Here is a 144,179-nt window from a genome sequence, read left to right on the forward strand (position 1 = left end):
CATCATTTGAAAATATCAAAACACTCATTTTCACATAGACACTTGAACTCAATTGCTGATGGGCCATATCCAGGTTTTTGTGTAAAAATCCTGTTAACCTAGTTGCTTAGATATTTGTTTAGTTTTTATTCAAATGATAAATCACATAATATGTATTTTAAATATATTTATTTTACTATACTTTTACTGCACCCATGACCCTGACCTGTATACAGGATGAGAAGATAGTTGGATTAATTTTACTGCAACTTTTTTGGGACATAATACATAGGAGTAATTATTGCGATCATTTAAAAATCTAACTTGACTAATTATGCCTGGAGAACAGATATAAATGGAAGACGAAAAACAAACATCCTGTGAATACGTACACTGTAACAAAATTTTAAGTTGGAACCTAAACCAAAATAATAATTTTTATTATGTTATTCTCTGAGCACATGACTGCTGGTGGTTACTGAAACATCATTTAACTGAAGGAAAAAAAAACATATCAGATGCCTGCTGTATAAAGCATTTACATGATTATAATTACACGCTTGGTCCACCCCCCAGCAGTCTTTTACTGATTTGTATCATTTGTGATGTTGAAAGGAACAATGACTGAAACAGATTTCAGTTGTTATCCAAACTGTTTGGCATTACATTCCTTTTTCATCATATATTGGCTGGGAATTGGTGATCTGATTGGAATCACCTAATGTGTTACGTGCCTCTAATGTTATTCACATGCAGCTTTAATACATATATCACAATAAGGAAAATTTCAGTCATTATGTGCCATTGCAATCAATATAACCCACCACAGTACTGCTGCCTTTATGCATGAGCACTGTTTTCGATATAATGACAACGCCATTTTCATGGAGGCAGAGTTATATAGATACAGTGGCTAACCGTTTTATAGGGAACCTGTAATGCGGTTAGCTTTTACGTGTTTTATATATATTTATATATATAAAATAGGAGAAGCTGGCTGACACAAGGAGCCACAATGCAATGCGGGCTTCTACATTCCCACTAAACGGGCGGACAAGACTTCACGCCCCAGTTTGCTACAAATGCATGGTCATATGCAGGAAAAATTTAACATCCGGGAAACGAAACATGAGCAAAGACGTGGAATGTTAGACTCTTTTCTTAAATGCTGTAATGATGGAGTAAAGAGCACCATGATTGGTGGATGCAAGGAAGAAGAAACACAAAACCAACGGAGACCTAGCGTTGGTTTCAGGAATACGACGGACATGCATTAACAATTGTGCTCTCGAAAGAGAACAATACGCAGATTATAAGGATTCTATAGATTTTCCCCTGTCGGTTTTCGTATTATGCATGTTTCTTAAAAAGATACCAGTTGTAAAATAGCTCACATCGGTGGAAATAGCCAAAGCTGCACAATGGTCGCTGGGTCGGGCGCTCTCAGACAAACTAAAGCTGCCGTACTTGTTTGACAGCTCGGCATCCAATGGCGATGAGAAAAGAATCGGTCGCGTTTCGCGACAGCCAATGAAAAACGGAAAGGGGTGGGCCCAATTCATGTTAGGCTGCCGTCGCCTGCCTCCCAGCGCTAAACTTCACCAAATAATAGCTGTTTGTATTTTGGCTGCCGCAGTAGCCATTTTAGGTAAGTGGATCTTTTAACTTATTTTGTTTTTATTCCGCACCGTCAGGGGAATGAAATGCATGGCGGGGTTTGCGATTGGTGTACCTCAAACTCCGTGCATTCTTCCCCCCCACCATGAATGAACTCCGCGGCTCTTGTGTTTTACAAGGAATAAGAAATTGCACGGAGTTTTTTTCCGTCTCACCTCCCTCCTCCCCCCCCTCTAATTTTTTATGCATTTTTTCCTAACTGTCATGGCGTGTGTGTGTGTTTTTTTGGTGTCCTTGGGAATAAAGGCGGCGTGAGGCTAAGTCGATGCCCGGTCCGGTTAGTGTGGCTTCTCAGGTAGGTGAGGTCGCATCGTGGGGGTGGCGGCGGCGGCGGCGGCGTCCCTGCGCGGAGTTTTAACGGGGGTGTTAACACGTGTGAGGGACCGAAATATGTAAGACCGTCGCGGTGACATTAGGCTTAGCAGCCGGGCTAGTTAGCCCGTATAAATAGGACACTTTGCCGTCGGCGTGGCTTGCTGGGCTTTCCTGGTAGGACACCTACACGATTATACGTTATTATGGCTTTTCTTGCATGTTAATCTCATGGCAACTTCTATGCGGTGATGTAGGATTCTCCACGTTTTTTCCTCCCCCCTTTCCAAGGCTCCTTACCTGATGGCCTCATTGCCTTTTATAGTAAATGTTTATTTATTTATATATTTATTTTTTTTGTATGGAAAGCGCGCCTCTCTAACAAAGCCCCCAGCCGGCCAGGTACAGGTAACCTAGCTGGTTACCAAGGTTTGACAGATTACTGGTTACCCTGATCAACTGGACACAGGGGGGAAAAAATATCGCATAGTGAAATTTGCGTCTTTTATATCTTGCGGTATTTTTTTTTTTTTCATTTTTTTGAGGATAAAAGAAAAAAGCATGTCCAATGTAAACAAAACCATCTTAATTAATTCATTCATGTGAATTATTTATATGGTCTACACCGCTGTGATTTATTAGTATATATTACAGGACTGGACCAGCTACACTATATTTGTGATGGTCTGAAAGTTTTTAGTTAAGGGCTTTTTGGGGTCAGTCTTTGGGGAACTTTGACACAGTAAAGTGACTTGACCAAGGTATCCCGTCGGTGTTTCATTGTCACCTTTCCAGTTTGGGACACCAAAGGCCACAGTCACATATCCAGTGCGAGTAGGTCACTGTGGCTTTTGTGAATTCTGCCCACAGCTTGCTTAATATCTGAGGGTTTCTATAACTGCGGATGGAAGAAATCCTGAGTTTACGAAAATTCAGTTGAAGGTGTCAGCTCCTGATTGGTCATGGGTGGTTGTGTGTGAAAATGCACAGTTTGCCCCATAATGTCTGTGACATTCGTCTGGGGAAAGGTGACTCGGTTGAATGTTTGTGTTAACGATGGATGAATGTGTCAGCCTGTAAACACCTTTTGCATTCAGTGTAGCATTATATATTTTTTCAAAGTGTTTCCACAGGTACACACTTTCCTACTATTTCAGGTTAATCACCCAACCCATCCTGGGTTTTGAAGTGGGGGTCTTTAGGGAAACTAGACCCACAAAATTTGTGAACCACAAAATTAGCTACTGCAAATACTGAATCGTGTGTGTGTGTGTGTGTGTGTGTGTGTGTGTGTGTGTGTGTGTTTTTTTCTCTCAGGACTGTGGAGGGGAAATCCAGTATTTTTTCATTTTTTTTTTTTGAACGCGTTGTCATGCTTGCTACATGTGGGGAAAAAAAATCACTGGCTGATTTTTGTTTGTGGAGGTACTGAAGTGACAGGTTCTGTGTCTTTTCTCTTCAGATGTAGACGACTAGATACATTCTGTTGCCTGTGAATAGCAGGCCTTTTAAAAAGCTGAACGGGTTAATACTTACAAGACGGTAACAGTATTAATTACAGAGAACTGATTTGCACAAAAATAAAATCAATTGTGGTTCTTCAAAACAAAGTGGAATCACGGTGTTTCTTGGGGATATCGGATAGTGACATTTCTGAAGAACGAAATGCATTTTCTCTGTTCAGGGTACATGCAATAAAAGGTTCTCTGATTGGAAGGGCACAGTGTTTTTGAATCAGATATGCAACTATTATCGTTATTGGATATAACCTACCAGTGGGACTATGGGTCTTAAAGGTCACTCCAGACGGGGGTGACTTTTCCTGTTCAGGATTTGGAGATCTTGGGGATTTCCACAAACTGCTAAGCACAGCTAGAAAAAAAAATCACTGACTGTGACAGTTTGCCAGCTCTTTGTCGTCATCATCATCATCATCATCATCAACAGCATCATCACCATCATCATCCTCATATGCATCGAACTTGAGTGGAGTTGTTTCAACGGTTTCAGGAATGGCTAACCAACATGCCTGAGTGTGTCCTGAAAATGATCCAATAATATTGGTGAGAGAACTAGCTAATGTCACACTAATTGTGTGTAGGTGCGGGGGTCTCATTCATGGGTTCTCATGAGTTGGGGGAGGTGCTATATTTAAAAACCCTTCAAGTTTGCATTAGGCATTTCAAACTTGTGTGTGCCTCTATATATAAGATTATATTATGCGTGTGGCTGGGTCACTGTTTATACATAGACACATGCACACAAGCACATGGCCATAGATCTTCACACACAATCAGGTACAACAAGCTTCCAGTAGCTAAATATAAAAATGTTCATTGAAAAACCACTAAAATATTTATGGCACATTTTATACACAAGCCTCATGCACCATCTGCATATGAATTTATTGTTATATCTGTATTCTTGTCAACAAAATCTAAAAAATATTTTTGTGTTCATGTCCGTATAAGGTTTAATCAACAGGAATCTAAGTGAAGCATTAGCTAATTTATAATTTGATGCAATTTGTCTCTTAAAAATCAAACTCATGCACATGTTTTTGGTAGGGTATGCCCTTGTGTTGGATCAGTGAATGAACCACCTGGGTTAGCTTCATATTCTATTGGCAGAACAACTTTCTACCCAGATTTGTTGATTTTGTTTTTAAGAAAAAGCTTCTTAAAAGTAAGCACTGCACAAAGAAATCTGTGACGGCATTGGAAGAATGGCAGTGCAGTGCACGTTCAGTTTTCCTCAAGCGTCATCTGCAGTCAAACTTGTTAGAAGAAGATACTCTTTCCTATGGATGTGGGTTTGATTCCTGGTGTCGAGGAGGTCCATTGGGTGTTTTGAATGGCTGGGCTTCTCACTCGCTACTCTACGGTGATGTCCGTCATCTGCTGTGGCCCTTCTGGATCCGCGCTGCCCTCCAAGCGGATGACATCTGTGTGGGAGACCCTCATATCACGGAACAAAACCCGAAAGTGGATGGCTGATGGCACGACTGTTGGACAAGGCCCGTGTTGGCCTTCACCCTTATTGAGTTAGCTTGTGGGAGATTCTGATAGGAATAATAATTGTCCACTTTATAAATTACGTGAAAATGGGCAAAAATAGAGGGGGTGGGGAGTTCTTAACTGATTTCTGTTAGGGAGAAAGTTGACCAAGTGATGAAAGTAGGACGCTGCTGTGTATCTACAAAATAAATGATAATTAAGGACTTTATTTTTGTCCTGGCTGTGGTGTGCGTGCTTGTATTTGAGGGGCTTAATAGGAAAAGTGGGAGAGAACATGATTTAGTGAGTGTAATATTTTGTGTCAATGAAGAGTGCAGTTATGCAGATAGATGTTGCTGTTTGAATTGCTCATTTAGGTTAGTCACATTGTTTTTGTTGTAATGGTAATGTTACTATCATGATGCTTTATATAGATATCAGTGTTGTGAGTCGAAGTGTCTTACTGCTGGAAGTAATAATGATATTCAGGGCACATGATGCTTGCAGCAGTGGGCGGGTTCGTGGCTTGTGAGTGGCAATGCTTTCATACCTAGAGGGCTGGCGGTTCGAATCCTGCCTCCATCCTCTGTATGGCGTTCGTATATTCTCCCTGTGTGGTGTGGGTTTCCTCTGGTTGCTCTAGTTTCCACAACTGAAACACTTGCAGTTAGGCTATTTAGACTAAATATTAAATCTAAATCGCCCATAGTGTATAGGTGCATGCCCTGCAATGTGCTGATGTCCCATCTAGAAGTTTAGCCCAGCCTTGTGCCCTGTGCTGCCTGGGATATGCTCGAGGCCATGAAGACCCTAACCTGGATAAGTGGTTAGAAGATAGGTGGTGGATCTGCTTTCTTCATCCCTCAGGAGTACAAAAGCTGCACCCCTTAGAATCGTCACTCCCGTTCCCAAACCCACTTTAGTCATTATCCGGCCGGCTGCCACTCCGTTTCTGGTTTTTGTTAAGTTTTGAAAAGCTTAAGTGTCACGTTTCTGGCCTGCCGAAGTGTCAGTGTTTAACTTTCTTTTATCGGCGAGTGTGATTTTATGCATTTATAAAATGGATTATTTCACTTTTTCTCTGGAGAGTTCTAAAGTGCGCGGTATACTCCATTTTGTACTATGTTTATTCCAGGTGGCTTTAGTTCTCGGCGCATAGCGCAAAATAATAATCCGTAATTTATCTGATTAGACATTACTGACAAATCTTTAATTACTTTTCTAATGAATCTCTAGTTAATATATGAACTCGGAGGTGGGTCTTTTCTCCGCGCGGTAACTTGGCATGTATTATCTGATCGGCATTTGCTCTTGGCTTGCTTTTTTGTAGGATGGAAATTCTCGCGTTATGTCCCTGAAAGCATGTGCTAAAATGAATACATAAGTAAAAAAAAAAAAAAAACTGACTTAATTGTCAACCAACTAAATAAATCAAAGGGTTTTGGGCTTGGGTTTAGTTACATGGTGTTGATAGATGGATATCAGCTATTTCGACAACGCTGACAAAAAGTTGTAAATCCTTATTTGATTCGTAGTCAAATTGATAAGCCTAATACTACCTTTCCAACTAAGAAGTTTTTAATGATGAATAATGTTCATATAATGTTAAACAATTTCTGTTAGCTAGATTGTTTCATGTCAGTTGTGTACAAATTTAGCATGAATATGGTTTAGTGGGGGCGGGGGGTGGGTAGCTATGTAAGGGCCCTCAATAACTTCAGGGCAGACTGCTAATTAGTAGTTCATATGGATGCATTTTTTGGGGGCTTTTTAAATATACAAAGCTTTTATGATAAAAAATTTGGAAAACAACTAGATTGGACAGGCCTCCAGTCCATAGCAGAGAGTGCAACAGTAAGCAATTCATTAAAACACGTGTCTTTGGGATGTGGGAGGAAACCCATACAAATATGGGTGGGACATGTGTGCGCGCACACACGCACACACGCACACACACACACACACACACACACACACACACACACACACACACACACACACACAGAGCCCTGGAGGTGCGACTATTTAATTATTTGATCTGTATTTGGAGTAGGTCTAAATGCACTGCCAGTTTGTTGAGTACTTGGAGTTTATTAAGTTTTATTACAGCTTTAGCACGTACAGTAGACATAAAATACATGAGAAAAAATGTTCAGAATGGCAGCCAATTAAGGAAAAATATGAAAAAATGTCAAACACCCATGTAATAAAAGCAGTCTAATTAGACTCATCAAAATAGCCATGTTTTATAATCGTTGTAGCCAAACACACTCTGGAAGTTCATCCCCATACTCACAAATGACCTGCACTAGGCTGGCAGTGAAACCTTGTCCTTTCTGTCTAATTCATCCCAGATCAGCTCAGCGGGGTTAAGGTCAGGTGACTCTGCAGACCTTGTTACTTTCCTTCATCCTCCTTTAAATGGGCTATTTTACTTGGAGCACATCGCTTGAAGTTAGAAAAATGCAACAATACAGGGCGATCAAAAACTTTTGCCCAGAAGCGTACAGTCAGAACCTTCTAGTTGGAGCATGCCATGATTGCTATTCATCGTTCCTGTCTGGATTTTCTTATTTGATGGGTTCTGTAATGACACCACACATCAGAGCCCCTCTGTCTTCAGTGAGACTAAAGATGGGTTTTTTCACAGTGTGTTTGTTTTTGGCATAAAAGCGCAACTTAACATTGGTGATCTGTGTAGTACTTGGGAATATTGGTTCAGTAATTAAAGTTCTCCACCAGGGATGACTTTGCTGCCTAAAAATGTAGAAATTTTTAGATTAAAATAAGCTTTCATCACTCGTATTCTGATTATAACTTACATGTAAATCAGTTTATTTCCACTATCCTATATGTACCTTGGTATAAAAATATTGACTGTGCAAATCACATCATTCACCGCGGCCTCGTCATATTGCGATATTGCGAAACTCAAAGCTCCCCCTTCACCTTGCCTTTCTCCCCCCAGCCCCCATCTCCTCAGGGGTTTTGTTCACCTGGGTCATGCACCTCTTACCATCATATTGCCCAAAGATATTTTGTGCTTCCAGCTTGCTTTTGCGCAGAGGCCCCTTTTGGCTAAGAATTATTCATGCTTCTCTTCAGTGAGTTGTGCTGTAATGCAGCACTATCCTTTCATTATAACAAGGTTGCCTGAGTTTGTACACACCATCTCGTTTGAGATGTTGCTACTGCTTTGTGCCTTGGCATGGCTTCTTATGACTTGAGTTGTGAATGCTTGCATATATAAAGCATTGGGTAGTTTGTGCTCTAGCCTCCCATCCCCAGGGATTAAGGGTTTGATTTCAGGCTTTTGTGGAATGTGTGTGTGGAAACAGGTGGTTTGGCACCTGAGGTGTGTCTCAATCTCATATATATATACGATGGTGTGTCTATGCATCTAGTGATGGACTGAGATCTCATCCAGGGTGGTCCCCCTTCCTGGGATAGGATCATGGTTAACCAGCACAATTCTGCAAACTGGAAAATGGCTTGGATGGGTCTATCTAAGTATTTCTTTATATGCTATTTTTTTTTGATGGCTTCATTCCATTGTGGTGAAGAGTACCGTGAGGGAGCTTAGCACATGCCCAATCTTCTCTTGGGCAAAGTCGCCTTTTTGAGGATCTCCCTGTAGAAGCTGTAGATCCCCCTTCTTTCCTCCTCCAACACCACGCTTGCACTCTGTTGAATCTCATTTGTTGACAGTACCTATTAAGTGCCCTGTCTGTGTTTGCTGTAGCGGGAGGCCTGGCGTTTCTGTGCCGTGAAACCTGTTTGTGAAGCATGACGGTGATGGTCGTTTTAATCCAGTCTGTGTGCTGTAGGAGACTCAGGCTCCTTTAATGATATTTCTGCTTCCGTTTGTTAGCTGTGAATAAGGATGCGTTTATGTACACTGTAGCTCATATCTGCCTTCTGGCAGACGAGGATAATAGTTCAAAGAAATCTTTTTTGTTTGCAATGCATTCGTTTATAGCCACTCTGTTTGTTTGATTTAACTTTTATTTTGTACCAAAATGCAGAAGTTGTCGGGGTGTTGGAACATGAAAAGTCACGGTTCACTGTCCCCTACCTCCATATGTTAGTTGGTTGAGCCATCTTGTTTACACCTGTAAGTGTGTGCAAATTTCAATTGAGGAATTGTTCTAACAAGTCCATACTAGTTCATTAACTCCCCCCCCCCCCCCCCCCATTATATTTGTGTGTGTGTAGCTGTCCGGCATTCTTTTATAGAACGTAGTCTTATCCATCAAAGTGGCGAGATGGGTTGTTGCGTTTCACTTAGAAGCATTTCTCTCTCAGCCAGCGCAAAGTTCAGTTTGTACTTGTAGCATGTTTGTGAATAATAATGAAATGGACCGATGCCGAGTTATTGTCACACAAATGCGTCTTATTAGCTGGAGGCTGTCGACCTGTGGGGATTGCGAGGGGGTCCATGGTGTGGTGTTGCAAATTGAGAAAATGTCGGTATTATCATCCATTTTATGCAACGCAAAAGGAGTATTGCAGCTGCCCCCCCACCCCAAAAAAAAAAAAAAAGAAAGTAAGTCCTTAGTTTCTTCTTAACTTGTGTAATTACACATAGTTGGTGTTAGAGGGGCCTGGTGTAAGAGAGGCTGAAAACCCCCCACTTAAGGCCATTTTTACAGGGTTCTGGCAGCCCATAGTGCCTTGGTGTCTTTATTGACTTGCTCCAGCCTGAGGTGTCCCGTAGTTTGGGGTAAGGGAGTGTCTTCTCTTCTCTGGCATTCAGGCTGAATGTGTCCTGAGGAGAAGAAACGCCTCTCTCATTGTTTCTCTGGGCTTCAGCTTGGCGCAGTTCCTGGCACTGTAAGCTTTTGCTATTGCCTCTCTCCCCCAGGGCTGCGGGTTTGACTGCCGCCCCTTGCTGGGAGTATCGTATCGGGAGTTTGCAGGTCCTTCCCGATTCTTGCTCTGGCCACGCCGGATTCTTCCCACAGTTCGAAGACGTGTCGGTGGCTGAACTGGCGTCTCTGTATCGCTCAGGTGTGAATGCATGTTAGTTTTAGGCCGACACCTCCACCCAGGGTATCCTGTGCTTCAAGGAACCGGCTGTGGGCTTACAGACACCCGGAGTCAGAATCTGGTGTGGAAAATAGAGCAGAGCAGCAGTTACAGGGTGCTGTGTGCCTTATACTGCTTCAAAGGCATATGGTGCCAATATCTTAATTCATTTTCTGGCCATTGAACTGTCTCCTTTTAGTACTTTCTAGGAGCTTGTATAATTTGGTGGTTTTAAGATTGTTTTAATTTAGCAGACTATTCCTAAAGCCCTTATTTGTCTTTCATTAAAGAGATGCTGGTGCTTTAATTGGGCAAGATAACTTCCTGTTCATACATGGATACCAGATAGAGGGTGACTCAGAGCCGCTGAACGTGGAGTGCACTTATAGGTCACCCGTGCTGATGTCCTCACTCCTGCTTCAGTAACTTGGCTTCTCTGCTGAATCACTGCTTCGTTGTTTTTCCAGACATGCGTAGGTATGTTCCTCTTAAACTGGTGTAGTCTGAGTTAATTGATTAATTTTCATTAATGAAGGGTCCGGTCCTTCTGAATCTTCTCCTAGCAGCTTCTCCTTGTATCTTGGTCTGGATGCCTGTAGATGTTTATGAAGGAATGAAAAGAATTCTTTCTTATCCCCAGAGGTCAGGTGGTCAAAACTGAAGGTTGAACCTCGGTGTTTGCTGTGAATAAGTCTTGATTTGTTTTTGGATTAAGTAATTTGATTAAATATATTCATGTCAGGGAAGATTTGGACTTGTATCAGTTACAAGTATTCATTTGTGTTCTTTGGTCTGATTATGTAGATCCACAGCAAAACGTTGTATCATGTTATTAATTAACAGATAACGACTTGCGTATCCAAAGTAAAATGCGTTACGTAATGCTTGGATAGGGAACATTTGGATTTGGAAACATCTCAGCCTGTAAGGTCTCCTGAAGATATGTGTTTTATTATGTGATGTAAGTCTAAGGAAGATATATTCTGAGAGATCCTTGACCCAGACATTGACATGCACCATATTTAATCTGCCTTCTGTCTCTTGATATTCCTAAATGTAAATAAACACACACTATATGGACAAAACTATTGGGGCAGACCATTTAATCGTTGAATTCAGGTGTTACATTCAGACTCGTTGTTTCAGGTGTATGAACTCAAGCACCTAGGCATGCAGTCAGGTTTATACTCATCTGTGACAGAATGGGTTGTTCTGAATAGCTTGAGTTCAAGTGTGACCATAAGGTGCCACATGAGTCAGTTTGTGAAATTTCTTCCCTTCTAGATACTCCATGGTCAACTGTAAGTGGTATTTTTGCAGAGTGGAAGAGGATCAACTCGGCCACAAAGTGGCAGGTCATGTAAAGTAACATGGGGTTGCCGAGTGTTGAGGTGCATAGTGTGTAAAAGTCGCCAGCACTCTGACTCGATAACTGCAGAGTTCCTGGCTTCCTCTTGCATGAACCCCAGGACAAAAACCGTGCACCAGGAGCTTCATGGAATGGGGTTTCATGGCCGAGCAGCTTCATGCAAGCCTCACTTCACCAAGTACAATGCTAAGCGTCAGATGGAGTTGTGCAAAGCAATCTGCCACTGGACTCTGGAGAATTGGAAACATGTTCTGTGGAGTGACCACACGCTTCTCTCTCTGGCAGTCTGAATTGGTCGGATTATAGGAGAACACTACCTGCCTGACTGCATTGTGCCAACTGTAAAGTTTGGTGGAGGACTGATAATGGTATGGGGTTGTTATTCAGGGTATTGACTCACAACCCAAGTTCCAGTGAAGGGAACTCTTAATGCATCAGCATACCAAGACATTTGCTTCCAACTTCATGGGTTTGGGGAAGGCCTTTCTGTTCTAGGATGACTGCGCCTCAGTGCACAAAGCAGGGTCCCTCAGGGTCATGGTTGGGTGAGTTTGGTGTGGAAAAACTTGAATGGCACAGAGCCCTGACCTCAATCCCATTGAACACCTTGAATAGAGATTACAGGTCAGGTATTCACATCTAACATCGATGCCTGACCTCAGACATGCTCTTCTTCATGAATGGGATGAAAATTCCCAAAATACACACTCCGAAATCTTGTGGAAAGCCTCCCCAGAAGGGTGGCAGCTGTTATCGTTGCCTTGGGGGGGACCAGCTCCCCCAACTGATGCCTGTGGATTTCGAATGGGATGTCAAAAGATCCTGTATTTGTAACGGCCAAGTGTCCCAATACCTTTGTCTATATAGGTCATTTCCCTTAAAGCATGTGGTCCCCCCCCCCCCCCCCCCCCCCGCAGCATTACTGATTTTTTTAAAATCTTCGGTATTCCTTGAATCTTTGATGCTATGAAATGGTAAAGTCTACCTTTTCATTCGTGATCCCCAAACCATTAATCAGCGGATAATTATTCACCAATCGAGTAGCTTGTAGACGAGGTAAAACACACTTTTCTCAGAACTGGTCGTTCCTGTGCTGAAAACCCCTGGAAGTGCAGAAATGATTTGAAATAAATTTTCCATAAGTGAAATGCAGAGGAAAATAAATGGGCCAGTATCCATGCAATAAATTGATGTACCTGCAAAATGTACATTGTTACAGCTGGTATTTGAGAACAGTGCTGAACATTCCTTCTTGGCATTAATATGTCACTCTCTTAATTTAAGTTCAATACGGAAGGTCTGTATCAAGCTGAAAGGAAATGCATGTGGCTCGATGTCTCTCGTCTGATCTAGCACTGCTTTTTACCTCTTCGGTCGTGTTCAGTCCACGCTCAAGTCCAGCGTGTTGGATGCAAGAATTCAGGGCAGCAGGTGTGAAAGTGTGTAAGGATGGTGGTTCGTGTTGTTGCGGTTCCTGTTTGAACGGTGTACCAGGTGACAACATGGGGTGGTGGGGGACCAAGTCCGTAATCATAGTATATATTGAGGGGGACACTGTGAGCACATCTGAACATCCCCCCCCCCCCATTGTGCTGTAAGGGGGGGCCCTTATTATAATGTTGAGCAGATGCATGTGACATAGAGACTTCATTTATTTTTTATTACTTTTTTTTTTTTTTTTTTTACAAATGGGGGGGGGGGCTGGGGACACGACAAGAATTTTGATTTCAACAAAGGTGAAACAAGCAGGGAAACGCAACCGCAGTCAGGTCTACAGATGGGGCAGCTCTCGCTCTGGTGCTCTGGTCTCCCAAGGGGCAAAACAGAAGTTTGTTGTATATTATTGGTGAAGGGCTTGTCATGTGACTCTGCCCTACCCAAGGATGTTTCCACCTCCTCTGTCTTAGGGGTACGTAACCCAATTTGTTGTATAAACACGTTTGTAAATCATTTTGGAATAAACCATCAGTCTACCAGAAAGAAGCCACGTGACGTGTTCGGAAATACAGTAATTTGACACTCTACTAGGGTTAATGCAAGCGCTTCATGATGTTAGGAATGAGTTCGTAATTGAATAGTTATGTGTCATCTTAGTCATGTTAGATGACAAGATACAACTGAAAACACCTTTTGGGCCTGTATGAACACTGAACATTGACAGAGGTGTGTGTGTGTGTGTGTGGCTGCCCTGCCGGTGCTGCCCTACCTGTGCCTGTCTGCTACCTCAGTGGGCCGGCCTAGTGAGCCGGGGAGGACTACCTGTTGCCTGGTAATTGTCATGGAGATGAGTCTGTCTAGCAGCACTAAGCTTAAGTGATCAGTCATAAAACAAGATCAGTCATAAAACAGTCTGACCTCAGATTTTTCCACTGTTAGAATTTGGAGGACATCAAAGCCATCCCCCAAAGTTAAATTTATCCCGTTGAATTGAAAGAAACTGCTTTCTAACGGCCATTTTTTTCTGTCAAAAAACTCTGATTCACTTTAAATGGAAAGCCACGTGAAAGGTGCTCCCGCGACTTGATGGGCCCGCCGAGGTGGACAGACCAGTGATTGTTGGCACGTGGATGTTTGTATGGACTTATTGCTGCTGGAAAGGCTGCCGGCTCCTGGGAGCGAGAGGGGGAGGGCGTCTCTGTCTTCCTCGTCAGTTTTCATTGGCTGGCGTCTTGTGACGTGCAGGTTTGAATGATTTTCATAAGGAGATTAATGTTCAGTCGAATCTTTCCAAAGTCAGTGGGCTTTACTCTGATTTTACATTGATTTATCAGGCTGCTAATCACTGTGAGAAATCTCCATTTACAATGTCCAGAATTCTTTATCAAACCATTATCTCAAAACAGTGTTCGGTTCTTCAAGATGGCTAAATACTGATTATCATTCCTCAGTATTTTTGACATTTTATATTTCATTACAGATTTACATCTTCAGCAAATATTACTGATTATTTACATTACATTCAGGGTTGCACGATCCTGAAAAAAATATCGCGAATTGTGATTCTTTTGCTTAGAATTGAGATTGCAATTCTCTGTGATGATTTTTTTTTTTTCTTCTTAAATTTAAACGTTTATTGCACTCAAACTTCAAAAGGAAGCACAACAAAACATGTCTGTGCCAAACATACGACTGATCCAGGACCAGCAGGTCAACTTCTGACAGCAGATAGGATACAGTCAATTGGCCATTCAATTAGCGTAACTAAAACATACCACAAGTTCCAGTGCCCAAACTGCCAGTGAGGTACTTTTTGGTACTTTAACATAAACTTCTCAAAACCCATCTAGGAATAATTTTAAACAACAAGGATGAAATTGATTGATTATCACGGAGAATGTCTGCAGCACTCATACAAAAGCAACGGAGGTAAACTTTATACTGATTTTTAAACATTTAGTAGATAATCTTGAAAATGAATAATCATTAAAACTACAAAACTATACATTTTTTTTTCTGTGACAGCGTAAAAATGTAGCGAAACCTAAACTCTCTGTGCTGTAATGTCCGTTTACAGAACTGAAGGTAAGAAAAAGCCTGATCTTAATCTAGCTGACTGGAAGTATGAATTGCACGTGCACAACAGCCGATGTTGTTGTTCATATCGCACATCATCCAGCCCTATAATACACTGCAGCCATTTTTCTAATTCAGTGCAAAATAACCCGCCTCGCGTTGTGATGTCATTCAGTGCCGGTGCCAGGGAAGACGGTGGTGCAGGAGGTAGTGCTATCGTTCGGCAACTGGAGGGTTGCAGGTTTGAGCCCTGGTTCCTCCTGACCCCATCAAAGTGTCCTTGAGCAAGAAATTGCTCCTGGTGAGCAGGTTGGCACCTCGTATGGCAGCCTCCACCACCGGTGTGTGAATGAGTGTGTGGATGGGTGAATGTGAGGCATGAAATGTAAAGCACTTTGAGTACTCATAGGAGTAGAAAAAGCACTATATAAATGCAGTCCATTTATTTACCATTTACGCCTGTGGAAAACCAACACCTTGAAGTGCTGTACTTTTGGTACCTTCTTGAAGTACCAAAAATATGGTACCTGGTGTGGTGGGAGAGCCCCCTTTAAAGAGAGTGCAGAATTATGGGATGTTTGAGACACTCTGGGGAAAAGTAGGAGCGCTTGTTTTGATGAAGAACTGTAGTAATTAAGAAGGGAGTTTGTGGTATTTTTATGATTAATTGTGCAGCCCTAATTACATTGACCCTGAACATTTCTCAAGTGAAGCATCCATCCATCCATCCATCCATCCATCCATCATTTGCCTGACGGTCCTGGAGGCTTGCTGAATCAAGGCTGTATGTTACCTGGACTTTATCCCCAGCAGCATAAGGAACAAGCCTGGCTCATCCCCTGTGTGGCATAAAAAAAACAAATCTTTATTTTGCTATCAGAAACCCCGCCATGTTGTTATTACTTTTTGATAAGGTTCACAGGTGTGTCACAAGGAAACCAATTATCCTACTGCACCTGGAACGTGTCAAACATCTGAGTCCGTATGTAGAGATTTGTATGATTTGTAGTTTCCATGTTCTCTTATCTGTGTCATCCTTAAAGACTAGGCAGTAACAACCAGGCTTACACAAGCACCTCTTTCTAGACAATAGGTGCTAAACAAACCTTTCAATATGGCCCTATCTTTCGACTTCCCCGGTACCCGCATTTACTCAAGTCTTTGCCTATGTAAAGCAGATACAAAGCACGGGCAGCTTGAGGGTGAACGCTAAAGGCCGGGGTGATGTGTGCACGCATGTGACTGCTCTGCTTTTGCACATCCACTCATCTTCCATGCTGCTTACCCAGGGCAGGGTCACGGTGACCCCGGAGCCTGTTCCAGGAAGCACAGGGCTGGGGAACACCCTGAATGGGATTGCCCCTCTATATAAATCCTGCTGGGTGAATTACGCTTGTCAGGCTGTTCGGGGCCTTTCGCTCGGGAAACATCAGGCATGTGTCCCACTTTCTTAAGCTGTCCGACTCGGTAATCATTTCGAGGGATTTACGAGACCCCCACACCCAGACAATCGCAGCCAGGGGTTGGTGTCGTGGGATGAGGACATGTTTTCATCAGCCGTCTGCCGTTAACGCTCATGTGACCGCACGGCTTGGCTCTGCATGTGCCGCATTTCGCTGGTTATTTGTTTATTTGCCACCACATTGTGGCATGTGCGTGGTAGGAGCCTCTCTTTGAGCGCGTGACACGCAAATGAATTGAATTGCTCAATTGACTCATCAGGACTGTCTCATTCTCACTCGGGGAGGGGGCTCGTGTTGCTGGGACAGGCAAAGGCAAATTTATTTATATTTTCATATACATTCAAAGTGCTTTGCAGAAGATAAAAACGTATGAATGTTAAGAATATCGAAATTGACATAAAACGGACATTTTAAATACATTAAGGAAAGTTGCATGCATTAAAAATGTTCATAAATCGTTAAAGCCAAAATTACAATAGTTAGCCAAAACCATAGTGAAATAAAAAGGTCTTAAGCCTAGATTTAAAAATGGCTATAGCTGGAGCATGTCTAAGAAACTCCAGTAGTCGGTTTCAGCTTTCAGCAGCATGATAGCTGAATGCCATTTCACCCTGCTTAGCTCGAGCTTTAGGAACTGCCAGTTGACCAGTTCCAGAGGATCTATGGGTCCTGCTGGGTTTGTAGGCTTCAAGCATCTTAGAAGTATTTGTGACACTTAGACCATTAAATGATTTATGGACAATTAACAGTATTTTAAAATCAATTTTATAGCTGACTGGAGGCTGACGTAAAGCCCCTCGTGTTGGGGTGATCGGTTTTAGGAAGCAAACTTACAGCCGCATTTTGAGTAAGTTTCAATTCTCCGATTGTCTTTTTAGGGAGACCGGACAAAAGAGCATTGTAATAATCCACCCTACTGGAATTAGGAGCGTGGATTGTTTTCTCAGTCTTGATTGGAAATAGACCCTCTGACTTTGCTGATATTTTTAAATGGCAGAAGGCTGACCTAGTCACTCCTGGTATATGGTTACTAAAAGTTGTCCATTAAAACGCCATGCTTTCTGACCTGGACGATTGTCTTCAGAGTCCTGGATTTATGATAAGTGTCTATTTTAAACCTATACTGCGTTTTTCCATGTGAAACTGAAGGAAGTTTTACCGCATCCGTGTATTAACTTGCTCTGGATAGTTACGATGTAGGTCAACGAGAGTTTGGTCATTAGAGGATGCAGCTTTGGGTATCCTCATGGTGATTAGGATGTACAGTATTGTACATATTACAGTATTAGTACAGTATTAGGATGTACAGTAAAATTTGACCCAAAGGGAGCATATAAAGGTTAAATAGGAGGGGCACAAAAATTTGTTTTGTGAGAGACCATTTGTAATATCTGTACGTTTTGATTCACATATATCATAAGTAACAAAACAGGCCCTGCCTTCCAAATAGGACCAGGTTCCAGATAATCCAACTCAAAGTTTTCACCTGACTTTCTGCTGTAAAATGTCGGGTGATACTTTTTTTAAATTATTAGTTTTTATTTATAGTTAGCCGTTTATGGAGAGGCTGGGTTGACCTCTGGATGGCCTCTGGTTGACCTCTGGTTGACCTCTGGCCCTGTGCACTGTTCCAGTCGTACGCAGCGCGTCCTCATTTGCATCAGACCGACGGGGCACGATGACTCACTCATCATACACTGCACCCTGCATCATACACTGTAAGCAGGCCTGACAGCTGGAGCAGCATCATGAGACATTCAGGTCTCAACAACTCATTAACTTTTTGGGGGGGAACTAACCAACCCCCTCCCACCACCCACCCCCCCGAGATGAGCGGATTATATATGAATTTGTGTGTGCATGTATTGAATAGAAACCTCTACTTATTAATGGCTGTCTGCAGTAAGCACATTTACTGGAAAGTGTACAAACTGGCCCAAAACACTTCATATTCAACTTTTTGTTTAGAGATGTTACATTTTTATAAATTTTTCCATGAGCATAAGGGATATTTTTTGCTTGTTTTGCCAACCTGTACCTAGTCATTATGTCATAAAAAAAAAAAAACATCGAAATGCACCGATTAAATGCTTTTACCAAAAAATACTGACCAATTTCACAAAATCCCCTGAACCTAAGTATCCAAATAAAGCTTTGACAACAAAATCTCACAATCGGTGCCGGAAACCTGCTGTGCAAATGAAGGTGAGGCCCCCTCTCATCGGGGCATGGGGGCCGCTGGGGGCCGTGTCTGAAAAGCCGTTTAAGGTGATGACTTGGAATGTTTTTTATTTTCATTTTCATTTGATATCGAAACAAAGCATTCTGACTTATTAAATCTCACTAATTTTCTATTTTTATCTGCCATTACCTATTCTTAAACCTCCATATTTCCACGACGCTAATTAATAATGATCGTGGTGTGATTTGTTTTTATTTAAAATTAACAGACTTCTTTGTTCTTTGTTGTAGATGCAACAAGGACTAGGAAATAATGAAAATACAAAAGAAAGACAAACAGGTCAGTATCCCAAGACCCCCGCCACTGTCCCTCCCAAACGCCGCAGAGACACTGCCCTGCTTGCCAGTTGCATTCGTTTACTGGGGTGATTTAAAAGCCGAGTGTTGAAACGGTTGCCCGTTTCTCTAAAGCTACTGCGGGGCACGGTGGATCCGAGAGCTGGGATGCTGCATGTGGCTTCCTCCTCCCCGTGCCCTGCGGAGCGGATGGGCACTGGGGCCTGGATTCCCCTTCCCGTAGGGATCAGCCCCTGACAGCCTTAGGACTGTGGACCCCTTCTCCAGCTCTGAGCCGTCCGTTTGCTCTCTGGACAGTGCTTTGGGATGCAGTCATTCCTGGCGGGTTTGCGCTTGCCTCAAGCTGGAGTTCCCTCTTCTACTCGCTCTTGTATCTTGTTTACCTCAGCTTTTTTTTTTTTTATTGATCCTGCTTTCGCTTTTTGGGTCGTTTGCTCTCATTTATGCTTCTAGTATTTCTCTAAGATCCTGTGATTTCAGTTGCATCAGCGTCGTCTGTAAAGCACAGAAAGTTTACAGCTGGCTGTCAGGTGAAGTGCGTAGCATCTGAGGATGATCTCTTAGAAAACAGGGATGAGTGTTAGTGGGAAAATCCTATTTCCCTCTCTTTGCAGGTGTGGGATTATCTGTTCCTTTATTCCAGCGGTAATGCTTAAGTTCTCAAATGCGAAGGTACCTTCATCATTCCCATGGTGCCCAGAAAAAGCTCTCGGTTGTGTACCTTCTACCTCGGAGGGACCCCTGGTGCAGCAATATTTAAATCTTCAGTCAAACCCGTTTGACAGATTCGTCAGTCCCCGCTTCTTAATGATCTTCTGTGTAATTAAACAGGGCCTGAACACAAGCGTCTTCACCAAAATAATAAACAGTCTCTGAGAGGTACCGACGGGGAAATGTAACTTTCTTGCAACAATGCCACCATTGTGATGTCATTAATTGTCAGAGAGATGGCTGCGAGGGGAGGCTTCATTTTTATTGGCTAACATAGAGATGTGGGTGGGACGTCATTGGCTTATTTTCCTTATACGTTTAACTATTTGGGCAGACGTAACACAGCTCTAAACTAAGACATCGTCTGTACCGTGTGCTGTGTATTTGTGTCTGATTCATGTCCAGTCATTGCAAGGCTTAGGAGCAGGTGTACACTTTTTAAAGGCTACTGGAAATGCTATGGGCATCATTTCAGTCTTAACACAATTATTAGTCAATTCGCTTTGTTTTCTTACCTTTTCATACCTTTTGTGGTATGGACCCTCCAAAGCCTTTAACTGAAATGTAGCATCAACAAGGGCATTATGGACAGGCGTAATAGCGGACATTGTCATATGGTACAGGTGGACATTGATTTGGGGTCCCCGGGGAACCCAAGGGCAACCTTCAATATTAGCATGCTAAACATCTATAAGAGAGCAATGGTAGGACTTAGTTGTCCCCTCCCATCATTAATCATTAGCATAGGCAACATACGGCATCTACATATTGTGTTCGTCAAGATTACAGAACTTACAGCCCCAACTTTCGACATCCTGAGCTGTAGGGATCCTATGTTGGTTATGTTCATCGAGGTTAACTTTGTACTGAAGAATGAGCCTGAGTTTCGTGCAACGCCGACAGGTCTTCAGTGTCGTCACGAACAGGTCGTCTTCATATCTGATTTGATGAATTTAGTTTCGTGCCTCTATTGGGTGTGGTGGTGGTGGGCGGGGGAGGGGGGCTCCTGAAATATGATTGGTAACAATGGTGGGATGGAGAGTTAAATTTATTACCTTAATGAAAAGTTTCGGCCAATAAGCGGGAAATTCACCCAGGGATGGAGCTGCACCGAGCCATGCTGAGCTCAAGAAGTTATATTAAGTATTTTTATTTCCGTAATGAAGACTCTGGACTCTTGCGCGTTAATTTATCTCAGCTATTGTGTGGAATTTTGTATAAGAGAATTACAGGGAGAAATTGCTGTGTCTGTGTGTCATATTTGTGGTATGTACAGGGGTTGTATTATTTTCGATTTCTGTTCTGCTTTGGAGCTCTAATGCTAGCATTTAATAATACATGGTGCAATAATGCAACATTTAAGTAAATGTCAATATTTATGTGAATATTTATGGAAACGGTATGTGACATTTTAGTTTATGAAATGCATGTTTTGGGGTTAAATGTAAACAGAATTGGTCAGGCGAGTGTCTGAATTCGGTAAAACCATTGACAGTCATTTCCTGTTCCCTGGTGGAGAAGGTAGGGGGATGTTTAGGGTCTAGAACGATCAGAAGCAGGGGTTTTAAACCAGTATGTCTCTGCTGTGTTCTCAGACTTAAACACTGTCTGTCTCCCATCTAATTGCTAATTCCCGCACATGGAACCCAGTCATGTTTTTTCTGGGCTGCGTGGAGGCACATTGGTCTCAATTTTCTGAAGATTGGATTTGATATTGACATTCTCGACACGGGTTGTTTGTCGTCGAGGTAGCGCCGGGTAATCGATGGCCCCCTTGGCTCGGGCCCGCAGATCAGGTGTGGAGCGCTGCCGCGAATGACCACCGGGCGGATCGGGCTGCTGCCGTCCCGTGTGGAGCGCTTTTGGTGCCGCCAGGGCACCGAGTGCGAGAGCTTGGTGGGAAGCTGATCTCATGTTGACGTTGCGCCTTGTCCTTCCTCAGTTTCCCCGTAGAAGGCGGCACATGGGGAGGCCTCCCTCGTCAAGCTGCGTTCGGCTCTTTTGGTTTGGAATATTTTTTTCTTTCCCTTATCAGACCCCCCGGGCCAAATGACAGTAAACATGTTTAGCGTATGTATTAGGATTCCCCGACAGGCCCCCCTCCCCCCTCCATGCCCCGCCTCTTTCCAGCAGCCTTTTGTCTGAACGGTGTTTTTGCTAGTGGCACTTTGCCTGAAACTGCGGTGCTGGCATTGATGCGACTGCGGCTGCCGCCTCTACTATACGGGAGGGAGCCTCCATTGATTCCGAGGCAGCTGGACTGCAGCCTGTGTGTGCGTGTGCGTGCGCGTGCGTGCGTGTGTCTGCTTTGCAGGATGTCTGGCGAACGCGTGCACTGCAGAACCTTGGTGGAGCCGCGAGCTTTGTGTGTGCGTGCGTGTGCATGTCCGTCTGCACCCTTAGCGCAGCAGCAGGCTCGCACTCTCTCACGCTCTGCTTCTCTCTTGCTCTTGGCCAGTTGCGAGCAGGCAGGCGGGCGCACGGGCAGGCAGCTGTGTCCGGGCATGAGCGCGGACCCCAGGAAACCGTGGCCGCTCGCCTGCAAGTCCGAACCCCGCGACTGAGTGTGACGATTAGTTTCAAGGTGACCTTCTGCTAATGCTTTTTTAGCTTAATCTTTAACGTTCGTTAATATGAGCACCTCCCGGCTCACAGCTTCTGCCCTGAAGGCCAGGCTGACGCGCATGAGCTAAAGCAGGGGGTGTCACTGGACCCCTAGTCCAAAGTGATCCCTCGCTCTGTCCAGTTTGGAGCGAGACGGCACGTGCACGCACACATAGAAGCACAAACACCCGCCATGCGCCACCTGCCGGCACCGCAAGGGTTACCTCGGAGACGGTGTTTACGCAGCCGCTTCCTGCGGCTTGGTACGAAGCCTGTTTCCGTGGCGACGGCCCTGCTTCCAGCCCGCTGTGGAGCCTGCGTGATTCATTGACATTAGCCGCGTACCTGTCAGAGTGCGGCAGCGGCTCTGCCCCGTTCGCAGACGCAAACAGAAGTCCAGCCCCTTGCCGGCTCGCAGGTCAGGCCGCCACGCGGGAAAACAAAACCACCGGCAGGCGTGCGGCCGTTAGCGGGAGCTGTAGTCCGTCCGCGGTCGTCCGCGTTTACCGCTGCTTTTCCTCCGTTCCTTTAAAGGTGAAATAATATCACGATGATCAGTCACAACGCTGAGCTGTCGCGGTGAGTAGCCTGTGATAGGGTTCAACATTTTAAGTGTATGTATGTTTGTGTGGCGCTATGCCGAAAGTTTTCTTTCCTTTTATTTTATAAGAAGATGTTTAACCCTAGAATGCTGCTGTGACTCCTCGCTCTTCCCAGTCCCGCTCACACTGCGACGGCTCCAAAGCCAGAGTTCACTGCCTCACCACTCCCTCCAAAATCCCGTTCCCAGGATTCCTCTCGCACTCTGAGTCCAGCCTCTCCTCGAAGTTCTGGGCCTCAGTTACATCCTGGGGGTCCTGATATATCGCGACTTTGAGCGAGACGCCAAACCTCATCCGGTCTGTGTTATTCTTTGGATCTGCGCCTTTAAATGGGTCTCTCTTGTTTTTGGTGCGATTTTTCCAGCCCAGCCATTCAGAGCATTGGGGCTCTTTTTGATTAGCTTTCCCGGCGCTTGGTCCTATTCCCCTGGTGGCTGCTCTGGCTGCAGATCTGTGCTGTTTACACTCGGCCCTCTGCTCCGGCAGCTGCTCCGGCTGCAGAACTGCGCTGTTTACACTCGGCCCTCTGCTCCGGCAGCTGCTCCGGCTGCAGAACTGCGCTGTTTACGCTTGATTCCCTGCCCCTAGTAGCTGCTCCAGCTGCAGAACTCTCGGCCCTCCGCTCCGGCTGCAGGAATTTGCTGTTTACTCTTGGTCCTCTGCTCCAGCGGTTGCTCCAGCTGCAGAACTTTGCTGTTTACGTTCGGCCCTCTGCTCCGGGTGCGGATGTATGGAGTCATGAGACTAAGAGATGATCAGAACGACCCCATGTGATGTTAGACTTTTTAAAATCTATTTTAAAAGAAAAAAAATCCGGGGGTTCAGGGATGGGATGGCAAAAAAATACAGATGGGTTAGCAAGCGCAGAGCAATATTGTCACATTTTTGGCCGGGAAGCATAAACTGAAATACTCACTGCTGATTGGATGGAGGACAGGAAAAAAAATAAAACAAGACAACCTAGCAGTGTTCCTCCCAGTCTGTGTACAGGAACTGGTACTGTGGTTGGGGTTATTGTGGGGCATTCAGAGGAAGCACTTGCTAATTATACACACAGGAAACATCGGCTGGTGGACAAAACTAACTATTTGGATGAGCCGTCTCTCCCTTCAGGCCATAGGTCCTCCCCTGCCCTTTCTCATAATGTTATGTATAATGTCTGTATTATTTTTAGCTATTCAGTTTACATTGTACTTTCAACAATCGCAGCACTTGTTGCATCCCTGTGATTAATTGCTGCTCTCACTTTACCGCAAATATTTTCTCTTTCTGTTAATTGTGTTTTGTGTACCCTGGAGCACTACTGCTCAGAGTGACGCATCGAAAGCAGGTCGACTGGTTAGCTGAGGTGAGGTTATAGAATAAAAACAAAGTCAATTCTACGACCTGACAATCTTGGATGAAAAGGATTCATTTGGAATGAATGAATGAACGAATGGTGATTAGAGTAGTTATTAGTTTTTTTGATATATTGACATTTGTTTTGTTTAGAAGAATTAGCAACAAATTACTGCAGCCAAGATATCTAGGCTATGTGGAGTTGATTTACTAAGAATTCTAAGGAGTCTCTCCTTATTTTGTGATCGTTTCTCCGTAGGTTGAAATTCTTTTGTCAGGTGTGTTATTACATTGTCCTTAGACTGGGGGTTATGGACATAGGAGTTTGCCAGTCCCTACTATACTCAACCCAAACATGCTTGTTCGCTTGGCTCGTTTCAGATAACCGGTTAACCTGATGTTTTCCGTTGTTTTGCAGTCCTGCTGAAGCTTTTTTTGTTCATATCTATGCAAAGTTAGAAACAAAAATTACTTTTGAGTACTTTGAGTAACATCGGTGTTTCTATCCTGTGTACTATTACCTGTGAATAAGATTTAATTTAATAGTGTTGATTTTCTTCTCTATGGCTACGAGTAGGCAGTTTTACTGAAGCTGTTGCTAACTGACTGTCAAATGATCTGACTTTCTGTAAGTGTTTTGCATTTAACTTGTAGCTGGTGGCATTCAAGGACTTTGTGAAAAATCTGTGTGCGTTTGATGGTATTCAGTTTGCCAAGAGCCCTCAAACACAGCTGTTTATTGCAAAATAACAGCTTTAAGGACTGAAAATAGAGAGAAGCATGGGTCCTGAGGGGAGACATTTTATATTTTTTTCTGGGTTGTACTTATTGTTTTACTGCCTTTGCTTGCTTCCCCTGGTGTTTATAGAGAGCTGGGGTGTGTCTGCGTGGTGTCGCTGTGTAACCCTCTGTATCTCTCCCTCTTCCACTTCCCCGCTGTCGCCCGCTGTCCTCCAGATGTCCACCACCCAGTTATTAAAGCACACTTCATCCTCAGTAGCGTCTACTGCCACGGACCAAAAGGCACGAAGCCGCTTTCCCAGCGGTCCACCGAGCCTGCAGGAGCAGAGCCGGGGCCCCAGTGGGGTGACCAATCACTGCATGGCCCACAGCAAGCAGCTGAGCTTTGGGGAGGTGGGGCCTACCGCCGGCCGCCTCAGTCCCCGCCCACAGTCGATGCCGCTGAACGGGGAGGAGGACGACGGCGGGGGCGGGGCCCGGGTCAAGAAGAAACGAAAGAAAAAAGATAGGAAGGAGGCGGAGCCTTGGCATAAGGGAGAGAAGGACCCCAAACCAAAGAAGAACAAGAAGGAGGCCATCGAGGGCAAGGAGCTGCTCCCTCGGAGGTCCAAGGAGCTGAAGAAGGGGAGGGAGCCCAAGCTGGCTAAGGAACCCAAGAAAGTGAAGAAGTCACAGGAGGCCAGGGCCAAGTCCAAGCTGAAGGTCTCCCGCGACTGCAAGAGCACCCCCTCCCCACCGAAACAGCGCGGGCGCAAGGCAAAGTGAGCCCTCCCTCCGCTGCCACGTCACCCGTGCCGCACATGTATATGTGTGCCGCTCTTTTAGCCTGGCGGCCTTTAAGTTAGCGACATTAGCTTCGGTGAGCCCGTCATGCCCCGAGGTCGCTCTCCGTCTGAATGCTCGGGTGTGTGTCCTGCACCTCTCGGTGAGGCGGGTTGCTGACGCTCCCTCTCCTCCGGCCCCCTTGCGTTCAGAGAGCAGGGCCCCGTGCCGCCGGAGAAGAAGAAAAAGGGCAAGAGGAAAAGCGACGCCCTGCAGGAGGCGGCGGAGAGCGACGAGACTGCGTCCCTCTGCGCACTGGCCACTGGCAACGAGGAGAGCAGTGACACCCTGGATGGCACGGTGAGGCGCCCTGCGGGTGGCACTGCGCTGTAATTTACCGGTTTATTCAGCTTGAAAGTCTTATCTTTATTAATGGAACTACGCCTGTTCTTGTTGGCATGCTAGCTGAGCTCCGCAATTTGCACTGTCCGTTGACTATCCCTCTCAGAAACGTCGCTCCGGGCGGCAAGTGAAACGCAGGAAGTACAACGAGGACCTGGACTTCAAGGTGGTGGACGATGACGGGGAGACCATTGCCGTGCTGGGCACTGGCAGGATTCAGGCTCTGTCCTCCGCCACCCTGGCCTGGCAGGCCGAGGTAGGGCAGTCACAGCGCCCCTGTTGTCGCGATTCAGTACTTCAAGCATGATCACAGCATCGGTTTGTGTTTCACATACCCAGGAGCCCCCTGAAGATGAAGCCAACATAATTGAGAAGATCCTGGCCGTCCGTATGGTGAAGAAGGAGGTATGGCTGCCTTCTTAGAAGATACATGAATGTCTCTCAGGTTGCGATGGCAGTCATGCTCCTTATCGCCATCTCTAATGCGTCATTTCTGTCTCGGTCTCCACCGAGCAGGCATCCCAGGGAGAGCTGCCCCAGGAGTTAGAGGAGTTCTACGTCAAATACAGGAATTTGTAAGTATGTTCATCGCGGACGGCGCCGAAGTTCACGCTCCGTAAGAAACGGCCCGTCGGAAAATGTCGACACCTACTTCGCTGCTTCGTGTGGGCGAGCAGATCCATAAGACATGGGAACAGTGGGATATAGTGGGGAGCTTTTATTGCCCCCCACGGGGCACTAATTGGTGGGCAAACTGGTTTCTATGTAACTAATACAAGCAAACTCTAGCCAGACCATTGGCCTTGGCCTCCAGGTCTCACGCACAGCACACCTGCTTTGGGTAGTTACTAACTGGTAGTTACTGACTTGGTGAGTAGTGGGTAGTTACTGACTGTGGCTGTGGAACCTTGAGTTTCTCGCCGTAACTGAAACTTTTCAGTGCAGGTAATTTAATAATGGGTCCAAAGCATAGTGGTCCCAGTCCATACAGTAGTAAGTTTATACGTACAGGGGCACGATTTAGATGGTTTGTATATTATATAAAAAGATGTAGATCAGGGGGCCCTGCGATGGGCTGGCCCCCCATCCTGGGTTGTTCCCTGCCTCATGCCCATTGATTCTGGGATAGGCTCTGGACCCCCTGCGACCCAGCAGGAAAAGCGGTTTGGAAAATGGATGGATGGATGTAGATCAGGGGTTCTCGGATGCAGACTGAACCTTAAGTTAATCCGGACCCAGTCAATAATGTGCTGTATGACTCAATATGGTTAATGGCATGAATGGATGTTTAACCAGTCCTTACATTACTTTCCCATTATTGTTATATGTTGATGTCTATATCAAAAGTTATTTTTAAGTCATTGAAGTTTATGAAACGCCGTTTCCTTATTGAAAATTGTCCTGGATCTTTGACTTTGAACAAAAATTTGATGTGGACCTTTGATCAAAAAGTTTAAGGAAAAAAATGACAAAGCAATTTGCTGGGCATACAGAACGGCACTGTTTGCTTAGAAATTGGTAACAAATAGACATATGATATCGTTCGGGCTAGCAGACTGTTAAGGGTTAAGGTTAAGGAGGGCCAGGTATCATACGTGAACTTTCACGTTTGCGGGAATCTTTCGTCCCCAAACCCCACGGATGTAAATGGATTACTGTAAAAGTCTGTGGACTGTAGAGGGAAAAGGTCAAAGGTCAAATGGCCCTGGCACTGCAGAGATGTGATTAATACACCTCCGCCTGTCTCTGACTGCTGCCCGCTTCCGCCTGCTCCCTTGCCTCCGTTTGCTGCCTGCCTTCGGCTGTCATGGTGTCCTCAGCGCTGCTTCTCTTCCTGTCCCCGCAGCTCCTACCTGCACTGTAAGTGGGCCACGCTGGTGGAGCTGGAGAAGGACCCGCGCATCCACCAGAAGATCAAGCGCTTCAGGAACAAGCAGGCCCAGATGAAGCACATCTTCACTGAGGTCCGCCTCTTCCCTTTCTCCCCGCTTTAATGTTTGGTGTGATTCTTGCTGGTCTAACGCCGCCTTCTATTTTGTAATCTCTTCTTACAAACATGATTTCTTCAGAGGAGAAAAAAAATTGGCCTAGAATGCTGTGATATGCCAAAGAAATCCCTACAATATTTGGTTTAATGTTATACATATGTATATATTTCAATACATGTGTTTTTTTTCTGTAATTGCTGTCTGTTCCAGAGGAGAATGGAGCTCTTAGGTAACCTTCTCTCCTCTCACCTGTCCTGTTCCTTGTAGCCTGATGAAGACCTCTTTAACCCAGACTACATCGAGGTGGACCGTGTTCTGGAGGTTGCCCACACTACCGACACGGAGACAGGGGAGGTGAGTTCAGCGGCCCCTCGGAGTGGGGGGGTTTGTTTATCGATGCTGGGCGTGTGCAGTCACGTAGGAAGGTGACCATGTTTGCAGGGGCTGCTGGTTCCCATTTGTACAGCTGTACTGGAACGTCTTTGAGTCAATCGATTTCATGTCTCGGGCGCTCGGCCCAAGACCCCCCTCCTCCCTGTTGGGGAGAATGAAACAAAATGGAATTTAAAAAATGCTGTGAAATGTTGGGTTTTCTACGTGAGTTTATGTAAATTAGGTCCAGTCGAAAGGTCACATGCCGATTTTTTTTTTTTTTATTTCTCGTGTGTTTGTTTAGGATGTGACGCACTATCTGGTGAAGTGGTGCTCCCTGTCCTACGAGGAGAGCACCTGGGAACTCCAGGAGGACGTGGACCCCGGCAAGATCCAGGAATTCGAGGACAACAAGAAGATCCCCGAGCTGAAGCATGTGGTGAGGGTCAGAGGGTAGGGCGGATGGTGGCCTGCACTGGGAACGTGCTCGTGTTATGTGGTGAGGGTCCGAGAGTAGGGCGGATGGTGGCCTGCACTGGGAACGCGCTCGTCTCATGTTCCACTGGTATTCCTGAGTGTGCAACACTTTCAGCATCTCCGATGGCCTTCGTCTCCATGTCTTGATGAGTAGAAGTTTGTGCCTCTTTTAATATGATGAAGGCAGACTGTACCACCAACACGCGACTGCAGTGTCCCCAGTGCCGTGTGTGTGTGTGTGTGTGTGTGTGTGTGTGTGTGTGTGTGTGTGTGTGTGTGTGTGTGTGTGTGTGTGTGTGTGTGTGTGTGTCTCCGTATGGTTGGTATTCTGTCTGTCGGTGTGTGCGTGTGCTCCTCTCTACTCGTGTCCCTGTTATAATAGGTACACAGGGTGCTTTCACGCGTCTGCGGACGTCCGCCTTTGGAATGGAAGTCCGTGCTGGATCTGCGCTCTGTGCTTCACTCTTGTATGGCTCCGCCCTGCAGGAAAGACCTCTCCCAGATCAGTGGAAGAAGCTGGAGCAGTCGCGGGACTATAGGAACGGAAACCAACTTCGCAAGTACCAGCTGGAGGGCATGAACTGGCTGCTCTTTAACTGGTATAACAGGTGAGGGCCCCTCTAACCTGCCTCACGCCCTTGGCTTCCTATGCCAGAGAATAGCTTGGTTACATGATTTTTGTTGGCATGGTCTCCCCGCACTTTCGGGTTGGGGGTTTTCTACCATGTGCCACGTGCTTTGCAGGACAGGCTCCAGGCTCATCGTGACCTTGTTCTGGGTCAGTGTTTCTCAACCCGGTCCTGGGGGGATTCAAGACAGCTGACGTTTTTGCTCTCTCCCAGATACAGAGCTTTGGAGGGTTGCAAAAATGTGGATTGTCTGGGAGGGAGCAAAAAATAAAATGGACCTTTTGGGGGGGGGGGTCCCGAAGGTCTGGGTTGAGAAACACTGTTCCGGAAAAGCAGTTATGCAAAATGCATGGATGGGTAACCTTATTGAACGGGAGTTCCTCTAATTGTTTAATTACAGTTCAAATCCCAGAGTGATTTTTGCCGTTGGACCCTTGAACAAGGCCCTTAACTCCCAGCTAGTTGACCCTGCTTTCTCAAAAAATGTACGTAGTTTTGGATGGATGGATCTGCTAACAATGTGAATGTAATTCTTAGTAATGTAAGCAAAAAACGGAACTCTTTGGTCAAACCGTGGGGGGTGATGGTATGAAATTGATGGCTTAGGGAGTCACGTGGCTCGTCAGTCGGAGTCACATTGTGAATGCCCCCCTCCCCACACACAGAAAGAACTGCATCCTGGCGGATGAGATGGGGCTGGGAAAGACCATCCAGTCCATCACATTCCTGTACGAGATCTATCTGATGGGTCTGCGAGGTCCGTTCCTCATCATCGCACCACTCTCCACCATCACCAACTGGGAGCGGGAGTTCCGCACCTGGACAGAGATGAACGCCATCGTGTACCACGGCAGCCAGATAAGCCGGCAGATGATCCTGCAGTATGAGATGTACCACCGGGACGAGCAGGTGTGGGGAGGCAGAAACCTGACTGCCCCCTTTCCTTTCTGCTCTCTGTCAGAGGCAGTGGGAAAAAATGGGGTTTTCCTGACTGCTGGCGGGCGGTACTGTCTCCTTCTGTCAGTCCCAGCCTGCTTTAATTCAATAGGAACTGAGACGAATAAGCAAATAAACAATAAGAAGTGGGCTGATTCGGGCCGGATGATGTGTTTGATGAAAGCTAAGGGGCAGGCCGGCCTTTATTGGTGGTAAAATTACCAGATTGTTGTCTTTTTCCAGTTGTGGTGTTTCATTTGATTAAATCATCGTTGCAGACTTCCTGTCTCAGGCCATATCGATGATTTCATGCAATCTAATCTAAAGCTCAGTATTACAATCCACAGGATGTATTTTGGTTACTACTAAGTAAGTAACGCCCCCTTCCTCAACCCCTAACCCCGCAGGGCAACCCGATTCTGGGCACGTTTAAATTCCATGGGGTCATCACCACCTTTGAGATGATCATGGCCGACTGCCCCGAGCTGAAGAAGATCCGCTGGCGGTGTGTGGTCATCGACGAGGCACATCGGCTCAAGAACCGTAACTGCAAGCTCCTCGAAGGGCTGAAGCTCATGAACCTGGTGAGAGGCGCCCGCAGACTGTCAGCAAGCTGGGAAAGCCCGCCCCCCCCCGGGCGACTGGTGCGTGACTGATGCCCCCCCCCCCCCTGCACAGGAACACAAGGTGCTGCTGACGGGGACTCCTCTCCAGAACTCTGTGGAGGAGCTCTTCAGTCTGCTCAACTTCCTGGAGCCGGTGCAGTTCCCCTCGGAGACGAGCTTCCTGGAGGAGTTCGGGGACCTGAAGACTGAGGAGCAGGTAAACACACGCACGCGGATCACCCCCTTCTCCCCCCGCCCCAACGCATCCTGCAGTTTTTCCACATTAAGTACATCTCTGCTCGCTTCTCCCTCCTCCACACCTGCAGGAAATGCTGGTAGAGTCACAGTGCTCATTCCTGGCATGTTTCACTGAGCTATGCGGTCAGGTTGCCTCACATCTGGCCAAAAGAAATGTGTTTAAATAGACTTTATGCAGGAGTGGAGTGTGTTCTGTTTTTTCCCTTTCATTTTTGCCATTGATTTGCTGATCAATCCTTTATTTGAACATTTAACTTCAAACCTGTTGAGTTATTATTATTTATAATTATTATTTATTATTATTAATAATGATAATAATATAATTAAGATGTTTGAGTGGATTTACTCACCGTGCGTTTTATGTCTTGCTTGGGAGTCCTTGCAGTGCAGAGCTGGTCTCCAATCTTTTTCACATTGAAAGCTACTTTTACAAAAAAAAAAGAAACTGGCAAACTACTGAGTAACGCTGGTATATTTTGCTGAACAGGGTGGTCGCCCCTCGACAGATTGTCTTGATCGACGGAGAATGTCGTAAAGAAGCATTTCGGTCACGATGACAGATAGCTGTGATGTTATTCCTTATCGGAAACCCCGGAACCACTTGGTGTCACCATAAGAACAGTGGTCTTCCGGACACAGGCCGAGCTGCTGTCGTTGCTGTTGAGTGTTTTTACTGTTATCAGGCCGTATGGTTATTGAGGGATTAAGGTGTTCATCCACGATCCTCTGCACCATCTGTCTCTCTTCATCAGCGGTGTCTGTATGACTCTTCAGAATAAGTGCAAAAATCCCAAGGAAGCCATTTCCGATCTGGGGATTTTAAGTGCCGATTGAAATATGACCCCCTCTAAGGTCTTGCCACTCGTCTGTAAGAACATGTCTTTTTAAAACCCTCCTTACACACCCCAGCCCAGAGACTCAGCTGTTGCACCTGTGCCCCCCCCCCACACACACACACACTTGTCAACCAGTTAACTAATGCTATTAGTATGATTTGGAAAGTGATATTTGAATTAGAATGTGTCATGAATTATTTCCTGAAAGACCGATTACCCTGAAATGATTCAGTGAGAGTCATTCGGATTTCTGCTGTAGGTACAGTCTAATGTGCTGGGGCGGGGGTCAGTTACGTTTTTGGTGGGGGGTTCACGTGTCATGCTTTGCACTGTGGCATCCAGGTGAAGAAGCTACAGGCCATCTTGAAACCCATGATGCTCCGTCGCCTGAAGGACGACGTGGAGAAGAACCTGGCCCCCAAAGAGGAGACCATCATCGAGGTGGAGCTGACCAACATCCAGAAGAAGTACTACCGTGCCATCCTGGAGAAGAACTTCACCTTCCTGGCCAAGGGCGCCAACCAGCACAACATGCCAAACCTCATCAACACCATGATGGAGCTGCGGAAGTGCTGCAACCACCCATACCTCATTACAGGTACCTGACAAGTCAAATCATCACTGGTTCCTAACCTCATGACTGGTTCTCCATGTCTCAACGTTGTGCCAGGTTCCTCACCATAAGATGATCGGTACTTAACCCCAAAATCAACCACATCACAGGTTTCAAATCAAAACATCATAATAGGTTCTAACCCAAACCCTAATCATCAAAGGTTCTAACCCTAACCTCAACCTCATCGCAGGGGGTGGGGGGGGGGGGGGGGGGGGGGGGGCTGGAACAGCAGAGCGTTGGTTAGCCTCGTATCCACCAAGGCTGTGGGTCTGATGTGGTTTATGTGGCTGATGGGTTACATGTGGGTGCAGCTTGCATGTTCTCCCTGTGTTGATGTGGGTTTTCTCTGGGTTCCTCCGTTTCCTCCATCTGCAGTTTCAAAACACTGGAGACTTGGTGACTCACAGCTGCCCACTGTGTCTGTGTCTGTTATTGTGTATGATGGACTGATATCCAGTACAGGTGCCATGTGCTTCCTCAGACTCCAGGCTCTTTATACGACCCTGTACTGGTTAAAGGTTATTACTGATGTATTATTACTTTATGTGTTACTAAAATATAGAGTATAAATGATATCACTTAGGTTTTACCAAAAACCTAACGCCATGTGTCTAGATGTCCTCAGTTTTATCTAACGCCGCTGTCATGCTTTTTGTGGGATCAGGTGCTGAGGAGAAGATCCTGGAGAGCTTCAGGAAGACACACAGCTCCGACGCCTGGGACTTCCAGCTGCAGGCTATGATCCAGGCTGCTGGAAAGTTGGTGCTCATCGACAAGCTCCTGCCCAAGCTGATCGCCGGCGGCCACAAGGTGCTCATCTTCTCCCAGATGGTGCGCTGCCTGGATATCCTGGAGGACTACCTCATCCAGAGGAGGTGAGACTACCCAGGTCGAGCTGCCACTTAGTCTCTCCATTTTGGGTTTACCATTAGCCATTAGCAATTTACCATTACCGTTAGCACTGTTGCCTCACACCTCTGGGACCCGGGTTCGAGTCTCCGCCTGGGTCACATGTGTGTGGAGTTTGCATGTTCTCCCCATGTCGTCGTGGGGTTTCCTCCGGGTACTCCGGTTCCCCCCCCCCAGTCCAAAGACATGCTGAGGCTAATTGGAGATACTAAATTGCCCGTAGGTGTTCATGTGTGAGTGAATGGTGTGTGAGTGTGCCCTGCGATGGGCTGGCCCCCCATCCTGGGTTATTCCCTGCCTCGTGCACATAGCTTCCAGGATAGGCTCCGGACCCCCATGACCCAGAAGGATAAGCGGTTTGGAAAATGGATGGATGGATGGTATTACTTTCTCATTGGCTTAAAAAGACCACATGGACGAAGTAACATGGTGGAATGAGGAAACAATGTTATTTTTCAGCCTGGCCTTTACCCACTGGTCTGATTTTGTTTAATGAAGTCAGGTCCCCTTTTTTCTGGGGCTTTGTGAGGATTCAGACAAATCCCTTTGCGGTCAAGCCATTCATATGCGCCATGGTCTGTTCCTGCGATGCCAGGTACACATATGAGCGTATCGATGGGCGTGTCCGGGGGAACCTACGCCAGGCCGCCATCGACCGCTTCTGTAAGGCGGATTCCGACCGCTTCGTCTTCCTGCTCTGCACCCGAGCCGGAGGCCTGGGCATCAACCTCACTGCCGCCGACACCTGCATCATCTTCGACTCCGACTGGAATCCCCAGAACGACCTGCAGGTATGTTCTCCGCCACCCCAGAGGACACGGCCTGAAATCTGTGGCGCATTAACTGCTGGAGAGCAAAGCCAGCGAAATGTAGTGAAGCCTTTTGCATCACATTTAAAGAATTTAGAACTTGAGCCCCGGGCCGTACAATTTCATTAAAGATATTCCCTGTCCTTTCTGTACACTAGGCCCAGGCTCGCTGTCACCGGATTGGCCAGAGCAAAGCCGTGAAGGTGTACCGCCTGATCACCCGCAACTCCTACGAGAGGGAGATGTTCGACAAGGCAAGCCTGAAGTTGGGGCTGGACAAGGCCGTGCTGCAGGACATCAATCGCAAGGGCAGCCTCAACGGGGTGAGCTGTGGGGCTGCACATCGGACGCGTTACTGTCCCTGAGCTATTTCATGGTTACACCCCCCCCCCCCCCCCCCCCCCCCCCCCGCACACACACAGCCAGGACTGCAGGGCTCACCTAAGTGTGTTCAGAGGTATTTTTTTTTCTTTGCTGCAGAAAACCCCATAAGAATATCCCTTTAAGTGGCACTAGGATATTTATTTATGATTTGAGATTTACGGGTTCATATTTTTCATGAGCTGTTTAGAAGACACATACTTGCATTTATTAACCCACGAAAATAAACCTGGAATATTATATGAGCAGTATTATCTGCAAGGCTTCTGTTTAATTTGCAGTGTGATTGCTCTGCATAAATGTTATTTAAAAGGAACAAACTGCTAATAAACGTTCTACTTAGCGTGCTTTTTCATGTTGAGGAATACGTGTTGATTTCTTTTTTGCCCTAACCATTGCTCATTTTATTGTATTCAGTATAAAAGTTCAATTCAATTTCAGTTTAGTTTGCTTTGCTGTCTTCTTTCGCAACAGAGTTGCCCCAAGGCACGTAGCAAGTTGTTCAGGAAACAAGGCAAAGGAAAGGAAGAAAAAATTTTAAGCTACAAGACAAATTTTACTAAATACTAAAAATAAATTATTTCCCAGTCGTGCTTTATTTCTATCTATTGTTTTGTACATTTTGTACAGCATTGCATCTTTATATATTTGGGGGATGTGCCCCCATCTGGCTGGGAACGCGGTTGCCGCTGTTCACTCATTTGAGATGCTGCTTAGGTCCAGCAGCTGTCCAAGATGGAGGTGGAGGATCTCCTGAGGAAGGGAGCTTACGGGGCGCTGATGGACGAGGAGGACGAGGGTTCCAAGTTTTGCGAAGAGGACATCGACCAGATCCTGCAACGCCGCACCCAGACCATCACCATCCAGTCTGAGGGCAAGGGGTCCACCTTCGCCAAGGTGAACTGAGACACTACGACTTCGCTCGTGTGCTCGGCGTCGTCACAATAAGGGAGGAATCTGTATAACTAAAACATCGGAGCTATTAAAGTGACCTTCTGCAGTTTTAGTGTCCACAACAGAGCTCTCCATTCTCAGGGCCTCCTTGTCACTTTGTTGTCATTGTGCGCCAGTATATGACCATGTTCTTTGGTGGCTACAGGCCAGCTTTGTGTCATCGGGGAACCGGACAGACATCTCCCTAGATGACCCCAACTTCTGGCAGAAGTGGGCCAAGATCGCGGAGCTGGAGGTCGACTCCAAGGCGGAGAAGGAGAGTCTGGTGATCGACACGCCCCGTGTCCGCAAGCAGACGCGCCACTACAACTCCTTTGAGGACGACGAGCTGATGGAGTTCTCGGAGCTGGACAGCGACTCGGAGGAGCGGCCTTGCCGCACGCGGCGCCTCAGTGACCGCAACCGCCGATACCTACGCGCCGAGTGCTTCCGGGTTGAGAAGAACTTGCTGATATTTGGGTGCGTGTGCTGCACCCCCCACCTCCGCCCCACCAGCTTCAGTTCCAGCTAAATAATTAGCAGTCGTTAAGCACTTGACTGGAAACTGTATTTTAACTTGTGGCAAGACCAATGAATCGATTGAGGGCGTGCTGTGCTTTGCTGTTGAGTTCCTTGTACCTGTGCTACCGACTTTAACCAGCTCAGAATGGTTTTAACCTTCACTAAGTTCAATACTAATTGATTTTATATTTGTGGGCAAATAAGAGAAACTCATCAACAAAGGACCTTTTTACAACACGGCGAAACTGTTACAGTTTTGCATTGTTGATGATCAAGGAAAACATTGTTAATTGTATTGTTAATGAAACTTAGATTTTCTCCACATCCTTTAAAATCTTCTGTCGCTGGAATTCCCTTAACACTTAAAAACAATAGGTACACTAATGTTAATTGGTTAATTAGTGGTTAATTGGGGTTAATTGGTTGGAACAGGGGCAGCGTATGTGGCTACCAAGGTTGTGGTTCCCGGGTTGCACCGGTTTTTGGTGGCACTGAGGCGTGACGTGCCGCTGGTGTTGACGGTGTTGTTCTCGCGCCCCACAGCTGGGGCCGCTGGAAGGACATCCTGACACATGGACGCTTCAAGTGGCACCTGTCAGAGCACGACATGGAGCTTCTGTGCCGGGCCCTGCTGGTCTACTGTGTGCGTCACTACAAGGGCGACGACCAGATCAAGAGCTTCATCTGGGACCTGATCACTCCTACCAAGGACGGTCATGACCAGGCGCTGGTCAACCACTCCGGTGAGGAAGGAACTGGCCGGAAGTGCGGGGACTGATGGATGCTTTAGCGTGTTCCTTTCTGTGAAGACATTGTGCATTTTGAGTTGGGTCGAAATATACTGGGAAAAGTTTGCACTGCAGTATTCAATTGCAGTATTTGCAGTGTTTGCTATAATTAGGGGTTGAAAAGTTAACCATATAGCCAAATAGAACTTGCTATCTACCACCTGTCTGTTGGATAAGTTGGTGGTGTTGCCATGAGTCGTGCCAAAAGACAGCATAAAAATAATAGATGTTGCTAAGTTTTCTTTCCCTTCACTAAGTGAAACTGGTTTGAACCTGGCAGACTATCGCGATCCTTGCGATGTGACAATTGCATGTGCTAGAAATGTCATGTCGACATTGACATTGTATATTGTGCAGGCTTCAGAGTGGTGCAGTGGGTAGCGCAGTGGCGATGTGCACCCGGCCGTGGTTGGTTGGTTCCTACCTCGTGCCAAATGCAGTGTTTATAATGTAATAATTTTACCATCAGATTAATTAGCACATTACTTGATTATTGATATGATCGATAGTGGCAGCCCTAAATTTAAATCGATTAAATGCTAAAACATGCTTAAATCTGCTAAATGAGCCCTTTTTAATGATTATTCTACATTTTTAAGTGGAGTGGTCAGCATCTTCTATGGGTTAGGACAAAAAAATGTTATGTGTTGTGGCTGAAGGTTGCATGAAGGTTCCTGGCAGGAGTTACTCCTGGCCTTGGTGAGAAAGAACCTCAGTGTATCTACTGACCCCAACTGCCACGCCCCCCCCCCCAGGCCTGTCTGCCCCCGTGCCCCGGGGCAGGAAGGGCAAGAAGCTGAAGAACCAGCTTTGCCAACCTGAGCTGAAGAATGCAGATTGGTTGTCATCCTGCAACCCCGAGGTAGTCCTTCAAGACGAGAGCTACAAGAAGCACCTGAAACAGCACTGCAACAAGTGAGAACTCAGCTGGACCTGGAGCCCCAGTAGGCTGGGGGGGTTGGGGGGCGATACTGTCGTACCTGTGAGGAACTTGGCGCAAGTCAGGTGGACTACTTCTGGATAGTGTAATTACTGGGATAGCTTGATAGTAAGTTTATATTTGCTCAAAACAAAGAACTCGATGTAACTTTTGAATATATGCAACTTAAGAGTAAGTCAACAAGCACTAACAAGAATTTCTGCTTTTCTCCAAAAAGTTACGGATCTTGTTGGATGGCTAGATGAACAGCGCGTCCATTCTCAGATCTCTCCTCAGGGGACACCCCAGCCATTTCATGTACTCATTACATTTCAGCCACAGTTAACTTCATTAACCAAATTAATTAAAGAAGTCAATGACTTATTGATTAGCTGTACGAGTCGTGGTAGTGGTCCAGTCAAAAAGCACATGGGTGTATTGGATGATTGCTGCAAATACTGGTGTGATTTTCGGGGAGGTTTTCGTATGGGTTAGGCTGACAATTTAACAGACACAGTATCGTATGTAACGGTCATTTAAGCGTCATTTTCCTTGATTGCCTCAGAGCTTTGAGCTGTGCTGTATGTGTTTGTGTCTTTTTAGCTGCTGTAGTTAATGTTAGAATTTTAAAGGATGGCGGAGCTGTTAAAGGCCTGAGGTCTGTCTCTGTGCAGGGTGCTCCTCAGGGTTCGCATGCTCTACTACCTGAAGGTGGAGGTCCTTGGAGAGGCCGCTGCCCTGGCCATGGAGGGCACCCCCGCTAGGTAACTAGGAACGCCTGCCCCCGTTTACTTACCCCTGTACGAGGACTCGCACAGACAGGCATATGGGTAGCGGACTAGCGGGTAATAACATGACCTTCGTAACCGGGCGGCTGCTAGTTTTAGTCCTGCCGGGTCCTGGTTTTTACTAGGTAAGACGGGGTACTAGGACACTGTAAAAATAATTCACTGTGCAAATGGTTTAAAATAATCTCTGGGTCCAAAGAAATAGCTGCTGAATCATTTTCTTTGCGCAGAGTTACTGTACCTACACTGCATAGAGGGGAAGAGAGTGGGCCGGTCCTGCGTCGACGCTGGGGCGGACGTGTTGGCTGCTGCTGTAATTATTATTTTGATTTCCCCACAGGAAATTAGAAGTCGCCCTGCCTGACATTGACTACGTGGAGATCCCAGCTGGCTGGTGGGATGCAGAAGCGGACAAGTCGCTCCTGATCGGCGTGCACAAGCACGGTAACAGACAGCGCCCCCCTCTGGCCAGGATGGCTGACGGACCGTGGGCATGGGACCCAGTGTGACGTAGGATATGGTGGAGCTCTATGTGCAGTTCTTCATGCTGGTAGCAGTTTAAGGGGAAGCTTCTCTGTTATCAGGAAGAAATAAAGAAATTCCTTAAAGAAATTCCTTAGTAATGATTTTAGTTAACCCTTTTGGGGTTGCGCCCTGTGCTACCCTGTGCTACCCTGTGTTACCCTAGGCTACCCTAGGCTATGCTGCTCTCTGCTGCCTAGGAACCTAACCAGTATAAGCTGCTTGAAGCTGGATAGGCAGACAGTTTTAGTCTTGGATCCACTTTTATAATACAGAATTCGTTACAGTCAGGACTATGTTTGGGGCAGGGTGATTTTATTTATTTATTTTTTTTAATGTCTGCAAGAATTTTTGTGAAACTGGACTGAAAACATCACAGGCTGGTGGAGTACTTCCAGAGAGAAACGAGGCAGGTGTCAAGGCATCGTTAAGACATTTGTCTGTGTTTGATTATCTTCGCGAATCTCTTTGTGACAGAACAAAGGGCTTCCTCTCAGCAGGAGCTGCAGCTAGCAGGGTTACCTTTAAAGACGGGCGGCCATAAGTGCAGTGCGGATTAACAGAAGGGGCGGGAAGCGCTTAGTATTTCAGAGAGGCGCCGAGACACGTGCTTATAATGTAAACGCACCTCCGTCCCAGAGGAAGCAGCGTTTGTTTGTAGAGGCAGCCTGGAGTGGGAACGCATCTTATTTCCGAGACTGTGGGTCCCAGGGGCAAACCGTGGCTATTTCTGCTCAGCTGGGAATCGGGGAATCTACCCCTTTTAATGTAAAGCTTTTTGGGAGTTTGGTTAGTAGTAGTGTGTGTGCAGATAGTGGATTCTGCCAACCTCAGCTAAAAAAATAAAACCTAGCATCTGTGTCCCTATCTCTACCACCCCCCCCTTTCCCTTTTCACATGTGGGGGCTCAGGCTACGAGCGCTACAACGCCATGCGAGCTGACCCGGACCTGTGTTTCCTGGAGAGCGTCGGCATGCCGGACGTGACTGCACTGTCGGCTGAGCAGGGCGGGGGAGAAGCCCTGGCCGACGTCACTGATAGGCAAGGGGGGGGGAGTCCTGCTCGTTCCCAGTGCATCCTGGGATTCCTGCATAGTCACACACATCTATACAAATTGTGGGGTGCTTTGTAAATGTTAATGCTGACTCTGGAAAAGTACCACAGCAATTTGTAAAACAGGCTGATGTCATACATTTCATTACTAGCTAATTCCATCACTTCGCGTTTGTCTTCTCCATAAGAGGGCCTTGCGTCTGTTTCAAAATGTCCCAAACAGCTGGAAGTTTGATTCTGATCTTTTGACATGGATGTCCGCTGTCTGTCTCGTAGCGTCTGCAAGAGTGACGAGGTCAAAGACGATTCCGAGGGAAAACCGGAGGTTTCTGGGGAGAACGAACAGCCTGAGGCAAGACGGCCGCCACCTGGTGTCAAAACAGTCCACCAGTCAGCTTTGGGTCCACAGCTTTTGGGCTGATCTGTCTTAGACCAATTCTGTCCTCACATGCCGAGCTCTTAGTTGTGTTTTGTTCATTCACAACAAGGATTTCTGGGAAATTAAAAGATGAGCGGGTGCTGAACTACTTTGTATTTTGGGGTTTATTGCTGGAAATTTTGCATTGATTAATAATGACCGTCTAGTGTTGCGCAATATCACATCAATTATTTGCACTTCATATCGCCAAAATTAATCTCCACGAATATGACATATGTTTAACTTCAATTAAGCGTGTCGGACTTTAAACTACAAAAGTACCGCCACATCACGAACATCTTTTTACCTTGTCTATCCACAATATCGCTACTTTTAAAAGGTGTTGTGGCTGTTGAGCTGTCCTGCTATTCACCGGCACGTCGGGGCTCATCGATTCCGTAACAGAACAGTAGCATTTTGCATGCGCCATTAACTGAACCAAATAAGCGTAAGGATGCGCTAAATTTATACGGATTACTAACTTGTGCCGTCACAATACGCATCTCCTTAATATTTTAGGAGTATTACTAATTTGCTTATGAAACTGTGGGCATGAGTAAATGGCCATATTGTATCGGAAAGCTGGCGTCCGGATACATTTTTACACCCGTTACCTAAAGCACTGAATATTATTGGACATATGCATATTGCAATTCTATCACGATGCAATATCGTGCAGCCCTATGACTGTCCCAGCTGTCATTGCTTAGTCTTTGAGGTGTACTTTGGTTGAACATGCATTTGGCTGAACGTGCAGTGAGGTCTGCAGTCAGTCAGCCTTTGTTAATCTTCCTTGTGTAATCATGTCACAGGAAGAGGACACTAATGTCCCCTTCCTGCTGTGTGTGGCAGAAATATATATCTAGGTTTTGGGTTAATAAATTACTCTGCTTTTACCCTAAAGGAAGATGCAGTATCCTTTAATGAAATTCTGGAGAAAGGTGAAAGCACTGTTCCAGGTAATCTTCAGTTTCTTACTGCTTTGCATGAACTTGACCACAAACCTTTGTTATTCAGGGGTGGGTGTTTGGACAGGGGGACAGTCATTTAATTCATTTCTCTGGAGTGGCTGGAGAGGGTGTGACTCGTGTATTAGACTGTTTGGCTGCTCTCCCCCCATAGCAGTGACCGTCTCAGAGAATGCAGACCAGGGGCGGGCCTTGTGGCCAGCAAGCTCCGCCCTCACCGCTCGCCTGCGGCGGCTCATCACTGCGTACCAGCGCTTCACCCGCCGTGAGCCAATGAGGCATGACTTCCTGGTGCCTGAGGGGACAGGGCCAATGGCATGGCAGTTCGGTGAGGAGTTCCGTCGGAGGGTGACTGAACCTGACCCGCTCTTCTTGGAGTGGCAACAAAGGTTAGTGGCCATGGAGTCTCCGTGGTAATATATCCATCCATCCATCCATGCTTCCATCCGCTTTCTGAAACCGCTTTTAAGGGTCATGGGGGGGTTTTGGAGCCTATCCCGGAGGCTGCGGGGGCAACAAACCAGGATGGGGCATCAATGTATGACAGGGCGCACAAACACACACACAGACACACACACACACACACCATACAGCATCAGTGATGTGATATTGTGCAGAGCTATACTAGAGGTAAGAAGTCTAAGAGCCAATGAAAATGCCTGAATTCTTCTAAATACTGCGTCGTTACTGTTTGGCTGCATAATTGACTCTGCTAATACATCCGCTGTATTACATCTTATTTTTCAGCACTAGAGGTTGGTCCCTGCTATGTAAGTGTTGCCATGGCAGGAATGGTTAAACATGTTACCATCTCTATAACTAGCAGCAGTGGAAAGTAAATATCTAGGTCTGTGGAAGTGGTCATGCTTGATGTTCAACCAGTTTATCACTGGTTCAGAAACACAGGGTTGCAAATGGAATGTGCTCGGTGACCAGGTCTGGCTGGGGTTTGGGACGAGTTTCCAAGCGGTGTGGATGCACAGCAAATTTTGGGTACCATGTGGACGTTAACGTGCTCCCACAGTTTGAGAAGCAGATGAGTAGTGCACCTAAACCTTGCGTTTTACTGCAGCATTAAATACCTAGATAAGTAAATGGATATTGGGCTGCAAGTACTTTTTTTTTTTTTCCCCCCTCCGTAGCGTTTTGCAGGTGACGTTTAGCACTCTGATCTGGCGGAAGTCAAATGACAGTGTATGAGCTGAGATATATGGCCCATGTTAGCTGTCAGACGTGTCACACGCGTGAGTTTAACACGCCGTACTGACAAATGGACATAAATCGACGAGTGAAAATATGCAACGCTGTGGACCGTCTTAGTGAATAATTTGGTGTAGATGGGAGATTCTGTCCGCGGGGCTCATGTTTATGCTGTCAATTTGGCATATTATGCAGATATCCACTGTTTGAATTGAATAATAAAAGTTACAAAACCTAGAATTAAATATTCAATTTGAATCCATGGCAGCTGCCTATTGTTTTGCTCTCGGGCCCAATAAATAACTGTTAAGTTGTAGAAGATTAAACATTTATGCATCAGAGCGGCTCTGAGCTTATAATCCCAGAATGCATAGCGAGGTGTGTTCCAGGACTTCCTGCCAATATCATCGAGGAAGACGCCTGTATAAAGATGTGAAAGGACTCAGTGCTGGCCCTAGCACACTTTAATTGCAGCTGTGAAATATGTTTACTAGCATTAAGTGCTTAAGGATCTCACGTAAATAATTGGCTCAATGTGCAGTGACTGTTTTAATGGGTGACATATATCTGGCAATGGCAAGCAAACGTGTAAATATTTGCTGTAAAAGTGTTGAGAGTGGGTTAGTAAGGTAGTCATTAAAGACGCCGCAAGTCATTTGTTGTCTCGGCTGTTTTACCCTTGAGCCAGGAACTTAATCTCAATTGCTACAGAACAAATATCCAGTTGTAGAATTATACATATCAGCTAAAGCAATAAAGTGCTGCTTTGATGATGAGGATGATACCGAAGGTGATGGTGAATATGGCAGTAGATGCGTGTACGCATGTGTGCCAAAGGGGAGGAATTATCCTTTCAATTTATTTTTCATGATGCTGCTTTGAAATTGGGTAGCAAAGCCTCTGAATAATCATCGATTCCCTATAAGAATGGGGGAGGGAAAGAATTCCTCAGCAAAACCTTTCTTTTGACCAAATGATTATCTGTGGTGGGGGAATTAAAGTTATAAAACAAGGCAAGTCTGCAAAAGTTGAGGTTATCTTCAAGTGAGGACTGTCTGTCTGTCGTGTAACAGTTTACAGTGCTTCAGCGGGGATTTACAGTGCTTCCCTTAGCCTGAGGTTTAACACGCTCCTGCCCCCCCGGTCAGGTGGACGCGCCGCGAGCAGGCCGATTTTTACCGCACCGTCTCCTCCTTCGGCGTTGTCTACGACCCGGAGAAGAAGGCCTTCGACTGGACGCAGTTCCGCTGCTTCGCACGGCTGGAGCGGAAGACCGACGAGAGCCTGGAGAGATACTTCTGCAGCTTCGTTTCCATGTGCCGCACGGCGTGCCGCCTGCCCCCGCGCAAGGACGAGGGTAAGCAGGGCGGGGGCTTAAGCGATGCTGCGCTCCAGTTGCAGTCAGCCCAAGTGCATTGGGCCGTTTCTTGCTTCGTAGCAATTTTTTTTAAAAAAAAACAAAATCTGGTTGCCTCTGTTCAAGCGAGACTTCCTAATTCGGATCGGATCCTTCGCTGTGGTTTGGTTCTGTCTGTGGTGTGCCAATGCAGGTCGCTAATTAGGTTTTACCTGGGCTCTCTGTCCCAGGGCCCGTGGACCCAGCGCTGTTTGTGGAGCCCATCACGGAGGAGCGGGCCGCCCGCACGCTGTACCGCATTGAGCTGCTGCGCAAGGTGCGGGAGCAAGTGCTGCGGTACCCATTGCTGGGGCCGCGGCTGCAGCTGTGCCAGCCCAGCCTGTACCTCCCCGTGTGGTGGGAGTGCGGCAAGCACGACGGTGATCTGCTGGTGGGCGTGGCCAAGCACGGCCTCAGCCGCACCGACTACTACATCCTCAACGACCCGCAGCTGACCTTCCTGGAGGCCCACCGTAATTACGTGCAGAAGGAGAGCCGCCGGTACCCCACGGCTGGTGTGCCCCCGAACACACACCCCCAGCACCCGCATCCCTGCTGCCCCTACGAGGCGGGTCTTGGTCGCTGCCATTCCCCGCAGTCGACAGAGTTCCATGTAGGCCCCGCCCACCACAGCCACGCACACCTCCATGGCCACGGGATCCACAATGTCCCTGAGGCGGTGGGCCCGGACAGTGTGGGGCCGCTGGGTGTGGGTTCAGCAGGCAGGGAGAGCTTCCTGGATTGCCCCCCGCTGGACGAATCGCTGGACCTGTCCTCCCTCCAGCACGACGGGCTGGCGTCGGACTCGCTGCACGGTAAACCCACCAAAGAGGCACTCAATGGCTTCCCGTTCAACTCGGCCACGGCCGGACACAGCATGCTGAACCCCTATGGTGGCCAAGCCGACACAGACCCCATCCCAGGCAAGCTGCGCAGCGATGTGCTGGTGGGGGCACCATGCCCCTGTGAGGAGACGGGCCTCATCGCTCCCTCGGTCCAGCTGGATGACCTGCAGGCGCCTTGGGACAGCGAGGACCACGGAGGCACAGCGGACATGTTTGACGAGTCTGACACCATCCTGGGGCCTCCATCCCTGGAGACCGAGTTCTTGGATCCGGGGCAGCCAGGCGAGGGCAGGGGGGACGGGGGGCTGGCCGACTGCCTCGGCATGCCGGGCCCCGACTCGCAGGGCACTGCTGTGGAGCCACTGCAGCCCAGCTTCCTGCTCTTCAAGGAGCTGTCGGACTCCGGGCCGACGTCGGGGTCCGACTACGTGGCCCCTCCCGCCTCCCTGTCCGGCGTGAGCCTCCACCCCCGCGGGCCGGGCGACGAGCCAGAGGAGAAGCTCAGCGACTCGGACGTCACCCGCAGTGTCCCGAGCCCGGGCGATGGGGTGGAGAGCGTGACCTTTGAGCTCGACAAGGAGGACCTTTCCCGTGACAGCCAGAGCCTGCTGGGTCCAGAACCGGGCCTGGAGCAGGAAAAGGACCAGGATCAGGATGAGAATCCTGAGGAAGATCAAGGCCTGGAACCGGAGCAGGATCAGGGGCATGAACACAGCCAAGGGGCCTCACTGGAGCCCGTGGAGGGGCGCTGTGACACCGGGGACGAGAGCACATTGGGCGGCCATGCGTTCCCCTCTGGCGAGTCCACGTCCCCCTCCCTGTCTGCTCCCTCCCCCTCCCTGGCCGTGCCTCTGGCTGACGCCCCCGTGGTGTCACAGTTCAAATCTGAGTTCCCCCTGGAGACCCTGGAGCCAGACAGCACCATGCCCTCCCCTAGACTGGAGCAGACCAGCATGCTGGAGGTGAAGGATGACATCAAAGAGGAGAGACCCAAAACCCCAGGTACGGTACCTTCCAAAGCTTCCAGACAGCTCATCCTCGTTGGTCAAGATCCAGGCCACAGAGGTCATGTTAATCTAAAGGCGCATGATCCCACGTTCGGTGTGACAGTTCAGCATCGCTATGGGCAGACGGGTTGCCTGCAGTGCATTTGTGAGTGACAGACGTTGTATAAACAGCACCAGCGTTCTGCTGTAATGCCAGTCTGCCTCCTTCGTCCCCATCAGCTTTGCTGGAGGAGTCCCGCTTTGCAGCTGCCACCCAGTCTGTGTGCGAGATGCCCGACAGCCTGACGGAAGTGCGGGAGCCGACTATCGCCCAGCTCCTACAGGAGAAAGCCCTCTACTCCTTCTCTGATTGGCCCAAGGTGCCGTTTCCCCTCCCTCCAAACCGCATCATGCCGTCAATCTGCCGCCTACGCAAAGGGCTCGATATCGATCTTTTAGTAGTTTTTAACGGGTTTGTTGTTTTGCGTCATTACTCGTGTTTTGACTGTTTGCGCGTCAAAATTTGGAGTGTTTGTAAAATATAGACTCGCGACTCGCACTGTTAGAGCAGCCATTAAAATGATTTTAGTGGCACCCCCCACAATGCTTTACAAGGCTTTTGCTGGTGTCTCTGGCAGGATCGAGTCATCATCAACCGCATCGACAGCATTTGTCACGCCATCTTGAAAGGGAAGTGGCCCACCTCCGGCCAGCAGTACGAGTCTCCCAGCTGTGCGCCCAACAGCGCCTCCCACAGGGCCGCCTACATCCCTGCGAGGGTGCAGCCGCCTCAGAACCTCGGCTATAACATCTCCGCTCCTGTGTCCCACCTCCCCAAGGTGACGACGACGCGCCGCTCAGTCGCTAAGACGTCATGTATTCTGATTGGCCGAAATGCAAGCACGTATGATGTTTGTCACCTACTTTGTTAGCCGTTCCATAACTGTACTTAAACCTTTTTTTACCCACCAGCTGAACAATCTGCTAAAGTTTGCATGACTTGGAGCATTTGCATAATTAATTTACCAGGGGTGGAGCGTGACTAAGCAGGTGGAGTCTCCGTGATCGGAAGGTTGTCGGTTCGAACCTTAGCCCTGAAAGAATAGTCACATACCTTACCCCTAGGCTCCTGGGCCACTCCATGCTGGCTAACCCTGTACAGTGACCCCCCCCCCCCCCCAAGTTTGCTCTCTGTGTCTCATGGAGAGCAAGATGTGGTAGGAAAAAAGAGAATTTCCCCACCGAGATTAATAAAGTGCCCCCCGCTTTGTTCTATTCCATTCTATTTTAGGTATCGGTTATCATGACAGGGTCATGTTCAGGTGGTCGGTTTCGTTGCGGTTTCTTCTGACTGGCCGTAGCGGCCATGAGGGTGATGTATCCCACGTGCAGCGAGGCCAACGGCACACCCTGGTCTCTTTCAGGAGAGCTTGGTGGGTGTCCCGTTCCTGGCTGACCTGAAGCGGGGCCGCCGGGTGTTCGAGTACGAGGCGGAGGTACCCGGGAAGCCCTGCCCGGCGGTAGAGAAGATCCCGGTGGGAATGTCTCACCGGGCTGGGGCGCTGCTCCTCAATGGCTGGCAGGAGGCGGCCATGGACCTGTCCAAGGCGGGAGAGCTGGGTATGGGAGGGGAGCCAGCGGCGCTGGGCCACGCCGGCCCTCACAAGCTGCCCCCGCTCGGCTCGATGCAGAGCTCGCGCGGCCTGGACATGGCCAGCATCCTGCAGGCTGGCCTCATCCACCCGGTTACCGGGCAGATCGTCAACGGTAACCTGAGGCGGGATGACGCTGCCATGCGCAGGAGACGGGGTCGCCGGAGAAACGTGGAGGGGCTCGAGGTGGATCTCCCCAAGAACAGAGAGCTGCACACACCTGACCCGCAGGTACAACTCCCTTCACGCTTTCAAATGGCTTTTATTCAAAAGTCACTCGTTTTTACGTATCAGATGCTTTTATCCAAAGCAGCGTACATTTTTGAGAAAGCAGAGTCAGCCGGTCCTTGTAGCATTTCGGGGTTGAGGGGCCCAACTCAGGGGCCCAACAGAGCCACCCCTGGGATTTCAGATCACAGATTGTCACCCACTGAGCCACATTCTGCTGAATGACCAGCTGAGGTGAATGACTGGGTTGTTTGCCTGAGGCTGTTGACATGGTGTCTTACAGAGCGGACCGGATGCCATCAGCCAGTCTACGGTGTCGTCATCGTCGTCCTCCACTCCACCGGAGAGGCCCCCCGTGGCCCCCCAGCCTGAGGGCCTGGTACTGGACCGGGAGGCAGCCAACAAGGGGCTCCTGGAGTGGCTGCGGCAGAATCCCAACTACACCATGGAGCTGTCGCCCTTCAGTCCGGTAAGCATCACTGGAGGGGGTTCTCTGCAGGGCGGAGGGTGTTCCGGTGCCTTTTGATTCCGGTGTCCCTCTGTGACCTTTGGCCCCCTGCAACTTTCAGCCCCAAAACGTAGGCATCCTCCACGGCTTCCTGGAAAGACCCAAGCAAAGACGACATCGCTGCAAAGACCCCAGCAAGCTGGATGCTAGCGCGCTGACTGGGGAGGAGCGGGTCCCCGTGGTACACAAAGGCACCGGCCGCAGGGTAACGCCCATCCTCCCGCACCCAACGCTTCCTGTTACAAGCGTAGGTGCCCTTCAAAAATAGACGCACTGGTACCGGCATGATGCGAGGGTCCCGGCCGTGATGAACCTAGGTGGTTTAAACTCCTGGCAGCTACCCAGTGCCGTGACTCTGGGATTCTGCTGCCTCCGTGAGTCACGGTTGTGTGGGAAGATGAATAACGGATTCAGCCTATGAATTAGGCCTCTCCCTGCATACGCTGTGCAGTGCCACGGGCCACCAGCCGAGCTGTACAGCTGTGAGGCTCGACGAAATCGAACAGGCCGCAGACACATTTTGCCATGTATTTAGATGATGAGTGTCAACAGCACGGATCGTTAATCCTGAATGTCAGCCCCGAGGAACAGGTGGGAAAGGGGTCTTTACCTGACTGCCCATCAATAAGAAAAACCGTCTTTTTTATATATATATATATGTGTGTGTGTGTGTGTATCCCCTTCTATTAAATATAAGAAACAAACTGCGAAGGAGCTAACTTACCACAGGGCACAAGATGGCGTAAATCAAAGTGAAACCTAAAGAAAACAAAACCTGAAATATCGAGTATCTCCTCTGTGGGACGGGAGAAGTGAGCACGGCCTTTAGGGAAGGTTTCTTCCTACTAGGGAGTTTTTCCTTGCCGCTGTTGCCTCTGGCTTTGCTGACTGGGGGCCTTGGGCCGGGATCACGTAAAGCGCTACACGAAATAAAATTCAATTGAATCTCTGCGGAGTTGCAAACGTCAGAACAAAGGATCCATTGTGATGGGGGTGATCAGCACACTTCGTTGCTTTTGGGAGACGGGGGCTATATCCCCGTTCATTACGTCCACCTGACACTTCTTGAGTATCCAGTAGTCTTGTTCTGCTCTGTGGTCAGTCACCAGAGCCTGGTGTTAACATGTGCGATGCACAGTTATTTTTTGCTACTTTACATTTAAATAACACCCCCCAGAATAAGGAGTGTGGTGTTCGGGACCTGTAACTTACAGGCGTTTTTTTTATGGCCCCTTATCTCTGGGAATGTTGGGAGCCTTTGAAACGTCCCAAGTGCAAATGAACCCTTTTTACAGCACGGCTGTGCTCAGGTTCTCTCGTGTGTCCCGCTGGTTGTTGAATTCTTTTGGCAGTCCCTGAACAATTGGGCACTTATTTAAATATGGAGAAGTCTGCCAGCTTTCTGTTCTTGGTGTCATTGTTGATAAGTGTTTGCAAGTCCCTGAGGGGAGGGTGTGTGACAAAAGTGGGGAAAAAAAGGAAAAAAAACTTGAATTCCAGCTCCTAGGAAGACAATCGCTGCAGTTATTGGAAGTTTCACATTAAAGGCATGTGCTGCTGTGTACTTATGAAGGCTGCATTTCTTGCAGATTTGCTGTGGATGAATTCCTTGCCTGCTCTGCGGTTCAGTCCCGATCCTTTTCAAAATCACATTAAGCTCATATCAGTTATTTTCAGTCAACGGCTGAATGATTCCAGAACCTTTGTCCCTTCACTACGCATCTCACATTGGGTGGAAGTTGAACATTTTCTTTTAAAAAAATGTGTTCTTCACATCTTAGAGAAAACCAGACATTTGCTGTCTATAACTGAGAAACAGTAGCCTTGCCTCCGAAGTTTGATCTGAATCTGCATTTCCGTGTATTACAGCTAGGGGGTGCTATGGCACCGGCGATAAAAGAGCTGTCTCGATGGCTGGATGCTAATTCTGATTACTGTGTGGCCCCTGACTGGGCTGACATCGTGAAGCACTCGGTGAGTAGTTAGACTTTATAGTTTTATTTTTCTTACCACCAGGTATCCACTTGGAAGTTTGAGTTGTCATTCTTTCCCTGAGCAACAGAGGGCAGTTTTTTTTATTAAAGTCAGTAGATACTACATCATTTTCATATTATTTTTTTGAAAAAGATTTGCAGGGTACTTGGTTTTCTGTTCATGTCTTCCAGTAGCAGAGTTAGTCATTCTGCTAGTGTTCCTGTTGCTGCTGTGCTCAGTGTCTCTCCGCATGTTTCAGGGCTTTCTCCCAGAGGGTAAGTTTACCCGCATACTGACGGAGCCGGTGAGTCGGGACCCCGGACCCCGTAAGCGGGGCAGGAGACCCCGCGGCGATATGTCGAAGGCGGGCATCCTGCTGTCGGACTCCCACTCGGGGATGGGCCCCCTCTTCATGAACGGGCTCATTGGGAACATGGACCTGATGAGCCTGCAGAACCTGCGGAACGTTCCGGGGATCCCGCTCAGTGGGCTGATGGGCTTCCCCCCCGGCTTCACAGCAGTGCCCGCCGGGGAGGACACAAAGAACGGCCTGAGCATGCTTCCCATGATGCTCCACGGCATGGCGGCAGTGCAGCCCCACGTGTTTGGCGTGGGCGGACTCATGAGTCAGTCAGCTGCCACCGGCACCCCCGCACCCTCTGCGGCTGGAACTGCATCTGCCGCCGCCAGCCCAGCAAGCAGTTCCGACCTGGCCACACCTGGCCTCACCGGTGTAGAGACCGAGCCTCCTGGCATGCAGGGTGGCCCGGAGGATGGGAAGGAGGACAAGCCCCCGGTGGAGGGCAAGGCTGGTGTGGCCTGTGGCCACAGGGAGCCCCCGGCCACCCCCGTCAGCGGCTCCGGCAGCCACCTGACCTTCAACCCTTTTCTGATCCCAGGGATGTCCCATGGACTGCTGTATCCACACATGTTCCTGCCCCACGGCGGCATCATGGCCCTGCAGGGCGTGGCCTGCGCCGATGGTGCTGGCAGCCCCAAGAGGAAGAAGAAGAAGGTGCGTGAGGAGATGGCCGAGGACGCTTTAGGGAAAGGCAGCCCGCAAACTGGCGGCGCGGCCCTGAGAGACCCGGCTCAGTGCCAGACTGAAGGCAGCGGTGCTGGTGGCAGCAGCGTGATCGTCGAGCCTCCTGGGGAGGTGGAGCAGCGGGAGGCAGATGCGCCCCGGCTCCACGCAGACCAGGGTCCCCGCACGCCTCCTGGGGAGGGAGTGTGCCAGGGTCCCGAGGAGACGGACACAGTGGCAGAGGACATGGAGAAGGCCGAGGCACGGGGGCAGAGAGAGGAGCCAGACGAGGAGGGAGCGGATGGGGGAGGAAAGTCACCCCTGCCCTCCTTCTGAACTGTAAAAGAGAATTAGCCGTTTGTGGTGTGTAAGTCAACGGTGTTCATGTAAAGACCTTTCTTGTCCACTTTAATCATGTTTATAGATCTCTTGTCCAGTACCAAACCTCAGACGGTCACCAATCCACCCCCCAAACCCGCCCCGCCACGCAAAACGACCGTCGTATTGCATGGGAGGTTCGCAGCAGTCAGGCATCGATACAGAGGAGTGACCTCGTGTTCCTGCTTGCCGTGGTGACGTGGGCGGGGGCGGGGCTCGGGTTTGGTGGGCTTCCGGGTGTTTCCGCCATGCCGCCGTTTGAAATCGCACTACAGATTTGGGAGGGGGGCACTGCTAACTCAGAGGTACCTATGCAGCACAGGCCTGGTGCAGCGGCGTGGTAACAGGGTTACACAATCGCTCCCAGATTTATTTTTTATTTTTTAAACTTTAATCTCTTCTCTACCCCCACACCCCCCTCCCCCATCTCTTCAAGCTCATAACAGCTCAGACTAACACATTTCCTTTAAAAAGCACCTGATATGTAATACAGAAATTATTGAAGCAAGCACCCAAGAAAATTTAAGAAAAAATAAGTAAAAGAATTTTAAATGCTGCTAAGAAGTTGTCCGAGGGCAGCTTTAGTTCATCCAAGGTTGGTCTGTTGTTTTTGCTGCTAAGACAGTTTTTTTTAATCAAGAACTTTAGAGAAATAAATTATATATAAATATATATATATAATCTATATACATACGTACGTGCATACATATGTAAAGAAAATAAGGAATCTTGTAATGCATCGTGTTGAAAACAGTGTATGTCCAAGTCAAAATTGCTTGCGTAAACAAATGGTTAAAGAACAAGCCGCGACTTTGCTCTTTATTTTGTTCGGGGTATTTTTTCTATGCTCTTTAAAACGATTCAGTTTCAGTTACCGAAAGATGTTCTTATCTGGCGGGAGTCGTCGGCCCGGCACGCCTCGCCTTCCGGTGCCGAACCTTTCCCATTCGGACCCCAGTTCATCACCTCACACAGGACCAGTGAGCCCGTGCCGTAGTGGACTCTGACAGGACAGGAGCCTCCTGAAGTAGGCGGAGGGGTGTGTGTGTTTGTGTGTGAGTTTGTGTAAAAGGGGGGGGGATGTTTGTTTTATGTGCAGAAATTAAAATATGTTCATTCCCATCTGTCTGTTCACACTAAGGAGAGATGTTTGGGTTTGCTCGGATTGAACTGTGGGGGAGTGCCCATTAATATAACGCTTTCGTCTGGTTTCCCCAATGCATTTTAGAATACACTAGAATAGATATTGATAGGGATTTTCAAAATGTAAATTGATCTATATATTGTTTATTTGTTTACAAGCATGTCTTGTTTTTACTTAATTGAGTTTGTATTAAAAAAACACGAAATTGCCAGTATTTCTGATAATTAAGCATACTCTAGAAGGACACACAAATCACCTTTTCTTCTAAAAATTTCAAAACAGGGTGTTGAATTTGGCAACTTTCACCTAAAAAAAAAAAAGAAAAAAAAAAACAATAAGGTCCTTTTCAGTATGAAAATGTTTTTTTGCAAAGTCCTGTTGGTGAATGTCTTACCTGTAAATGTAACAGTCTCAGCCATTTGAAGCATTTTATATATATATATAAAAAAATTGAGTTTAATTTCTGCGTGTGTATGCGCGCATGCATGCGTGCGCATCAACACAGCACCACCTGTGGAGAAAGGTTGCCGTAGTTCTGTATTTAGGACACCTGTCTTGCCCCTCTTCACCTACGTTGTTCGAGATGTTGTTGCCTTGTCACAGCTTGTGACATTATAATTTATTCGTTTTGCTTTTGCCAAACTTTCACCAAATATGACATTCTCTTTTTTATCCTTTTTTAAACTTAGGTCATTATATTAAAATTACAAATGCCTTATTTAGTGTTATATATATAGATGTTTTTTTCTACATCTCCATATCAGAAAGTATATATCAAGGTATGTAATATAGAGCTTGATTCTGTCGGAAAAAAGCGATTCACACTGATGTAAATTTCCCATCGGTCGTGTGCACAATTCCCCATTAATCCCACCACAGTTACAAATTAATGTAGAAAGCGTTTGGTTTGACTTTTTTATTCAAACACAAAATGTTCGGCCAGATGTTGAGTTTAACATTTGTTTTTGATAAACGGGTTAAGCACAGATGATAACCGGCATGTAAGTAGTTGAATATGTATTCGACTGTTGTCAGCGCTTTTGAGCGGCATGTTCCGCTGTTGATTGTGATGTTGACAATCGGCTAATTGGTCACGACCAATCGCTAAAATCACACGCAAACCTTAAAAGGTAAAGCTGCTCGTTTTGTAAATTTTTTTTCATTTCCTTTTTTCTTTCTTCTGATGTCTCCGAAACACTCCGGTTGTGGCTGCGACTGTGCTAACTCATTTTGCGTTACTGATGAATCGAAATAAAATAAATGAAGGCGATCAATTGTAAAAGAGCGAATGCATTTCAAAAGCCGTCTAGGTTTCACTTCGTAGATGAACATAGTGTTTAATTAAAAGGTCATCCTAATGCAAACTGTTGCCTGTTGGAAATATTGTCTTGCAAAAAAATGTTTGATTATTCTTGTATCTTCGAATAAATGTGCCCCAGGCTATTGGGAAAACTGCCTGGCCACATGTAAAATCCAAGTTTACTTCATCCTCCCTCCCACTGGGTCATAAAACCGAAACTCTTGTATGTAAAAGAGATGACACTTTGGAGCAGTATATGACTAATATTGTGAAGGTCAAAGAATATTTATTCATTTTTTTTTCATGTCGCCATTTACTTTATGTATTTTTTTTCTTAAGTAATTTATCCAAAGACCAGGATGTTTTGGACTCATTTGTATTTCAGATGTATTTATTGTACACTTCTGTCTTATAACACTTTTTTTTTCTCCCCTCTCATTTTTTTAGTTGTACTCTGACTAATTAGGGTTCAGGAAAAATGCTTTGCTGGTTTCTACGGCACATTCAGGCTCTGACGCTGTTTCCTGTTAAAAAAAAATATATATATCATATTTATTTGCTTTTAATATTTTTGCTCCTGGTGGATGCAAGAATAGTTTAATTAGTTAAAAAAAAATTATAACTTAAATGTACTGATACCATAAGTACTTGGCAAATAGGCGTATACCTGCCAAGTACACTGTCTAAGGGTTGCGCTTAAGGTCAGAGCTAAAATCGTTAAAATTACATTTTCACTTTTTTTTTTTTCTCCCAGGCCAGGAAGCTTCCGGTAATAGCTGTGCACCGCACACACGTACATCGCACACATGCTCTACAGAGTGTACTCACAAGAAAGGATACAGGCCCTTAGCGTTCTAGATTGAGCTCTGTCACTTACTGACGCCATTGCACTTGGCTTTCCTGTGAGGATGCTTTGCAGCGTATTCAGTTATGTCCATGCACCTGAACTCAGACCCCCATCAGCGTGTTACTCGGGGTTGGGTGACTACATACATGTTCTGGGGGGTTTTTTTCCCACAGCTGTTTGCCTTAGAACATAGTTCTTTTGTTTAGATCATGCAAGGCCAGTGTTCCCCAGGTGGATGTACTGTAAGCTCTTAGTTTCATTCAACCAAGGGTACTGTATTTGGGATCATGTGCTACAATAATAATAAAATGTACTCTGTGTTGGTCTAAAATCGGCAGCAATGTTGGTTTTTTTACGGCATTGTGGTTTTTATTTATTTTTATTTTGTTGAATTAGCTCCTGTATTCCCATGTGGACCAATCACATAACTAAGAACATGGTATGTGATCTTTTATTGTGCAATAAAAGATGACCTTCAACTTTCAAAAGAGTGTACTGGGTTTTAAGTGTCATTGAGAGGGATGTAAAATACAAGTATATCACAAATATTAATTTTATTATTATAGGGAGAATTTCTTATCCTGTTTGTTGTGAAAGCTCTCCAATTCCTAGCTCATCGCATCACAGTTGAACACATCTTTAAGTTATGCAAGCTGATTTTCCTGAATTCATTTGCATGGTATTAACTTTTACTATAAAAATATTTAACTATAAAAGTGGTGATAATATTAGTATTGTTGTTGCTGATATTGCTGAAATGGGTTATGGAAGGAGTGCTGTGCCCTACTGTGGCACCCCATCTAGTGTGTACCATGTCCGGGGTACAAGAAAACTGCAGATGCATGGTAGATGTGTAGTGTCTACTGGTTTTCCCCCTTCTTTTTCAGACTACAAATTGCTAATTCCAAAATGGTAATTATCGTACTTTATTTTTTTTCTTTACTCTCTCCCCCGAAGAATATTGCAGTCACTGTGTTTAAAGTTCATAATGCGTTCTACAAAAGGGGGGGTTAAAACCTGTGATCTTAGAAGCAGTTGCAGGGAGTCCATAGAGGCGTACCGTAAATTGAAGAAATGTCAGTTTAGTGGTCACGCATTAATTTAAGCCACGCAGAAACCCCCTGACTTAAGACATACAAATGGATTGGGATGGAAACCGCCGACTATGCCACGGTTGGTTTTAATACCAATTTCGGGTGATTATCGCATTATGACTCCTCATGTCGTCATAATTTCGCTACAATTTCAACAGTCGAGGATTGTGATAATTTACCAAAGTGTGTTATCCTCTTGGTTGTTTCGGTAAAGGGCTTTTCAATGTTTGTCTAAACAGGCCCGTTTCATTCCCGTTTGCACCGAGATCTGCCTCGGTAGAATTACAACAAATATCTAATTTTAAAGCACTGAAAAGGAATCTTGTGTCATTTGAAACCCTGAAGACACGGGATGCACACACGTTGTGTTCATAGGTTAAGTGTGTACACATCAACCTATCGGTAAAAGTACGGATTACACTTAAACCAAGTGATAAATACTATGCAGCGAGTGAGTGTTTTAGGGCATCGAGGGGGGGGGGTGTCCAGCATAGCGTACGCGTTCGGGCACGCCCAAAGGGGCGGTCCCGAGGGCACCACTCCCCACGTGCCGTCTCTTCCTGTAACGCTGTACTTTTTCGCGCCAATTTTGCCAGCAGGGGATTGTGGGATACTGGTGGACGACTGGATGACTGAAAATACTGCGGTTGCAGTGTAACGACGTAGTCTTTTTCTTTTTGTTTCAATTTGAGAAAAGGGAATATTCAGATGCGAGAAGACGAGGTGGACTCCCCGTGTGGGAACGGGGAGGATAACACGGCCCGGGAAATCATGGAGGCGCTGTGCCAAGAGTTGAATATGGACGAGCAGACGGCGGACGAAGCTATGCAAAATTTCACTGCCGTCTGGGATACGTACACGCTGGAGGTGAGGGAAATTCAACATGAAGTAGCGTCTTCACCTCATCTCTCGCGTTTATTAACGACAGAATCGTTAAACCTCGGAAAGGTAGTTGTATCTTCGTGTTTGTGAAGTTGACAGTTTGTTCAGCTGAATATTTTTGTCGGGTAACTAACCAGAAGTCGGACTAGTCAACAACTTTGCTGCGCGTTTGTGTTTAAGCAGTGGGATGATGCGTCGTTGAAGTTAAAAATAATACAAAAAACTGCGGCGTGATCCTGGTGCCGCAACAGTAATGTGGATTTTATTGAATTGCATAACTCGCCATATATTTACGTTTGGTTGGGCAAAATGCTTCTGTGTTTAGTTTGCCTCGATTTGTAATATGCTGTCATTGCCCCAAATTTTGGTATTTTTCTTATATCGCATTTCCGCTCCATCTCTGGTTTGATCTGAAATGAATGGAAATATCCTTTGCGGCTTGTCCTTTGCATTGAACTGGTGTTTTGCGAGTCCATTAGATGATCATTATTTTGTGTATTTGCAGTGTGTAGCGGCACTCCTACATACAGTTTGGACAATTCGCCATTAGGGTAATAACTAGTGCAAGAAACCAAAAATAATACTATTACAACCTAACGAATTGGTGACAAAGCAAAAAGTACTTCTGGAAAATCGCATCAAATGGAACCGTGCAGGTAGCAGCACCAAACCTTATGAGTGTATCAACTGGAGTTGGGTAGGATTTTTTAAAACTCCATTCCAATGCTAGGGATTGCACATGCGCAATTGGTCTGTGTGTGTTTACAGCTCCACGCGGCTAACCCCCCACCCCCGTTTGTTGGGAATGGTTCACCTCACATAAAATGAGGTGTACTACAGAAGAGGAGTAACGTTATTTTACGGGATGGCTATTATAGCAGTGGGAGTACATTTATTAGTTTCTGTTATAATGAAACTGGGTTTGCTCGATTAATTTGTGCAGTGTTCACACGCAAATTTATTAGTAATTTATTTTCTGTGCTTAATTGACGGCGACGTTGCATTTTTGTATTTGTAAGGTGAAAGCAACACAAGTCATAAGACAGGGTTGTGCTGTTACTGTTTCATTTCTTATCATCACTGGAGTTCCAAGTATAAAAATCGGTACGGCACCTGACAATGAATAACAAATAATAGAAAATAACACTAAATAGACTCGACATGTATTTTATACATATAGCAGAGATGCAATGGAGGCAGAGCTTGGGGGAATAAAGTCCGTTTTTTGAAGAGGATTACTGCCTTAGAAAAAAAAACTGTCCCTGAAAGTTGGAGACTGATCCCTTAAGGTCCATACCTGTCTGAGAAGGGGGAGGATGGAGAAAAATTGCTGTGCAGATGACTGGACCTGATGTTTGTCTTAGGCAGTATATTAACTATGTGTCCTGGACTGTTCTGAGCTGTGCACTGCTAACCCTCTTCCTTGTCTCCATCATCCCAGTGCCTGTCTTGCTTGTATCACTATGACACAATGAGTTGTCTTGTCTTGATTATCCTGCCCCCCCCCCCCCCCCCCCAAGAAAAAAAAACTGCCCCAACGTCCATGCTACACAACTCTGTAAGGTGCCAGAAATGCATCTTTCATTGATATGGCAGTTCTGATTAAGGCAAAAGCTTTATGAGAAGCCCAGCCCATTTGCTTTTTTGGGTCAGGGTGTGGTTGCAGTATTGATGTGTCTTTGGTGCTGCTTCTCAGGGGGAGCTGGTCCACTGGCTTGCCTGTGCCCTCTATGCAGCCTGCCGCAAGGGCAGCACACCCACTGTGGGCAAGGGGGTGATGGAGGGAAATTGTGTGTCACTCACCAGAATCCTGCGGTGCTCCAAGCTTAGGTGAGGATAGACTCCCAATTTGCCTGATTTGGTTTGTTTTCCATTTACACTGTGTGCAGATTTATTAGACTTGTGTGTATTTTGCTTGTATCTTCTCTTCTGACCAATAATTTTAGTCCAGATTAATTACAGATTAAGAATGGATATCACAAGATGGAGCGTACTCAGTATTTGGTCTGAGTACTTTTGGTACTTTGAAGTAAAACATGAAACAGTAGATACTTCCCTGTGCAGAATGATTAAGCAAATAAGTATTGCTATTGAAATGGGCCAAAAAGGGACCTTGCAGAGAGTGGAAAAACATAACAGTTAAGTGCCAGTCAGAGCGATTTAAAACCATCGAAATTGCCAGCATTTAAAAATTTAACTTAAAGATCTACTGTCAATTTCTAGAGGACACCTTCTTCAAATGCTCGTATAAGAAGTCATCCACTTTCAGAAAGGTTATGATATTCATGCAGGACAGTGCCCCTTCCTGTGTAAAAAAGTATTCTATAGATGGGCTTGATGGTCATTGAGTAGAAAGGTTATACAGGACATTAAACTTGGCAAAGTGAATGGTACAGAATGGCCGATAGTTTGCTATTCCTTATGCAGACTGAAAAACTGAAACTATTTTTTATTTTTTCTGTTTATGGTGAAGAGAGAAATCCAGTTAGTTTCCGAACACCTAATAATTGTGCACAATAATAATTTTTTCCCTTTGTGACAGACTTATGTTTTCTCTCTAAATAAACTTACTTAGAGCAAAATAACTTCTGAATTCACTTTCCAGTCCCTAAATTCTGCTGAAAATTATTTCCAGGAATAGCACTTACCTAATAATTCTCCAGACAGTATAGTTTAAGCAGACCTGTAAGTTCTGGCCTTGTTTTGATACTTGTCCTTTTCTTCCCCTCTTAAAACGGCAGTTTGATTCAGTTCTTCTGTAAGATGAAGAAGTGGTCGGACATGTCTAATTTGTCCCAGGACTTCCGAGATAAGGTTGGGCACTTGGAGAGAAATTTTGAAGTGACGACGGTGATCTTTAGGAAGTTTGAACCCATCTTCATGAGCATGTTCCAGAATCCTCAGGGGGAACCTTCACGACAGCCTAGGAGCAGAAAGCACAGGTACTGTATCAAACCTCCACATCTAATCAGTGACCTAGGCACTTGGTGCTGCTGTCCTTTTCAGTTTCATTAATATAAGGAGCAGTTCAGTAATTGATTTTAATCCCCCCCCCTTTTTTATTTTAAGGCGGCTGCCCTGTCACATAAGTGATGTCTTCAAATTTTGCTGGACTCTCTTTGTGTACACAAAAGGTAGGGCCTCCCACTTAAAACTTTTCATTAGAGGTCGATCCTGATTATAGGCTTTCGAGTGGCCAATGCCAATACTTTTTTTTTGTGCGGAGGGGGTTGGGTGGCTGATGCGCCATTTTTAGTGGAAAAATAACAATTAATTCAGTAAAACAACAGCTTCACTTTACATATTTAACATTAATAGCATTCAGAAATGAATTTTTAACTCTAGATATCAATCGCATGTTGAACAAGGCCATACAGCATTTTAAAAGACCACAATCAGTTCTGTTTCTTTGGCGTTTGATTCAGTTTCTGACAGAAGTAACAAAATTATGTTTCAAAACAGATCATTTTGGCTTGTGCCAGTGTTATTCATGATGCGAACCTGATGTGCCTTTGGCTGCCGTGTAGGTTCACTGCTGTAGGTTCTGATAAAGCTCACTGCAGCAGCTGATGAAGTGAGCGGTCCGTGTGGCTGCTTGTCAATCGCACACAGCCACACACCGCAATCACAGTGTCGGCCACGTAGTCTGATTAATCGGCCGACGCCATGAAATGCTTAATAACCGGCTGCCCCGCCCCCTCTCCCATCGACCTCTAGTACAAATGGTAACATTTACCGTACATTGTAGCTAATGTGGTTGGTGGTTCAGTAACTTCACGCCGCAGAAACTGACTTTTGACGCGACTACACAGGGAATTTCCGCATGATTGGCGACGACCTCGTGAACTCGTATCACCTCCTCCTCTGCTGCCTGGATTTGGCGTTTGCTAATGCGCTTCTGTGTGCCAACCGAAAAGACCTCATCAATCCATCCTTCAAGGGTAACGGCCCAGTCTGTCATGATTTGGGTATTTGCTTTCCTGGGGGGGGGGGGGGGTTTAAAAGCTAATGCTTTATGTTGATGGTGTGTGTGTTTTTTGTGCAGGTCTGCCTTGCCCTAAGAATCAGGACTACCTTAGCCCTGCTTATACCCCGCCAGAGAAGCCCCCATGCATGCTGGAAAAGTTGTGTGAACTGCATGACGGGCTGGTTCTAGAGGCCAAGGGGATTAAGGAGCACTATTTCAAACCCTACATTAAAAAGCTATTCGAGAGACAGGTACTGTCCCCTCTGAAGTTGCCCTTGCAATCTATAAGTTTGTCCTGCAACTCGCTGAAATGAATTAAGTTGAGTTTCATCCATCTTCTAACAACTTGTCCAGGCCTTGGGGGGCTGGTGTCTCCCCAGACAGTTAAAGGCACTAGGCAGCAGTGCATTTTGAATGAGGTGCCGTTTCAGGCCGTTTATAGATGCCGTTTAGTCTAACTGCGTGTCTTTGGAAACCTGCCCGACGTGGGTAGAACATGCAAACTCCACATATAGTCTACAGTCTTCAGACCAGATCGGCTTGAACCAGCAACCTTTGGGTTGACAATCTGGTAGATTAACCACGAGGCTGTTATGCTTTCTGTGGGGCCACTGGGTCTGTAGTCTGGGTCTGGGTGGGTATGTAGTCTGACTGGAAGTGGAAACGGCCTTTTCACACCATTATAGGTGACTCAGGTCATAATGTGTTTTTTTTCTTTCTAGATTTTGAAAGGGAATGAATTGTTGCTCACTGAACTCCTGGACACCCCTAACTTCATAGATAATAAGTAAGCGATGACCACCCCACTCTCCTCCTCTTCCTCGGCTCTGTCACTTCACGTTTATAATGAAATTGCTGGACAAAATCCACCAATGATGTAACATGAATGATGGAACAATTGACCTTTTTATCGTTCTTTGTTGTCTTTCTGGCGACTTGCACTAGTTTTTACATTATTTGAAGGCTGGACTTTATCTCCCGTTTTAAACTGTCTTTAGTTCCTTTAGCCACTTTAAATCTTTCTCCCCTCTCTATCTGTGTACTCAGTCATCCCACAACTAATTGCGTCCCTCTACTAATTGCGGACCTTTCCTCTGTTTCTGATCGCCAACTTGTCTGCCTCCTCCCCCAGCAAGGCGGTTAACCGGGAGTATGAGGAGTATGTGCTGACAGGCGGGGATTTCGACGAGCGCGTGTTCTTGGGTGCGGACGCTGATGAGGAGATCGGCACTCCCCGCAAAGCCACGGCGTCTGAGCTCCCCGAGGGACAGCTGTCCTGCCGCCTGCAGATGGAGTGCAACTTGCAGCAGCACTTCGAGAAGGTGCAGCTGGAGCTGCGGCCGCAGGGTGAGCTTTACACGCAGTGCTGAAGCGCAAAGGGTCACGTTTACTTTTCCCCATGCAGACGCGCTCGTTCGCACCCCTCCACCCCCCTGACCGGCCGGGGATACCTGAAGGAAAAAGATGTCCTGGTGACGCCAGTGTCCTCGGCCACGCAGAGTGTCAGCCGGCTACAGAGCATGGTGTCTGGACTGCGCAATGCCCCAAGCGAGGCCCTGTTGCAGATCTTCAAGTGAGTAAGACAGCTCAGAAATTCAGGCATGCTCCCTGCTGTCCATGGTCTGGCCCCCCCCTCCGGTCGCCCTTACCAAAAGGAATCGAAAGTTCCACCCCCAGGATTCCCCCCCCGTGGTGCTGCTCGGCATTTTACTCACCGCCGGTATTTATTTCCAGGTCGTGCTCCCGAGATCCCACAGATGCTATTCTGGAGCAAGTGAAGTCCCTGGGGGAGACATTCCGGGAACACTACACCAAGGACACGGAGGAGCTCCCGGCATCTCACATGGGTGAGGGCGCTGCATCGCGTGGCTTCATTACGTCTTATAATGACACGAGTAACATGGGGTGCTGCGGAAACTGTTGCTTACGGGCGAACTTTTGGATTTCCGCTATCTCCTGACCATGTTGGTACCGTGTCAGATTTTGCAGAGAAGAGGTTCAAGCTGGCCGAAATCCTGTATTACAAGGTCCTGGAGAACGTGATGGTCCAGGAGCTCCGCCGGCTACAGGGCAAAGACATGGCGGTAAGTAACTTCCCCAGCAGCTGGTGCTGGTTGTCTAGCTATCATGTTGTCTTACATTAAAGGCGTTTAAAATACTAATTTAGACCACCTCCTCCTGAGCAGTCTGTTTTTTTTTTTTAAATACGTCTTCACTTTACACAGTGTAGCAGTTTCTGGAATGATCTTCAGCACTAGCATGGTTTCGCATAAGCACACCCTCCTGGCTCAGAATTAAATCTGCATATTTTCCCCTATTTGGAAACACCCATTGTGAAGAATGTACCGCTATCATGAATTATCTTGAGACATTTTGACTGGTAAGAGGGAGTGCAAAGCATGGAAGAACACTGTGGATTGTAAACATGGCAAACAAACACATCATGTAACGGTAGCTGCCTTGGTTACAGCAGTCAGTGTTGTTTCTGTTCCACCTGGGTACCTAGTTCCTGATCGACCCCAAGTCACCTGGGTACCTAGTTCCTGATCGACCCCAAGTAGCAGGTTCTGGTTTGAATAATATCCCTGACAGGAAAGTAATCTTTAGCTCCATCTGTAGCAGTCTGACATCTTTGTGGGTTGCTTTAATAGATTTTCCTTTGTGTTGCGTTTTGCTCATTTTTGGGATTGATGTTCTTGTGTGTTCCCCCTGAAACTTTCCCTCACAGGTTCTGCTGGAGCAGGACATCTTTCACCGCTCTCTAATGGCCTGCTGCCTGGAGGTCGTTCTCTTTTCCTACAGCTCGCAACACACCTTCCCCTGGGTGATCGAGGTCTTCAGGCTGCGGCCCTTCTACTTCTACAAGGTACGTGGACGCCATCGTGACCCGTGTCCCAGCAAAGCGCTTTCTGCAAACTCCATCCTGAATCTTCCGCCCTGCTATCCAAGGTGATCGAGGTGTTCATCCGCTCAGAGGAGGGCCTTTCGCGGGACACGGTGAAGCACCTGAACAGCATCGAGGAGCAGGTCCTGGAGTGCCGGGCCTGGGCCCGTGACTCGGCACTGTGGGAGGCGCTGGGCGCTGCGCACATGAAGGTCCCTACGGTGGAGGAGGTAAGAATAACTCCGAAAGGGCTCCTCGGGGAAGTACCTGCCGCGAAAGAGGTGAGACCCATCTGGGAGGAGGACACTGCTGCTGACAGGTGTCTGCCTGGAGCGCAATTTGTGTTTTCCTTGTCATGGAAATAGGCCACTGTCATATTTGTCATTTGACTTTTAGTTTGTAAGTCATGACTTGGTCCCGGTGCATGTATTTGGTTTGGTTGTGTGTAGAGCCAGTGAATTTTTAATAAAACAGTACAAATGCATAAAGTGATGAAACCATGAAATGACAGAGATATGAATGTTCAGCCTTATTAAGCGTTGAGTTCTATACGGTGGCCGCTGATGTTACATTACAGACACACATGGGCTTCTGCTGCCATTTTCCTCTCGCGTTTCAGTCAGCGGGTCGTCGTCATAAGCATCCCTCCCTCCCTCCGCAGGTGAATTTCCCTAACAGCTTTGAGACGGGGGGTAGCGGTGGTCCGGCACACCTGCCCCTGGTGGCCCTCTCCCCAATCGTGCACCCTCGCATCAGGGAGGTGAGGATTGGTCTGGGCGGAAGTGGAAGTGCCCGCAAAGGTGAGGTTCCCCGTGTGGTCACTTCCTGTTATAGCGCCACTTCCACATGAAATCTCTTCGTAATACATAGTCACTGCCAGAATCCGTATTGTAGGAAATCACTGTTTTCATTTTTATACATTTTTTCTTATTTAGCAGATGCGTCTAACAAGTTAAACTATTCATGCCGTGGTTATTTTATAATTGCCAGTTTGTTTTTTTTTTGTTCTGTACAGAATCTTTTCATTTTACATGCTGAGCGAAAAATACTTATTCTCTTCATGTAAGAGGCATTTGAAAAATAATTGAAGTTAATCGTTTCATTAGTCACTGGAGGAGTAGACATCTATTACAATTGTATTTTAAGCAGACTTGGAGCTTTAAGGATTATGCAGTTACTTTGGTTTACACTGTGCAGTATAAAGTTGAAAGCTTGTAAAAATGTTATTTGTGTGTAAACCTGCCTCTGTGGTTTATCCTCGTCACTGTGAGTTCTGGCATTGATCACATGTGTCTGTGAATCTGTGGGTGCTGGAATTGCTGTGCGGGGTAGTCTTTATCTGGGGGCCCCAGAGCTTGAGAGGCCCCCCTCCCCCCATGTCTAACAAATGCTCTGCCACCCCCACCCCCCCCCCCCCCCCCCCCAACTGCAGATGTGCCACCTTCCCCCATCTCCCTTCACGACCGGTACAGCTCCCCCATGGCCGGCAGTGCTAAGAGGCGTCTGTTTGGAGATGACGTGTCATCGGCCCTCCCAGGGTCGCCCACCAAGCGGGCCCCCCTGGCCCTCGGTGGTGTCCTAAAGATCATCCCCACGTCCCCCTGTGTCTCCGAGGCTGTGCCCGGCTCCCCAGCACGCACCATTATCACCATGTCTGCCTCCCCCAATGCACAGCAGCTTGGCATGCCCATGCAAGGTACCCCCGTCTAACTGTTAATCAGTGCTCTAGTTTTTTGTTAAATTTTGAATTGATATAAAAAATATTTTTGAAATCCAGTTTAGTTTTATGTGTGGTTTTATTAATTTTTATTAGCGACGTAACATCGTGGCCAGATAAAGAGATTTTTTTGCCTAAATAAAATTTTTTAAAACTGGCATTGACAAGTATTTGACATTTTTTCTTTAGTTTCAATTCTGGAAGCAGTATTTGTTGTTTTTTTTAGTTATGTTATTCCATTTTTTCTTTTTCGCTAACGCCAATGACCCTGGCGCTAAACTGATAAACACCTCTGTGCTTTTACAGGCAAGCCAGTTAATGAAACTACAAAGTTTTTTGTGCCTCTGAAATCGTAGTGTATTTCAGCACGGTTTATACCGCAGACCCTCATCTCCACCTAGAGGTATGGCTGCCAGCCCCAGAGACCCTTAATCCTTATTAATGTCCTTTATGCTCAGGCATGAAGAGCGACATCGGCGGAATCACCATCATCCAGGTGCAGCCCAGCGAGTCCATGCCCCTTACGGCTCAGGTTCTGCTCACCGCCTCCCCGGGCCGGCCGGGCCTGGGTGCCGTGCCCACAGACGCCCAGAGCACCCACAAGCCCCGGCGAACCGGCTCACTGGCCCTGTTCTTCCGCAAGGTGGGGTGGCGGGTGCATGCACACCGAATATGCCAGTGTTACTGCATTGTGGCAAGAATATGTGATAGATCTGAGTGGGGAAACAGGACGGCGTTGGGGGATCAGCAGCTGATTCGGGGCATAAATTCCCTAAATACTCTCACGTCACGTCAGACATCAGAACTAATGAGTCACTTCACGTTTTCAAGATTTAAGTATAATGGACTTCATGTAAGCTTGAGAGGGGAACTGGATGAAAAGCTCTTGTACACGTTTCTGGCATGATTTAATAAATGTGTGTGACAGAGGTTGGCTGTCAGCTTGCCTCTGAGTGGGACACAGCTGGGTCCAAATTTTAATTTGTATCCGTGAATTGGGGCAGAGCGGGAGCCATCCTAACCCCCTGGGCTCACCTGCTCTGTGTGTGCAGGTCCCTCGAGACCCAGCAGAGTCTGTCGCTGTCAGGACCGCAATATGGGGACGAATCGCACTTCTCTCCGAGATTTATCGCATGGCACCGAAGATTTAAATGCAATTATTGCAAATGCACTGAGATGCTTCTGTATAGTGAAAATTGTGCATGTTTGGTTCATTTTTATTATAATTTTGGCGACGGATCTACAGCTTGGCAATTCTTATCCGCAGTCCCCAGGCAGAACTTGAAGAATTAGTCAGAATTTGGCACCAATTCCTTGAATCTTGCCTGAAATATTCCTGCTGCCACCTGCATTGTTGATTTGTGGTTCATTCCCCACTTCATATCTGTATTCTGAAAAGAGAGGCTATGTTCCTGCTCCCTTATGCTGATCATGACCTGAAACGCAAAGCTCTTCATCTCCACATCAGTCGGGTCTGTTTCTGTATCCATGGAAACTACCTCCAGGCCGCAGAACATTACTCACCTGTGGGGACCCCGCCCTCCCTTGGTCCATGCAGGTGTATCACCTGGCCAGCGTGCGACTGCGGGACCTGTGCCTGAAGCTGGACATCTCCGCAGAGCACCGGGGAAAGATCTGGACATGTTTCGAGCATTCTGTCGTCCACTGCACGGACCTGATGAAGGACCGGCACCTGGACCAACTCTTGATGTGCGCCGTGTACATCGTGTCCAAGGTAATCGGGGTGCCACCCTGTCTCAGCATGCCTGCTTTAAACCGCATCTTCTGGCATCCTGCTGACGTCCTCCTGCCACCCCCTTCCTCCCAGATCACCAAGGAGGAACGTACCTTTCAGGACATCATGAAGTGCTACCGCAGTCAACCTCAGGCCAACAGCCACGTGAGTGATGCCCTTACGGCCTCAACTCCACTCAAATGTCTGGTTATGATAGCTTCAGTGGCTTGTTGATGAAACTCGTTTTGACCCAATATTTCTTTTAAATAACCAGGTTTATCGGAGTGTCCTCCTCCGGTTTAAAGTCGAGGAACAGCCTTCTGATGAAAACGAGTCAGGGACAGACCAGCAAGGTGAGTGGCCCCATTTCTGCTAATTCTAAAAACTGTTAGCGGACCACTTGACTCCCTCTAAATTTAGTTCCGCCAGCTGTACATCTAACATTTTTCCGCCGATTTTAAGTGAATGAAGTATAATGGTGAAAAACATTTGTAAACCCTAAAATCATATTTTTTTTGTTCATGCTGTTGGTCGACTGCTTGTAAACACAAGATGTGGTTGGTCAATAACTTGTCGGATTTAAAGTAGTCTGGATTGAATAGGGTCGAGTATCGTTTCAATTTTATCGATTCCGGTTCTGTTTATTAATTCTGGTTCTTATCAATTTCCCATTTTGATTCCCTAGTAGTTCAAAAGAAGAGGACAAATTTTTAATCAAATATATCATTATTCTTTTGTGCATTCAGAATGGGAGTAAAACTGAAGAGCATTCAGTGCAGTGCACAACACCTGCCTGCAAGTCATTCACAAATTCCTTTCAGTTTAATGCACAGAGAGCTATAACCTAAGTATGTCACTGTTAGTGTTGAATTGCCTCTACCTGGGCAAACAGTTGTGCTCATGAATATGAATGATGTTAACCTAGGGAACTCCCCTTACCCAAATCAGCCTGTCACAGGGTCTGTCTAGTACTGAATGTCAGTGTGAAATTATACGACGTACACGGTGTACATCAAGACTTGGTCCAGGTGCCGAAATAAAACATATTAGTATCTGTTGAAAGCAATACAAATTGTAAGTATAGCAGAATGGAGAAATCAAGAAGTGTTTTAGCATCATTAAGGTTTTTGTCTTCATTCACTTACGTTTAGCCCAGACTACCATAAATCCAGTAAGTTATCTGGCTAAGCAAAGAATAGTGCTTCGTGATACAGGCCCCCGGTTGTATTTGTATTTGAGCTGTAGACAAACAGAGCTGAGACTCCTCTTCCTAGGTAAACATACGGGTAAACGGCGCCGTTTCTGTATTCCCCGAGCAGCTTGACTGAAGGCAAAATGTCGTCATGGGCCACTTGTGAAATAGGGCTTCTCCAACATGTATGCTTATATCTTGCCAATGATATATCACTGATAGAAAATTTCAGCACAGATTTATCCCGGAGACTATAGACTCCAACGATACCCAATTGGGTAAGTCCTAAATATCTCCTGGTAATCACTGCAGTCCAACAGCTGGAACTTCAGTATTAAATAGGCAGTTGTTGGAGCTAACGTTTTGGTTAGCTGTGCCCACCACTGATACTAATTTATTACTCTCACTGAAAAATGGATTACTAAGTGCTGCATCAACAGATACGTTCAAAGGCTGAATTAGCATGCAGCGAACTCATGCCGAACGGCCACAGAAAACATCGTGATAGTGCCAGAGCCGAGAAGCTGAGGATGCAGAGTCATCCGTTCTGGCATAAATGGGGCCAGAGAGCAACTGCTGGAAGGTGATTCTGCAGCTGGCTGCTGGAGCTGAGCTGCTGTGGACGACCCTCAGAGAGCAGGAACGCCGCTGCTCTCCTGTGCATTGGGGCAGGGCCCTTCCAGCAGATGCACTCTCTGCTCCCCCCAGGGAGTTTGTCTTCAAATGCATTTTCCAACTTTGCGCATTCATTTCTTTCTTTCTTTCTTTCTTTTTATGTGTCTGACCTTGCTTTGTTGCTTGTGTGTGTGTCTGTGTGTGTTGCAGGTGCTGAGAATGAATCAGAAGCAGACTTAGATGAGCGGGGTGACTTGATCCAGTTCTACAACTCTGTCTATGTGCTGAGGATGAAGGGTTTCGCGGTTAAATACGCCGTCCCCAGCGCTGACGGCAGGGTAGGGCTACCAGACTGGGGGTTTCTTGTCCGTGTTAAATTTGGCGGTACATTCTCATTATTGATGTTCTACACAGTCGCGTCCATCTTAAACTGCCTTTCTTCCTGTGTATCGATTCTTCCCCCTCATTCCGTGATGGTGTCCTTCCACAGATTTTAAAATGAGCGTTCGATCTGCCCTTTCGGCTTACATATGTTAGCACTAACCTTTTGTCTCGTAAAAGCCGATGGCTGCATCAAAACCCACACAGTAGCAAGCCTGCTGGCTCTGGCCTGGTAACCTTCGGGGCTGCCAATGTGAACGGTCCTCTCCCCTATTCAGGCAGAGGCTCCGCCTCTCTCCCCTTTCCCGTCTGTGAGGGCGCAGCCGCTGTCACCCTCGCCGTGTGTCCCAGAGGCATTTCATCTACGTGTCCCCACACAAGAATGGCTCCTGTATCACCCCCAGCTCTGCCTTCACCTACAAGTTCAACGGCAGCCCCTCTAAGGCAAGCCCCCTTCCTCTCGCCCTGTCATCCAGTATCTTTCTTTATATTGCCACCTATCAGGCTCAGACATAGACATGGGGCTTTGATTGGTTGTTCTGCTGTGATTGACAGCAAGTTGCAGTTCTGCCCACCGTGGGTCTCATGGCCATTCCGGCGTAGAGCAGTGTGCTCTGTTCCGTCAGTCTCCTGTCCATTGCAGTTTGGAGATCCAGCTAACCGCAGCTGTGCGGATGTCTAATGAGGAAACTGGACACGTCGCCTCTCTGTACTTAGCCCCTGCGCGTCTGGGCGCAGGCACCTGCCAAGAGAATAAAACGTAATTTGTTCCCCTTCCTACTGTGTTCAGGAGCTGAACGACATCAACAGGATGATCCGGCAAGGAGGTGTGAGCCGCAAGCGGGTCTTCACCATGGAGGGTGACTACCCCGACTCCCCGTCCAAGCGACCGTGCCAGGAGAGCAAGGACGTGCTGCTGAAACGCCTCCAGGACGTCGTGAGTGAGAGAGCTCACCACTGAACGCTCTCCCCGCTGCAGGCCACGCCCCCTGCTTGACTCTGGTTCTGAGGGAGGCGGTCCTCGGTCACCCAACGCCATCCCAGCATCAGCATTATGGATATACAGCACAGAACTGTACCCTTAATTGTAACTCGTAAGCACACAGGCCTGCCCAGAGATCTCATGATTTGTGCCTCTCCTCCCCCTCCAAAAAAAATTGAAAATCATTGTTGTGTTTTTAATGTAATATTTTTGTTTTGGTTATGAACCAAAAGTAGTGTCTTGGAATGGGTTTGGGAGGTGGGCTAATGGGTGAAGCCCAGTTCCTCCTCGGTGGCCTTTGCTGGAAGTGATTCTTGGGGCAGCTGCAGTTGGATGGTCTCTAGGCAGGTAACTGTGGGTTTATGCTGCTTTTAGCAACATTGTTTCTCTGTGTAGTATCTACACTTTTTCTCTCTTTTTTTTAATTATGTGGTTGAGCATTAATGCTGAGTTGTTCAGCTAAAAGTTTTGTTTATTTTTGCAGTCGTATGTTGTCATTGAAATATTCGCCGAACTTTTTTCTTTTAAATGATATTCAGATTTAATTTGGAACTTAAAAAGATGTTTGTTCTTATGTGATGTTTCGTATCTAATGGGACTTTGTGACCACTGATGCTGACACCTTTTTATGACATTTACTTTAAAACTCATAAGTACTCTGTGGGTTAATCGGTTTGTTCTTCAAATTGAAACAGAACATATCAGTAATTCGGTCCCGAATCAAACACAGCTTATTAACTGACCCTACGTAATACAGGAGAAGGGTTACTGGTTGTTAGAAAACATTCCCATTTAGGGAAATGCAAAATCCTGTTTAGTATCTTTTGTTAGCATTTTAATTATCTGGGTGTTGACTTTTATATTTTGTAAAGTAACAAATTAAGCTGAACTGGGAAAAATTGGAAGTAGCAATGAAATGGACACTTTCTGTAGCGCGGCCCGAAACCCAGAGCATGGGCTAAATTTTCCCCTTTTCTTTTACACATGTATGAAAATAAACTTTCATATTTTACTTATTTAATGATCTGCTTTTTGTCTTGGCTTTATGTGCCTGTTCACATTAATGCTCCATTTTAACATGTGCTTTCCTGGCAGGATAGGGCCCCGTACCCATATCCTGAAGGGCTATGGGTTTGAATATTGTGACTAGTAACCTTATCACCATTGGACCCCTGAGCATGACTCCTGAACCCCAGTTGCTACCAGGCTGCTGCTTAACCCTGCCTTCTGACCCCAGGCTTTCCTCTCCTGTATGTCACTTTGCACAGACTCATCTGTTAAGTGACTTTTAAACTCTTCTTGCTTTGATTCGGAGTTGCTGCTGTACACTTTTAAAATGCAGATTTTAGTTCATGAAAGTGGGATTTTGAAGATTATACAAATTCCTTCAGAGAGAAGCAAACCATTACTGCCAAAGAATGTGTTGTACACTGCTAGTGGCAGCAAATGAGGTAGGCTATTTGTTGAAATATCATCTTGTAGTTGCTTATTAAAGTGAAGTAAATCAAAGTGTCCACTAGATGGTGCTAAATGAACTGCAAATAATCCAAACAAGAAAAAGATCGCTTTCACCTTCAACAATTCTTTCAAGCAGTCTGTCTTTTTAACTGTTAATAATATAGCACTTGGAATCGAGCGGTAAGTGAGAGTTTTGGATAATGCGGCAGAGGTGGAGGTCCTTAAAAGTCCTGCTTTGGGTAGATGAGCATAGCTGAAATTTCAGTCCTACCTCGGGGTCTGAGTGAGCGGCTGAGTCACGGAATGAGGTCACAGCCCTGCGAAGGCTGGCCTGCCTGGCCCTCTGGGGATCAGAACCTGGGTTATGTGACATGAAGGAAAATACTTGCCTGTAATTGGGTTCATGGCCAGATAAAGGCTTCTTTTATTTTGAAAAATGATGTTAAGGGACTTCAACGTCTTGTAGTACGGAAATTATTTTTGTGTTCCGCAGTTGCTTAGCTCACATCCCTGAAACTGATCCATGTCTAGCTGTTTATTTGGAGAGGATTACATAAATTATACATACGCCTGAACAATTGCATTTTCTGCAGTTATACGGCCTTTTGTCAACGTTAAAATCTCACTTCATGAAATGCAGCCCCCTCCCACTCGCTGTTATTCACCGTATGCAATATCCCTGTGTTTTGTGAAGTGAAGGACCCCTCCCAAAGTGCCCAGCTGTCTGCCTGTGCTCCTGCTGTTGGATGATCATCTCCCTGACTGCAGGCAAGACGTAGCCGTTCATCACCGCAGCTGTCGCTCTGCGGCCAGTGGACAACACTCCTTTCTGGGGGAGGGCCTGGGAATTTCCGCCTTCGGCCTGCTCTGGATTCAAGTCAATGAGCCGGAACTCTTTCCACTTTGATGACCTGAATTTCTGCTGCCTCACCGTGCGAAGTTGTCCATTGTCTTTGGAAGTCAATGCAAAGTAAACAAACTCACCTCTGAGTGGTCCGAGTTTTTTTTTTTTTGTAGTCTGCCCAGAGATGGATGACGACAGCTTCGGTGCTGAGAAGTCACACATCTTTGAGCTGCTTCTGTCGTACCCCACAGGGATGCTGCATGGAGTCACAGGTGCTCTCCCTATAAGGGAAATTTAACTGGTGCATGGTTTGTGCAAAACCAAATTAGTGCGTTTTCACTGCAAAATGAAACCTCATTAATGTTCATAAGTCTTGAACAAAAAACTGCTTCTTCCTTGATCCATAGCAAACAGATCTTCCGAGATCAAAGCATGGAGTGTGGGGTGTAACCTCTGCTATTCCAGTGAAACGTACAGATGGTAGATGAATAAATTCTGTGTCTCAGTTAAGAAACACGCTAATTACATTTGCTCCATTGTATGCACATAAGCGAACTGACATGCACTCGTTCACAGGACATTTGACTTCTGTCTTCTTCCTGACTCTGAAGTTCCTGGTTCCCCAGAGGCCTCCCGTGAAATTATTGCACATTTGCCACTGCATTTCTGCTGTTATAATTTCATAGTTGATGTCATTTAAGGGTATTGAGCTCAGTCTGGTCCCTACCTCCCAGAATACTTAACAGGAAGGGAAAGGGAAGGACTACGAGCTCTTATGTCTTTACTGGAGCCTTGAGATCCCGTTGTCCCTCGTACAGGTGGTCACTTCGCTAGGTGCCTCCTATTATCTGCTCATCATTGGTTATCAGAGCTGCATCCCCAGGGCCGCAAGGCAATCCAGGAGATCAGAGGACATAAAATCCTGCGAAGCTGTATGTCGTGGGAGTTATTGATTTTTATCCCGAGCGCCTGCTCAAAGCAAGACAATGCTGGATTTAGGGCAGGTGTGATCTCTGAACTCTCTTCTATGGATGATGGTAGCAAGTTGCTGTTCTCGTTTCTTAATTCATCATTTCCTGTTTCATAGGGCAAAAATAGTTGTGTTGTAGTAGTACTGCTCCCTGTGTCACCAGCAGCCCTCATGGGTGGGGTCTGTGAGTGTGGCCCCAGGGACCCTACGACGAAATCGGGTTCCTGCTTAGAGCTGATGCCCCCAGGACCTCTGCACAATATCGTCTCACGCATCACACGGGAGGAGTGGCCTTTTTTGTTTACACCTTATGATCCTGACAATGCGAGCTGAAGACACCTGTCCATGACAACCTTCTCTCAGCCTGTTGCCTTGCCCTTGTTGGACAGAACTTGTATGAATTTCCACGCAGTCTATTCTCTCTGTGGGGAATTTTCAGTCAGGAAGATTCCGATTTCAGAAAGATTCAGTCCTAAAATGTACATTTTATTCAGGTAGGAACTGATATTCACGTTCTTAGATATTAAAAATCACATTTTTAGCTTAACTTTCGCGATTTGTTAAAATTTAGTTTGCATTCGTAAATACAGACGCCCCTCTACTTACGAACTTTCAGACATACGAACGAAGAGGATTGTAAGTTCAAATTATGTTCGTTGGGCTCCCATTTCCTGTCCGCAACATCAATTTTTTTTTCTGCACGCCAATTCCGCCCAGTACGACTTCTGGCCGCTACTCCCGTCACACAGCAGCTTAACGTGCGTACTCCCAGCATACTAATTCATTGTACTTGTGTATACCGTTAAAATTATGTTGACTAACGACTTACAAACATTTCAAATTACGAACGACCGTTTGAAACGTAACTCATAAGTAAAGGAGCGTCTGTATAAACGCTCCCTAGGTTACGATGGGTTGCATTCCGATAAACCTGTCTTAAGGTGAAAATATCGTATTGCATTTGCATTTTAATATAGTACACCTAACCTAACAAACCTCATAGCCTAGTCTGCCTTAAACATGCTTAGAACACTTCCATTAACCTACAGTTAGGTAAAACCATTTACACAAAGTCTATTTTATAATAAATTGTTGAATCATCATACCTGTCATAAAGCCGAAATATCATAACAAAGACCATCGTAACCTGGGGAGCATCTGTATATTTTTCTTTTCGATACAGTGCTTTGAAATGAATATTAGAAAAAAAAAATGCAATGCACTAGTGCCATCACCTGCATGCCTGCAAGTCGAGCTTAGCGCATAACCGCTCTACGTCGAAGGAACTGAACAGCGTCGTTGGCATGAGAGGAAGAAAAAAAAAAGCAGGCATCACTCTCTTGACTCCCCGAGGCGAGTTATAGCAACTCTCAGCAGGTCAGGGGACTACGCTGGTTTTTCACTTGTATTCACCTTAGATAAGAACACAGGGGCCTTGCTGGCGAAGGCGCCTTGTACCTCCTATGTATAATGTTGTTTTTTTCCGTAATGGAGCTGTTGGTAGAAAATGTGGCAGAAATGTGGCCCCTGAGGGAAGCATCTCTGCAGCCCGCAGTCAGCCGCAGCACCCACTGCTATGGGGAAATGAGGTTCTTTCTCCCTGCCGTGATGCCACCCCGCTTTATCACCAGTTAACTGCTCCCATGGGCCGGCTAGGCTTCAATAATTCACAGCCAAGGGACAGAGGATGGGGTCGGGGGGGGCTCCAGTTTTATGTAAATGCATGTCTGTCCGCAGTGCTAGAATCTCAGGGCCAAGGCGGATGGGTGAGTGAGACAAGCAGTACCCATGCTGCTGTGCCAGCTGCCCTGTGCCAGCTTGGGCGCCTTGTTAGCGCGCCCCGCTTTTTTTCACCTGTCTTGTTTACCTCTGCTGAGGAAATCGTTCGTTGGCCTCATTTGGACCCAGTCCTCTGAAAGGCTCACAACTGACGGGGATGATTATTTGGGCCATTTATTACTCCATCAGAGCAGAGTTCTAGTGGGAGGGGCAGAATCCGGCTATTTCTGTACTCTGCTAACTATCTGTGCCGCTGATCAAAAGGGAAAGATCTCGTCTGTGGGATTTTCCTGAGTGCTGTTTACGCCGCGCGGCTGTGGTATTATAATCGCACACACCACTGGTTACTCACTGGAGTAGGGAGTCCTTCACGCACAGTAATCATTCAAATCCAATCACCTGAACCCCCCCCCCCCCCCAAAGTTTCCCCCCTTCAGCACCGATTACCTGTAAAATATTTGGTTAAATACTTTTTCTTTTATTTTCTTACAGTGAGGAATGGCTTACTGAGCAGCACTGAGTGGCCACCCTGTTTCACTATAGCGCCCCAGGCAAGTTTCATCTGCCAAGTTCACTTTGTCGTGGACTGTGAGGGGTGGGGGGACACCAGCAGTTTGCTTAGTCGGTGCCCCTTCAGAAAATGATGCCCTAGTGGTTGCCACTGCCCCCCCATAACTGACAGTTTTGGTTATCATGATAGACAGGACATGAATGTTCTGTGGCTGTGTGTGTGTGTGTGTGTGTGTGTCTCTGTGTGATTGGGTATACCTATCCTTATGGGGACACAATGTCCCCATAACGTGATAAATATCCGTTTTTTTTCCCTTATGTGGACCGGTTTCCTGGTCCCCTTAAGAGAAAACTCTATTTTATAAAAATCGGTGACTGCTATGAAAAAATTAAAAATGCAAGAACTGTTGCATTTTGCTTGGTTACTTATGGTTATGGTTGTCATAGTTAGCGTTAGCATTTTTCCCATAGACGTGAATGAGCGGGCCCCATAAGGATAGGTAGACCCTGTGTGTGTGTGTGTGTGTGTGTGTGTGTGTGTGTGTGTGTGTGTGTGTGTGTGTGTGTGTGTGTGTGCATGCGTGCGCACACGCTGAGAGGACCCTCTCATTAGTCACTGGCTGTCATATACAGTAGTACATGTGCTCTGCAGCTTCATAAGAAGTTGGGGAGTGGGATGTTCCACAAATCAATGACAAGGCATTCTGTTTGAAGACACCCCTGCACCTCTTCTAATATCTAAAGGAATGAATGTTCATATATCTCACATTTCTGTTCACAGCTTATTGGTTTATGAAAACAGTTATGAAAACATTAGTGATCATAGAACCAATACCCAATTCTGTAAGTAGGTACAGTATATGGGCTATTGATTATCCACATATAGCATATGTATAGGTACATGATATTACAATCAATCTTCCATTGGAAGATGCCTTTATGAAGCAGGTAAGACGTCTCCAAAGAAGCGGGTTTTGACAATCTCTTGTGGTAATGCCAGGTAATCCTAATAAGACTTTTCACAGCTGTTGCTATTTGCATTTAGATTAAGTAAATTTACGGCTTCTGGAACGTGCCCCTGGCCCGTCCTTGTCACATTACAGTACCCTCATCCATGCCCTCGAAGAAATCCATTTACATACGTCCTTAAGTGACAGTCGCCATTCTCAGTGCTGTTCACGTCACGCTCGTCTCCGCGGCTGGCCGTGTGTTGCCCGCGATCCGTTCCCCCACTTTCGGGGGATTGTGTGCTATCAATGCGCCCCCCCCCCCCCTTTTTTTACATACCCAGCATGCTTCTAAGGATAAGGTTAGGCATCCCTTCAAAGTACATCACAGGTGATTTAGTTTCAATAGCTTTACTGCTTTGTAGTAGTACTTATGGTCTACTAATTTCCAACATGTCAAGTTAAGCAGCTAAGCTCCACGCATGACATGCCCTGCTCATGCCTACTAGCCCCCTCACCTTCACATTGTGCCTTTTTCCATTGTGTCTTCCCCTTTGAAGAGGACTCCACGTTCACAGGACACAGAACCCATATTACTGGCATTCATACTTGAGGTTGCTCCTCGCTAATCTGATTGACATCTTTATGGTGATTTTTTTTTCTCTCTCCACCATTTCTTCTGAGAGGTTGCTTGACTTCCTCCTGTTAGTCGAAGTTTATTTTCTTTATCTCGTATGTTCTGCTGAGCTGCACAGAACACCATCTGCCTTCTGAAATTTCGCCTTAATACATCTTTGTCAGAATCTCAAAGAGCAATTGGACGATGTATTTTTTTCCCCTTACACTTTCTTCATTTTAATTTCCTTAAAAACAATCCTAAAACCATTTTATAGCTTGCGTGATACAGGTGCCTTTTCAAAAACCACATTTCTCTCGTTTCCTGTTTTTGTTTCCTTTGATCTAAAACGCTCTCAATCAAGTTTCTGACATTTCCTCACACAGAATAAGGTTTTGAATTCTCATCGGTCCAGTTTTAAAGTTGGGCACTGCACTGAGATTGCTTTCCTGATTGTGGGTAAGCTGCAGTCTGCAAGAGCTGCATTTAGCTCATCTGTTCTCAATTTGATGGACCAATTTGCAACCTTTAACACGGCGAACTACTTCAACCCCCATGTTCACCTTCTCTCCACTTGGCATCAAGCAGATTGCTCTAAGATGGTTTGACTTTTAGTCTTCTAAGTATCTTGGGGAGCAGAGGTATCAAGTAACAACTGGGGTGCTTCAAGGTTTAGTCCTTGGCCTCCTCCTTTTTACCCAGTACCTTGCCTGTCAAGGTCCTATCATCCAGTCACAGATTTCTTCTACCACTCCTACACAGATAGCTTCCAACTCCTCCTGACTTTCCCTCCAGAGGATGCCACCATCTAGGCTTGGATTTCTCTCTGTCTCACCTCACCAGCAGCCTAAATTAGGGATCACCAACTCCAACTGAACCAAAGAGAGCAGGCTTCTTGTCTTCTCTGCCAGTCCAACCATTCAACACTCCATCACTGTCCAGTTTGATCATTGACGTTGCCAGGCATAATGTCTTAATGCAAGACAATCAGCTATCATCTGCTGTCCACATTTCAGCTATTTATCGGTCTTGCAGATTTGCTTCGTGTAAAAACAGGACGATCAGGCTTCATCAGAATACACAGCTCAGCATTTTTATCAGGCAAATACATTACTGTTGTTCTTTACGGACCGTGGTACCAGTATGTGAAACCACTACAGATGACTTAAAATGCGGCCACACATTTGGTAATTAATCAGCCAGAATACTTCCATGTTGCACCTCTCTACAGTCCTTCAAACGGGAACTGAAGTGTTGATTTTAACTAGCCTTTCTGATGTTGGATTCTGATGATTTTTTGTATAGCTTTTGCTCTACTGCAAACACTCATTACTAGTTACTCATTGGAAGTTCAGTCTAACAGTCCTTAAGCTGGCTCCTTGACAATGATATAGGCTTGTGATCTAGATCTGCCTCACATGTACAGTACTGTGCAAAAGTCTTAGGCAAGCAAAGAAAATGATGTTTAGATTATCCTCGGGTTGGTGTAAAACTATGATATGATGCCTGTCAAAGTGTGTCAGCTTAGCCACTTCAGAACCTCTGCTAAAATCATCCTAGTATTTGCAGCGACCGTCCAGTGCAGCCATGTATTTTTTGACTTGGCCACTAGCACACCTCATACAGCTAGTCAATCTCTCACTGACTTTTTAAACCAATGTATTGAGTTTCTTTTAATTTGCACATGTTCTAATGTTAAATTGTGTTTTTTGTTCTAAGCCAAAGTACACTTGGTACACAGATAAACAGCTTTAAACATTTCTTTGGACTGCCCAAGACTTTTGCACAGTGCTGTACATCACTTTGAAATAGATCTGCCAAATAAAAGAACGTACAGTAAACGTAAAATTCGGCTTGTGTGCAGCTTTGGTGAGGAGGCTAACTCTGATGCTAATGGCGTTGTTTGCTGATGAAGTTTTGTAGCACTAAGGACCCATCAAAAGCACAGCCTTCATCATCACAGATGCCTGAGCATCTTGCGGCTTAAAATTTGGATGCAGACTCCATTCATTCTTATCCATATTTCTTCTTTATTCCAAACCTGACTTTATCCAATCCGTCATTAACTCCTCAGACTTGATTCTCTCCAATGCAGATTGACTCTTTTTCATGAAAATCTGACCTTCTCTGGCTGCAGACCTGACCCTTTCAAAGGCATTTGAGGCATTTAAAATGCTTTATTTGACTGTTTTTATTCCTGTTGTAGGCTTCTAATGCACATATTTCCCATGAGCATCCTTGCCTCAGACTGTGCTTGTGGGCTCGTTTCTGCCTTTGATACGCAGAAGGAGAACTCAGTCAAATCATCACTCAAAACAGTTCAGCTTTGTAGCCCGTGGTTCCATTAATAATCATGTATATCAGTTCAGATCGATCGTCACACAGAAGCTGTAGTAGATGGACGAGTCTCTTTTCTGTGTTATCTGAAGTCCTGGGCAGTATGAAACTCGATTTACAGCCACTGCTTTTAATTAAAAAGTACCCCAAGCTCAATTTGAAATATTACAAATAATATTGTGCTTTTCCAGGCTGGATAAATTCATTCTCTGATCCGCTGATTACCGAAAAAGAAAGTCAAGATGCTGAGAATTACCGCGGATAAGCTCTGATCCTGCCGTCAGCGGAGGCTTTCGGCCAGGGACGAGCGCGTGGGCAGGAACACCGGTCTCAGAACAGACTGCGTTCTTTTCTGGCCGAGCATCTGCTTGTCCCAAGGTAAACCCTGTAGGGAGGGAGGTTGGAGGAAGGGCAGTTAATTCAATCGCAAGCTTTCACGACTGTATAGGACTCAGGGAAGTGACCAGGCCTTCTGAACAATGTTCAGTGTCTGTGTGCTTTTTTTAAAGAGAGTGCCTTGTGATTACCTTGTGATGATGTAAGTGTGAGTTAGTATACTCATATAGTTAGATTATGGAGTTCATTTGAATTTGGAAAACAATGAAATGTATTTAACATTTTGATATTTTTACAGCATGTGTCACTGTGCAGGGAGCTATCAACGCTTTTTAAATGATTGAGTAAAAAAAAATAAATAAAAAATGTGGTAATTCCACACATGACCACAAGAGGCCTGGCCCAACATTGGAGCATTTAAGTGAATGGAGTATTTGGGGTGGTTTAATTAAGGCAAAGTCATCATTAATTAATTTCCGAAAGATAAATGTAGCGAAAATTCATTTTTCTTCAGAATTAGATTCTGTAATATCCCCGGAGGCACAGAGGGGGGGGGGGTGACGAGCAGTCGCTGTCTTGTAAATGCCAAGGGGAATCACACGGCTACATGGTTAGCTTTCCAAAAATCCCATTACTGACAAAGTCTAAAATCATTTATTTCAATAATCTTCCTGTATCATTCAACTTTTAATCCTCCTCTGATCCATTATTGCCATTTAGACCCCTACCCACCATGGCCAGGAAACTGTACAGTAAAGGAAGTACAGAAGCAGCCCTGCCTGTTTATCTGAAAGCCCACTGCGCCTCACAGGGGCCTTGGGGGGACTCCGCGGGTTCGGATATTGTGCCTGTGATCAGAAGGTCGCTGGTTCAAATCACAGAGTCAGAATAGTGATTTCAGCATCGAGCACTTGAACGAGGCCCTTCACCCCCAACTGCTCCAGGGTCTGTCAGGCGCTGATTTCAATTATGTGTCACTTTGGATAAAAGCATCTGCTAAAATCGATAAATTGTAATTGGGTCGCGGCATTCCTCACGGAATCGACTCTGATGCTATTTTTCGCCAAGGCCATCATCAGCCCTGGTCCTGTATTGCTGCTTCTCACTCCTCTCGAACCACAGCATTGAAATGCAGGGCTGTATATTGGGGGGAGAATGTGTGAGGGGGCGGGTGCGGGGGTGGCTAGCGGCAGGAGATGGACTGCCTGACGCAGACATTTTAATCAGGGAGCGCTTGATACAAATCCGTAAATAAATAAAAAATGGTGGATGGATGTCCCTCTTTTGTAAAGCAAGGCTGATAGGCCCTGGCGTCCAGTCGTCAGTCAAACGTGGGACTGTAGCCTGAGCACCCCTGCTGGGAGGGGGGCACATGATTGTGAGCACCCCCGAGGGAAGGGGCCAAATAATGGTGAGCACTCCCCAAGGGGAGGGGGCAAATGTTGGTGAGTGCCCTCGTGAGGAGCAAGTGACAACCCACCCCCTGTGACGCCCGCTCCGTCCGCTCCTCGTGTGTGCCACGCCCCCTAATTACCCACGTGTGATTTCCTGATCGTGCCCAGTCGTGTCTTGTTTCCTGCTGCCTTGTTTAACGTATTTAAGTTCCTGATTTATACTAACCCGTGTCTGTCATTGATGTTAGTTGGCGTCTTCTGTTCCCTGCCCCGGATCCCCTGAATAAACCCCTGTTTGCCCTGATTACGGCTTGTCTGCCCGTTTCTGCCTGCTCGCCCGCCCGATCGCCGCTCTGCCCGCGCCGAGCGTGACAGAATGACAGACCACAACAAGGCTGCATACATCTCCGAGGAGGAGTACTTCCGCCTCGGAGAACAGGTAGCGTACTGGAGATCCCAACCCGGTATCACTGAGGATCGTCCAGCGTGGAGCCTCGTCCGCTGGTGTGAGAGGACCCTCGGCCAGCTAGCCCTCGACCTAGAAGCCCGCTTGGCCGAGGAGCTGCACGAGGGTCTCCTGCGGATAGCTCAGCTCCGGACCAAGCGCTCCGTCGCTCCCAGCGAGCGGGGACCAGTCCTTCCGCCGTCCGCATTGGCGGACATAGCTCCACCTCCCGCCGCTACCAAGAGCCGGAGGAGGAGACGGAAGGAACCGGCGATCGCCCCGACGATCGCCTTAAGGGCATGTGCCCTCATCCCGGCGGCCCTCCCGGAGGAGGATCGGGATATCTCCCCAATCGCCCGGATGGTCCCTAGCTCTGCTAGGCTGTCTCCCCAGGCAGCCTTTCCTGTCCGGAGAGCACCGGTCCCGGCTACGCCGTCGGAACGGCCGCCGCCGCCCGCGGACCCCGCTCCCGTGCAGCCGCCATTACCGGCGGACCCCGCTCCCGTGCAGCCGCCATTACCGGCGGACCCCGCTCCCGTGCAGCCGCCATTACCGGCGGACCCCGCTCCCGTGCGGTCGCCGCTGCCTGCGCAGCCGCCTTCGCCCGCGGATCCCTATCCCGTGCGGCCTTCGCCGCCTGCTGCAGCTCCCGGGCAGGCGCCCCCACTGCAGCAACCTGCTGCAGCTCCCGGGCAGGCGCCCCCACTGCAGCAACCTGCTGCAGCTCCCGGGCAGGCGCCCCCACTGCAGCAAGCTCCTGTTCCTGACCGCGCTCCTGTTCCTGTCCCGGCGCCCCCTTCGCCTGCTGCAGCTCCCGGGCAGGCGCCCCCACTGCAGCAACCTGCAGCTCCCGGGCAGGCGCCCCCACTGCAGCAAGCTCCTGTTCCTGACCGCGCTCCTGTTCCTGTTCCGGCGCCCCCTCTGCAGCCGCCTGCTGCAGCTCCCGGGCAGGCGCCCCCACTGCAGCAACCTGCAGCTCCCGGGCAGGCGCCCCCTCTGCAGCCAGCTCCTGTTCCTGACCGCGCTCCTGTTCCTGTCCCGGCGCCCCCTCCGCCTGCAGCAGCTCCCGAGGCGCCCCGAATGACTTTACTGCCTGTCCCTGGCCCCGCTCCTGTAACCCCTTGTCCCTCGTCCCGGCCACGTCGACCCCGACCTAGGGTCGGCCTGTCTGTGTCCCGCAAGGGGAGGGGACACAGACGCAGGGCTGGGGTCCCGCCCGCCCTGCCCCCTGGCTCGCCCTGCCTCGCCTGCGCTGGGGCTCGGTTGGCACCTGCGGGTCCTGGCCCTCCGGGTCGGCTGTCGCCTGCGGGTCCCTCTCCGGTGCCTCGTCGCCCTGCCTCGCTCCCCCCTCCGGTGCCTGGTCGGTCGCCGGCGGGCTCCCCGACGGCGGCTCCTCGGTTGCCTGCGGGGCCCCTACCTCCGGCCCTCCACCGGACGTCGCCGCCTGCTGCGGCTCCCCCCTCCTCCGGGCCTTCGCCGTGGGCCCCTCCTGCTCCCTCGTCCCCTTCCCCGGTGCTCCCTCCTGCTCCCTCCCTGGCCCCTCCGCGGGTCCCTCGCCCTGTCTCCTCGGCCCCTTCTCGGTCCCCTCCGGCTCCGGCCTCCCGGCCACCTGCGGCCCCTCCGGTCGCCCCCCGTCGCCCGCTGGGGCTCCCACGGGCTCCCCTTTGTTCCCCCGCCTTCTCTCCCTTCTCTCCTGCCCTGGTCCCTCCTTCGTTTGCTTCCCCTTTCTTTGTCCCGCCTGTCTCTGCTCCCCCTCGCTTTGTTCCTCCCGTCTCTGCTCCTCGTCCTCCTCTGTTCCCTTCGTTCACTCCTGGTCCTTTTGTTCCTCCTGTTCCCGCTGTTTCTCCCTTCCTGGTCTGTCTGTCGGCCTTTCCTGTCTTGTGTGGTGTCCTGTCCTGGCTCCTGCCTCTTTGTTTTGCCTGTCTGTCTTGTTCCCTGTTCCCCGTTGATTTTTTTGCTCTTGTCTTTCAGGTTCTGGTTTCCCGGTCTCGTCCCGTCCTTCGCCTCCTCCCGGGCGCGCCCGGTGTAGCGCGCCTTTGGGGGGGGGTTCTGTCATGCCCGGCTCGTCCGCTCCTCGTGTGTGCCACGCCCCCTAATTACCCACGTGTGAGTTCCTGATCGTGCCCAGTCGTGTCTTGTTTCCTGCTGCCTTGTTTAACGTATTTAAGTTCCTGATTTATACTAACCCGTGTCTGTCATTGATGTTAGTTGGCGTCTTCTGTTCCCTGCCCCGGATCCCCTGAATAAACCCCTGTTTGCCCTGATTACGGCTTGTCTGCCCGTTTCTGCCTGCTCGCCCGCCCGATCGCCGCTCTGCCCGCGCCGAGCGTGACACCCCCCCCCCCCCCCAGATACTTTTTGTGTAATTATATTCACAATTAACAACATTAGTTAGTGAGCTATCAATGTCATCGTTAAAATTAGTGATATAAAGTAATTCATACAAACAAGCATCATGAATGCAAATGTTTCCTATTACAAACATCAATACTAATTTAATGGAATACATCATAAAATATTTTTTCATTGATCAATTAGATGTGAAACAATGGACAGATGAGAATGGCCATATTTATAGTATGTAATAGTATATTTATAGTAATTAGTCACAAAAATGTCACCGGGGCCCCCCCCTGGAGCCAGGCCTGGGGGTGGGGCTCGATGGCGAGCGCCTGGCGGCCAGGCCTACACCCATGGGGCCTGGTCGGGCGCAGCCCGAACAAGGCACGTGGGTCCCCCCTCCAATGGGCTCACCACCCATGGGAGGGGCCATAGGGGTCGGGTGCGAGGTGATCTGGGCGGCGGCCAAAGGCGGGGACCTTGGCGGTCCGATCCTCGGCTGCAGAAGCTAGCTCTAGGGACATGGAATGTCACCTCTCTGATGGGGAAAGAGCCTGAGCTGGTGCGCGAGGTTGTGAAGTTCCGGCTAGATATAGTCGGACTCACCTCGACGCACGGCTTGGGCTCTGGAACCAGTCTCCTTGAGGGGGGTTGGACCCTTTTCCACTCTGGAGTTGCCCGAGGGGAGAGGCGCCGAGCGGGCGTGGGCATACTTATTGCCCCCAGGCTGGGCGCCTGTACATTGGGGTTTACCGCAGTGGACGAGAGGGTAGCCTCCCTCCGCCTTCGGGTGGGGGGACGGGTCCTGACTGTTGTTTGCGCTTATGCGCCAAACAGCAGTTCGGAATACCCACCCTTTTTGGAGTCCTTGGAAGGGGTGTTGGAGAGCGCTCCTCCTGGGGACTCCCTTGTTCTGCTGGGGGACTTCAATGCTCACGTGGGCAGCGACAGTGAGACCTGGAGGGGCGTGATTGGGAGGAACGGCCCCCCCGATCTGAACCCGAGCGGTGTTTTGTTATTGGACTTCTGTGCTCGTCACGGACTGTCCATAATGAACACCATGTTCAAGCATAAGGGTGTCCATATGTGCACTTGGCACCAGGACACCCTAGGCCGCAGTTCGATGATCGACTTTGTAGTCGTGTCGTCGGACTTGCGGCCGCATGTTTTGGACACTCGGGTGAAGAGAGGGGCGGAGCTGTCAACCGATCACTACCTGGTGGTGGGTTGGCTCCGCTGGTGGGGGAGGAAGCCGGCCAGGCCTGGCAGGCCCAAGCGTATAGTGAGGGTCTGCTGGGAACGTCTGGCGGAATCCCCTGTCAGGGAGAGTTTCAACTCCTACCTCCAGCAGAACTTCTCCCATATCCCGGGGGAGGCGGGGAACATTGAGTCCGAATGGGCCATGTTCCGTGCCTCCATTGTGGAGGCGGCTGACCGGAGCTGCGGCCGCAAGGTGGTCGGTGCCTGTCGCGGCGGTAATCCCCGAACCCGCTGGTGGACACCGGTGGTAAGGGATGCCGTCAAGCGGAAGAAGGAGTCTTATCGGGCCTTTCTGGCCTGTGGGACTCCAGACGCAGCTGACGGCTACCGGCAGGCCAAGCGGAATGCGGCTTTGGCGGTCGCTGAGGCAAAAACTCGGGTGTGGGAGGAGTTTGGTGAGGCCATGGAGAACGACTTCCGGACGGCTTCGAGGAGATTCTGGTCCACCATCCGGCGGCTCCGGGCGGGAAAGCGGTGCAGCATCGACACTATTTATGGTGGGGATGGTGCGCTGCTGACCTCAGCTCGGGACGTTTTGGGTCGGTGGAGGGAGTACTTCGAAGACCTCCTCAATCCCACCGACACGCCTTCCAATATGGAAGCAGAGTGTGGGGACTTGGGGGTGGACTCGCCTATCTCGGGGGTGGAGGTCGCTGAGGTGGTCAAAAAGCTCCTCGGTGGCCGGGCCCCGGGGGTGGACGAGATTCGCCCAGAGTTCCTCAAGGCTCTGGATGCTGCGGGGCTGTCCTGGTTGACACGCATCTGCAGCATCGCGTGGACATCGGGGGCAGTACCTCTGGACTGGCAGACCGGGGTGGTGGTCCCCCTCTTTAAGAAGGGGGACCGGAGGGTGTGCTCCAACTACAGGGGGATCACACTCCTCAGCCTCCCTGGTAAGGTCTATTCGGGGGTCCTGGAAAGGAGGGTCCGCCGGATTGTCGAACCTCGGATTCAGGAGGAGCAGTGTGGTTTTCGCCCTGGCCGTGGAACAGTGGACCAGCTCTATACTCTCAGCAGGGTTCTGGAGGGTTCATGGGAGTTTGCCCGACCAGTCTACATGTGTTTTGTGGACTTGGAAAAGGCATTCGACCGTGTCCCTCGTGGGGTCCTGTGGGGAGTGCTCCGGGAGTATGAGGTACCGGGCTCCCTTTTAAGGGCGGTTCGGTCCCTGTATGACCGGTGCCAGAGTTTGGTCCGCATGGGCGGCAATAAGTCGGACTCGTTTCCGGTGAGGGTTGGACTCCGTCAGGGCTGCCCTTTGTCACCGATTCTGTTCATAGTTTTTATGGACAGAATTTCTAGGCGCAGCCAGGGCGTTGAGGGCGTCCGGTTCGGTGACCTCAGGATTAGGTCTCTGCTTTTTGCGGATGATGTGGTTCTGTTGGCCTCATCGAGCCGTGACCTTCAGCTCTCACTGGAGCAGTTCGCAGCCGAGTGCGAAGCGGCTGGGATGAGAATCAGCACCTCCAAATCCGAGACCATGGTTCTCAGCCGGAAAAGGGTAGAGTGCTCTCTCCGGGTTGGGGATGGGGTCCTCCCCCAAGTGGAGGAGTTTAAGTATCTCGGGATCTTGTTCACGAGTGGGGGAACGATGGAGCGGGAGATCGACAGGCGGATCGGTGCGGCGTCAGCAGTCATGCGGGCGCTGCATCGGTCTGTCATGGTGAAGAGAGAGCTGAGCCAAAAGGCGAAGCTCTCGATTTACCAGTCGATCTACGTTCCTACCCTCACCTATGGTCATGAGCTTTGGGTAGTGACCGAAAGAACGAGATCGCGGGTACAAGCGGCCGAAATGAGTTTCCTCCGCAGGGTGGCTGGGCTCTCCCTTAGAGATAGGGTGAGGAGCTCAGTCATTCGGGAGGGACTCAGAGTAGAGCCGCTGCTCCTCCGCATCGAGAGGAGCCAGATGAGGTGGCTCGGGCATCTGATCAGGATGCCTCCGGGACGCCTCCCTGGGGAGGTATTCCGGGCATGTCCCACTGGGAGGAGGCCCCGGGGAAGACCCAGGACACGCTGGAGAGACTATGTCTCTCGGCTGGCCTGGGAACGCCTCGGGGTCCCCCCAGAGGAGCTAGACGAAGTGGCCGGGGAGAGGGAAGTCTGGGTCTCCCTGCTGAGGCTGCTGCCCCCGCGACCCGACTCCGGATTAAGCGGGAGATAATGGATGGATGGATGGATAGTCACAAAAATCTAAAAGTGGACATACAGAGTTTTCATCAGACGCCGACAAGGCAAAACCTGCATATCAAGCTATAAATCAAGCTGTATGACAAATTTGAATTTAAGAAGAAGTTTAACTTCATGTCCTCATTTCCTATGAGAATGGCCAAAATTCCTCAGCACACTGTAGGTCGAATGTGAGAATGCGATCGCATTCTGACCCGATCGCATTCCATACAACTTGCAAATTGCCTGCTGGTGATCCTCCATTCTGGATGTAGCAGAAGCAGCCGATTGCTTGGATTGAAATCCATCTGACTCGGTAGTCCAACCTGACTGTAACCTCATGGCACGGAATGCTATCCCCCTGAACGATGCCATTCGCTTGTGGGAATGCTGCCGCTGTGGAGGAGTGTGTCCGGCTGCTGATGGTACTTAGATGTCCAGAGGCGTTTACACATCAAGGGCTGCAGACGCATAGCATCCGCTGCTAACCTGCGCGGCCCACAAATGGCAGGATACATCTGCGGATCCATGCGGTTTGGATTATATCCTGCTTCTGCCCGGTGGCGTGAAACAGCAGGAAACCAGATTCACCACAGCAACCTGTGTTGCTCCAGTCCTCCTAATTCACTGCAACCTCATACCTTATTATTTTTTTAATCAACAAGAGAATAGCAGCTGCTAGATACAGTATCTAACAAATTTTGTTAGAATGTTACCCGTTTTCCTCAATCCATGACAGAAGGCTTTGTAACACAATGGAAGGTTAATAAACTTGGAATTTCTTTAAGCTAACCAGCTTGACCAACCAAAACCTTCCCAGTACTGGTTAGCTGCAGTGGTATGGATGGTTAACACCTTCCTCAATCACCGTGATTATCTAGATTTGACTGCATTCACTTAACATGGGACAGTGACTGGCATATCAGCTGAAGAGATGGCGCTACAGAGCTCACAGCAGAAGAGCAAATAATCATCGCAAACAGAAGAATTTTGATAGATCCTCACTAGAAAAAATGACACAGAGAAGCGTTGCTAAAAAATCGCTGACCGCATATTTCCATGGCTTTCAGCGTGGGAGGAGACACTGTGAGGCATCTTTACAAAAGGAGTCCAGAGACTGAAATAGAATTTAAAAAGCTACAAAACACAAAAATTAAACTTGGAATTGAAAAACCTGAACACGACAAACAAGTATAGCATTTACAGTCGCTTGCCATTGTGTAACCTGCATATTGAAGGAATTTGCATATTGAAAAAGATTAATGATATTTTCTTTTTCAGAAAAGACAAAATGCAGAGCTCTGGAAAATGTGGAGGGAATAAATTAAATGGTTTAATTAAAAAAAATCATGCTTGGGGGAGGGTCATTAACTAAAAAACTACTCTGTAATGCAGTGTCTGACATCTCTGCCACTAGGGGGTGTCTGTGATAATCAGCTCCACAACACCGGCGTTGGACAGGAAGTGGTGTTTTCCTGTAGGGAGAACCCTGAGTAAATAAAAGTAGCTGAATCTTCAGAATGTCAAAGGTCAATCCTATTCTGACCAATGTTTTTGCAAGTGTGGCATTGAAATGGGTCTGAGATGCAGGTGTTGGGTTGGATTAGCAGGTCATCGGGTCTGGATAGCAGACATACCTTCTGTCCCCAGCTACGGAAGTGTCCTGAAAAAAACATCATAAACCAAGAACATGCAGTAAGCAGTTGTAGGGGAAAGTTGTGATAGACTGTCATATGCTTCACAGCTCCTGTTTCCAGCTGTAGGGCATTACACAATGCAGCCTCCTTCGAAATTATAAGGTACGGACAAACACAGACCATTTGACATCATTATTTAGCTCTGATGGTCACAGGGCAGAAATACATATTAATATTAGATAGATGTATGTATGTATGGATGGATGGATGTATTGATTGATATATACTTTATTAATGCCCGATGTGGAATTTATGGTTTCCCATTAGAATGTAACCATACATAACGCAAGTTGATCCCGTATCCTACACAAATATATTCTGCTCCAAAATGGAATGTTTATTTCTGCACTTAAACCCTGATTCTTTGGACAGATATCCTGATCACATGGTCAGCCTCATGTTCTCCTGAAGATGCCCTAAACCAGGGCTGGCCAATCTTATCCGAAAAGGGCCGGTGCGTATGCGGATTTTCACTGCAACTCCCTAATGAGGTCACTAATTAGAGGACTGATTGGCTGAAGAGTTCTCACACCTGGGTTTGAACAGTTGACCCAAAGGTTATACCAAAAACCTGCATACACACCGGCCCTTTGCGGATAAGATCGGCCACCCCTGCCCTAAGTGCTGTCTGTGTACTGCCCTGGGGAAACCTGCAGGGTCCGTGTACATGACTGAATATCGTATCAGTGAATATGAGGCGCACATAAGTGATGAATGCCAGATTAGAACATAGGCGTTATTCTATAGGCTTCTCCACTATTCCTTAAAAACCGTCTTTGACTGAATGCACAGGCGAGTGGCTGGAACAACAACAAAGGTACTCAGGAGATTTCTGAGGGCGAGTTATACCTTGTGAATCTCCTGGCATGATGCGTTCTCTCTTAGGTCTTTCAGCATCCGTGACAGAATACATGCGCCCGTTCCAGGGTACGGCAGTGCAATGCATGCAGCTCCAGTGAGTTGCACTGTGGACATAAGGACAGAGTAGCCTGCAGAAAAATATGAGGGAACTCTGTGCCCAGTGCCAGCCCCCTGCAGGCAAACTTCACTGCCCAGTTTCTCTTAGTCTCAGAAGATGGGCATTGTAATGTTACCCAATGGGTTGACCAGCACTGTCTATAAATGAACAACCCCAGTTGTACCTACACAGTACAGAGTATCACACTCTCACCACCGCACTCACACCCCAAGTTCCTGACAATGAGGTAGCAGAATTTTTATGGTGCATAATACACTAAGCAACGATAATCCTTTTGTAAAATAAATCACACACATAAAATGAATACAGTTGCACATGTACAGCTCCATACTATTCCAATGCTTTCCTACATTTGTCCTTAACACACTTTAGTTTTACTTTGCTCTGATTATCTACGTTTATTCAGATAAATATTTACAGCTCTTTGATATTTTAGTGCCTGTTAGGAAAGTTTTACTATCTTAAGCTGCACTTTCTAGTTCAGAATCATCCATCCATCCACCCATTCATCCATGCCATGGTTGACAATAATTTCAAATAGTTTATCTTTAAATTACTGTAAAAATGATGAAAAAAAATGAGGCATCAGCGAACCACGTAACAAGTAATCAATGCTTAAGACTGAAGCATATCAAGAAAAATCTCACAAGAATAATCAGGAAGGCGCATGAAAGCTGTGACCAATCTATGCCTTGCAGTGATGGTGTTTTTCTTCGAGAGATAGGAGAGGAACTACAGACATCATCACAGGTCCATGCACTTAATTAGACTGACTGATTCCCGCCTCCGTACGCAAGCTATGCACATGCACGACGAGTAGCTTTGCAGAAAAGCCAATTATGAAATAGCTCTTAGTTATAAGATTTGACGTTAATTAAAAAAAAAAGTTTGTTGAAAGTGACATTTCACCGGTTGTGCACCCTCTACAAACGATGTATCAGAATAGTGTATTAATGATAGCATCTGCTATAAATAACATCATGTGATTATTTTATATCTGTGTGCATGTATATAAGTATATATGCATGTGTAGTGCCATTAAACCAGAAATAGCCATGTAATAGCAAGAATTTTCTTTTATTGCATTTCTTTATTTGGAACTGACAATACCAGCCATTTCCTAGCTTTTGTAATCATTCAAAAACAATGTTTATCTGATGAACAATAAAATCAATCACATATCACTCCTTGTCCTAATTTCTTGGCTTCTGGGATTAAGTGCTGTACAGACAGATGGGGTTTTTAGTGTGGCCGGGTGGAAGTGACTCTGGAGTCCCGAGAATGAGCAAAAATGCGTTGCGGTTCCATGAGGCTGCAGCGAGGAAATGAAGGGGAGTGTGACATCCGGTCAGTCAGGCAGGCAGGACCCAAAGGAGATGCTGTTCAAGAGGTAAGACTGTGTGCCCTGTGCACCAGTACCAAGCTTCTGGAATTGTACCTTTACTGAAATCATCTAGGTGTTCTCCTTCATTATTTTCCATCAAGGAGTCGTGAAATAATGGGGAGTTTTTAAATGTAGGAGAAATATGAAAGAAACAATCTGAGACCTTGCTACGATATTGAATGTTTAGGAACAGCGCTTGATTGATTCCTGAGGCTGAGCCTATGTGCGCTTGAAGGCTGATGAGTTATCAAGCTCTTTGCTTTCTGTAAATAAATAAGAACTGAGCCAATGGAGGGAAAGTGTGTGTGGGGGGGGGGGGGGGGGTGGAACGTTCCTTTGGACAGCTCAAAAATGAGACTGCTGAGGTCAAAAGCAAGGTTGACGGCGAGTTTGCGGTGGGATGAATCACAGGCAGGGAGGAAAAACATCTCCTTTTTGGACAGGTTGAGTTGCAGATGGTGGTTAGTCATCCAGGTGGAGATATTGGCTAGGCATGATGTGATACGGGAAGAAACCTGTGTGGGACCACGGGAGGCAGGGAAATGGAGGCGGAATTGGGTGGCATCCAAGTACCAGCAGTAAAAAAATAAAAAAATTAGAGGACAGAACTGAGCCAAATGAAGGTTATATACAGCGACAAGTGAAGAGATCATTCCCTGCATGATTCCCTGCCACAGGTCGCCTGAGAATAACAGACACTGGCTTGTTGCAGTGCCTAGTATATGTTAACCTGAGCAACGGATTTCAGGAGAATCTGGTGGCTCAAGTGTCTGAATAGTGCAGTCATGTTTGGATGGATGAATAGACACTATGAGAGAGAGGGAAGAGTGAAAAGGCGACTAGAATAAAGAGATACTCAGCCGTGTGTCAACGTTTGGAATCGAGCTTGTATCAGCTGAGAAATGCATTCTGGGACTGAAAGGTAATAGGTTAGTTTAAGGACGGTTTTGTAAGACTTGAGTAGGAGGGCATGTGGTCTGTCATACTCCAGGTCATCAAGGCTACGGCACATTCGTGCTTTGCGGGAATGGACCTATCAGAAAGGGAGGTCTAAATGCCGGAGATGAAGAGAGGCTTCGTGACCGCGAAGAGGAGTCAGGAGCACAGCTGGCAGGCTGGCGGCAGACCTGCGACATGTTGTCGGAGATGAGCGCAGGAACGCCTGGTCAGGGTAACTGTCTGCTGACTCGGCATTCTATTGCTCAACTGTGCTGCACAGGCTTTCAGACAGAATGGTTAATGAGCACTTCTCCCAAATACACAATACGTTTCCCGTGAAGACGTGTCCCAGTGGCATTATCCAGTGACAACTAACAGTGCTGAGTGCAACATGCCAACTATCTATGCATGTTGGTTTCTGCCTATGCGAAGTAAACAGATGTTTACAATTGGAATAGACTCATTATATTTTATATGCACATAAATATTTATGCACCTTAGTATAGTATATAGGAAATATTTGGAATAATTTAGCATTTTTGGAGGACAGAGCTTTGAAGCATTGGAACGCCATTCTGAAGTGCTGACGTACACCTTGCATTATGGCTACTGCAGTCATTTTGTGAGTTTTGACATTATGCTTTCGGAACAACAGACCGTGTGGCGTGAAGCTCGATTACTGGATGACAGGGCCAGACAGCTGAGGCTGAGTCTGTTTCATCTTCATTATGGAGTACAAGATAACTGGCAGCTATGCAGCGTGCAAAACAAAATTAATTAAATGGACCCGCAGACTGAAGTAAGAGGTTTGACTTGATCCAGCCCATGAAAAAAAAATCTCCCTTTTGAGAGGTTAACATGTAACAAAAAAATGTGTCCTGGGACATAAACATATACATCCCAAAATTTGCAAGTATAAAATAACAGATGAATTATCTGTTCTTAAAAGTATCTTAAAAGTCCTTGTATTTGTTATGTTCCAGTGAGAAATTCTCACACTAGTTTTATATGTAAATAAGTCAAGTAAGCTTAAAATATGGTCTTGCTATGAAAAAATAATAAAACAGAATAAACTGAAAAAATCTGGCAGGTCTGTTCATTTGGTTTTGCTATATTTTTTATGGGAAGAAAAGAAATAACTTTATATTTCACTTTCTCTTTTAACGTCTGCCCCGAATGGCAGCGGCTTATGAGGAATATGAATGGTATTGACACACCCGTCCTGTAGGTTAAACACACACGTCTATGAAATCCAAGCTGTTCTGCAGCAGGCATGGTGGCTGTGCTGGTGCTGCTCTCTGTAATGATTATAATGATCACAGCTGTTTCAATGAGAGGCCTTCCCGCCGTGATAATGTCACTACCGATGAGAAACAAAGTGTGGCCACATAGCAGCAGGTCCAGGCTACCTCCGGATAATACATATTTTCTCTTCTCTATAGTTTCCAGGATTGACCTCACATAGTCTTCTTAGTAAATGAAAGACAGATTAAATGTAATTCTCCCCCAGATGTGTGTTGCATCTGATTTTTCCCTGAAGTGCAAAGGTACACCATTCCGTCCGTCCGTCTGACTATCATCATTTCACTGTGATCAGTAGGTGACACACAAGACACTATCGTGCATAAAGTATCTAACTGTAATATGGCAAACGGCTTCCACTGAATTGGCTTTCACATAACATTTATGTAATTCCTTCTATATCTTCTTTTTGTCTTTATGTTGTCACATAAGATTCAAAATATTATTGAACTTCATCTAGTAATGCAGTAGCAGGTATCTGAATGTGATCAGGTTTTCTTGAGCATTAATTGTGGTATGAATTCTCTATCCTTCCCCTGTAGCATGTCTGTTTGCCGCGTTGAAATCATCTCTATCTTGGCATCAAACTATTATTTTACGTCTGTCAAAGTGTGTCAGTTTAGCTATTTTAAAATCTCTCATTAAGTCACCCTAGTATTTACAGTAATTATCCAATATACCTCTGTGCTTGTTCTGTACCGACTGTACCTAACCTGTTTGGCTAATGAATACCCCACAAAGTTAACTAAGTTAATTAATTCAGTGAGCTGGTGGTGAAATTCAATAAATACTTGGAACGGCTGAGATGTCCCTGAATAGAGGTTTGGGAACTGAAGCGGTGTTCATCTAGCCATTCATCTATATATCAAAATCTTTTTGGAGAACAAAAGAAATTCCTGTTATTTCTTACTGTGCTACCACTCCTTTGCATATATTCAAATGTTAATTATGTTTTTATGCACTTACTAGCCAGATAAATAGCTTTAAACATTTTCTTTGACGGCATAAGACTTTTTGCACAGTATCCTGCGCAACTTAATGTTCCTGTTACTCTAGATTCCACAGCTTCTGCCAGGAAGCTGCAAAGCCTGCTTTTCTGTCCATCTCTCTTTCCACTTAATGACGGTCCAAACTGACAACTGGAAAAGGAACAGCACAAATGATTCATTATTTTGAAAACTCAATCGCAGCACATGTACAATTGGGTAATTACTGAAATCAGTGTTAATCAAGCTTTTTTTTTTTTACAGATGATTATCAGAAATGAAAGACTGAAAGGGTCACTGTAAAAGGTTCGATTGTTGGTATTCTACCCACAGCTGCATGACTGATACTCTCCTCTTCCACTAGGAGTATGAAATCACAGAACAAACCGCGATATGTGACGCCTCTCTCAAGCTGCCAGTTTAACATCCTCATTAAACAGTTGGCTATGATTATTTACCACTGTAACTTCGTGCATTGAGCTAAACTTTACAGGTTCTACTCAACAGACTCTTCTATTCAAAGGAAGCTAATGCACTGCTGAATGCAGATGTCTCTGCCTGACAGTGAGCAGACTACGTAGTCAAAAGCACATGTCCCTCTCTTCCCATCTTAGCCGCTGAAACTAGTTCCTATTTTCCAATATTAACAAAACAACATTGTTCTCCTTTTATTTTATATCAAACACAGAACACCATGGTCTAATGCCTCAGCAGCAGACAGAACCAAGAAGACTCTTCCAATTACTGCAGGCTTTCATTACTTATTAATGAGTGTTGAGATTCGCATCCAGCCTGTTCTGCTGGTCACTGTTATGAAGGTCACAGCCTTGCAGTAATGACAGTCTGAGATGCCTTTAACGACCCGCGGCAGCTCAACGGTTCTGATGAACAAGCAAACAGTCCATCAAAGCTGATACCGGCCTGCTGCAGCTCTCCTGAGGTCAGCCATCTTGGACTTTTCCTGGTGACCCCCCAGGAGTTGGTCACGACTCCTCTAGCTGTCTTGGGTTCATCAGACTGAGGTCCTGCTTCATTTCAGACTCTTTCCAGTCGCCCCCCCCCCCTCCCCCCCTCCATCTTTGGCCGTCTGCTGGCTCAGCTTACATGCCCAAGTCTTTAACGCCCGCGTCGAACGCATTAAACATAAGCCGAAATTACATTCAAACAACGTAGCACACTCATCCCGCTTTGTGGAGTTTAATTTGATCGCAACTCTAATTAAATGCGCATTAGCCTGCCAGAAGGAGTAAACCCTAACCCCCTGAATCTCATTAATCTCTCTGTTTTTGTTACTCTTTCTGAACCCAGGAATCAGATATAATGACATTTTTTTATGGAGTTAAATCGAAATTTTGTTGCTCAGAGTATCAGCGCCGACCACGAACGCTGCATTTCCTTTCAGAAGATTTCTGTATGAGCTAATGAAATATTTATATAGAAAAACCTTTTGTTTGTTGACCTTTTCTAAATTTTAATTTTTCCCCTCTGTTATAGCACTTCATGCTAATAATAGATAGATAATAATCTGAACTAGTCAACTTGAATTGAAATATACTATTATTATTAAACAAGGAACAACTCCTGAGCTCAGATGTCTTAATTAAATTTTCTCACCAATGAAGTATAATAATTAATCCAAAATGCTTGCTTAAATAACAATGTACTACACAAAAATAGAATTTTGACAAAAAACAGGGACACATACATTTTTTTTAAACTTTATTGTGTCCGTTTATTTGCCTTTCAGTGATTTAAGAGAAGGTCTGGTACGTAACAATAATAAACCATTCCTTATCAGCAACCAGCATAATAAGGAACGGTGAGACTGAAAGCTCTGACAGCCCAAATTGGTAAAAGTGATTTCCAGAAGATTCATTCAAGACTTCAAGGACAGGACATGCTGTTCCCCTATGCTGTCAGCAATGGAGATGGGTGCAGGCCTCAGGTGTCTGACATTATGAGCTCTGTGTCTCTGCCCCCTAATTTCTCAGAGTATCTGCAGATCGGGGAGGTTCCCCGTTCCTTGTCTGGACCTCCGGAGCTTCAGTTCGAGGCTCACGAGGCTCCTGGATACTCCGGCTGACTGGCAAGCTGACAAATCTCAATCACGGATGACAAGCGTATCTGCAGACTTGGTTTGGGAAGACGTGACAAGGGGAAGAATTGGCCTTGAGGTAGAGAGAGATATAAAGTAAGTGGCGGACAGAGAAATCAATCCAATCAGCTTTTAACCTCACCTATCGACAGACTGTTGCTGTCATCTGCCTGTGGCTGTGGCAAGGGAAAAATGATGTAAAGGGAATCAGCTTTGCTCCAAAAGACGGTGTTTGTAACCTGTCTGCACTGTGAAGGAGACGCGTTGTAGTTGAGCCACAATCAAAGGGTGAAAGAACATAACAGTGAAAAACTGACCAAGTGCACCACTTACAGCAGGGGGCATCAGTGAGCAGACTCTTAGGTAGACGCCCATGTCTGAAGCGAAGGGGGTCAGACGCAATTAGAGACACTACTGTCTTTGTCATCTGGTCATTGTGATGCATATCGTGTTTCCATCGCTATCAGGTATTCAGATAAACTGCTTTGTTATACACGTTATTTGATGGTTTTGCGGTGTTAATGGGACCCTCTTATCAGCTGACCCAGATTTCCCCTCAGCAGCGCCGCTGTCAACACAACAGTATCGCAGAGCAAGTTAGGCCAACTTCAGTTGTAATTTCCGGAACTCTCCAGGGGACCAGTGGTGGAGGAAAACACAGAGCAGTAGGGCAGTAAAGCAAGGCGTCCACACCTCAAAGGAGCCATGCTTATTTTCGCTTATTCCTCCACCTGCTGTCCACCTCCTGGCGTGATGTGTCACCAGATCACTTCTCCGGCGATATTCAGCCACTCTTAAATAATTTAAAAGTGGTTGAGTGACGCGCAAGAGCCTGTCACTCTGATTATCATTCTGAAAGCAGGAAGCCAACTTAGACGCCCATGAAACTTCAGTGCATTTTTTTCCCCCTGCTTCTCCTCAAATAAGCATCTGCTAATCATTAAATACTTCACGTTTCGCTCACAACGTTTCCTGCTGGGCTGTCGCTCAGCAGGGCTCAAATTATGATGACAGCAAATTCAACTTGAATTAAAATAGACCTACATCCTGTCATGTTTCGTGGCTTTTCACATCCACCAAACATCCTTATCATATTAAATTAGCAAAGTGATTCCTGAACAAAGTAGAACTTTTAATTTCCTTGGATAGATGAGTAATTAGTAGTGTTTTGTGCCAAAGTATAGGTGCATAGCTTCCTGTCAGAGTTCAGGATTGTTGTGGATTCCTGTACGCTAGGAGTCACTGGTGTATGAAATATCTAAAGGGGAGGGGCATGGCCACCCCAAGTATAAGATATCAAACAAAAAACAAAATATGGATTATTAGATATTCTATATGGAACTACAGAAGAAATCAGTTGTGGCATCCCCATACATGTAACTGCCCCCCGTTGGCCCCCCCATGCATATAACTGCCCCCCGATGGCCTCCCCATACATGTAACTGCCCCCCGTTGGCCCCCCCATACATGTAACTGCCCCCCGATGGCCTCCCCATACATGTAACTGCCCCCCGATGGCCTCCCCATACATGTAACTGCCCCCCGTTGGCCCCCCCATGCATATAACTGCCCCCCGATGGCCTCCCCATACATGTAACTGCCCCCCGAAGTTTGGAATTTCATTATATCAGTTTTAATCGGAGTCATGATGTGTACATTTTAATCAGAGTTTTGACTGGAAAACATACATTACTGTGTCTCCTTATCAATCACAATGGCCCTGTTAATACCTTAGTTTTAATGTGAGTCTTGACCAATCAGATCACAACTGTATCGTCGCGATACACCGTCGACATTTAACATATGTGTTGAAAATTGAAGTAAAACATTAGCTAATGTGATTTTGAAAAGTAATCGGCTTAATTTTGGGTCTGTTTCTCAGAACCCCTTAAAATATGGTGTAACGCATATTTTCTATAAGTCTATAATCACTTGCAGCTCTCCACCTGGGCTTGCAAATCAATTATTCCGCAGCTATCTAACATGTTTATAGCCTGCTGGGCCTTTGGTACCTTGAAGGCTTAGAACTGGCTTCATGAAGTTTAAACCACCAGTAAAGATCTGGCTCAGATTTTAACACACTGTGCTGAAATCTGCCTTTGGGGCAGTAAGGAAGCGCATAGTTACACTTTCGATCTGAGATTTGAGGAACCCAAAAAGAAGAAAATCCACATGAAAATCCCCCAACACCTCTCACAGGTGTATTGGGAGGGAACCTGGCAGTTTATGGAGGATTAATTTTATTTTGGCCTCTAACCATGTGATAGGATCACCAAAGGGCTTTGCACTGTGGCACAGCAAATAAAACATTTTTGCAAGTCAACAGATTAGAGACACCTAAAACCTAACATGCAAGCGCAGTAGAGATTTATACGGCCCCAATTACAAGCACATTATAGATAATTACATGCTCCAATACAAATGTATTAGAGGGACATACATTCTCAAATATAAGTGGCCACCATGCCACCATGTATGAGCATAAACACATTACCGACACCTAAATCCGAAACGCGAACACATTAATGATACCGATGTCCCCACATGAAAACAGCACTGATGCATGCACCCACATTCATTAGAGAGACCAGCATTGTGATACCAAACACCAAAAATACAAAGACAGTGGAAAAACCTACATTGACAGTAATAAATAAACTTCTTCACTGGCAGCATTAGAACTTTATTCTGTGCTGCAGAGAAAGCTCACTTTGAAGCTGAATCGGAATTCAACCTGCATATTGGAAATTGCGAGCGAAAGACATGCTTCCTGCCCGCCAGAAATGCAGTGCACCGGCAGTGCATTAATAATCACTGCAGAGGACTGCGCAGGTCTCACTCTCATTACGGACTGGCACATCTAGTACGGGGACGAGGCTCAACGGCCCTTTAGGAAACAAATCTTCACTGCCCGTCTATACTAAACAATAGCATCAGCCTTTCGCAAAACATGTAATATTTCAAATTTCAAATAGGTTGGATGTCAGCTGATTCTAAGCACAGAAACGCTTAGATAATAATGAACCTAGAAAAAATATAACTTTTTTTTAATTGATCAAATAAAATAAAAAAGTGTTTTAGCTATAGAATGTGAGAATATTTGAGACCTTAAATTGTCACACTGTGACTTAATGAAGCACTTAAACATTTTTAGCGCCTTCGGCCTTTTGAGGATTGAGCTGCAAGTTCAGAGTAAGGGATAAGCTGAGCATGTTGGCATCTGTTTGGCAATATGGCCTGACTTTAATGAGTCCACTTCCACAGGCTGCAGATAAACAAACAAACGCAGATTAAAATCGACACATTATGGCTCCTATTAAAACTGACATAATGAAATTCCAATAAATAAATAAAACGGGTATATTGACACATGCAGTAAACTGCAGAACGTAACTATGTAGCCATGTATTGGTCAAGTAGTCAGTCTGAATTTCAGGGATTTCTGTCACAGAAACTGAAAACTACTTGTTAAGGGAAACACTCTCGAAAATCATGGTGATATTTGCTGGACAAACTGAGTGCTCTCAGGTCGAGGCTCATCTACAGGGAGAGATAATAATTAATAGGATATTTGCTAAACAGCACAAAGCTAGAACCTCACAAATTTACCACAGAACTGACCTGACAATGGAAATAAGAAATATGGTCCGAGGAGCCATTTTGTATTTAGTATTTCATGTGTCAGGATGGGTTTACTGTTACCTTACCACTATCCCACATTTTTAGATGATAATGCCCCTATAGACACTGCTAAGTAAATTCAAGAGTAGTTTCATGAAAAGGATGAAGTCAAATGCCCCCAATGACCTCCCCAATCAATAGATCTAAGCATCACTGAACTTTTAGGGGATGTTCTGGATCACAGAGTGTGAGATAGATTTCCACCTTCTTCATCCTTCAAAGAACTGGAGGCTTTTTCTTGAAGAATTCTCCAGTATCCCACCAAACAGGGTTTGTGCATCAGCATTTCAGGAATTCAAGCTGTAAAGTGTGGCTGGGTGTGCTTCTTGGTATGACTGTATAGTAAATGAAAGTAGATTAGATAATCTAGTCTAATTAGATTAGATAGTCCTTTATAAGTCCCGTAAGCATATGGGCAGCGTGTGGCTCAGTGGGCTAAGCTTGTGTCCTGGTAATCAGAAGGTCGTAGGTTCAAACCCAGCCTCAGCACGTCTGCGGGTGCCTGGGCGCTGCTACAGGTGGCAGGCCTTCGCGGTCAACTTACTCCACAAAGAGCAAGTTGAGGGAGGTGTAAAGATTTTTGATCCCCTGTAGGGAAATTAAGTATCAATTAATTATAAGTGGGTATTTGCATTGTCATGGCAGAAAGTGGACAAGGTAAGAGCAGCAAAATAAAAAAAACAATAGAATAAGACATTACCTACAGTATAAGAAGTACTTACAATCAATCAATGTATTGAGGAATATATATGTATATGTAAACTTAGATAAATATGTGTATAAATAGTGTATGTATATTATTATATATGAATTCAAGTGGCTTTTAATTGTCATTGACTATATAAAGTGTAAGCGTGCAAAAAGTGCACATACTGCAAAAACAGTGTGACAGTGTGACAGTGTGACACAAGACACAGAAATAGAAGAGATGACAGTAAGACGTCTGAAGAGTGAAACAGGCTGAGTGTAAAGTGCAACAGTGTAATAGGTTGTGCAAAACGTTACTGAGGCAGTGGAGTGTGTAAAGGTGTGTGTGTGTGTGTGTGTGTGTGTGTGTGTGTGTGTGTGTGTGTGTGTGTGTGTGTGTGTGTGTGTGTGTGTGTGTGTGTGTGTGTATCAGTCCGGTCTCGGCTTGGGGGAAGAAGCTGTTGCACAGTCTGGCAGTGAGAGCCCAAATGCTCTGGTACCTCTTGCCAGAAGGCAGGAGGATGTGTGGTATATATGTATATATATATATATATAGCTGCTTGGAATGGCCCCATATTAAACAGGAGGTCCTGTGTAAAGATCCTAGCAGTGATTGCGCTCAACCTCCCCCCCCCCCCCCCCCGTCTGGGTATGCGGTTCTTGTTCCTTGCGCAGTGCCCTTGTTTATCTTGCATCGCAGCATTGTTAGTCCCGCCCTCCCTTCCCTCGCAGCCGCTGCAGATGCATTTCACTCTGCTCCTCCAAACACGTGACAGTAAAACTCTGAGACCTGAAAACAAAAAAGAAATTTTGAAGTGTAAGAATAAATGGAAAAATTCACAAGTTGGCCAAGGATTAACACTCAGCTGCTGCCAAGTTTCGTTAGCATCTCAGAGCTGGCGCTGCCAGTGGCGGAGGGCTAATTACAATAGGCCATAAAAAAAGAAGCAGAACCAAGCACAGTCAAAAGAAAGTTAACAGACAACAAAGTAAATTGCTCTGGGCGTTCCGGAAGGTGAAGGTTCTGGAGTTTTCCGCTACTTGCATAAATGATTTTTTTCTAAACCAGCTGGAATGCTTTCATCGTGTGATATTCCGAAGCCGTGCTAACTGGAGCAGTGACGAGACAGCACAGAGATGTATTGATTGACTCTCTTCCCCCAGGATGACCATTGGGGTTAATGGACTGAGCGTACCGAAACGTATCAATAGGTTCTTTCTTTCACAGTATGTGTTACATCTGTAGCTATCGATCACATGCTGTAATTCTATTAGCCTATTGGTTGCTTTACAAAGGGGCCTCCTTCATGTGCTTCGCACTCTCCCGGTGATGGAGGTGGCCTAATTCATACCATCCTGGGGTGTGATTACTTTTCAAAAGGGTGCGTCTGATCGATGCTGAATGGTGCCCCGGTAAATGAGACATGAAAGCTCTCGTGCATTTGGTATTTGGCCCAAGGCGAAAAAAAAAAAAGTCGCAGATCTTCATTAGCGGTTTTATATTCTGAGGTTAACGGCAACAGTTCACTTACGCGTCTGAGGGTTTATAACGGGCCAAAAAAAAAAAAAGAAAAGAAAAAATATTTGTTTGAAAAGAAAAAAAGTTTGTAATGTTTGAAGGTTACGTATCATTTAAAACTGTGGTTGATTTGAACTTTCTGTGAATGTAATTTACTTGTACAGAGTTTATTATGCGAGTGTAAGATGAGGGAGGGGGTTTAGGAGTCCTGGGGAGGCGTGATTTCTGGTGGTAAGTCCATTAATTTGCATCATCTGTGCTTTTTTATCAATCATTTATGACTGTGTTTTGTTTCTTTCTCTCTGTTCCTAGATCACATGACCAGACCCCCCTGTTCAACCTCACACCCTGTTGTAGCTCTTCCCCAGGACCTGGAAGCCGGATAGCTGTCAGGTTGTTTTCCATCCTCCACGCTGTTTTGTTGAACCCTTCCCTTCCTCCCTTCCATCCTCCTGTCACCTGGTTCTCACAGTCTCCCCACCTGCCGGACTCACAGTCGGTTAAAATGAAATTGTAAATGGCGGGTCGGGCCGCTGGTGCTGTGCTTAAAGGGCCACGCTTCCACCCACAAGTCTGCGTGTTCGGATCCGCTGTCAGAGGGTTTTTAGTGCCTCACTGAGTCACTGCAGGACAGTGTGGAGCACGGCAGAGCTCACACTGGCGCCAGTGGCCCAGTTATGCAGTATAAAGCTTACATTTTGTCAGCAACCTGATGCCAATAAATAATATCAAATTTGCGTTAAAGTGTAGCAGGTAAGTATGGATGTTTTTGCGGGAAAAATCATCATGCCACAGGCGTTTATTTGTCAGAACTATAAAACATTCTCAAGATCTAGGAAAACTGTATCGAAACGTCAAATTCTATAATCATCATTGCCATGAAACTGAAATACAACACTCTCTCAAGAATAAATGCGTTCTCATTTTTGCTGTCGCCTTTTATGATTCTTTTACAATTTTTGACCACATTACTCCCAGACAGTTTAAGTATAAGACGCACACCAATCACAGGCAACGATTGCTGACGTCCCACGTCTGAATGTCCCATTAGAAATTTGTGTATTACTAACAGCCACCATATTGTTTTAACCATCAATCCTGTTGCCCTTATTTCAAACATCATGTAAATCATTTGCAGTTCATTTACAGCGCCGCATCAAACTCAGTACATTAAACATTCAGGAATATTTATTTTGTTATATTTTTTAAAAGTTCATGTTATTGTTCTTGATGTCAAGGTTCTATCAAAAGCATTTTGAAGTCTTTACCGCAATGACATTCTATGGCATGTGCCTACAATTTGCAAGATGTACAGAGAATATTTCTTTTTTAAAATACTGACCCTGCGCTCTGGCCCCCATCTGAACTCATGTGTATATGGAGAGCAAACTCTATTCTAAATAGACATCATTTAAATATATTTTTATATTTTTCTCAAACCTTTACTTGCTGCCTTTGAAACTTTACAGCCCGGAAAACTATAATTTGTCTTGTGAACATTTACATCTTTTCTACTCCCCCCCCCCACATAATGATATAATCTAGTGCTGCAGTGTTACATAATCCCCTTCCCACGACATGCCAGTCAGTCCTTAGAAGTTCTCAATGATGCGTCTGTCAGTGACTCCTTCTCAGGTCTAGACTCATCGTAGCTATTCTTAAATGAAACCCCGAGTTACATGATTTTTTTTCTCCCATCAGCCCTCACAGTGTTTACTTTGCTGCCTAATTTTACTTTATCATTCTTTACCTGAAGGGGAAAAAAATGAAAAGGCGAGTAATTGTCTTTCCAGATGGGCTGTGACAGCTGAAACAATTTATTACTAATTAATACTAAACCTTGTTTTTCAGTTCAAGAGTCAAGTTCAACATCCTTCATGGTTTACAAAGAATCCCGTCTTACATTATTATTACTACTCTTGTTGCTTACAATATATTGATAACTGCATGTAGACCTTCCTAGGACGCCTGACCATGACAACAAAGCCTTTTCAATGAGGTTCACAGCAGCTATTAAAATAGTCTACATTTCCATTTCACTGGCTTGCTAGTTCATAATGAGGTAACATTTTAAGTTAACCTTCATGCGACTGTAAGGATTACACCTTCCACAAAAGAAAAGCAAATTGGCTCTTTATGTAAATCAGCTTAGTTTTTAAGAGTCACACCTTCTGGGGGCAGCCAGCAGGTGAAATTTGTCTTCATAGACGTGTGAGTATGGGGTCTCACACTGAGAGATTTGACTGCTATATAAAATCATAGCTTGACATACATAGTAATTATACTGGGGAGACATGGAGCCAGGGATGGTGTGTGTGAGAGCCTATGAGAAAATCTCAAAAGTACGTCCAAGATCACTTCATTCCATTGGCTGGGATTCCACCCCCATGCCAGTTATTTACTCATACCGTTCATGGTGATGAGTCTGCATGCACTGATCAGATTTCTGATCTGTTTTTGTCCTTGGGGAAGATAATATGCACCATAAGAAAATAAAAAATTAAGAAAGGCTCATCTAGCGCCCTTGAGGAACATTAAGTCCTTCAGTTGGACGCTTAAACAATCCATTATTTTTTTATTAGGAATAAATTTTTGCACGGATTGTATTTTATAACGCTCATACATGAGTATGGTGTGATCTCTGAAGACGATAATATTATACATAGTGGGTGGCTAGACTCTTAATAAGATGTCTTTGTTTGTGGTACCCAATCATATTTAAAGACGGTGCTTATTATATAGAGATAGACCTGAACACGAGGACACATTGACCTTTTGTTTTTCTGCTTATTCTTACTAGCTCAGGACAAATATTGATGTAAAACTGTGATATTTTAGTAATCCGTAATTAGACTGTAATTCCAGTGAGCTTGATCGCAGGCTGTTGAACTGAAACAGCACCATTAATGACCAGGGAAGGCAAGATAATGTTATTTAAATTTTTGATCCCATTTAATTCAGGCAGAAGATGAAAAAGAAAAAATAAACCCACTTTTCCCTCAGTTTAATCGAAAATGCATCCTAAGCATTAAGACGCAGAACAGATTTTGATAACCATATTAATTACTCTGCTGGTGTATATCTCACTTTTCGCAAAACAGATTTCACTCGGATGAACTCATGCAACTGGATAAGTCCAAATGGAAAACAGAGTCATCGTATCATCCATCACCGCGTTACTGTGGCCGAGAGAGACCTTTATTTCCCTCTCCCACACATACGAAGCATTCACCCAAGCGGGAAACAGCATCCTACATATAACCAATCTTCCACATAAAGTGGATCACTCTGCATTTTACCGAATTAAACACAATAGTATGTTAGCTAATCGGGAATCATTCCTCACCTGATTTGAACTGGTTATAAATTCCCTGAAAGCAAGGCAGTGCAGATTCGTGATTAGCTCATCGCTTAGAAAATACGCATCAGACTCCGAATGGAAGCAGTGGCTTCATGAATGTGGGGGGGGGGGGGGGGGGGGGGGGAGGGAGCAGTTAGGAAGATTCCAAGGGCCCTAAAAATTGGTCTTGTTGGGGGCTAAATTTGATATGCCTTTATGGGGCCCAAAGTCTCTAGCAGTACACCTGCATGTCAGGGACGTCCAGATTGAACATGGAGAGGAGAACGACAAGCCTGGGGATCTGTAACGACCCACGGCGACTCGAGAGTCCCACGCTGCATCAGAACGGACAGACGGGGGGCAGCACGCTGCCGCGCCACATAGACCATTTGTCAGCAATGTGTCCAGAGAAGCGGAGGAAAGGCCGGATGCTGGGACAGGTTCTCTGGTGGTGGAAGCTGCCGCTGCCCGTGCAGAATTCTCACTCCTCATGCTGACTCAAGATGACGGAGCAAAACTGCATCATTTATGGAGATGCTTTTATATTAACAGGGGCACTATACAGTAAAACATCCGGAGTGAACTAAATATATTTAATATTTATGGCTATGAGAACTGTGGAGAAATGTTACCAATCATGAGCAGGCAATAAAAAGCATTAATATTCTTCCATAATCAATCATATTCTTCCATTATCTGGGTTGTGGTGAGACTCTTAGGAAGCACAGGGCACTTTGGAAAGGAAGTCAGTCCATCACAGATCACATGCACACACACGTACTATGGGCAACTTAGAGAGACCTGTTCAGCTGATCATACTGCTTTGGCCTGCTGGAGGAGATGGGAGTGAGCAGACGAAAGCCGTGCAGCATGGAAAGGACAAGTGAAAGCAAACCTCTTAGAGCCTGATGTGGGAATTGGCTGCAGGTCCTGCCATGTTGCCCTCATTCCTAAGAGCAGTCATGTTAAATCAGCAAGGGAAACAATAACCTTACACGTAGTAATAGAAGTTTTTTAAATAATTTTTTCGTGTAGGAATATCACCATACCCTCTGTTCCTTTTTTTCTAAAACCATTACAATTTGTCCTGATTTTTTGTAAACATTTCATCATTTCATTGCTCTTCCACCCTCGTCACCTCTCCATTCCGTAAGCTTTGTGGTGGGGACCCACTTAGCAAATTAAATGTTGGGGGACCCGGGTGGGTAGGGGGTCATCCTGTAGAACCCCTCCCCCGCCCCCTCCGGTCATCGCCATATGCACGAGAGCAATATACACTAGAAATTATAACAGATTCTTTGGTGGTTCAGCCATCTAAAATGTCAAAGCAACTACACAACTGAAACTTAAAAATCAATTTTCACAGTCATAAAATAAAGGGAAGAAGAAATTATACAGTGGGGGAAAAAACTATATATATATTTTTTTGCTTTGTGCTAAATTTACATCACTGAAGATTTGTTTGGGGTAATCTGGAGGTGGAAACATGTTCAAAATGTCACACCTTCAAGAGACATGTGTCCCCAGAAGGTCTTAATTGGCCAGGAGCCTCCATGGAATAGGTCATTTATGTTCTTTGTAATTTTTTTCTAGAAACTTCTAGCTGACAATAAACTTTGCATTCTAATTTGACAAGGATAGCAACAACTAAAGGACTCATCAATGTGACTTCTGTCAATGGAACTTCTGTCAATGGGACTGGCTAATGTACGGTACGTCAGCAGTTTCTCCTTGACTGAGGTGAGAGTACAAAGATGTTCTCATCTTGTCACAAACCCTTAATGAAGCATTAATGGAATTACATGTTATCGTTACATTTTGTTACCATTGTTACTGGATGCCTTTGTGACCCTGACCAGCAGAATGTGCCAGAGGAGGCATGTTACTCCCCAGTATATGTTCAGTTTAAAACGTTGCAGTGTTCAGATTTTTTTTTTTGCAGCTTTCAGGAGCCGTAGCCTATGTTTGAAATGGCGATACCACAGCTAAGGGTTAAGAAGATAATTCTTCTTTTTCATCTCGTGGAGTTTACTGAGTTTACATATAGAATTTCAGCAGACTGTTAGGAAATCCAGCCAAAGCACACAGTAAATCCAAGGTTGGAGGGGGGGCAGAGGTGGGTACTTCTGCTGCCTGCCAGTGGAGCTCCTTAAGCGCTGCCCTGCATGTGACCCTGGCAAACTATTGCATCTCTTCATTTGGGAATTGTCCCCATGGAATTCTGGAGGAAGAAACCAGCATTTTTCGGATCTGTATCCACCATATGTTAATTCCTAATTACTTCATTTATTAAATGTAGTACGTAATCATTGCATTTTACTTGCAAATTAGGATGATTGTTATACTTCACGCTCCAGTTTTGAAAAGGAAATGAGAAAACAGAGAAATCATTAAACCGTATCTAATTTTGTTATTAAAGAGACTAAATTCCTTAAGGTTATACGGACGCAAATTGGACAACTTTTTTTGTCCCGACAGATCACTGGCTGCATTCTGGATGCGGGAGCTCACATGAAATCCTGCAAGACCTTTGATCAGATGCCTTCATGAATCTAACGTAGCCGAGCTGAATGCTGTGGTCACACATCCGACTCCAGGCAGACAAAAGTAACCCTGATATCTATTGATTCAAAGCTCATCAAAGTCTACATCTAAAACCTGAAACCCCAGATTTACATTATTATGTCATATCCCAAACTGAGGTTACATGAGATATTTCACAATTATCAAGTCATATATAACTTTTGAAGTTAAAATATTTTATTTTAGAGACATTTTAAATGTCGTTATCCATCTAATAACAATAGATAACTTTTTTTTACCCAACTCTTTTGTATTGTTTCGTATTAGTTTTCTGTTTTTAACTATTATCCTTTGGGACTTTGTATGAATTTGTATGCTATTCATAACTTACATCTTCGCAAGTTGCATCTTCGTAATCTTTATACATATTGTAATAAATACGTTTGTTTTTACAGATGGATATTACACACTACTTTTAAAAAGTTTTAAATAACTTTTTTAAATAGGTGTCTATTTTTTCTTTTCTTCAGCAATAAAAACAAATAAGATGTCTACACCTATATATTAATGTTATCAACAGAGAAACAAACACAGTCTGCTTTATATCGATTCGTAGCGAACACCATTTGTAAACCATGCCTAGCTTACTTCATGCAGTGCTGTGCCACTGAATTTACAGTTTAGGTATAATTTATACAGTGCCAGATTTGTTTTATTTCCCACTGTGTTTGAGAAACGTTACAAGTCATGATGAAATAAAAACAGGGTGGCAGGCAATGCCATTAATAAAGTGTTGGATTGAAATGGTGGTGATTTTCTTTTCGGACAAAGAAAATTAGCTGAGTTCAGATGAGGTCAGATAAGACATCTGTGCTGATTTGGGGTTTAGCTTTACTTTATAGCTGCAAAATCTGGTGGCATATAAAAAGGTGGAAAAAACAAGCCCCCTAGTTCCCTTCTCAGTTCCCTTAAATTTAGTTAACTCCTAAATTTAGGTTATTTAAAAATAAATATGACTTGTGAGACTTTAGCTAAAGGTATCAGATAAATTATCAAAATATTTAAGTATGTGAAACATCCATCCATCCATTTTCCAAACCGCTTATCCTTCTGGGTCACAGGGTATGTGAAACATGCATGTAGAATTTTATTAGTTTTAGCAGGGGTTCTCAACCTAGTCCTCAGATATCCCCAGACTGTTCACATTTTTGCTGCCTCCCAGCACACATGTAAGAGGTATTTGACATTCTTGATTGATTGAGTGTTTGGTTCAGGTGTGGTGGGAGCTGGGAGGGAGCAAAAATGTGCACTGCATGGGGGTCCCCATGCACAGGGTTGAGAAACACTGTTTTTTTAACACCAGTGTACGACTCGGGTGGGGATTCATTTATAAAACATCTTGGCACATTTTGATGGTCGATTTAGTTCTTGTTAAAATGAATCTTTCTTGAAAGCTGATCTAGTCCCGGGGCCTTTTCTGCACTTTCTACAGTTTTTTTTTTAGAGCCATGTGACCAAGGAAAGATTGAGCACATCTGGTTTTGGGAACTTAATTTTACTAACAGAAAACACCCGGGAGTCCACTGAAGTAAATCACAGAAAGAAATAATATGGTCCAGCACTTGAATTAGGGTATTAAAACAACGAAACTGTAAAGAATCTCTTATGAGTGATTTGAAAGCAGGAATTCAGTCTTGGTTGACTGAAAAAAAAGTTCCTCTGACTTAAATGCACAACATTAAGCTTCTACTGCAGGTTTGGGAATTTGGAATTTTGGAATTAGGGCTGCTTCTGCTCCTCTTGTCCAATGGCGTATGAGGGGCTGATTTTCCTTACTTCACTGTCTCGGCCTCAACCACTGGCAATTTACCAGGTGCTTCTCCCTCTCCCCCGTTAACGAGGTATCCGCCGGCAGGCGTGTGTAATTGGGACGGATCGCTGACCTGTCTGCTGCCGTCCGACATGCTGATCACCCACATGCCAGCCTGCCGCTTCCTGACACAGACCTCCTCCATGTCACATTAGATCTACTTCCTGGAGTTTCGCTATTGCCTCTCTTGATGACATTTTTTCTTTTCCCCCTGGTACTCCAGCATAGTTCATTTAGTACATCGATTTTCTCACAAGCACCATTGCTGTGCTGTGCGTGCAGTAGAAGCTGTGGAAAGGTGTTGCTTCTTTACAGAAGGCTTCATAGAAATGGGGGCTATAATTTGAGATGACATTGTACAGACCATTCTAGGTAGTGGTTGCAAGAACCTACCAACGACAGGGTTGTTATGATAAGTATAGGGCACAAGACAGGGGATATTAATGATTCAAATGCAGATTTAATGAGTACATAACAAAAATGTCCAGTGACCCTGACTAGAAGATGTGGTTGGAAGGTGAATAATGAAAATGACAGGATGCTAAAAGTATACTTAAAAGTAGTTATTAAAATGTAAAATACATGAGCATGCTTTGGTGGGGATTCAATGAAAATGATGGCGTTTATTCTGTGATAACATCATAAGCATGCTTCAATGGGAATTCAATGAAAATGATGGCGTTTATTCAGTGATGACATCATAAGCATGCTTCAGTGGGAATTCAATGAAAATGATGGCGTTTATTCAGTGATGACATCATAAGCATGCTTCAGTGGGAATTCAATGAAAATGATGGCGTTTATTTAGTGATGACATCATAAGCATGCTTTGGTGGAGAATCAATGAAACTCATGTCGTTTATTCAGTAATGACGTCATATGCATAATTTGGTAGGGATTCACTGAGTTTTTATCCCTAGAACATACTTGACAGGAGTGTTTTTGCTAACTTCCCTTCCATTTAGGATGTAATGAATCGGGGGATTGTTCTCCATGGAGTGGATGTTGACTAACACATCCTTAATATTTATAATGGGGCAAAAACAACATCCAGGGAATTTTACCATCCTCCATATTTCTGTTCTTGAGTATTGCAACTGTACTTCGGCAATGGAAGATGACATCAAATGGGTACATGAGAACACATGAATGGTCAACTATGCATATTGATAAACACCCAATGAAAACAATGGAGTGTACTAAGTGATGACATCATAAATATGCTTCGGTGGGGACTTAATGAAAACCACTAATCATGAGGTTTTAAACTTTATATTAATATCTACTCAAAACATCTCCCAACACAGCATCATTCAAAAGGTGACCCACAGCCATAACTGCAAGCATCAGAACAATGAATCTGATAAACAATACTACTGTTGTCTTCCAAATGCCTGGTATCACCTTTGCCAATGTTATTGCGAGCTGTCTTGGTGTTTATCTGAAATTGTTCTTGCATTTTTAAATGTTATCATTCATTTTTTAACTCTGGTGCGCATTCATGATATGTTTACAAATTGTTGCCGTCTTTGTCCCCTCCTTGTTCCTGTGTAAAGTCATAATAATCAGTGATCTCAAAAAAATTATATGTTTACCTGGCTTAAATAAGACCTGAGGTATGCACACAGCTTATTGAAGGCACGCCGTAGAAGTTTTCAAAGGTTTTCTCCACTGTTACAGGCTTCTCTAATTCTGACCTATTTATAAATAGCAACAATCAGCGGATGGACTTTATAAATAGCGACAACAAGGGGGTGAGCTTCATTACTTCCAATGAGTTGCAGCACATCAGAAGTCTCTCATTTATATTTTGGTTCATTATTTATTTTGCTGACTGGGAATTAAGTTGAATGACCTCACTAATCAGTTGTTGGGGGAGGTGTATAAGAGCTGTAGTAAATCTGACAGGTTTTAGCTTAAATTTGAGGAAAATGTTCCTGAAATTTTCACTTGCGCAGTTTTAAAAATGCCACCTCATGAATACTGTATGACTGAGCTCATTGTGGTCGTTCCTGCCTTTTTCATCTACAATGGCTGATGAAATACTCTGTAAGCAGTATTTCAAACAAAGCTGTTTTTTTTATTTTAGTGGATATTTTACATTTCTCTTCATATCACCCATATTTATGCTTTTGAATGTTGGAACTAATAAGCTCAGCCAACAGAGGCCCAGCTGAAAGCAAATGTACTGATAAATTATTATAAACTGATACATTCAAAGTAATAACAGTATTATTCCATAAATGATCCAAGCTCTTTGCACCCAAGTTCACCTAGAACTTTCTAGAAGGACTCATTGGCCCAAATTATTGCTTAGTATCTCTGCCTATATGTTACACATGGATCATTTACAGAACTAAAGAGTTATTCATATGAACAGTACCTAATGCAATTAAAGAAACATATTTCCTGTGTTAAAAAGGAAATCAGTTGATTAGAAAGCTCTGCATATTAGCGTAACTATCTGATCACTAGACAGGATAGATGCAGTTATTAGAAATCTGGGTAACTATCGGAGTTGTACATCGATCCACTCTTCTATCTTCCATAGCTGTTTATGCAGTACAGTGTTGTAGTGAGTCTGTTGTACACTGGACACGCAGGACGGGATACCAGTCCATCACCGCGCACGCTATCACACACTACAGGCAACTTAGAGACAACAGTTTACCTAGCATGTCTTTGAAGTGCAGGAGGGAAATGGAGGATTCAGAGGTACGCTACACAAACGTGGAGAGAACATACAGACTCCCCACACACAGAACTGGGGCTTGATTAAAATTATTCATTCAGAAATTATGGTTATATATGACTGTGGTTTTTTTAACTCTGTGGCCAAAATCACCATGAACTTCCTGTAACTTAAATGACTAAGTCCAACACATTTGATGCTTCTCAATATGCATACTTGACTTGCATCCTCATGTACCCATTTTACGTCGTCTTCCATTACCACAGACCAATTTCAATACTCAAGAACAGAATTACAACGGATGGTAAAAATCCCCAGATGTCGTTCTTGCCAAATATCCCCAAATATCAAGGATGCGTCGGTTGCATCCTTGCCAAACAAGACCAATCCCATGATGCATTGCGTCCCAAGTTCGTTCTTGGCAGGCAAGTTAACAAGACCGCTATGCCAAGACCATCAAATGCGATCTTTGTGTTCTTGGTTTGACAAACACCCCTTGTTGCAATTGCTTTGCAAACATTTTCATGTCTTTCCTGTTCAGCTCCTCACTCGATTTATGGTTAGGGTTGCGTAATGAATTTCTAATATCCCTAAGAGTGACTTCCAGGCAGCTGCTAACAGTGTTTCCATGCAGAAACGCGACAGCTCTGTCATATAATCAAACGTGCTTGGGAACCACATGTCAAGGCCGTCAGCCTCGATGTCACACAACAGGCAGAACTAACCTCTCTCCTTCTCAAAGTAACTGATTGCTTCCCATCTGGTACCAGACCCTCCCACTGTGACTCGGTGTGGCTTATTTAATGGTTTTTCTATAAACCGCCATCTGGTAAAAGCTTCAAAACGAGACAAAGAGTGGTTGGAATTACAGAAATCAGATTGAATTATTAATTTAAGTCATGGATGGAAAGCAGGCCAACCAAACCTATCTTAAACAAGGGGAGAATTTTAGCTAAAACACATAGATTAAATATTTCCCCAGAATTTCATATCTTCGCTGAGTAAATCAGCCAGGACACATTTATTAATGCAGGATTATATTAAATGGATTATAAATCTGAAAATGCAAAGAGAGCCAGGTCCTCCCCCTACTGCCACTGTCCTTCTCATGACGATATACACCAAAGCAAGACAAAGGTGGAGCAGTGACATTCTGTCAGTGGGAAGTACAATAGCCCGTCTTTTTTGAATAACAAAACCTTTTCTTCTTTTTTTATTATTATTAATTTTTTTTTAGCATTTGCCTGGTGTCCTCAGGGCTTTGACATAGAAATGTATACGTGCTCGATGGAAACCCAGGGGAATGGGTGTTTGCGGGCTTAAATCCCACCTGAAATGTCTTCGAAACCACAAGGGCTGCAGGGAATGAAATATCCCACACAGGATTAATCTATAAAGTTCACCCACTGCCGTCGTTATTAATTATTAAACTGTCTAATTTAATACACCGGTGGACCATTATGTGGGACACTGTGAGGATTACCCACTGTAAGGGTTGTTGGTAAGTTCCAGAAATGTGTGGATTTTACCATATCGTTGTGCTAAATCAGTGTTGGTCAACTCATGCGGTGACATAAGCAGGTGCCTAGAGCGACGTCTTCTGAGGGGATGCCGAAATAGCCAGTCGGTTCCACTCGGACTGTCCACGCTGGGGGGCACGGTGAAGCTTGCCCAGCTCAGAACTCACGGGCCTCAGCCAGCATCATTAATCTGAAAAATTTTATTGAGATACATAAAAAAATAAATAATACGATATAAAAAGCTATAATTATACACCTGGTTGAACACCCTCCATGTAACAAGGGTTTAAGAAACCATGAAAGCCAGTTAAGATATTTTCTAAAATCTTTAAATAACCCGGAGAAAAAATAAAAATTAAAAAGAGAATGTGGGAGGGGAAGAGGCTTGTAGCTGTTAATCCTGCGCAGATTACAGTCATTTCCCTAATTCTCGATATGAAGATGTAAAAAGCGCTAAAAAAATGGAAATTGTAACCATTTTTCCAGTCCCATTCTTCGAAGTGGCCAAACGAAAACGCTCCCCTTAGCTACGATTGTTTAAGCTTAAAGTTGCAGATCCGCATCGTCATTCTGCTACTGCGCCGAAAGGCTTTTAGAAGCGTCTACCCTGCACAATCCATACCTGACATCGGAGCATGTCACACTCCAACTCCCAGGATGCATTGCGGCCAAGGGGCAGGGGGGACATCCAAACCGTACTGGGGTCTTCCAGTCACTGAGTGTGAGACCTGAAGCTTTGTGCTAATTTGGAGTCCGATTCATTTGCTGTGTATTTCGATCAGTATAAACATACCAGACCTGAAGCTTTATTTAACTTTTTACGTTTTTTTTTTTTTTTTTAGGAAGAAGGTAGCCATGTTACCTTCCAAGATCTACTCATGAGAGCCAATCAGGTGCACACTCATGCAAGCATTCATACCGTCAAACCACAGAGTGAGGATATGGGGGGGGGCAGGTGGATGTTTACTCATCATGCGGACGGTGAGATGCACAGTGATATTTTTGTGAGTATGAATGCACGCATCGCAGGGTGGCTTCGAGGTGTGGGCTGCTGCCATGCTATCGCTATTTTGTCCAAGACCTGTTGCCAAAATTCTGAAAGCACAGCACAGGCGACCCGGACTGCTATCCGTCTGAACCCTGGTTCACAGGAATAACGTCCTGCTGATTGTGGAGATGGCGTTCCTGTAAAATGTCCTCTCTTCAGCCTTTAGGCTTTCCAGTAACATGCTTATTGTTGGAGTCAGTGAATATATCTAGTTTGTATGTATTAATAGGAAAGAAGTACGCAATCCCTTAAAGTGTTCCGACTCCAGCAAGAAGAGGAAATGAACAGACAGACAGACGTGGCCTCGTCTCCTGACTAACACTTATGTGTATTACTGCACAGTATGATGCAGGGAATGTGGAGGCCAAGTCAACACCTTAAACTCTTTTTCATGTTCCTGCAAACCATTGCTGAGCATGCTCATCATTATTATGCAGCATCATTATCCTGCCCAATGAGATCACTGTCATCAGGGAATACCGTTGCCATGAAGGGGTGTACTTGGTCTGCAACAGTCTTTAGGTAGGTGGTACGTGTCAAAGTAACATCCACATGAAGGCCAGGATCCACAGTGTCCCAGTAGAACATTGCCCAGAGCATCACAGTGCCTCTGCTGGCTCGCCTCCTTCCCATAGTGCATCCTGGTGCCATCTCCTCCCCAGGTTACTCACATGGACGCACTCTGCCATCCACATGACGTAACAGAAAATGTGAATCATCGGACCAGGCCAGCTTCTTCCATTGGCCCATGGTGCAGTTCTGAGGCTGGCAGTGAACAGGGGTCAGCATGGGGTCTCTGACCGGCCTGCGGCTACGCAGTGCCGTGTGCAGCAAGCTGAAATGCGAGTGTGTTCTGGCACCTGTCTGTCATAGCCAGCATTAACGTTTTCACAGTAGCTTTTGGGATCTGATCAGACGGGCTAGCCTTCCCTCCCCACGAGCATCGATGAGCTCTGGGCGTCTGTGTTCCCATCGCCGGGTCACCAGTTTGCCTTCCTTCCAGGTAACCACTGCATACTGGAAACTGCACAAGCCCTGGCCCAGTCGTTCACCCATCACAATCTGGCTAATATATAATGGCATCCTTGACAGGTGGATTGTAACGAGATAATTAATGTTATTCACTTCACCTGTCACTGGTTTTAATAATATCAAAAGAAAAAAAAATTACTCTATTGGCTCCAGGTCATGTTAATACCAGGACTAAGACCCGGTGCTGGGTGAGCTTTGTTCACTGATGAGATGAAATATATAGTTTTTTCCCCTCCTCTGCTAATTATTGCGCCCACAGGTCTGCTGTGAGGATAATGAGTTTCTGAGAGTTTGAATCTTTCTATAAACATTACATTAATTTTACTGGAACTTCTGGCTCCCGGGGTTAAGGTTCTAAAGGACGTTCACCGTAAATATCTTATTTCATTCTACATTTGGAATTAATAAGAATAACACATTTGTGTTTTTAATTAAAGCCTCAAACAATCATACAACTGCAGATTCAATCATGCAACTTTACACTATAGTGGCTTTACAGTGTTTCCTCACTGTATGGTTTGAATGTTGTCTCTGCTTTGTCTTGTTTTCCTGCTAATCTACAAAGACATGCATCGAGGTAAAATGGAGCCCCTGAATTACACTGTGATGGAATGGCATCCGTCCCTGAGCCATTCCCTGCCATGTGCTTCAGGTCCCCCTGTACTGGCTGAACGCTTAGAGGAAAGAAGGGTAATAATGTGGCCTGTGAAACTGCTAAATGAATTAGCATCTCGATGTTTTTGTCACTTTCCTCTAATGGAAAAAGCTGCAAACAGTGTGAAACATTTGGAAAGGAGGACAAACACTCCTTTAACGAATGTTTAACATGGTGTGCTTTGTGTGAGGTTTGACAGGAGGGTCGCGGAACTGTGACGACGCCGCAGCAAAGAGCTGAGGCCTTGCGTGACAATGAGCAGAAATGTGAGGCGGAGGCGCAGAGGCACAGAGGCAGAGGCGCAGAGGCACAGAGGCAGAGGCGGAGGCGCAGAAGCGGAGGCGGAGGCGCAGAGTATGTGGGCTCACCCCGACTCCACGCGCGTGCGATTAGCCGATACGTGACCCAGCATTTGCAGCAAAGGGGAAGTGAAGGGCCTCACTGGGCCGGTGGGTATGTGCCAGTGAGCGAAGGGCCTCACTGGGCCGGTGGGTACGTGCCAGTGAGTGAAGGGCTGGGAACACAAAGACGGGAAAGGGGTCGTTTCTGTGTAAGCAAATGAGTTTTTGTTGGAAGTCTTTGTTTGGTTATCAGGAAAGGATGATGCTGTGTAAGGTGGGAAAGATGTGGAAGGCGATGGCCAAAGGTGGCGCTAGAGATTTTTCACCCCATGAAAGCACATCATTTTAGTCTCCCAGCCCAGACCAATCCAATTAAGTTCTAAATTTTTAGGGCCCCTGTCACTTAGGACCCTTAGAATCATCCTGTCTCCCCTCCCCCTAACCCACCCCTCTTTACAGTGGCACTATTGCCAGCCACAGTGAGAATGACCCAGCTTGGTGCGGGGGGGGGGGGGTGTTGGGGGGTTAGTGACAACCTGACTTGTCACTGCTTACTCTCCGCCTCATTTAATGTTCGCCCATCCAGAAACCAGTCATTTAAGCCACATTATGAATCAGATTAGATTTTATTACCGCATTAAAACTGATACTGCACCTCATGCAGGCGCTCGCCAGCCAGTCTGCGTATCACTTTTTCTTTCTTCGTCCATCCATCTTCACAGCCAGCCATCCAGGACAGCCCCCCCCCAGGCTACAGTGACCCTGTTCAGAAGGTACATTCCAGGAGATCACAGAGGGTCACTGTGAGGCTTTCAGACGCCCTGCGAAGCCCATCAGATTCACCCCGACGGTATATCATGGGACTGTGGTGGAGGACTTGGACAAAGCAGAGGAAACCCACGTGTACATGGAAGGAACATGGTTACCGCCACAGAGCTGGGGCTGCTTCAGATGTGGAGGTCTGGGTGAGAAGCACTGCCTTTAGGCCAAATGCGAATCTCCCTATGCAGCCAGACATGTTGCCCAGTAGGTCAGTCACCCCACTGCTGAATACGGTACCGCGCAAAGTCTTAGGCTGTCAAAGAAAATGTTTAAAGTTGTTTTTCTGGATAGTAAGTATATATTTACTCCAAAACAAAACCCACTTATATATTACAATATATCCAAATTAACAGTAACACGCCCAAAACTAACATAATTCTTTTGTTCTCCAAAAACTTACTGATATATTGTTGGATGGCTAGAAGAACACCATTGAAGTTCTCAAACCTCTCCTCAGGGACACCTCAGTAATTACATGTATTCGCTTAATTTCATCGCCAGCTCAATTAATGAATTACTTAAATAATTCAGTGAGGTACTGATTAGCCAAACATGGCGTGCTAATGGTCCAGTCAAAAAACACATGGATGTACTGGATGGTCGCTGCAAATACTGGGGTGACTTCAGGGGAGGTTTTTAAATGGCTATGCTGATACACTTTGATAGGCATAAAATCATGGTTTTGCACCAACACGAAGATAATTTACACATAATTTTCTCTGGCAGCGTAAGACTTTTGCATAGTACTGCATATGTGGGATGTCAAACAGTCATCTGGAGAGCAGGCTGCAGAGCAGAAAAGTCTTTCGTGTTGTAACAACACTGATCACTTTACTCCCAATATATTACTTTTTCAGTTACCACACATCATCATTTAGTTACACTTAAATGTATCCATAATGTTTTTTTTCCACAGTTTGAATGCAAGTGATGAGCAGTTATATTGCATGAAAAACACAGGTACATTTATCACGCCCATTTGTACAGCTCAAATGAAAAACACTTCCAGTTCATGTATATTGTCCTTAAATACATGTATATGCTGTACTAATGTAATAATGTACTGTTGCTTTTGTCAGTCACAATGCTTAATTGTAGAGCTGTATATTCCTGGAATACATTTCACATTAACCATTCACAGGCTTATCTTCAAGCTCAGGAGGTGCTTAGGATTTTATTTTATCATGCCATAACATATCAGATACCATTTACTGCCATTTTGACATTTACTTACTTTGTAAAGATGGTATATCCGGAGTACATTTTCACAGCTGTTAACACATCAGGGAGTATTTGAGGGATGTTGTACCTTCAACGAACCTTCATTAATGCTGTTTATATGAGAAACATGCTAGATGCAAAGCCAGTGGTATTTTTTCTTCAAAGAAACAATATTCTGATTCGATAAAGGAATCGAAGTGAAGATAATATTTTATGCTTTCAAGAGTATTAGTTTTATGAATTCTTTATTCAGATCTGGTTTGGTTGCTGTATTTATGGGTGACAGTTATTCATGATATCCAAAAATTGCATAGCAACCTGGCTGCTCTCACTGTGGAAAGCAGTACATCGCTTTTGAAAGTATACATGGTACATTCACCTGTGGGCCCCTATTAATTTGGATTACCCAAAAGATTTTACATTGATTTCAGTGAAAAGAAAGTGTTAAGTTACCCATGCAGGTAACTTACAGTACAGATAAAAAGCAAGAAATATCTTGCTAAATGTAAATGTTTGCCCTGACAACCAACATTGTCAGAATACTGCAACGTCTACAGTCGAATCCCAAGGGGTAGTTGAACTAACAGCCTTCTGTTTTTTAATCTACAGTGATGTTCTGCGCTTCATGCAAAAGTCAGACACCTCCAGTGAATAGTCCCTGCATCGCACATTGTTACTGTTTCTGTTTTAACACAACAAATGCTTGTTTGCTTAACTTAAAATGACGCACATTCATTAAGTATCTTCCTGTTTACTCTGTGGTTTGACAGTGACTTGTACCACAGATTGCGTTTTAGTGTCATATTCTACTGACATCTGAACACGCAAACAGCAATTTGAGTGTGACTAGATCAAGACTAAATGCCTCATTTATGATGTGATGTACGTACCAATCCACTGCCTAAATAACTTCTCTGACGAAGGAATGGTGTTAACAGCCCTGTGAAAATGCGATATGAAATACCACCTGCAGAAAGGATAATCTTCAGCTGCATTAAATTTCATAATCCTTATCCACAATGTAAACCCTGCCAGATACACGAATCAACAGAAACAGGAGATAAACCAGTTTTACAATCGATGGTGGGATAATCAACATGGTTACCACCAGTTTTCTTCCTGGCCCAGGAAGTGAATTTATATACAAATCACTCATTTGCGGTAGGATTTGAGACTTTATGAAAGACTGTTATAATTGTATGTGCAGTGTGAGGTTCATTTGGATAGGCACTGCATCAGACTGATTCACTGATTTTACCTCATACATTTTAAACACATATACATACATGTGATTCTGATATATAATCTAGGGAAATAAGTATTTGATCCCTTGGAACACATGTTTCAGTACTTGGTGAAGTCACAGTTGATGGCCACCATCTGTCAGACGCTTCTTATAGTTGGTCACTGGGTTTGCACGCAGCTCAGCAGGAATTTTCATCACTTCTCTTTGCAGATCTTTTCCAAATCTTTAAAGTTTTTAGGCTGTCATTTGGATACATGAAGCTTGAGTTCCCTCCATAGGTTTTCTATGGGATTAAGATCTGGAGACTGGCTAGGGCCCCCCATGACCTTAATGTGCTTCTTCTTGAACCCCTCCTTTGTTGCCTTGGTCATATGCTTAGTGTTGTCTTGCTGGAAGACCCCGCCCACAATGCATTTTCAGTGCCCTATCGAATTTTCATCCAAGATTTTACGCTACATGGCCCCATCCATCTTTCCTTCGATGTGGTGCAGCCACCCTGTACCCTTGGCAGAAAAACACCCCAAAGCAAAATGCTTCCACCTCTGTGTCTGACGGTAGGGATGGAGTTGCTGGGGTTACAGTCAGCATTCTTTTCCCTCCAAACACGGCGAGTAGAGTTTATGCCAAACAGCTCGACTTTGGTCCCTTCTGACCACATGACATTCCTCCAGTCCTCATTGGCATTATTCAGGTGTCCACTGGCATACTTCAGACAGGCCTGAACATGGGGTCTCTTGAGTAGGGGTTCTTTGCGAGCACTGCAGGATTTCAAACCATAACCGCATGATGTGTTACCAGTGGTTTTCTTGTTGACTGTGGTCCCTGCTGCTTTGAGAAGCATTAACGAGCTCCTCCCATGTATATCTGGGGTTAGTCCTCACCACTCTTATGATCACTGATGCTGCATAAGATGAGATCTTCCTTGGGGCCCCAGACAGAGGGTGAATGACAGTTATTTTGTCTTTCTTCCATTTGGGAATAACTGCACCAACTATCGTCACTTTCTCACCAATCTGCTTGCTGATGATCTTGTAGCCCATTCCACCTTAATGAGGGTCAACAATCCTGTCTCTGATGTCTTTAAACAACTCTTTGGTATGCCCCATGGTGATAGCAATGAAGATGTAAACAGTTAAATAGTATTCTTGGGTCACTAACCTAAGTAAAGTCATTAAATGCGAATGCTGGCTTGGTATCTGTTAGTACTTAAGTTAGTACTACCTGTGTTGTGTTAGTGCACATGTACTTGACCTAATTTCTTGCTGGCTTGTAGGGGGATCAAATAATTATCTCCTTACATAAATGGCAAATTGATTTGTACCTTACATAATGATTTTTTCTTGCTTGTTTTGTTGAAAATCTGTCTTCTGATGTTATAATAAACCTACCAGTGAAATTATAGGTTTCTATTTTTTATAAATGTGTCTAGTTAGGAATTCAACAGGGGGTCAAATAATTATTTCCCTCACTGTGCGTGTATATATATATATATATATATATTATACATATATATATATACACACACATATATACACACTGTGTGTATGTATGTGTGTGTGTGTGTGTGTGTGTGTGTGTGCGTGTGTGTGTGCGCATGTATTTACCAGGGCTGGAGACATTCCAGTCCAAATCAGGAATTTTTAAAAAGAGCCCCTTTATCAGAATCTCTATCAGTATCGGCAGTTGTGTATCAGAATCGGATTATATCAGATCACATCAGATCACACGGATCTAAATTCTGCCTAACGGAGAAAGGAGGAAATTCACTGAAAATCTGATTGGAGGTTCATTACAGTTGTTCTGAAAACATATTTTGACAGAACTGAACACAAAACTAATAATTGAAAGACTGCATTGATAGACAGGAAAGTTTATTTTAAAATAATGACGTGCTTTTTAAAACATAACCACAAAAACAGAAGCAACAATGCTTTTTATGAAGCTAGCTCTCAGCTTCCTCCTTATTTACACATCTTGATACCAACTACAGGGGCGGCATGGTGGTGCAGTGGTTAGCACTGTATGGGGCAGCATGGTGGTGCAGTGGTTAGCACTGTTGCCTCACACCTCTGGGACCCGGGTTCGAGTCTCCGCCTGGGTCACAGGTGTGTGGAGTTTTAAAGTTTAACAGTTAAATATGATCATGGAATACAAATATAACGATCATACACGTTTACCCTGTGAACCTGTGTTTGATACATTTTATACAAATCTTAAAATGTTTCTTCCAAAGTGTTATGGCCAATCTGTTTCAACCTGGCATTTCTTGTGAGTCTTCCAGTAACTGGTATTAAATGAGAAGCTGTTGAAGCAGCATTCTAAAACAGCAACAATATACCTTTCAATTTCCTATCCATCCATCCACCAATCTGTCCATCCACAGACACTTATCCACTGGAGGGTCACGGTGAGCTCGGAGCCGATATCATAAAGCACAGTGCACAATGCAGGGTACGGCACTAAACTGTGTGTGCATCCATGGCTTTTGTTGGTCTGTTTGTTTGCTCCTGCCCCTTCACTGGTATGGATGTACATCCCTGGTTATTGATAGGCAGAGTCCAGCAGGTTTTCAGAAAGTACTTCTGAATCAGCACCTGACAGATTTAATCTAAGTACTTTGATGGAACAAAAAAGACGTGCAAAGCAGTGCGGCCACTGGCTCTTGAGGAGCAGGATTTCTCACTGCTGAGTTAAGGGATGCTTTGTGATTTTCAGACAGACGGGCAGGAATGCAGACTGACATCCAGACAGACATTTAGGCAGATAGACAGGATAGCAAACAGACGTATAGACAGACAGACATACAGGCGGACAGGATGACAGACAGGCATTCAAGCAGACAGACACATAGGCAGGCAGACAGATAGGCATTCAGTCAGACAGACACATAGGCAGGCAGACAGATAGGCATTCAGTCAGACAGATATAGGCAAGCAGACAGACAGGATGACAGACAGACAGACAGGCATTCAGATAGACAGGCTTTCAGACAGAGAAACATTTAGACAGCCAAGCAGACAGACGTAGGCAGGATGCCAGGTTGGCAGCTATACAGACAGGCAAACCAGCATAAAGGAGGCCACACTCTTGCATGAGAAGAACACCGATGGCCTGCATTTCAGAGGAGTGACGTGCCCCCTGCACCTTTTCGTCACGCATTTCTCACAGCATCTCTTACAGCTCAGTGGAGCAGCTCAGGTAATTGTGCTTTCAGGAAAGGCATTTAATTTTTATTACAAGCTGAATGGAGCCAGTCAACTGCATGAGTAGTGCAAGATGATGTGATTATTTTTCTAAACAGGAAGTAGACAAATCAGTGCACAGAGGATTGCAGTAGGACTAAAACACAGCAGCTACTTCACTGCATCCAGGCAACATTATTTAGTCTAAACTATTTTCTATTCATGTCCATCTGCACAGCTGGATATCTTACTGGAGGATGCCACAGATCCTCTGGTGATTCCAGAAGTTTGTGTCCTAATCTGCCACAACATTTCTAAAAATAACTGCAACTGCAATTACTTCAATACAATCAATGGTTAACTATGTACGGAGTTTTTAAGGGTTTTCACTAAGTGCTCCAATTTCCTCGCATAACCAAAAACATGCAGTTAGATATTGGCCAACGTGCGTGAATGTGCGTGTGAATGTGTGTCCTGCGATGACCTGGCATTCCGTTCAAGGAGTCCTCTGCCTGTGCCCAGGCTTACTGCGACCTTGTGCAGGATGATTGGATGCTTATTGACTTACCTTGGGTCTGCTTAATGCAGCAAAGATTCTGCCTCCATGCTGAAGCGTGATTAGCATGGTAGCTACGAAGGACAGACATTCAAAGAAAGTGTGAAGGGGAATATGGGTACATTTGTTGTCACTCAGTAAGGTGATTTATCTTCGCAGTGTCTCTCTACTATTAGAAACTCCAGTCAGTCAGACTTTTGGCTTTCTGCCTTCAATACACCATTAGAAATGACAATTAGCAACAATGTGCGTTACCATTGTGGCAGTAGCTACTGAAGATGAGAAAATCTGTAACAATAATTGCAAATTTTGCCACGTTTTAATCCATTCTTCAAATGTGCTACCAGTGTTGCCTGTCTACCTATTAATTTACGAAGTTAGACTTCTGTGTGAGGACAATAGACAGTGAAGAATGTTGATAAGTAGCAGGTTGGCTGAAATTGCATCATTTTTTTCATGGAAATCGTCCCATTTATGCCTAAATATGGTCATTTATCACATAGATAGTTCTGGCTAAAATGCAAGGAATACGTCATGTACCTTTTCCTTATTATTTTCTGCCCATTTTCTCTAACTGTTATGACTAGTTTGCTTCTTTTGGTAATATTTTCTTGCCTTTTCTTTAGTGGTGATGTCTCATAAGATGGGAACATTTTAACCTTTCACAGTATGCTGCTTTGGGTTGGGAAATGTTCCACCATCCCCGGCTTGTTTTTTTGGGAGATAGCGAGGGGTGGGGTGTCCTGGGGGCTGGCTCCAAACAGGCCTGGCAGCGTCACCTCCATTCCCGTTAGACAGTCCCACAGTCCAGTAGTGACAAGCCTGGCACCGGGAGCCCTGTCCGTCTGCAGACCAAGGTGACACCCAGACATCCACTGTCTGCTGGACCTTCAAAATAAAACTCCAGTAAGCTCATACAGGCATCCTCCATGAGGTGTTTGCTGCTGAAATTCCGTACTTTCACATATCTTCCTTTCTTTGTGTCTCCTGACACAGACTAATAGGGCCATTCTCACAGTTAACATGCATTTACTTTTGTATGTATGTTATTTAATCACTGTGAAAGCCTTTTTAAATCACTCTCAGCTGGGGACTGTTCAGACTTGTGTGCCTTTGTGTATTTCCATAGAAGATTTTTTACACAAAAGGAACACAAATAAACACCAGTCAAACACCCTCTCTGTCAACTGGTCAAGAAGATTTTTGCCCTTAACAAAAAATCCTGTTTTTTATTTCCCCCCGCCAAAACAGGGTATTTTCATTTAATTATTATCGTTATTATTAATATGCTTTCTTTACTTGTATGTGTCTTGGTGTAATGAGCTCATACTGTGTTGCCTCAGTTTCGTGCGTGCTTTCCTTCCCCAGAACAATGAATTTAATGTGGTGGCCCCTCCCTGGGGAGAGAATGTACCACAAATCTAATCGCAGCTTTGAAAACAAGTTCAGACGGGGGGACTCTTTCCCAGTTTAAGCAGAACGCTATCAGACAGGGCTACCTAGAACATTCTCTGGTGCTGACATTTCACGCTACAGGTATTCAAAGCCGTTAACAAAGACTGGTATGTACAGTTGTAAATGTGCATGGGCTCAGAAGGACTTTAGCAGTATATTTGGAATTTCTCGAAAGAAGTGATCTAATGTAGTGTCCCTGTATATGTGTATGTGCAATAAAACACATCAATGTGCATATCTTTTTTTTTTTAATGCATTTAATAAATTGAAAGTTAAGCGTGATGTGACAGGGAATTCATGGAAATTTTCCTGTCTTGATTTAAATCTACGGCTGTATATCAAGGGCAGTGCTGATCTCATTCTCAGTGACAGAGCAGCCAGTTCCGGTTCAGCCACTGGGTGGCCAACGCACTTGACTGATACATATGAGATGACATTCAAGGCCGCAAATTATAACTGAGAACTGATTGTTTTGGCATTTTGAGAGATATGAATCAATGAAAGAATTATGAAAGGCAGCAGGTGACAAACTACCCACAGAGTTTATAGAGCTGAAATATTGGAATGTTTCTGCATAAAGCTCATGGGAGCTTTACTTACACAACAATGCTCTGAGGCCAGAACGAAAACTGATTGGTTCAGAGGGGTAACCAATCAGAATATAGAGGAGATGGGCCCAAGCAGCTAGAAGAGGTGGGATCGACCAATCAGATGTCTTGGTAAAACTCCCATGAGTCTATTTTGAATTTTCAGGGTTCTTCTAGTAGGGTCCCAATTGCAGATGTACGTCCAGAGTGCTAATGATAATTTGCTCTGTCATTAGACTCACTTTTGGTCAGAGTCCTTTTACTCTTGCCATGCTGCAGTGCGCACCTCCCACTGGCATGCTCCCTACCACCAGGGGGAGCCGCAGACAAACCCGCAACACGAGAGAGGATGAAGTTCTTGGAAGTCTTAGGAATTATAAAGGAAAAATGGGTCTCAATCCGCACCAGCCTGTGAAACTTAATAATATGCAAATGAATTCCTAACATTTCCATAATTTAAAGGAAAACAAGAGGACTGTTTTTGAAATGGGGTCATTTTCTTTTGGAACTTGTTTGTTTAAAAAAGTGCTGATTTTATACCCCCAAAGCCAGGCACTAGGCCTGAGTTCCTGTTCAAACTATACAGAACACTAGAGTATGTGCAGCTACAGTATGGTTAGGAACCATCTTGAACTAAGAATCATAAGTAGCAGGGGAAGGAAGAGGTACCAAGCAAATAAATTATGAGCATAGCAGCAGGGAATTAAAGGCTGGTGAAAGACAAAACGCAGTGGCTGGGATGTGTGGAATGTCTATACCTCTTCACATGATCTATGATTATGTCATGGAAAAAAACAGCCGTCCTCCCTCAGTAGTGGCAAAAAAAGTGTGCGGAAGTGCAAAGCCTCTGTCAAGGAAGATGAATTGCAGGGGGGTGGCAATGGATTCGGGAAGACGATGATCCATTAGCTTCATAAACTGGTTCCTGTACATGCCTTCTGAATTATTTAGATTTGATCCACCTAATGCAATTTTATAGCCTTAAAATGATTGTTGGTTTAGGGAGACGAAAAAAATGGTCTATTTATTTTTAGGGGATGGTTTTAGACTTTTTTTATTTGGAAGGGGGGGTGGTGTTTCGGCTTGTATTTCCAGGTATCGATTTAAATTTTGATCTTTGGAGGATCACACTGTGTAACTCCAGGCCACCTAGCCAGTGAAATGGAAATGTCCTTAGAAGCTGAAATAAATATGGCCACCTTGGAGACGAATCATATATCACTTCAGAGCGGAATTCTCATAATACGATGATCACAAACCGTAGCAAATATAAAGTGTGATTCCCATTTATGACTAAACAGAAACCTTAGCTTAACAGTGGAACCTCAGCCCTACAGGGCTGGGGGTTAGATCCCACTTGCTGGCAGGGGAGGTTTCATGTTCTTTACATTTTCTGGTTCTCCACCAAGCGGAATATGCATGCTCACAGATTCCGGTATGGAGCAAAAATGCGGACTGTCTTGCAGGGAGTTGGGAGGGAACATAGACTTTCTGGGGGTCACCATGGACTGAGTGGGAAAACGTTGCTTTATCAGATAGGATCCAGGCTCATTGTAACCCTGGCCTGGATGGAGTGCTTATGGAGAATGAATGGATAGATGGATGAAAGCCTGCATGAGCGGTACAAGTTATCGCATCGGGATGGCAGGGTGTACTCAGGAAAGATAAACCGCTATCGCTATGCTAATGTTATTTTAACTGATTCATATAGGATGACATCTTGCACAGGAGCTGGAAACAGACATGCAATATTCAGTGTAATTTTCAATGTATTGCTGCAATTATACTAATACATGGAGGGAAAATATCCATCCACAAACCCTGAACAGAGTCATGGGGTTCTAGAACATATCTGAGGCAGCAGAGGGCCCCCACTAGGCGTAATTTAGTCATAAGTGAGTTAGTCTAACTGCATATCTTTGGACTGTGGGAGGCTCTGAATATTTTTCCAGTACCTTGGAATAATCAGTCAAGAATTCCACTTAAAAGGATTTTCTTATAGGTGACAAACTGTGCTATTATTTTCATATATAATGTAAACCTGTAAGAGGAATCATACTTAATCACTGATACAGGACTACTTATGATTTGACTTTTTAGTTCATGATGGTTATTACTGCGGTCATGACCCCTGTTCTGCTGTGATGTGTTCAGAAATGCATAACTAAACATTCTGATTCAAAAGTTCCAGCTGGCTTCTTGAGATCTGGGATATGTATTGGACACGGCTGATCATAGATCCGAACGATCTCACTGATCGGAATAGACTAATCTGAACTTTACCAGAGAAAGTTATATAAGCAATATGCAAAGGGTCATTTTTGCAGGAAGGAAGTCAATACGTGTTTCTAGACAGGCAGAGATAACCGCGACCTGCGACAGACATAAATATCCACACCTCATGTTAGGCAGTGATAACTGCAGGTCATTATATGCAGTGATATCCATAACTCCTGAATAAACAGATATGTCCGTAAGTCACGTTAGACAGAGATAATGGTAAGTCATGTTGGGCAAACATAACCATAACTCATGTTATGCAGCAATATTCCTAAGTCCATAAAATGCACAGATAACCATAATTTATGACAGAGCATGACTTTTCAAATACCTACCAAATTAGATCATTTTAAACCAGCAGTGTTGCAGCGGAAACCTCAGTACCTCTGTGCGTCTTGTTTCTCTAGAAACTTCCCTGCCCTCATTGTGACACCATCTGGTTTGAAGGACTAATGAATACCGGAAAATCTAAGAGATAATGTATGAAAACCATGCTTTTATTCAAAGTGACATCCACTTTTCCTGAGTTGTCAAAACCTGGGGCTCAGTTGTTGGCGGTAAAGAGGCGATATAAATGTAATTCAGGGGTGGAAAGAGTGATTCTTTATTTAATTATTAGTTAAAGCCCTGGAAGTTTCTGGAGGGTATCAGAATTCTACATGGAGTCTGGGGGCTATTGCCCTCTGCTTCTTAAGATGGGAGTTTGAGGGGGCAAGCGTTCTCTTAGCTGGGCCAGATATAAAATTCAGAAAGCAACCTTCGATCCATGAACCTTTTCACCTGAGCTCCACTGCCAAGCCGGATTCATTAATCATCTTTTCCACGGTAAATCATATAAGTGTCACCACGAGCAGAAACGATTCAAAGTGCATATGCTTTCCTCACCTCCAAAATCTTCTAAACCAAATGGTAATTTTGAAAATGAACATCCTGAAGATTTGATCTTCAAGAAAACAATTCCACACTATTCCAGTCAAGTTATGCTGAATGAAATTACAACGTGGCAACTTGAATGCTTTAGATTTTCCTCAGACTTAACGGCACACGTCAGGGGTCTCATCGCGCCATTAGAGGCCAAACCTTCACAATGAACTGTTTTTTGAGTGACAGCCTGGTGTTTCATAACCGTTTCATACGTGTCACGGAATCTCTTGAAGTCACTGTGAAATGGAATTCCATAATGGTAGAGATGGTGGGGTGTCTGTCTATTACTGAATGGTGGCTGTAAGTGAAAAAAATAAACAATAAACAAGGAAACATCCCTCAATCCACCTGTGAATTCAATTATTTGCACACAGTTTATGCCCAGGAATTCTAGATCCTCACACATGTTTTTAAAAAATATATGCTAATAATCAATTAATCTGTTCTACTTGAGATTTATAAACTGTTGTGTAATCATATATATACTAGCCAAACATTTTTCATGAATTTGCTATATTTAAATACTGCAGGGTCAGTGTGTGATTTTTTTTCCCCAAATGGCAGTAAATGGTGTGGAGTTACAACTTTAGTCAGTGTCATACCTGTCAGAAAGTGAAAATAAGGGCCTTTTAAGGCTTAAAATGTCAAGATCGGTAACTCTGGCATTGTGTCACTGCAAGAAGAAAAAAAAATGGACGCATCCATCGGTCATGGTCACAGTCCACCAAATAAAATCATTTCTAACGTAGCCATGGGTCAGTGGGCGTTGCTCCACGTCGATATTGTCACGCTCTTCAATAACTGACATCTGAGTGTGACGTGACAAAGCAATACATGAGAGCTTCTGTATAGAACACATGTAAGTGTTGCAATTAAACATGTCAGAAATTATCAACTGACTTATCTTTAAACTTATGCTGAAGTTATATTTTTTTTACTTGCTATACCTAAGTCCTCTCCCTAGTATAAAAGAATATGACAATTACACAACTCTGGAAAAAAATTAAGAGACCACAGCAAGATTTTCAGTTTCACGCACTTCTCAGTTTAGGGGTGAGTGTCTGTGACTAATTCCAGCCTGGCTCTTCCCAGCTTCTCATTAATGAAGGGCTGCTTCCTTCCTTTATGGGACTTCAGTCCTGCTTTTTGGAGCCGTTTATGAACTTGTCCTAGCAGTGCACTACAAACCACCTAATGTTCCCCATTTTTTTTGAAGGCCACTTGATGTCATCCTCCAATTCACGAAGCACTGTTGCATAAGGTAACGATCATCTCTGGCATTAGACAGTCAGGTCTGCCATTTACCTGGATAGTTTCTGGTTGTTCCCAGTGACTCCTGCTTCACCTTATTCTGGAAGCCTGAAAGCAGCCTGCCTCACAGTGTAGCCTTCTGCCAGCAGAACCAGGATTAAACCAGGATTTAAAAATGCAGATTTTTTTTAAATATAGAGTGGTCTCTTAATTTTTCTACAGATGTGTTTAATCATTTGCTCACACACCCCACACCCATTTGTCCCTGTGCTTCCCAGCCCCAGGCTCAGTATTCAAAAAGTGGTTAGAGAAGATGGATAGACGGATATTCTTTTAGTATCTATTAAATTCTCTTGGTTTACAATGTTCCAGAAACACTTCAAAGGACAAACCAAAAATACTCCTCTTTTTTTAGTTACTTGCCCATTGCATGTTGGGCCCACAAACTTCCAAAAAAAAAAGCTTGAAATCTGATAATCAAAGATTTTATTTTTGTCATTTTTTTCTCATTTCCATAGGTTGTCTTGGGTCACCATCCTTTATTTTCATTCTAGAAATCCCCCCCCCCAACCCCAACCCTAACCCTAACCCTAACCCTAACCCCCCCCCCCAACCCATTTTTGCACCACTCTTGCCGAATGATATCACCCTAAAACTGCTATCGAATCGTCGTGAGCAAAGGCACCTTTGAAGCGTAGCGTGTACGTGAACGGACTCCGTCCCAATACGATTGTTTAGCATCGGCCATTCCGCGCTCGTCCCCTTTGCCTGGACCCCTGTTCCTTCAGCCGTTCTTCCCATCGTCTCTGTGTTCAGCTCAGTGTTGGAAAACAGGCCGCCAATCACCCGCAGCAAGATGCGTGCTTCCTGGTTAGTTGTGTTTACTCACTTCACGTCCGGCACATCGACTCGGGGGATCGGGTGGGGCTAGAGTTTCTAGAAAATAAATGACTGCTGAACCCATGGAATTAATTAGGGCCACTGAGTCACAGTGTGTGGGGGAGGGGACAATCATTTAATGGGACCTCACCATATCAGCCACAGATGGCTTCGATGTGGGCAGCGCATGGACACGGAGTCCTGGGGCCGCTGATGCAATGTGGCCCTTGTCTCCCGTCAGAGGTGGGGACATCAGTGCTCAACTGGGGGCGAATCATTAGGTCTGCGCTCATTTCACTAATGAGCTTGTGTCCGAAAGAGGTCAACGGCAGCTGTCACGCGTTCACATGGACATCGACCATGTCGGGATGCAGGGGTGTGGCTGGAGATTCTGGGCTGCCTGACAGGATGTCACCTTGGGCCGCAGCTGGGGGGATGGGGGGGGGGGGGGGTACATTTTGGGGCCCCTATTAAGAGCTGGGCCCCCAGAATCTGCCAGGGTCTCTGTGCCCCTCTGACACCCCTGTCCGGACGTGACACCGCACGCTACGATCCAGATTCTGACAAGACTTGGAAGGCAGCAAAACAAAAACTTTTGTTCCGACTCCCCGGAAAAGGTTGTTTAGTTTTGCCCTTGAGCGACGCAGTTAAAATTAATTATTCGGCCGTATAACCAAATGAAATATACTATTAGTACATTTATTAGTCCCAAACACCGTGCCAACGGAGCATCAGCCCGGAAACTGCTATGATAGTCTTGCCCCACCCCCATCTGGCGTGTTTTTATTTTGACCTCCAATGTTTCGTGCCCTGCCCCATTGGCGGGGAATGCCAGGTTACCAGGGTGATGCAGAACCACCAAGCTGAACGATAAAAATGTGCAAAATTAAAACTCCGCCCCTCCACCCTTGTTTTAGGACATGCCAAGAAACCTACTATAGGACACCAGGAGAAATATGGTCACGGAGAACACATTCTCTGCGCAACCCCCCCAAAAAAAAAGGGATGAGTTACAGTAAATAGAAAAATAAGACAATATCAGAAACATTTCATATTTAATATATGAGAACTATTCCCTAAGTTTGTCTTCAAGTCAAATTTGTCAGTCGGAAAAATAACACAGTATATCGTAATAATCATTATATAGTAATAATAAAACTACCCACTTATAGTACCGATGAACGAGCCGATGAACCACTGAAGCCTCACAGTGTTTTTATGAGCGCCACAAAGTAGTGCGTGCGTTCATTATTACGAACCCTTGTATTTATAATATAATAGGCTTTATGGCTGTCCTTTCGTAAGTACGAGTTGTTCGTAAGTTGGACCTTCTTATCCCAAGGATTGCCTGTATATGCATGATAATAACTTAAAATAGTTTGTAAAGCATTACATTCCCTGAACTGCTGATTGACCGCAGGGTCCCAAGGCAACTGGAGCCAGTCCCAGGAAGCACAGGAAATCCGGCGGGGGGGCAAAATCAGCCTTTTTAAAAGTGGAAGGGGGTGTCTAAGGGAGGGAGGGTGTAATGGTGGCTGTAAGTGAGGGAAAAAAAAAAAAACTTCTTGAGGTGAATAATTTCCTCTTCTAATAATGAGCGAATCATAATTAACTTCCTGCTTTCCTACATTTCCTTTCCATCTATAGTATGTAAATAACACCATCTTTTAATGTACAGTGTGGTGTTACACCATACTGAATTTAAGACCATGTCCTACCATTAAATATTGTGAGAATCTCACTAATGTATGTATGTAATGTTGGTTACCATTCGTCAACGGACTTTGAAATCTATTCTCTCTTCTCTGAATCCAAGTCTGATGGATTGTCTGTGATTGGCCTGATGGCTGGCTGATCAATCTTTCTTGACCTTTGTGTGTGTGCTTTCCGACATAGAACAGAACCGATACAGAACTCTTATGTAGTAGCAGGTTGTTACAGCAGTCCCCCCCCCCCACACACCCCCCACGTGTGACACCCATGAGTAAATGAGTCACCCAGGACAGGATACCAGTCCATCATAAGACATTCAGGGAGTTACACACAATTTAAAGTTTAGACACATCATTTAATCTAAATTGTTTTTTTTTTCTGGGCTTTGGGAGGAAACCCCTGTAAACCTGGAGGGAACCGCAGCGATTATAAAAGCGCACATTGCTTCGGATTCTTTTCCTTGCAGGCTCAGGCCATCTCAGAAGACCTTTAAATGCAACATTTAAAAATAAGTTATCCACCTTGTGATATCCTCAAATTAAATATGTTCAGATATAATAAATATTTAATTTTAAAGGTCAATGTTCTTGTGGAAATATCAAACAATATTATTATTCCATGTTAATCCTGTTTATTCCATAATGAGACGTTTGATTTTAAAATTTGTTGAAGCCAAAATATGTCAAGTTAAATTACCACAAATTCGAAGAGGCTTCACTAGAATAATCCATAATAGCAGTAAGATTAAAACCGACTGCCACAACGAAAGATTAACACGCCATCATCCACCCATCCACCCATCCATCCATCCAAACACCCATCTAAACACCCATCCTGATCAGGGTAAGATAGGAGGAGTCTAGAGCAGGAAACATAGTACACAAGGTTGGGGCACACCCTGGATAGGTTGTAGGGTGCACACCTACATTTATACTCTATAGGTAATGTAGAACGCCAGCCAGTCTATCTACATGTTGCTGGACTGCAGGAGGAAATGAAAGTACCTGGAGTACTGGTGACATAGGGAGAACATGCAAACTCCATGCACAAAGCAGACGCTGGGCTTGTGTAATTACACATATGAAAGGGCTGCTCAGGAAATGCTCAGAAAAGAAAACCATCGATTTGTACCATTAATCATTTTATTCCAATGTAATCCATGTTATTAAACAGCACAAGTATATCAGAACGATGTTCCTGGATGAAATTTTATGCTAGGAAGGAAATATAGCGATTTGTAGTGCGTAAAGTACATAGTGAACTGATTTGCTTATTTTTGAAAGTAAAAATAATAATCTAAGGTGTTCTAGTCCTGAAATGTAACAAAAATACTGATCCATAATCTTCCAAGCTCAGATGCTTCATTAAATATATTGAGGTTGTAGACTTCAAATCGATTGGCCCATTTGCAGTAATGATACACGCTTATATAATCCTAGTACGCATGCTGATATCCAGCTAATTACGGGCTGCATGACAGATGCACAGAGAACAGGCCCCCCCGAGGTAGTAAGCATGGGTTAAATCTCTTGTAAGTTCTCATGGGTTGCACAAGCCCCATAAGTTAAATAACTAAATCCTTATATGACTGAGTGCTGCAGTTGTAACGCTGTGGACAGTGCAACGTCGGACGAGGGAAACATACCGAGATGCACATAACTGGTACGCAAGTACGTATTCATCTTTAAAAGTGAGATGTGCGGCAATCGATTGTTGTAACAGCTGAAATGCAATAAAATACATAAGCATTTGCGCCGTTGCGACAATCGATTGCTGCGTGATAAGAAATGAGAAGAAATTACCATGCACTTTAATCTTCATACTGCAAATGAAATACAAATTAGTGTATAAAGGTTAAAATACATTATTTTCTACACTACTGCTTTCCAAACATGTATAGATTGGGAGGGGGGGGCGGGGTTATGGGTCCTGGATTCATGGCGGCAAAGGATCACGTGATGTGCATTTCCTCAATGCGTGAGAGCTTCCTTGGCGTCCTGGTGTACTTAAGTCACAAGTCTATAAATGCTTCATTTCGCCAAAATAAAACCAAGAGACTTATTCTTCTGGCTAATAAGTAGAACGTTTGGCGCTACCATGTGGTTCAATCAGTGGAATTATGCTGATACATTTTTTTCCCTCGTTATCTAACAGATCGTCTACTCTGTCGTGCTAAACTTCGTCCGATACAGTTTAATTCAATTGTACAGCATCAAGGGTACAGATTTGGGTATGGATGGTGAGGACCAATATTGTGGGAGTACTGTGTGTGTAGGGGGCTTGGAGGGTTCAGGGCTGATTTAATCCCTACTAATGTTGAAACGAAACCAACAGCCTTATATAGCATATACTTGTCCTGAAGTCATTTAGAGCAATCATTAAAGCATGACTATAAGCAAATTAGGAACAGCATCGGAGATGAATTCTCACACAACATGTAATGGCAGCAGGCAAGTGTCATGTCCAGCCCGCTCTGCCTGTCTGATCCCCGTGTTTCCCCTTGGGGGGGTGCCCCAAACCAGCTAAGCCTTTAGCCTGTCAGTCTTACCTCTTGTTCCTGCCCTCTTGTTAATCATTCGCAGCTGCCTTGTGTTTTCTCCCTCATTAGCCTAGTATATTAGCGTTTCTCTGAGTCCAGTGTTCCTTGACCAGTCATTGTTGCCTGTTTATGTCTGCTGTCAGCCCCGTGAGCCCTAATAAATCTTCCCCATGAGTGGTTTCCCTGCGCAGCCCGTATTCTATGTTGTTTGTCCCATTGGTGAATGTGACAGCAAAGAACCACAAGAGGAAGTAAACAGTCCCCCAGTAGAATCAGGGGTTGAAAAAAATAATGGGGTCCAAGGCCTATTAGCCGGCCAAAATCCTCATATTCCCCACCAATGCATACAAACTGTATTCTGTCCCCAAATGGGTGTGCGAGAGAACGAAATGCAGCAGTGATCCACTCTTCAGTTATATCACAGAGCACGGAGTTCAAAATCACCCATCAACACTGATCTTGTGCTGCGGCAGTCTGTCACAGAGGGGCTGCAAATTGTGCGAGCAAAACAGTAATGGAAAGCAAGGCAAAAACTGCATCCAACTGGTTGCTAGCAGAACATTTGAAATAGGAATATGGTTGGGTGTGTGTTAGCAATGCAAGGAGAAGTACTATAAAAGCAATATGCAAAAAGATGTGACTGTAGGGTTATGTCTCTACTAATATTGTGTTTTTGGAGTGTTTTGGGGGCAAATTTGGTCCCTACAAATGCTGACACCAAACCTTTGCCCATGGATGGATGGACAGATGGACGGACTTATTGTCTTGCGAAATTAAGAATGTATACAACTTTAAATTGTAAAAATTATTCTTATTATCACATTTATTATGTGCTGTTTTTTGATAGACACACTTGATGGCATCATACTGGGAGAATCTGGGCAGGAACGTTTTTTTTTTTTAATTTTGTTTAACAAAATGTGGTCAATATGTGGGAAAAGCTGAGTATGATGAACAGAGACATTGGACAGACTCACCTAGAGGGCTAAATATTAGGAAATAAAGAGGCTCAGTGATTGAATGAAGAAAGCACACCTGAGCCGGACTCAGTCGCATTCAGGAGGTTTGAATTTTCTCTCTTTCGAAGTCGCTTGTTGGTTATTGGCTGCTGAGGTGTGCGCCTTACGGCTTTGTGTCTCCACGCCACGGGAGACGTCCCGCGGTATTGATTCTATCTGCGCGCCCATCTGTGCGGGGTGGAGGTCACTGGGGGCTCATACCCACGGCTTTTTCCATAAAGCCGCACCTGGAAGGAAGGAGCTCGACAGGACGATGGGGAACGACAGGGGAAGAGAAAAAAACACCGACCAGAGAAATATAACATTGCAAGATGGAGGACGGGGGGGGATGGGGGGATGGGGGGGGGCATTGAAACCGTGGATGGAACATGAGCAAACTGGCACAACAATAATAAGATGTGCATGCGAGGTTTTGGATACTTGGACATTGTGGACATGGCAGGAATGTCTTTATCTATTAATAATCACATATTATATTACTGGCTTTTATATCTATCTGTACCATCTTATGTATCCAGCACCCTGACTATTTAAACAAGAGACTGAGAGCAATGCTGAGTACACATTTCATTTTGGAATTCAAGCTCCTTTTGGAGTGGCTAACATGAGGAAGTCAAAGGAGAACGATGGAGGAAGGTTGGTATTTTAAATGCAGAGTGTATAAGTTAAAACTTGAAAGATGCAGGCTTCTGCGAGACCCGGGTTTCCGAGGGCCAGCGAAGTGTTATAACTGGATATGAAGCTCCCATGAGTCACACTGGATGTTCCATAAACCGACAGTCAGGTGGAGGTGGGCGGGTGGAGATTGAAGAGGCGAGGTTAGAAGGTTTACAGGTTTCCGCAATTCTGAAATACTGATATTGACCAAAGTCAGCACCCGTATCTTTGTCTTTGATATATTTATTTGTTTGCCATTATTCAAACAGGAATTGAATAAACGATATATGAAATAAAAATCATGCTCTGCACTTGAAAAGAAGTTTTTTTTATATATATATATATTATTTCCAAAGATCATACATCAGAACATCTCAAAATATTTTAATAAGATACTTTTATTTGCTTTTTGTATAAGTACTTTAAAAGGAGACATTTAAAAAAAAAAGTATTTCTAAAGATCATTGATTAGCATATCTCGAAATATTTTAATAAGATTTTGTTTAACTTTCATTTGCCATTTGTACAGGTGCGTGGGAATTCCTTGCTTTTCACATATCCCATCATGCTCTTCTATGAGACTGTATTACAGTATACAGGTGAGAGTTGAGCTCTGGGTCAGAGTGCAGGGTCCACCATTCATCCGGCATCCCTGCAGCAAGGGTCCTGCTCAAGGACCCGGCAGTGGTATGATACTCAGTCAGCCAAGGAATTCAAAGCGCGAAGCACAGGGTGCAGATGGCTAACGGGGAGAAGCAAACAGCCAAGCAGGGGTCTGCGGCTGGCCCTCCGACGCCTTGCTCTCCTCTGAAGGAGACTCTATTCACATCTCTCTTATCTCCTCTGAGTTCCTCTCTCAGCAGTCCACAGCGAAGCATGTGGTAAAAATCCACTCCGTACTGCTTTTGTCCAGGCTAACACTTTTTACAGTGTCACACTTTATTCACTTCAAATAGACGCATACTTTACGCCAGCTTACCTCAGATTAATAGCACCTTTGATCTAATTTATAATATGGAATAAAGTGATAATGATAATATATAATATTCTAACGACGTTTATCCTTAGACCACTGTCAAGGTCAATGAGAGGCATGCAAGTGTGGCGAAATCGTGTCTCCTGGCCAAACCATAAGAATACTTTGTGGTATCTATTTGACGATGACCCCAGAGTCATCGTACAACCAATCTCAGAGATGGAATGTAATAAGAAATAAAGACATATGGGCAGAAATCGCCTATGCCTTATTTGAACGCCCAGGGCATGAGGCAGCTGGTATGGTGAAGCGTGAGAACTATGCTTCCAGAAGGAGCTCCACGATGACCCTGGATGTGTGGGCTTGCTGGTTAGTGTGTCTGGCGGTGGTCTGGACAAACTGGGTTCAACTCCTTGCTGCCCCTGAATTTGCTACAATATGTTCTGAAAGGCATTTCATTTTCCAGATCATTAATGCATGAGACACATGTTCATTGAAGTCCATGAAAAATCTGTAATTAAGATGTATTTCTTAGGATAATTGTTTTTACATTTAATAATGCTTTTAAAAGTTTTGAAATCGGGCAGAAAATATTTTGGCCTTTTAAATACGGGTGGTCAACTCTTATTCATATCAACTCTGTTACCATCAACATCAGCTCTGTTTAAGGTTTTGCTGAAAATGATCAACTAACCTTTTACTACATGAGATTCTGACACCATCCTGACAACTTTTTCAGCTGAATGTGTTGATATTTTTACTCCAAGATTAAAAAGGCTGGAAGATGAATTGAGGCAAAAGTTCTCGTTATTACATTTGTCGACTATTTATTTGACCCAATTTGTCTATAAGAGTTGACTGATTTTTCTTAGTGTATTGTTTTTCAGAATAAATTCTTCAAATCTTACCATTTTAAAATAAAAAAAAAATGAAAATATTACATTTGGAGTGTGTTCTATGAAAATGTTTAATGGAATAAGGTGAAAAGTTTAATGTTAAAAAATATCATTCCTGTTTTCCTTCTATACCGGAAACATACTGTTAATTCAGGAGTGAGCCATATACAGAGGTGTGAACGTGAGAGCGAATGGCGTGCGAGTGTGCTCTACGATGGGTTGGTGCCCGTATGTGAAAATGGCGTGTGAGTGTGCTCAGCGATGGGTTAGTGCCCGTATGTGTAAATGGCGTGTGAGTGTGCCCTGCGATGGGTTGGTGCCCGTATGTGTAAATGGCGTGCGAGTGTGCCCTGCGATGGGTTGGTGCCCGTATGTGTAACTGGCGTGCGAGTGTGCCCAGCGATGGGTTAGTGCCCATATGTGAAAATGGCGTGTGAGTGTGCCCTGCGATGGGTTGGTGCCCATATGTGTAACTGGCGGGCGAGTGTGCCCAGCGATGGGTTAGTGCCCGTATGTGTAAATGGCGTGCGAGTGTGCCCTGTGATGGGTTGGTGCCCGTATGTGTAAATGGCGTGCGAGTGTGCCCTGCGATGGGTTAGTGCCCGTATGTGAAAATGGCGTGTGAGTGTGCCCAGCGATGGGTTAGTGCCCGTATGTGTAAATGGCGTGCGAGTGTGCCCTGCGATGGGTTGGTGCCCGTATGTGTAAATGGCGTGCGAGTGTGCCCTGCGATGGGTTAGTGCCCATATGTGAAAATGGCGTGTCAGTGTGCCCAGCGATGGGTTAGTGCCCGTATGTGTAAATGGCGTGCGAGTGTGCCCTGTGATGACCCAGCAGCCCTGCATCGGACAAGCAGGTATAGAAGATGCATGTGATGCTGCTGATGACCCATCCACCCATTCACATACTGAAATCCATTTTCCATCCATCCATCCATTTTACAAACCACTTATCCTACTGGGTCGCGGGGGGTCCGGAGCCTATCCCGAAAGCAATGGGCACGAGGCAGGGAACAACCCAGGATGGGGGGCCAGCCCATCGCAGGGCACACTCACACACCAGTCACTCACACCTGCACTCCTACGGGCAATTTAATAACTCCAATTGGAGTCTTTGGACTATGGGGGGAAACTGGAGTACCCGGAGGAAACCCCACAACGACATGGGGAGAACATGCAAACTCCACACACATGTAACCCAGGCAGAGATTCGAACCCAAGTGAAATCCATTTTCATTTTTTATATTTGCATATACCGTAAAATGTATATATCACCAAAAAAATTACTTTTTCAAACAATTAATACTTTTTTTTAATCACTCCCAACTGTGATTTTATACAAAATAACATGAGTAAGTGAAGATAAAACAAGAGTAAGCTGGGCTTCTCTGGAAAAAAAAATGTAAAAATCTAACTTTGAGAAATATTTTCTTCCTCTAGTAAGACAGAGCCTCTTTAAGATCCAAACCCTTTTCTTTTGCCATATTGGAAGCAAACATTTCTTTGAGATGAAACATGTGGTTAAAAAATTTGAGGTCTGTCTCATTTCACCTTCAAAAAGAGATGAAAGGCTGGATTATTGCCTAGGTATGTTTATGTTACACATTGCCTTTGCTTTGCCGCATTCCTTGTTGGCAGACATAGAAAAACAGCGCATCTTTTGGTTTTATCATTAAAGAACCATACACATTCAAAAACCAGGAAGTTTTGTAAAGTCCAGCACAGTGACCTTGGTCAAACGAAATTACATATAAATAATTCATTCACTGACTAAAAGAACCTTCCTTTATTTCAGAAGTTAATACAGAAAAAGAAAACAACTCAAATGGAATATTCTTTCAGCGATTGGTTCTTTGAGTCATGCACAGCTGAAGCATGATCTGCTTCTACTTCCTTGCAACTTTTGGGTCTTTTCATATGTGGGTGAGTGTGCTTGTGGTCAGGCAGAGAGAGAGAGAGAGAGAGAGAGAGAGAGAGAGGGGAAAGGGAGAGAAATGAATTAGGGTGTTTGCTGTCATCTTTTCATTTGCAGTAATGCTGAATGCGCGAATACAGAATGGTGGTCAGCACTGTAAATCCAATCCCTGGCAGAGCCACACTGGTCTCGGTCACGGCTGACTTTTTCACTTGAGCAGTGACCCCTGGCTAATTCACATTCAAGTGCAAACAATTAGTTTACTTGACATTGTGCGATTTGCATGAGGTGAACTTCGTATGTCCAGTCGGAACTGGATTCCACAGTAATACATAAGAGGGGCAGTGATATTCATGAAGGGAACGGGCTTTTTATATTTTTAGCACCATCACAAATCCTTAAAGTCTGTACATAAAGTGTAGGAACTACCACGGCTTCTGCTTGTTCTGCAGATGATGTACAGTAGAAGATTTCTTGTTTGAATTTCTCTTTCTTTGACTTCTTGGACACAGAAACAACTCTTCTAGGAGTGAGCGAAGCTGCTCGTAGCGGCCAGTAACGGCAAGTGAAGACCCAGGGCTGTTTGCAGCTGCACCTAGAGGTGCTGTGGTCTGCAGTCTGAATGCCCCAATATCTATCCATGAACACAGAAAACATCTAACAATGGCTTAAGTAATAGAATGGCCCTTATTAAATGCACAGAACCCTCCAGAACACACACTTCGGTATTATACACCCCATAAGTAGTTGGGGTTAAGGGCCTTGCTCATGTACCCAATGGTAGTATGGGTACTCTGACAGCTATGGGATTTAAACCCATGAACTGCTGGAGTTGATCAAAGATCTGAAACCCACAGAAGTATATTCCACCCCGGGTTTTGAATAAATGTCTTAATATGTGATATGATTCAAGACAGCAAAGCCAGGCCCCTCAGAGAGAGCAGCTGGCCATGATATAGGAGTCACAGAAAGCATGTGTATGAGGTGACCATTGGGATTCATTAGTCATGTTACAAGATGGCCCTGAACACCATCGCTTTCAGCTGCCGATGTGTCAAAAAATTATTTCAGTTCATCATATAAACAAGGAGTGATGATTGTCCTGCTGAAAAGAATACAGATAAAATCACTATACGGAGTAGTAGGAGGTATATTGCAGGAAATTGCGTAACGTCGTTTTAACTGTGTATCATCATTCTTCAGCCTCACCAGCCCGGTGGAGCAATTTGAAACACGCAAAATGAAAAATGGGCCTTTTCAAAATTACCTCAAAAGCTATTCTGCTCGATGCGATAACAGTTTTGTTAAACCAAAGTTCACCCAAGCAGGAAACGACTCAATTCATATTATTGTTAATTAACCACTTTCCCTATCAATCTTCAGCAGTCTGTACGTGTCAGGAAGTAACAGACTTTTATGTGAAGTACTAAATATCATATTATAATCTGTACTTTGTAATTAAATTGGGGTGGGCTGGCAGAGCATGATTTCACATTACAAGATACCATTTATTGAGAAGTTGACGCAAATGATGAAACAATGAAGAGATTAGATGAGTGTGTGAGACTCTCGCACTGGCTTTCAACCAGGCACTGCTGTAACCAACAGAAACAAAGCCTAATTATTGCCATCCCTCCACAACAACAATTAAACAATTAATACCCAAATTACTGGGTG

The 144,179-nt window shown here is 45.3% G+C and overlaps 2 protein-coding genes across 4 annotated transcripts; both read left to right on the plus strand.

Annotated features, from left to right (window-relative positions):
- The first annotated feature begins 1,012 nt into the window (after positions 1 to 1,012).
- Positions 1,013 to 55,732, plus strand: chd6 (chromodomain helicase DNA binding protein 6). 3 transcript variants are annotated; one of them, XM_049021885.1, is made up of 37 exons: positions 1,013 to 1,627; positions 18,810 to 18,858; positions 25,088 to 25,632; positions 25,846 to 25,993; positions 26,142 to 26,291; positions 26,375 to 26,440; positions 26,552 to 26,610; positions 27,882 to 27,999; positions 28,291 to 28,377; positions 28,700 to 28,834; positions 29,359 to 29,480; positions 30,167 to 30,410; positions 30,845 to 31,021; positions 31,116 to 31,259; positions 32,479 to 32,734; positions 33,417 to 33,627; positions 34,257 to 34,452; positions 34,629 to 34,793; positions 35,569 to 35,748; positions 35,951 to 36,264; positions 36,850 to 37,049; positions 37,850 to 38,009; positions 38,688 to 38,777; positions 39,142 to 39,245; positions 40,235 to 40,364; positions 40,653 to 40,728; positions 41,699 to 41,753; positions 41,917 to 42,151; positions 44,111 to 44,319; positions 44,550 to 46,205; positions 46,430 to 46,569; positions 46,828 to 47,028; positions 47,614 to 48,072; positions 48,353 to 48,538; positions 48,639 to 48,782; positions 50,447 to 50,551; positions 50,811 to 55,732. In XM_049021885.1, exons 2-37 carry the CDS (start codon positions 18,832 to 18,834, stop codon positions 51,909 to 51,911), a joined length of 8,595 nt encoding a protein of 2,864 aa, XP_048877842.1. In that variant the 5' UTR covers positions 1,013 to 1,627; positions 18,810 to 18,831; the 3' UTR covers positions 51,912 to 55,732. The 3 variants fall into 3 exon arrangements, with proteins under 3 accessions (XP_048877842.1, XP_048877845.1, XP_048877844.1); XM_049021887.1 differs by lacking the exon at positions 1,013 to 1,627 and adding an exon at positions 1,651 to 1,951; XM_049021888.1 differs by lacking the exon at positions 50,811 to 55,732 and having other exon boundaries at positions 48,639 to 50,459.
- Positions 55,733 to 56,909: 1,177 nt separating this feature from the next.
- On the plus strand, positions 56,910 to 71,709 carry rbl1 (retinoblastoma-like 1 (p107)). Its single transcript, XM_049023399.1, is given in 24 exon segments — positions 56,910 to 57,205; positions 58,917 to 59,050; positions 59,962 to 60,162; positions 60,290 to 60,354; positions 61,033 to 61,161; positions 61,266 to 61,438; positions 61,910 to 61,974; positions 62,320 to 62,509; positions 62,593 to 62,607; positions 62,609 to 62,760; positions 62,922 to 63,034; positions 63,168 to 63,271; positions 63,916 to 64,053; positions 64,137 to 64,301; positions 64,733 to 64,871; positions 65,504 to 65,767; positions 66,247 to 66,431; positions 67,347 to 67,523; positions 67,617 to 67,688; positions 67,798 to 67,876; positions 69,541 to 69,668; positions 69,990 to 70,043; positions 70,045 to 70,155; positions 70,502 to 71,709. Coding segments are annotated over 24 exon segments (3,183 nt in total). The 5' UTR covers positions 56,910 to 57,046; the 3' UTR covers positions 70,673 to 71,709.
- The last annotated feature ends 72,470 nt before the right edge of the window (positions 71,710 to 144,179 follow it).

This window comes from Brienomyrus brachyistius, chromosome 8 (assembly GCF_023856365.1).
Source record: "Brienomyrus brachyistius isolate T26 chromosome 8, BBRACH_0.4, whole genome shotgun sequence".
Classification (NCBI taxonomy): Eukaryota; Metazoa; Chordata; class Actinopteri; order Osteoglossiformes; family Mormyridae; genus Brienomyrus; species Brienomyrus brachyistius.

Bases quoted from the DNA above. Each gene is read 5' to 3' on its own strand.
- chd6 (XM_049021885.1), top strand. From the start codon at position 18,832: ATGAAAATACAAAAGAAAGACAAACAG. The intron at 47,029-47,613 runs GTGACGACGACG...GGTCTCTTTCAG, and splicing joins CTGTGTCCCACCTCCCCAAG to GAGAGCTTGGTGGGTGTCCC. The intron at 48,073-48,352 runs GTACAACTCCCT...GGTGTCTTACAG, and splicing joins TGCACACACCTGACCCGCAG to AGCGGACCGGATGCCATCAG.